Raw genomic sequence first — 144,179 nt, 5'->3', positions numbered from 1 at the left:
TAAAACCTGAAACTGATATCAGATCACTCAGTGTTTAAGTATTAAAAAAAACCCTCCTTTTAATAAAACCCTTCGACCTGAACATGAGAGGTGACATTCAGGATTCACAGTCTTTAAAGTAGCACAGGTACATTAGAGAACAAACAGCTGGTTAAACAGAAACCGCACGCTGAGGATCACCTCTTTTTCCAGCATGATTTGCATTCAGAGTAGGCTTAAAAAAATATCAGCTTACCCAATATGAATACAGTAATAAAAAGTAAATATTTAAAACTGTGTTTCCAATCCAAATAACATGGTTTTGTGTTCACCCCAAATCAAAAATTAGTATTTGTCCTCTTACCTGTCATGCTGTTTGTTAGTCTAGATGTTTTGGTGTGACTTGCAGAGTGTTGGAGATATCAGTCGTATGCAATATCTCAAATATAATGAAAATAATGGCACACAGAGCTATTGTCATTCTACAGAACTAAACCAGCAAACCATTTCACCGTGCAGAAGGAAGCATGCATCTTCTGCTAGCACACCTCTCACCACTGAGCTAGCTAAGGGCACAGACGCACCAAACGTCATCAAAGAACTTGTGGTGACTAAGGCAACCAAAAAGTTGCACTTGAACACACTGCAAAGACTACAGCAAACAGCCAACTAAACTGTCCTTTCTGCGCCTGTGTGAGAGGAAGTAACTCTTTGTATCAGCAGGTGGCAGTAGTCTGTATTTGTCATTCATTGACAGGACGGATTGAAGATGCTGGTTAGCCGCTAAGCCCATTGACAACACAACCCAGTGTCAAAAAGAACAAAGCATATTTTTGAGCACTAGCAAACATAACACAAACAATTATGAACTGTTTCTGCTAAAGAGCTCAGTGGCAAAAAAGATCTGCTCATGACACATCTCATGCTGTCACAAGCACGAGCCTCTCGTCCATGAGTAGATGCACGCTTCCTTTTGCACAGTGATTCGGTTGGCAGGTGTAGTTTGGTGGAAAGAAAATAGTTCCTACATGAAACTGCTCACAACAAGGTCTGTGGATTATCTTGAGTAACCGGGTCATGATTTCTGGAAAGAATTTTTTTTCCATCTAGGTCCATTATATTCGAGAGAAGGCAGACATCTCTATGTCCGATATCTCCAACAACACGCAACTCATGCCAAAACAATCTAGACTGATAAATAGCACTACAGGTAAGAGGAAAAATATGTATTTTTGATTTTGGGGTGGACTGTCCCTTTAAAGCATCAAAGTCTACCATGTAGCAGAAACAGTACTCTAGGCTCAGACCTTCGGGTGATGGGACAGACACTTACAGAGCCAGGTATGCATGAGGACGTGCTACAGCAATTTGGTAAACACTAAAGAGAAATCACTTCCAAAAAGGAGAAATAAGGATCAAATAAGGCAAAGTCCTCATGTTACACTCTACATTGAATACTGGCTGAGTTGAGCACATCAGTGCCAAGAACAATCTTTGGTTGTGCTGGAAGCATTCCTATAAGATGAATAATAGTGTTCAATAACCGCAGCGTTAATGTACTCGCAATCACTAGTGTCAGAACACAACCACCCACTTACATGCTCATACCATGCAGAGATTTGGAAATCAAAGTGCAAAAACAACAACAACAAAACATTGAATATCCCACTTGGTCTCAACGATACGCTGCATTTATTTTTCAGTTCTGGTACCTCAAGTCACACCAAATGGGGGGTTGTAACAGTTCATCCATGCCCATGAAATCCTCCAAGTCTGAGTTGAGTTTGTTTGAGTTTACTTCTCCTCCTGACGTCTACACCTGTAAGTCAAAAGCAATGAACATAGTTAAAAGAAAAACCCTCAGCTTAAGTAAAAGTGTTGCAAAAAAAAGAACTGATAAACTTACAGAGCATTTGCTTGCATTAGGAACGATGTCACTGAGTGAGATGACATCCTCAGAACCAATACTTTCTTCATACTGAGCTCTGCAAACATCAAAGGAGCAGCGTGAGTGAACTGAACAGTCATACAATTTAAAACACTGGGTTTGTATATGCATAAAACAAAAACTCAACATGCTTCCAAATATACCATATCTTTTAGCTGAGATTTCATGCTTTCATTTAGAAAGAGCAATGATTTACTTGAGAGATTAGTGTGATGTAAATGTTTGCCACTAGATGGCCATTCTAAAGATGCTGCGCTGTCTTAACACATGCTGACTTGTCTGAGGTTCTGGTTAAGGCACATTTTTGCCTTTAGTCTTTCTCAAACCCTCTTGTAGAATTTTTAAAGCCTTGTTCACCATAATAGACTATCTTGGGCTGCAACTCAGGCTCTGTTTACATCTGGTGTTAACATTCGTCCTGGACAATCAGATCACAGCTCAAACTACAGGCGTGAATGCACCATATGCAACTTCAATGCGTCTTGAGATCTGACTGCTTGAACTAAATTCGGAGGTGGTCTGGCCCGCATGTGGTCACATTGTTTCAGCAACTTTTGTTGTGCAGTTGCACAGACGCAGAGCTGAAAGATTGTGTCCAGAGGTGCTCAGTTCATCGTCTTCCCGCTTAGCACAACCTAACACAGCAGGCGCAGCTATTAAATGGTCACGACAAACTCATACTGGCTCATCTCTGCAACAACCCGAAGACAGAAAGAGAGAGACAGCGTGGGGCAAGGAGGAGCTGTGAATCAATACGTTGAGCGCAGCCCTACGATTAAATAAGATTTTACTCATGTTAGTGTGCGTATAGCACAACAAACCTCCTGCTGGTTAAAAACAACAACAGCACATTTGGTCTTTGCAAAAGAAACTGATTCACATATTCAGAGTGGTGAGGTGAGATTCGATCACAAGTGGTCACTCAAGACATATGTGGAGGTTTGTTTCAGAGAGATGGACAGAGCTGTCCACTTGTGATTGGATTACCCAAGATGCATGTTAATATCAGGTGAAAAGAGGCTCTAACAGTTATTTTCATTATTAATGTGCTGGTAATTTTCTCAATTAATGAACTTATATATTTATACATAAAATGTCAAACAATGGTAAAAAGATCTATGTAAGACATTTGAATCTGTTTGCAATGACTGCAATTGTTATAATCACATCACATGTTTAATCATTAGCTATAACCCATATAGAACCAAACAATATACCAACCATATACTGCTGAGAATCTCTTGTGTATTTTTCCCTCTCACCTCTTGGGGGTGCTGTGCTCCTGGTCTTTGCCTTTTGTGCTGTTTAACTCTGCTCCCACTGACTTGTAGGTATCCTGAGAGTGAGGCGGCGGCTGACTTGTGGGGGCAAATCCAGAGTTTCCCAAGGAGGAGGAGACAGTGGTTTCAGTAGCGTTGCCAACAGTGTCGCTGGGCGGTAAGGTCTTTGGGAGGAGGTCAGGACGACCTGACTGCATGGCTGGGTGGAACCGGAGGGAAAACTGTTAATGCTGTGTTGTGAAAGAAGCGCTTCACATGCTGGTACATGCTGGAGGACCTAATCTCTGTGGGTAACAGTAAACAAAGTTTGTTTTCAGCACTCGAGCTGATACCCAAAATCCAATTTCCAGTTCTCACCGTTGTCTCCTTCAGTGTCCTCTTTGGTCTCAGAGCTGACTTGCTGTTGGAGTGAATAGTGCTGGCTGCTGCTGCTGGTTTGGGTTGACAGAGGGGGCCCAGAACCCGCTGGCTTTCTCAAAGGAGCATGTGACACTGCACGGCGCTTCTTAGATGGGGAGGACTTTACTAAACACAAGAGGGAAAATGTCAAAGTGAGACGACATCATGGACTTAATTATGGTGTCAGTACACTCACTGTAGGAGGGGAGGCGCGGTAGAGGTTTGGCGATGCAATCTCTTACCCAAGAATGGGTGTGTCTCTTGAGGTCCTCCACCCACCTGCTCAGGTGACAGCTCAGCAGGTATTTTGGCCACTTTATGTGTTGAAGGCACGCCGGTATAACCACCCCCTTTATTAATATTCTGTCCACCTTTCTTCTTTAATTTTACTTTTTTAAATAACTGACATGCGATGACACATGGTTTTAATCCCACAAGACAGAATAAAGATTAATGAGTGATTTTTACTAGCTTTCTATCTATGACAGTTAGTTGCCAAAACTGATGGCCTGTCTTTACTCTGGTAACTCTCTTTATAGCCGTCTGATGGCAGCAGACATCTGTTTCATCAGCAGTCTGTAAGTGGAGTGATGTTGCACACCAGACTCTAGCAAAATAGGTAAAGGTCTGCATTCTTTTCTAGGTTTTTCAAATAGACATGTTTACTCAGCTGTTAGAGAAAAGCAGTGACGTACGATAGAGCGCTAATAATAATAAAAATTATAAGTGAAAGGAATAGTTTGGACTTTTTGAAGTGGGGGTGTATGAGGCACTTATTCATAGTTAATGTAATATTTTTACCTCTTTGCACCATCAGACAGCCTTTGGAGACGGTAAACTAAAATCTTAATATTGCTCTCTCCAAAGGCACCAGACTTCTTTAACAAAAACAGTAATTTTACAATTTTTACCCCTTTTACCTTGGGATTCAAACCAACGTGGCAGCAGTACATTGCTTAGCTTTCGTGGCAGTTAGCGGGTTAAAGGAATAGAAACCTAATTATGGTCATGTGGTCAAACTTCTATAGAAGAGCTTGGGGAAATAGCATTTTGACACTAAAATATATGCGCTGAGACTGAAATTCCCCCTAAAATACTGGACTCAACCTTTAAAAAATAGTAATGAATTCATCAAGAGTTGTGATCTGCTCTTGGCAGGATACTTTAACTGTTATATATATATATATATATATTTGAAATTCTGCACATCCAAGATAATAATAAATATAAATATATATAAATATAATAAAGTTTCCACTGAGGAAAGCTCCTATCAGGATTCCCAAACTTTCAATGCACCATGACAGGGAGAGCCTGGTGTTGAAACAGCATGAAAGCAACTGCTGAGCTTGGCCATCAAGTGCCCCACAGGGTTCACAGTATTCATACTCATGCTCACAAAGATACAATATACTTACATGCAATCTTCCTGAAGACAACATTGCACATGAACTTCTGAAATCGGTCTGCGTAGAAACCTGGTCTGTGTACTGATACAGTATCCTACAGAAAAGGAATGATAACAGGGCTTACATAGATATATATATTCTGATTTTTAACACAGTTACCTGAGTGTAGTGGAGATTACTTACCCCATCGTGAACCAGAGCTTTCCACGAGTGTTCAAGCTTCTTTACTAATCTGATGAACACACACACACACAGAGCCTGGATTACACTCAGTACTTCTGAACACTGAAGCTGCTGATTTTGCAATGTAGAATGTGTAGACATTGTGCGAGTGTCACTGAATGAACAAGGGGTTTATAGATACATAAAAATGTGTTCCGTTTACCTGTAGGACTGCAGAATGTCGATGATACCAATATACACCAGTAACCTCTCGCCATTTGAGTTTCGTGCTGGGATCCCTCCCGTTCTGTAAAACCAAACAAAAAAAAATATCATTCTGTGTTCTGTCATTAATCTCAGTAACATGAGTGCTGCACTGGCCTCTGGAACACTCACTTGTCCTCTGTGTCCATTGATCCCATGCTCCCTGGCTCAGCTTGGATGGCCTCTATAGCAGTGCTGTACAGGGACTTTTGACCTTGTGGCTTCCTTTGGTCCGCAGCCCCGGCCACCACCTCTTCACCGGCTTGCTCTCGACAAGCCTGATTTATATTGTGGATTCCCACCAGAAGGCTGTAGTCCATAATCTTAAAACTTTGCAAAAGCTGAATGGAGATCAATAAACACAAGTACAGTGAGACTAGTGATCACAAATAAATTTACAAGAAAAACAAAATGTAAATATCACACCTGTAGCCTCATGTTAAGACTTTATTCTGCAGTTCTTACCAGACAGTCTCTCTGGATGGTCTTGCACACAGCATTGTACTTGTCCGCCTCCAGTAACAGCCCCTCATTCATGTCCTGCATGAAATCCAGGTCCTTGTATGTGGGCGAGGACTTTTCCCTCTCTTTAGCTGAAGCCCGTCGCTTGTAGGTGGAGCCCTTTAGATCAAACTTAAGGTGCATTCGTACTGCGCTCGGGAGCAGATTGTTCATGACTGCAATACGGATGTTCTTACCCGCTGCCTGGACACAGTAGAGTCCATAAAACTTTGGTAATAAGGTCCGTTTGTTCTGGTTCAGGTTCTGAAGGAGAGCAGAGAGAAAATAAAATTAGAACAATTATTGATGCAGCTGTACAAAAAGTGAAATAAGTGGTTGACTAATGCAAACGAAAAAAAAATAAATGATGAAACACAAGTAAACACACTGTCCCACACAAGTGTTGCAGTCATTAATATGGGACCTTATTTTGATGTCAAATTGTTTAGACACCTTGAGCCAGTCAGTGTAATTTTAGAAATGCAAATACACAGTGGTAACAAGTGTTGTTTTTGTCTTACATGTTGCACATTAGGCATGGAAAAGGAAATAATGTAGACCCATTATCTGTCTAGAATTATGTCAGAAATGGAAAGTAAAAATGTTTAGATGTTTCAAGTGTTGCAACTAATGATTACTGTCATTATTTAAATGTAAATAGCAATGTAAATGCTGATTACACAGTGTAATGGCTGTAGAATACTGACACCACTGATGTTTAGATTGCTTCCTATAAACTGTATATAAAGATGGACGACATGACGCCTCCCCAAAAGTGAAGCCAAAACATCTAGATTGCTGGCTTCACTATAGATCATAAACCCTGCCCCCTCCATGTTAGCGGATGGGACATGGGACAATCTAAAAACTCAAAGTACATATCAAATAAACTTTACCCAAAGATGGCTTCTGTCATTTTATGTAGTTCTTATCCTGCTAATGCAAGTTCAAGTGTTCTTTTTTGAGATATCTTTGGTTTTGAGTAGTAATTTGATGTTAAAAAGGGGACTGAGTCGTTGGTGACAGCTGTGTATGACAATCAGTATGCTCACTATCAGTGGCGCTCATCATGATTGGTTCGACGAATGAATGAGCGGGAACCAGGTACCGGCAGAGATCACTACTGCACAGACTCTGGCTCCAAATGATGCCACCAGCATAAGATCCAGGATATTTTGGCTTCATTTTTGTACAGTGGGGGAAAGTGGAGTCACATTGTCCATCTTTATATACAGTCTATGTTTCCTATAAGCTTCGCTTTCACTATGCAATTGTGTCAGCCAAAGTGGACAATCTTCGGGAAAAATTAAGGCTCAACTGACGCCACTAAGGAAGTGCGTCAACCACTGCACAACCACAACAGGAAGAGGATAGCACTTCTGTATTCCTTGGTAGCTCTCTCCAACAGTGTTGGGGGTTACTGTAATCACATTACACATACACATTTGTCTGTAATGCAGTGATGAGACACTCCTAAATTCAATAATCATGTTACATTTACTAATCAAACTTCTTCTTCTCCAGTAGGTGTTTTGTAACAGATAACATTAGCATGTACACTTAACTACTTTTGCAGCGAAGATTAACAAAAGGGACCTACATGTAATATTTTTAGATCTTGCAAATGCGTTTGGTTCAGTACCGCACAGCCTCATTTGGAGTGCGTTTGACTACTTCAGAGTGCCACAGGTAGTTGTTAACTTGGTGAAAGCATATTTTCAGGATATTAGGTTGTGTCTAAGTACAGCAGATTTCACAACAGGTTGGCAGAGGCTAGAAATAGGCATCATGGCAGGGTGTACAATTTCTCCATTAGCATTTACTATGGCAATGGAAGTAATCATCAGGGCTTCTAAGTGGGTGGTAGGTGGGGAGAGACGGCAGAATGGGTTGCATCTTCCACCAGTTAGGGCTTACATGGATGACATGACACTGGTGACCACAACAATGCCATGTACAAAAAGGCTACTAGAGAAGGTAAATAAGAACCTCAAGTGGGCCAGCATGAAGATCAAGCCTAGTAAATCTAGAAGCATCTCGATATGTAGAGGGAAGTTAAGTGATAGGAAGTTTGTCATAGATGATGAGGACATCCCAACAATTAGGGAAAAGTCAGTAAAGAGCTTAGGTAGGTGGTACAATGTAGAGTTGAATGATAAGGAACAGGTGGTGAAATTTAGAAAAGATGTGGCTGAAGGATTGGATAGAATAGATAAATCAGAACTTCCAGGAAAGTTGAAGTTGTGGTGTTTGCAATTTGGGCTATATTCTAGGTTAATGTGGCCATTGTCAGTTTATGAAATTCCAATATCTGTTGTGGAGAGAATTGAAAGGTCGGTTAGCTCCTACATTAGGAAGTGGTTGGGCGCTCCTAGGTGCCTAAGTAGTGTTGCATTGTATGGAAAAGGGATACTTCAGCTGCCAGTATCTAGTTTAACAGAGGAATTTAAATGTACCAAGGTCAGGACAGAGCTGTTGTTATCTGGGAGTAAGGATGTGGTAGTTAGGAGTGTGGTTCCAAATCCAACCAAGGGGAGGAAGTGGAACCCAAGATCGGCAGTTCAGGAGGCAGAGGCAGCTCTTAGACATGCAGAGATTGTAGGTAATGTTCAGTTTGGCCGGGGAGGCCTGGGGCTTGGCTCAGGTAAACCGGTATGGAATACAGCAGGCGTCAAAGATAAAAGAAAGCTGGTTGTAGAACAGATACGCAGACAGGAAGAGATGCTAAGGGGTGCAAAGGTAGTGGCCCAGGCTAAACAGGGACAGTGGTTGAATTGGGAAAGTGTAGAGAAGAGGAAGCTTAGTTGGAGGGACCTGTGGAGCATGGAGGAGAATCATATTAGATTCCTGGTAGGGGCTACATACGATGTCTTACCAACCCCCCAGAACCTAAAACTGTGGGTAAATGAGGACCCATCATGCCCATTGTGTTCACGTACCGCAACTTTAAAGCATATTTTGTCAGGCTGTAAAGTTAGCTTGTCACAAGGCCGATATACATGGCGACATAATCAGGTGTTGAAATGTTTAGCTGCAGGCATCGAAGGGAAACGAAGACAGGTGAATTCAGAAGGTGTTAAGGATAGGGGCTTAGTAATTCAGTTTGTCCGTGAGGGAGAGAAATACAGAAGGGATAAGTTAGTGAGGAGGCAAGGGTGTGGCCGCCTAGAAGGTGCTTGTGATTGGGAAATGCAAGTAGATTTAGGGGGAAAGCTTGTTGTTCCTCAGGAAATAGTCTGTACCAGGCAGAGGCCTGACTTAGTGTTGTGGTCAGTGAGTCAACAGATAGTTTATTTCATTGAGCTGACAGTTCCTTGGGAAGACTCAGTGGAAGAAGCCTATGAAAGAAAAAAGCTTAGATATGCAGACTTAGGAGCAGAAGCTGAGCAGCGAGGATGGAAGACTAGGATTTGTCCAGTGGAAGTGGGGTGTAGGGGATTCATAGCAAGATCAACTGTCTCACTCCTGGGGGAACTCGGAGTGCGGGGACAGAGTTTGAGGAAGACAGTGAGGGAAATGTCAGATGAAGCAATTAAATGCAGCCAGTTTATCTATTACAGAAGAAATAATGTCAGCTGGGGGCCAGCAGGGGGAACTACTAAACAGGGCACATAACTCCTTGAGATCAGGTGGAGAGATCCACTTCCTGTCAGGAGAAATCCAGGAAGAGGAAGTATTTAAGTGTGGGAGTGGCCTATTGGAATCCATTTTGTTTGAGGCCATGCGGCAAGGTGAGTGTGCTTGCTGATCCTGTAAGTCCAGTTAGCTCCTTTAACTTTAGCTTATATTGTAGTTATGCTATGTAGTGTGTGAAATAGAGTATGGTGAATGTGACAGGAAAGCTAGTATCAGCATTGCTTCTGCCTGGAGCTCGCATGTATGGAGCCTGGGTTTGGTTGAAGATGGCAGTGCTGTTTGGGCTGAGAAAGCCATGTGTAAGTAAGAAGGAAATCCAGGAAGAGGAAGTATTTAAGTGTGGGAGTGGCCTATTTGAATCCATTTTGTTTGAGACCATGCTGCAAAGTGAGTGTGTTTGCTGATCCTGTGAGTTCATTTATCTCCTTTAACTTTAGCTTACATTGTAGTTATGCTATGTAGCATGTGAAATAGAGTATGGTGAATGTGCTAGTAAAGGTAGTATCAGCATTGCTTCTGCCTGGAGCTCGCATAAACGGAGCCTGGGCTTGGTTGAAGGTGGCAGTGCTGTTTGGGCTGAGATCACTGTCCAGCCTCCTGGAGGTGTCATTGTTGTGAGGGCTCGTCCTGGGGAGGTAGACTGTACAGCCTAACCCGGCGGGGGAGTGTGATAGCCTAACAAGGCTTCCTTCCCTGGGTCTACCTCCTCTGTGGTAGTATAGGTAAGGTAAAGGAGGTTGTTCGGTTAGTGTGGGGAGCAGTGAGACCTGGCATTAGGGGAGTGTCTCTGGGACGCTAGAGATCACTGTCTAGCCTCCTGGAGGTGTCGTGGGACTAACTAGACGAAACACCGGTGAAAGGAGGTTCCCACCCGATGACCCCAAAGACATGTTAGTTATCACTGCTCACGGGTCTGTATAGTTAAGCCTTGCCATAATAGCTTATCGTAGGGCTTAGGAGGATTATTCACTGAGTGCTGATCCCTTTTTTTATTTTTTTTTTTATTAGAGCACAAACTTCTTGTGTTTATTTGAATTGTATAGAGGAGAGACCGCTGAAAACAGCTAACGCCAACGAGTGTTTGGAGTTTTTCTTTTTAAACATTTTATTAGTTTTATTGTGTGGTGTAATCATGTGCACATTTATTCTGCAGATACCATCTGGTACCTAAAACCACTCATCAGAGCTTACCATGAAGTAGCCTGGAAGCAGTTTCTGCAGAAACTCCGCCTCTTTGTGCTGCACCGTCTTAATGATATACTCATCATCACTAGAGACATAGAACAGAGATCCACTGGCCCCGGAGCTTGACAGCTCAATCAGCGGTTCGTTACACAGAGAACACTAACAAGACAGGAGCAAAGTGGTTAGACATGTGATAGAAACCAAACAACACAGACTCACAGGTTAAAAACAGATCAGTGACGCCTTTACGCAGTCATCAGCTCCACCCCTGGTGTGTCAACATCCCATTATTTCACACTTCTCTAGTTTCACTCTTTCCGGTTCCTCAATCATGCCATTCTTCTCACAGTTCACAGCTTTTCCTTTTTCTTAAGAGCTTTGCTGTTCTGCTAGCTTTTTGCACAATTCCTGAGTATTACAGATGCTGAGTAATCAAGAATACCATGTAGTCATCAGGCCGGATGCCAAACATCTCCCTGAAGTAGCGGAAGGCCATCGGAGCGTATGTCTTGAACCTGAAGTCTCCATAGTGGTGAGCTGGTGTCAGATTACTGCCCTCACTGCCAGTAAGAGACACAAGAGCAGAGAATTAGATCACATACAAGACAGGTTCAGTCAGAGGTTTCCTTAATCGAATATTTTCTGTCAATAACAGGATTTTTCCCACAATGACAGAAATATCTGAAGGCTGTTTGTCATTTTGAAAGTGACACTGTCACTGGGAGCGATCTACCGTAACTTTGAGTAATTAACACCCCTGCCCAGTTGATGGCATGTGCATAATAATTAGCTACTGTCTTGTCTTTGAATTCACATGCATGACCTCATTTTCTAGCTGGCTTTTGCCATCGCATTGTCACAGCAGCTTTACAATAATTGTGATGGAGCTGTTAAACGAGGTGAAAAAATGGTTTGTTGCTGGGGGGGATGAATGATTTATCAGATTGTGGGGTTGACATGAAAAGTGTCCTGAATCTGTCTGTCAAAACAACAGACACAGACGACAAGAAGGTCTAACACAACCTCTGGGTTAAGTCAAAGAGTAATAACGTATTACAGTCAAATCATCATCTTTACAACATATCCTTGCTTCAAAATGTAAAAGACTCACCTGGGAAAGAAGATGCTCTCCACCACTTCAAAGTCCTGCAGCAGCACGTCTCTCTCAGGTTTCTGGCTTAAGCTGCCCACCGTGTGCGTGATGCCTAACTGGATAGCACCTTTCAAGGCAGATGATGTTGTCTGGAACACAGAGCAAACTATTATGTATCAGGTGATACATGCAGTGCTGTCTTTATGTAGACACATGCCACGCTTGCTGGTAGTTTTTGCATTTCATTAGTTGATAATGCAAATGTTAAATTTAATTTGTAATTACACTGCACATCAACATGAATTACAAGTTTATTTCAGACAATATCAATTAACCTATTATGCAATCCCCTCAACTGGATTTAACCAGACCGATAGGACTCTAGCACTTTTAAAGGGAAACTGGTATTTTTTAACCTCGACCCTCTTTCCCATGTTTTTGTGTCTATGTGACTAATGAGGACAACCATTTTTTAAACTGGTCAAGTATTTAGAGAGACCACTACAGTGGCAGCGGTGAAACAGGCTGCAATGTAATCCCTGTGTGCAACTGTGCACCGTCAATTTATGTCCATTAAAAGTGCTTGTTTTTGCCACTGACAGGCTCAGGCTGTAATAAGAAGTGTATGACAACATTATGAAAAACATAACACTAAGCTACTCCCTCTGTACTCCAACACAATGAACTCCTCCCAGCATTCCTCTGTGCAACTTCTACTAATGATTCCACCTTTAATAAGTCACCTCTCACATGATTTCAGTAAGACTTGGTTGTAATAATAAACAGATGAGTGAAAGGTCAGGAAAAACGCTTCATTTCTCTGTGGGATCCTTTCCACAACATTGTCAGTCATTTCTAATAACAATCAGTGTTTGTCAGTGGCAAAAACAAGCACTACTAATGGACGTAAACTAATGGTGCCCAACTGCCTGTATTGCAGCATGTTTGAGGTCTCTCTCAACACTGAACCAATGTCAAAAATGATTGTCTACATTAGGCACTCAAACACAAAAACATGGCAAAATAGGGTCCAGACTGAAAAAAATACTGAAGTTTTCCTTTAAGGTTTTACATATTTTCATACATTAACAGTGAGTGTAGAGCTGCCACAACTGATCGATCAACAGAAATTGGTTGATAATGATTAACTGTTAACAGAAACTCCAAACTTTATCTTTACAAACTTAATATCTTTGGGTCAAGTAAAAAACGACCCACTTTTCTCACTATTTTATGAACACAGCGATTAATTGAAAGAATAACTGGCCAATTTAACAGATCACGGAAATAATCATTAGCTGCAGCTCTGTGGGAATGATGTGTGTCAGTAAGCGATAGATGATCCCCCACCTTCTTGTACGTCGTCTCCCCGGTGGGATCAATTCCACGATGGCCAATAGTTTTTTTCATGGCCGGGGACATGCTGGTGCTTGGACTCTGTCAGTACAAACATGATGGAGGGGAGAATTAGGAGAGGAAAATAACTCATTGCAGCAATATGTCATATTCTCATGTTTGAAAGAGGAAGGAATAGAGGATGTGTCAGTTAAATGTCCGTATATTCTGTAAAGATAAATGCAACATGTGTTTCCTAACTGACACAAAGCCAGATTGCTCATATCCTCCAAACGTGTCAGTTATTTCTCACCTCAGGAGAAGCATTTTTTCGAATCCCAGTCGAACCTGCAGCACGAGAGAGGAAGAAACATGCAAATTACAAAATAATACACAAGGAGTAAAAGAAAAAATGCAATTCTCACGCTAACTGGATGCATTAATGTCAAACAACATAGCTTCAAACAGCTTTAACCATTCCCTAATGTTGAAAACAAAGAGTGCAGCTTTGAAACAAGCATGCAGACGCACCTCGTTCATTACCTCTGAGAGAAGACAGTCTCCTCCAGAACTGACTCTGCAGGTCTTTGAGTGCAATGGGAGGAATTAGATAAGTATGCTATTACTATTAAAGTGAGTTCATACAGGGCTTATGAATGTCCTGACCTCTAAGTTATGCTCCTGGGAGTCCAAAGTCAACATCACACCTAAATAGTTCACTTGTTTAAGTAAGAAACACAATAGAGAAAGTGGAACGATATGAAGGTGCGACTCTGTCTACTTTTCAGTTTGCTTTGTAAATTATTGACAGCAAATTCCACTTATTTTAAATATAAAGGAGAAAATAACCTTAATGATGTTGTTGTGATTAAAACAAATAGCATGTCTAACAAACTGGGGGCATGGAGTTTGAAAGTTGTGGGTATTTACCAAGCTAGGAGGGTCTAATAATATGTAATAGGTTATTATTGTTATTGTAGAATCAAGAGTTTTAAGAGCCTGACCCATACCAGGAACTAAAGTCAGGAATTTTGGCCTTGGCTGCATCGATTTTGTGTTCCCCTTCAAAACCTGTTTGTTAAATAGCCCCATTTCCTGCTGTTATTTTCACTCAGTTTCCAGTTTTCATCAGTTTTTAGTACACCTAGCTAAAACTAATGCAGTCACTTCTACTAACCGATTTATTAAATTACAATTTTTTTGCATTTGGCACAATGTACAAACAGTAGCACCTGATATGTAATTTCTTTAATTACTTCTTTTTAAAATTTATTTTAGCATTATCATTTATCTGTATGGCAGGTGCACGTATTTATGCATGTGGACATGTGTTATCTGAAACGGTCACTATATCCTGACAGTATGAGACATGTAATCTGTGAAAAAGATCTGGGGCTGTATTCACAAAGCTTCCTTGTATAAAGAGTTGCTCCTTGTGATGAAACTCTGAAATTCTTAGAATTGTGACATTTTGGGGCATCGGTGGCTTAGTGGTAGAGCAGGTGCCCCATGTACAAGGCAAGAATTGTGACATTTTCTTAGAATTTACCCTTAAAGTTAAGACTAGGTCCTTGATTAAAGTTATTCACAGAGCATCTTAGAGCTCCTAGGGTGAAAGACTGTTAGGAGAGGAGAGGAGAGGATAGGAGGACTTTTAAGAGGCTTAAGAATTTCTCAATCTGAGGAGAAAGTGGTGGAAGCACAAAGAAGTTGTAGAAATATTCTCCAAAGAAAGGATGACAGTGAGTAAATGAAATGCTGCAGATGAGATCATGCAGAAATAATATGTGTGTTTGATGTCATCAGGGATACGCACACATTTCCCATCTAACACTATAACACTGGAAATAAAATGATCACAACACTAAGATATTTGGAAAACTGGAAAAATGAAGCAGTGATGACTTAGGTCTGTCTAAACCTTCCATCAGCAGAGTGATCACACTAACTACGACAACGCTTTAACAGCCAGCAGTTTATTTCATTTCCACTAGGTGTCCACACTTCGCAGGCTCACAACAGGGTGGTGTCTGTGACAACCAATCACACCTGTTAAAAGAATGTGTCATACCTAGCAACGGGGATCAACCACACCTCCTCACTAAGGTCAAAATTTCTGTCTCTTCCTTGCTCAGAGCTGCTCTGAGAACTTTCCTAAATCACTCCTAAGCTAGGACTCCGTACTAAAAAAAGAATGTTTGTGAATACGGCCCCAGGTTATTCTCCGCCTTATAGTGCTTCTGATGGCATTTGCAAGAATTCACTGTGGCTAAGGGAAAACACCAATCACAGCCAAGGAGTCGCTCATGCAGTTGTCAATCACTGCTCATGAACTGCGGTCAGTCAAACTTGGTAGTGCTTAAAAAAATGAATAGAGATTCTGTTACTACATTGCCTATTTCTCACCTCAAATGTTCCCAGGAACATATTTATGAGTACTTTTTATCTGTAAAATGAGACAGTTTGTGACCCGCCCACCAAATACAACCCACGAGCTGGAGCAAACCTTTTAGCTGCCTCATTTTACAGCTATAATATTTTTCTGAAAACATTTAATTTGCCATTAGAAGCACTAGAAGGAGGAAAAGGAACATATTTTTTCCACAGATTATCTGTCATATTACACAATACTAATGTCAGGATATAGTGATAGCAAATATGAAAAAGAATTATTTTTACAAAAGTTACCACCTACAGCTATAATGTACTACTTAAGAGCTGCACAGCAAATTTTGCTGTACAATGTACTTTCACAATAATGACTTCCTATTCTAGTCTTTTTTCCCCCACCACATTTATTTCAAGAAGGACACTAAAAAGTAACACCTCTTACTGGAACTCAATTAAACTTGAGTCAATTAAGTTGAGTCAACATTTCTATTAAAGTTTAAACAAAACTGAAAACAATACGCTTTAAGAAAGGTATTGAACGGCTTTAGTTTCAGCTAGGTGTGTCTAATAACTTGGCAACAAAGTGTATGCAAACAGCAGACCCAACACTGAAGATCATTGGAGGATTTATGAGGTTTGGCAATGGATAGTTTTTATACAAGGAAGAATAATGTTTATATTTGTCATATTTAATTAAACAAATTTACTGACTGTCTGATAAGCTGCTGGCATGCTCAGACACGTCGATCACACAGGATCAATTACCTGGACCTATGCCCATGTATCAGTATCACCTGAGTGAGTAACTCATGTCAAACACATCTGGTCTATCCCGTTCAGAAAAAGGTGGTGTATAATAATATAGTACTTACTACCAGAGAGGCCCTGCAGCCCCGGAGGCTCCTCAGCAGCTGTGGCCATTCAGACCAGAACCTGAACTTCGACTTCGTTGTGTTGAAATTCAGATTCTGCTTCCCTTCTTTTGAGCAGGTAGCTGGGGACCTGTGTAGTAAAAAAGAAACTCATGAACCGCAGACACCTTATATGACTTCATGCCACAAATATTGACAGCAGCCACGTTGACGGGCTCTGCTGATGGATGAGCTGTTTTTAAAATAAACAGTACGAGAGACTGGAGGTAATCTTTTACGGAAACTTTAAGCTAACCCTGTGATAAATAATGTAACTGTGGGGAATGCCAATGAATGGTAAGACTGGTGCATGTTGTAACAGGCTAGCACGGCAGTTACCGAGGTGTCTGGGTTTCGACATTTAACCAGAGGCGAGAAAGCTAGCTGCTAACTCTGGTTCAACTTTTCTAACTTTGACCAAGCTAGTCACGCTTATAACTAACGAAAAACAAGATAAGCAGACAGCTAACTCACTCGGTAATCTTGCAGAGGAGTTCCGGCCGTTTCCAGAGAAAGAAAGAACAACCCTTTCCCTTCTAAAGTCACTGTTTTCCCTAAAACTAATAAACAAGGAAGCAGTGCGGAAGCAGCAGTTCTGTGCTCTGCTGCGCGAGCCAGGGCGAGAACAGAACTTCCGGTAAAAATCTTCTTTCAGAATAAAACACACACAAAAAAATAAATTAATAGTAAATCAATACCATCCAAAAATGGACTGTTAAAAAGTTTATTGTGTATACCACGCCTATATATGATATAGTATATAACCGTATATAATCACATAACAAAAAAATAAAGGAAATTACACATTTAAACATTAACTTAAGGGATTGTTTCACAGTTAAATACAATAACTGTGTGAAGTTAAACAATGCAATACAATTCAAAAGATTGTGATCAAGAACCACATTTTGCAAAATCACAAATAAGTACAACTACTAATAGAAAAAGAGTGAAAACCAGTCTGCCTTTGAAATGTATACTCAGGTAAACAGCTGTACCACAAAACAGCAGTGACAGAAGTATTATTAGCATTTGAGTAAATAATAGTAACATTATCACAATGTAAACATACTGTATTAAAATTCCTGCATTCAAAATGTTATTTATGTTAATGTACAGAGGCATTGGCAGCCAAATCAACCATTATCAAATGTGAAAATACTTATTATGCAGGAGAATGGCTCCCATCACTATTAAATTATTATAGATTTATTATTTTATTATAGTTATTGATGTATTAACACATGTGCAGCATGTTTTTCAATTAGCATTTGGTCGAAGCAGAGTTAATTCTGCCTTCTGTATGTGCTTTATGTAGTCTGTAACAAAGTATATTTCACAAGTTTATCATAAACTACATTTTACTACAGTAAATTCCTGTCACATTCTGTCCATTCATGCAATTTACTGTTATTATTATTATTGTTGTTGTTGTTGTTGTTGTTGTTATTATTATTATCATATACATACATATATATTTATTATATGTATCAGTTTTTCAAAGACTGCTCTTGAAAATGTTGTACATATGACAATAAATGACACTGAGGTATTTGACTATGTATTTATAACCTTTTAACTAGTAACTAAACCTGTTAAATAAATGCGGTGGAGTAAAAAGTATCATATTTGCTTCTAAAATATAGTTAGGTAGATGAGGTGTGGAGATACCTAGGTAAATTACAACTCCCTTAAATTGTACTTAGGTAGACTAAATGTTCTTAAATGTGCTCCACAACTGCAAAACAGTACCTTTGTGAATGCAGCCTCCTGATACTCTGAACATTTTGAACTCATTTCAAAATGTTCATACTGATGGTTTTTTTTGACCTCTTTAATAGAACGTGTGCTTTTAGTACAGAGCATTTGACAACATGTTATTTTTGTTATTTTGACCACAAATGTTTCTCTTTCAGCTTGATTTAAACATGGGATTTATACATATTTTTAATTGGAGTGTTTCTAATGATTTATATTTTAAATGTTTCCTCTTTTATTTTGAAGCCAGACAGGAAATGTACCGGTCATTCTGTGGTTGTTGTGGTCAGCTCACTGACTATGAAAAATGTACGTGTACAATATAAAATGTCTCAGTCAAACATTGCTAGGATTTTTTTTTTTTAAAAATGTTGTGTGACTTTTATTTCACTTTGTAATGCAGGCTGTGCAGCACACTCAACTTTTCCTATTGATCACTGATCTGTAAATGTCGCGCACCCAACTATTACGGCCAATAGCGACCCCCAGTGGACACTTGTTTTATTAAACGTGTGAACTTTGTATTGCAAGACTTGCAGAACTTGTTTCAAACTCAACATTTTTGGAAGCTGCCAACATGCTGTTTCTCCAAAGGTATGTCAAGTTCACTAAAAGTTGTTTGTTCAGTAACCAAAAAAAAGCATGTGAGAACATTTATGTCTTTTTTCAGTCCTTTATTTTTCTAAGACAGAATATTACAGTACGTGTCAGAAACTGTGTAATTCATGTAGGGTACAACTTGTGAATTGAACTGTGAACATTTGTGGAGAAGTGCAATTAAAAAATATGTTTCCTGTTGTTGTGACAATGCTTGGTTAAAATACCAAGCTGTCAAAATAATAACCAACCTCAACTGTTATTATCCTGACTCAGCATAAGCCCAACCAGCATGCCCTGCCCACAAAGATCTACAGGACATATGGCATTATTAGCTCAGCATTGTCTTGTACATTTTGTGATGCCGGTTCGAGCACATTTACTTAATCTCGCTCTCAAAGCTACAGAAAAATAATACTTTTATTACCTACAGATACTTTAACCTGTACATTTTAGTTATACACTGTATATGTTTATATTTCTCTTTCCACTTTTAGCAAGTATTTGGGTTGAAAGTGAATCCTGCCTCGTCTGGGACTGTGGGTGCAGTGTAGCCTGGTGTTGCCTCATAGTTTGGGTTTGGCAGCTCGCTGTCGAAGCACCTCCACCGTGCATCTCCTCTGTCCGCACAGCACACATATGCGAGAGTCATGGTGGAATGTTCCTCCAAGCAGAACTGGGACAGGGCTTGTTTCCACTGTAAGAAACAAGACAAAGCTGTATTTCATCTCCCTATTAGTGAGAGTCATAGAAACGCACACTTTACCCTCATAAATTCTTATCTTAGAGGCATACCTATTTTAAAGTACCAGTTCTATATTTGTGCTATGTGTAGAAGGTAAACACATGTACAAAATATGTTTATATTTGCTGTTTCTTGAGGGTGGTAGCAACCGTTTATGAGATTATAATTGGATTATGCTGTATACTCTACTTGGATATATGGAATATAGCAGCATACCTCCTGAAACTGATGTATTTAGCTTGAACAGTTTGGCTTCCTCGCCGTAAGTGATCACTTTATTATCAATAAATTCACTTTATTATCAATAATAACAGCGTACACACAGACACACAGACACAAACACAAACACAAACACAGGCAGAGACTTACAGCTTGTTGGGCGCAGCAGAGGATCTGGTTGCTCTGCCCACTGCAGCACTGACTGTACCACGACTCCAGACGGTTGATGGCATTTCCACGGCGGCGGAAGTGACTGACCCTAGAGTTCGGGAAGAAGCTGGGTGGGTATCTGGGACGACCCTGACCTTGATTGCAGATGGCAGCGAGGTTCTGAGCAGTGGGACAGGCAGGTGGGAAAGGCATGTCAGGCTCATTGAGGGAGTTTCTTCTGGTCTCTGTGGGAAAAGAATACAAAGCAACACAGATGTTTACAGCACTGTGATCTGAAGAGCAAATAAAGTATGAATGCTGAAAGAATTTAAGAGGACATTACCTCCCACATCTGCACCATGAAGAGTCAGCAGTGCAGTTATCCAAAATCCTGCGAAGCCTCCAGTCGAGATCATAGCTGTATGGTTGTTTAGCAGGAGCTTCAATTTAGGAATTTCTCTCCAAAAAGTTGCTCAAAGATATTGTGGCTGAATCTGCAAGCAGCTTATATGAGGCGAGGGGAGTGATTCTGTGGGCGTGAAATGCTTGGAAGTGTGGGTGGAAGGGGTGAGGGGAAGTGGTGGCGGTGTGGGGGGTATCATAATGTCGGGAGCTGGCAAGATAAAAACAAAATGAGTTTGAACTTTGGTGATATCTGCTGATGCATGCAACATGCGATATAATGTGGTCTGAGAAGTCTGCATTCAAAGGGGAAAGAATGAATACAAGTCATGATGATTCATGTTCTAATAGACCTTTTTCGTCATCAGAGGAGAAGCACAGGTATACACTGAAGAAAACGAACAACTAAAATTTAAATAAATGAAAAAAATAGGGGGGCTAAGTGTGTTGCTTTAGGTTTGTTATGGACAGTCAGGTTTGTTGTGGACAATGGAGGGGGACCAGGTCTTTTTAAAGTCACCCGACTTGTCCTTCAGAGCAAACCTAATTCTTTTCAAATGGGGAGTATCAGAGAAGTCATTAGCTGTGGGGGTTTCTACTGTTTTTCAATGCTGGGGCAGATCTTTCTTTGGTGTTGTAAGACTATAGACAATAGCATTCTTTGAAGGAGCTCTACACAATATTAAGAACGGATCTATGGCCCTGTTTTTACCTGGCATGGAAATGAGTCTTGGGTGATCCGATCACAAGTGGACATCACTAAATACAAGTGTTAGCAACCACCAAGACGCATTGTGATCTTATTGCTGAAACCGCTTGCCGAGATGATCTGGGATGCATTTGCATCCTGATGTGTACCTGACAAGTGCTACATCATCCATGCAGGACGTGGTGGTTGTTTTGGCGACAGCGTGCTGACCATCTTTAACGTGGCCATTTTACAACGAGTTGGACAAAGTCTTGTGTGACGTCCATTGTTTTGTCCTATGTAAGCAGTCGTGTTGAATTCTGCTGACTGCGATATCTCCAACACAACTACAAATGTGACTAGTGAGCATGCAAGAGTGTGGAAGTAATAACTCTTTATGGGGCACTTTGAGCTTCAAGTGTAAGCGATGTAGGCAGTAAAGACACCGCAGCACAAATGGCCAACTGGAGATGTATGCTAGACGCAGGTGTTGACACCGATGTGTCTCAGCTGTCCACTTATGTTCGGGTCACTGACACATATACTAATACCAAGTTTATATCAAGCACAAACTGGAGATGGACTCACTAAGCAGACTCACAGACTCAGATGAAAGTGCAGGGTTTTCAATCAGGCAAAGGTCGGTACATGAGTAGTCAGTCACACAGGCAAAAGTATCCAAAAACGACAAGCAAAAAAGGTGGTCCCAAGCAGAAGGTGGGCACTATGCTTCCACAATAATATGACAGCCATTAGCTAGCCAGTGGGATAGACACACAGGGACTCACATGCACCAACATGCACACAGCCAAACTGGCTACCACATCAACAAACAGAGAAGCTCAGATTACAGACTGCAGCACACACAAAGGAAACGTGACTTCATCCTCTGTCAGGTCACAGTTACTTCATCATATCTTTACATAGCAAATAGCTGTTTACTTCTGTATCATCGTATAAAACTCCTTTAATGTGTTCAGTGCCTCTGTTGTGCCAAGGATGAACAGTTTCGGGTCAGGATTAGACCAACCACTTCGGAGAAGATGCTGAAAATGTCCTATCATTTAGTCAGCTTTGGAGAGCTGGATGATCCATGTCCAGATGTTTCCTGATGTCTCCCCATCCAGTTTTTTGCCCATGCTTGTTTGATGGTTTCTGTGGAGGGAGAATGTAGGCTTTGTAGTCTATTGTATTAGAAAGCTATAAATTTGATGCAGGCAAAGTTGTAAAACCCAAAATGTTTGTTATACCCGAAAAAGATTTTCACGAAGGCAGCACTACAAGGTTAAAAGAAATGCAATTGTGTCACCTTAAACTTATTAATACATATCACACCGACAATCTGCTGACACATATGAACATACAGCCTTCATCAGAACATCAGCACATATGTTTGCTTCTCAGCTAATAAACTAAACCTGCAGCCTCGTCCACCTGAACTGTCAGAGACTGATGCCAATATGGCTCCCTGACAAAGGGCAACTGAAAAAAATTTCAATTAATTTTCCATGTGCAATCAACACTTTTCATATAGAATGTAATAACCATGAATCTATTCTAAGTTCATCTTTATCTTGCACTTGTTTGGTAAGTCAGTGATGTTTTGCTGACTAGATGAAGTGAGAAAGAAACATGATGGCACAGACTGGCACGTTTATCAGAACAATTCTTTCCCAAAACTCAGCAGACTTCATACGGTAAACTCCCTCAACCCCTGCTTTCAAAAACTGTCTGAGTGTGCTCTCTGTTATCAAAAGATGGTTCACACTCACCAAAACCCGCTGAACATTTCATGTCGTTATCTGCAAACGGCATTTGACTTGCTACATGTGAGAAGAGTGAAGGATTCCCTCCCTTAAAATCAGTGAATCACTTTAATTGCTTTTTCACTCCCTTAAATTCAAACAACTCTCACACACTTATTCCTGCTGTCTGCATTGTGCTGTCAAAGAAGTGTTGATTGATTGAATCGCTAGAGTTTTTTCCAGCTAATATTAGAAGCAATTTTTATCATGGTTTAATATGTATTATAAATTAATTTTGACAGTATGAATAAGTGTCCGTCAGTATTTGATTGGTCTGTTTTGTGTTTAAGGCGTTTGTTGGGCTGTGTCCTCAGATATGACCATTCAACACCCTTAACATGTGCACTCTTATCACTAGGGCAATCTGCAACTTTCAAATAGTGACTCATTTACTTTTCCATATACTATATAAGTGTTATACTGTCACTTGAGTTTCCTTTGTTATTTGTTTTTGGTCCTTGGAGACAGACTCTTTTTCCACTCACACAAGGATGTATTCAATTTTTATGAACCATTTTGTGCCTTTTCTGCATCAATTTATGGTGTAAACATCTTTAATTCTGTCAAAATAAAGGTCCTCTGTTAATTGTCATGTTGTGGGGAACAAATGCACGTTTTAAATATTAAATGAATGAATCCCTCTTGAAATCTACACCTGTGCAGTCACATATTTCTTTTTATCTTTCTTTTACACTTAAATGTTTTATATATGGATGGAAAAATCCAGTCCCACAAAGGGCCTAATAACATTACATCACCTGAAGTTCACACTTATCATCCACCTATGTTAAATATATAGGTGATGTAACAAACATGCTTCATGGTCAGGTGAGAAGCAAACACGTGTCTTCCATCCTTTCTCCCATCCCTTTCTCTTATAAAACTCTTTAAACAGGATCATGACAAGCTGTCATCTAACTGGTGATAGATGTGCACATGCATAGAGAAAATTTTGCCATGTGATCAGTCGGTTGGTGACTTGGCTTCCGTGGAGGCAGCGTGACACCTTCTCTCTGATTGGCTTTCTCTGCATCACCAAGACAAATAAAAGGCAATCAATCCAGATGCCATTTATCCAGATTCCCCGGTCGTCTGATTCAGGTAAGTTAGATTTGCAAATATCACAACTACACATTCTAATGAGACCTGCATTGACATAAGGATTACTATCATGTCTTTTTATTGCTTTTATTCTTTTTATTTGTATTTATTTCATTAGTTTTGTCTTGCTTTGTTTGGCCTTAGTGCTTGGCTTTCCATTGTTTTCATTGCCTTGTAATTATCCTGCATTTGCACTCTGTGAACCCTGTTTTAAAGTTCTTCTTGTTATTTTTATTGAATTAAAATATATAAAATCTTTGTATGGTAAATATGTCTTTAACAGCTTACAGTAGTTATTTTCAGCAGCTTAGAGGCAAAATTGTTGGAGGCAAACTTGCTGCAAGAATTTGTTAAGTTTTTCTGAATATTGGGGGTGGGGTTTGGAATTTGTAGAAAAAACTAATTGTGGTCCCCGTGATTTTTCTAAATAATTCCAAGTTTACTGGTTGATAGCCATCATTTTGTATATGTTTTTTCCAAATGTAGATAATAAGTTTTGAGAATTCCAAAACGTGATAAGACAAAAAAACATGGGTGGAAACTTTATACTTGTCTCAAAAAGTAGTTTTTGTGTGTCCTGTTGTCTCATTATTACTAATGGATGCTTAATTTGGGCAATGTGCTTGCATTATTTTAGGTTTAACAATGAAAGGGGTGATCTACTGTCTGGTGGGTCTACTGATGGGTGGTAAGTCAACAAAAGAAGGCAACTTATTCCTTTATTTCTCCTTAAACTTTGGAAGCTGTCAGAACAATATTTTACAGCATTGGACAGTGATGGAAAGTATCTACGTTCATTCATACTGTACCTAAGTACAATTTGAGGTACTTGTCCTTTTTCTGTTACTTTGTAGTTCTACTCCACCACATGTCAGAGACTAACAATATACTCTCTACTCCACTACATTTATTTGGTAACTTTAGTGACTTAAATTCACAAAATGTGTTCCTTCACTACCAGCTGCAGTATTAAAACCACAATTGGTAACTTTAAATGAAAATAACTGTCATATTTGCTGAAACTGTCACTATCTTTTTAAAGAAGTACATGACACAGATAAATCACATCCCTCCCTCTCCTCCTATTGCCTCTAATTGTATTAAGTAGAATTGACCACGGTGAACCAGAAACAACCAGTCAGAGCTGAGGAGTCTCTAATGCGGCTGTTAATCATGTCAGTCCCTGCTCCTGAACTTTGGTCAAGCTGTCGAACTAGGCAGCGCTGTTCAAATATGAATCAGTACTCTGTTACTGCATTGCCCTTTTCTCACCTCAAATGTTTTCAGAAACACATTTTAGTGTACTGTTTAGCTGTAAAATGAGAACTTTTGTGACCCGGCTAATTTTTTCCCCACAGATTATCTGTCTCGTTTGGTGCTGTGTGAATATAGTGACAGTTTCAGCAAATATGAAACAAAGTGATTTTTTTTTTTTTTAATTAAAGTTAACAACTACGGCTTTAAAGTGGTTTACAAATGACTGATTAATAATTAGAATCCAATAATGTAATGTGCATCATTCTGAAAATGGCCATTCTACATAATTAGTACTTTGGGTACTTAAAGTGTATTTTTATGTTAATACTTTTGTGCTTTTTTTTAAGTAAAATTCTAAATACATAAAAAAATTTTTCTTGTAACAGTATATTTTTTATAATGCAGTATTGCTACTCAACTAAAAGTAAAAGTAGTAAAATATCAGAGTTCTTCCTCTATTACTGACATTAGGTGATCAACAGATGATGTTATACTTTTAAATTTTTCATATCTTGCTTTATTCATCTTTGTGATCCTTCCAGGACTCTGCTCTGCTTCACCAGCAGGAACAGAGTTTGCCACATCTTTCATGCAAAACCTCGGGAATAATGGTAAGGATACTCGTTTCTTGGTTGAGGTTGCAGCCCTGCCCTCTTCAAAAGGCAGTACCAAGGTCAAGGTGTCTGCTGTGGGCGAGGTCTATGAGAAAGAAATCAATCCTGGTAAGAGCATCTCCTTCAAGCTACCCGACAGTGTAGAGATGAAAGGCAGTAGAAAGTCCCGTCAAGCTGTGTTGATCGAGGCTAGCCAAGATGTCACTGTGATGTCTCTCAACTTTAAGCAATTCACTGCAGACACCTCTGTGATTTACCCAGTGAAGGACTGGGGGACTGACTACTACATATTCACTCCTTCCAGCACTCAGACAGATTCCTTTAAAGAATTTTCTATCACCAACCACAAGGAGCCAAACTCTGTCGAGATTCACCTGCAGGGCTCTGTCAGGTTCCAAGGCAGATATTACAGGAGAGGAACCACGATGACTGTTAAGCTAGATGCGTTTGAGACTGTTCAGATTCAGAGTCTTGATAACCTGAGAGGTACACATGTAGTTTCACGCCTTCCTGTTGCCGTCTCCTCGGGACACAGCTGTGTTCAGAAGTTCACCTCCTGCAACCACGTCTACGAACAACTTCTTCCTGTAAACAGCTGGGGGAAAGAATTCATCATTGCACCCCTGCCTTATCATGACATCTCCTCTTCATATGACAGTGTTTTCGTCCAAGCATCTCAGCGCACCAACATAACTGTGCATTCTGATGGAAAGATCCTGAAATACTCTATGTTTGGTGGACAATTTCTTGAGCTCTACTCTTACTGGCCACATGCTATGTATTTGACGTCTGACAAGGGTATCCAGGTCCTGTTTGAATTCAACGGGGGTCCTGATGGTGAACTAGAGTATGTTGATCCCTTCCTGATGACTATACTGCCCACAAGTCATTTCAGCACTTCCTACTCCCTGGAGGGACAGGGTGATTTCTACAACAATATCATAGTTGTGGCTCGGAACAAAGACCTGAATGGCATCAAAATTGACCCCAAGCCCTGGTCTGTTAACTTCAACTGGCAAAAAATAGATGGGACTGATTTCTCCTGGGCTGAGATGTACTATAGCACTGGGGCATCTTCCAACCAGATATCTCACCCCACGTCTCCATTTGGAGTCTACAGTTTTGGTGTTGCTTATGCTAATGGTTATGGATCTCCTGCAGCTGCTGACCCAGCAGGTAGGTTTGAGAACTGCAATATAATCACACAACATAATGTCATAGTGTCAAGTGTACACACTGTATCCTCATACAACGATTCATACAAATTAGCACCCACCAAATTAGTGCCCCTGCTGGTTAGGTTAGGTTTAGGAAAAGAATCATGGTTGGCTGTCGTCACGTTACATACTAAACATAAAGTTACATATTTAAAGGTGTAAGACTGATGGGGATTTAGTGTCATCTAATGGTGAGGATTGCACATTGCAAACAGCTAAAACTTCTATTTAGAATTCTTTTAGCATTCATTGTTCAGGAGGTTTCGACTCAGAGTCGAATTATCTGCAGACATCTCTTCCTCTCCAAAACAAAGAGCAGGTGATTAAAATTGGTAAATTCAGTGTTTCTCCAACACTGTTCGGCCAGTTCGAGATGAGCTCCTGCTAATGTGTGTCCCCCTTTTTTTCTAATCCAGATGTGTAGGAGACTTTTACAGGGAGCTGAATTATCTGCAGAGGTCTAGTCCTCTTCAAATCAAATGGACGAGTAATTTAAACCATTAAAAACACTGATTAAAGCAGTTTCACGTTACAAATCAGTGTTTCTCTGTCACAGTTTGGCTTGTCAGGAAAAGGCCACTAGCCCAGCACCAGCTAACGTGTGTCCACCTTCTTCCTCTGATAACTTAAAGGAGCTATATGTAAGAAATATAAAGCAAATAGTCATAAAATCCTCCTAATATGTCACAGAGACTAAGGAATAATATTCATATAACACACTGATCCCCCCGACAACAACAGTACAGCCAGAATATTCGTATTTGGGACGGCAGTAGCTCAGTCCATAGGGACTTGGGTTGGGAACCGGAGGGTCCCCGTCCAGACCAAAATATGGAGTGTGGACTGGTAGCTGGAGAGGTGCCAGTTTACCTCCTGGGCACTGCCGAGGTGCCCCTGAGCAAGGCACTGAACCCCCCAACCGCTCAGAGCGCCTGTCATGGGCAGCCCACTCTGACATCTCTCCACTTAGTGCATGTATAGGTCCTGCTTGTGCATGTGTGTGTTCGGACCTGTGTGTAATTGACAAACAGAGTGAAAAATTGAATTTCCCCTCGGGGATTAATAAAGTATATAAAATTAAAACATTTAATTAAAATTAAATTTAAAAAAATATTTTACGGTCCGCAAATCATGTTTATGTTTTGAATTTGACCTGTTGCGCCACCCACCGCCGTCTACCAGTCACGCAGTCAGTAGAGTCTCAGCATCAGTTACAACTGAGCTACAGCAGCACGGCAAGCAGCTTTAGCAGTGTCCCAGTACATAGCATCAGCAGCCGGCTTCTCCTCAGCTGTATCCTGGCAGCAGCGTTAGCAGTGTCCCAGTACATAGCATTAGCAGTCTCCTCAGCTGTATCCCGGCAGCAGTGTTAGCAGCAGAGAAGCCGGACTTGCTCGAACAGTCCGCTGGAAAACCGAAGATCAAGGACGCGGCGACGCGGCCCTGCCACGGCAGCCGCCCGTGGGCAAACAAATCAGTCTCCAGCATGCCGCTGTCCAGCAACCTCGAATCTGTAGGGGAGGGGGGGCGGACATGACTCGCGGCAGTATTTTGAATTTGAGTGCAGTAACCGTTTTGGCCACATTCTTACATACAGCGCCTTTAAGAGGTAGACATTTTGGAGGTTTTTACTGGGAGCCATATTACATGCAGAGGTCTCTTCCTTTCCAAAACAACCTGGCCGAGTGATTCAAACTGGTAAAAACACTGGATAAATCTATCTAGAGCTAACGTTTGGTGTCTTTCTGGGCTACTGTAAAACAAGGCAGTGCAACATGGTGATCTGTGTGTGTTAGGCCCTCCTCCCTACGTTTTTTTTTTATTATGATGATTATACACTAAAGAAAACATACTTATTATATTATATTCCATTTCTGCCAATATATACCCCTAAATCCTACACACCAGACCTTTAATGTAATGTGACAATGTACCATAAAAGAACTCAAGGATCACTTTTTAATCACGTGACATGAACACCGGTCTCCTGGGGGAAAGTCGTGTGTTTGTTTGGCAATTAAGTGATATGATTAATTTTGGAATTATGCATGACTCATTATTAAAACATTAAAAAAAAATTCACATACCCCCTGCAGTAGGACACATATCTCCAACTAAAAAAAAAGTCATAGCATGACTTTGTGCAGTTTAGCATAGCATAGTCTGGCATGGAATGACACAACATAACATAGTTGAGTATAAATCAGCATAGCATAGTGTATTATAGCATAGAAAAGCACACCACAGCATAAAACATTTAAGCATGGCATAACATAACATAATATATAGCATATATACTTATATAGCATATGGCATAATACTGTACAATAAAGCATAGCATAGCCTGTTATAGCATAACACAGTAAAGTAAATTATAAAATAGAATAGTGTAGTAAAGCATACAGTGACATAGTCTGGCATATGTGGCATAATGGCACAGTGCCGTAAAATGTTAATTTTTCTTCTCTTCTTCTTACCTTGTGTCAGAGAAACATGACTGCAGCACCATAAAATGTTCAGAGGATGAAGTGTGCCAGATGAAAGGAAACTCCCCAAAGTGTGTCAAAAAACCACCGACCATCAAAGCAGGTACCTGCTGGGCAATGGGAGATCCTCACTACCGCACTTTTGACGGTAACTACTACAACTTCATGGGCAACTGCACCTACACGATGGTCAAGAACTGCCATGTTGATGAAGACCACCCAGCTTTTGAGGTTGACGCTCAGAATGGCAAACATGCTGGTTCAAAGGTCATAGTTGTCGGCAAGGTGATCATTAAAGTGTATGGGTACACTATGACTATTGTGCGATCAGAGTTTGGCCTTGTCAGGGTGAGTAAAGTCTTTTAATAGGTTGGACAATATTTGTTACTTAAGGGGTCTGTGATTAAATGTTATTTATTCATTTAATTCAAAAATGTCTGTGAATATTTTCAGATGAACCACACATTGTGGAATCTCCCCATCAACCTGGGAAATGGCAAGGTGAAGCTATCCCAGAGTGGCCTGTCCGTCCTCATTGAGACAGATTTTGGCTTGACTGTGCAGTATGACTGGAAGGCGTATCTTGTCATCACAGTGCCAGGCAGTTTTTCTGGCAAGGTGTGTGGCCTGTGTGGCAACTTCAACAGTAAAAAGGAGGATGACCTGGAAACTCCTACTGGCTCCAAGACCAGCAGTGTAGAGGCCCTGGGCAAGAGCTGGAGGGTTCCTAATGTGACGGATGATGGTCAATGCCGAGACAAATGCTCCGGCCAGTGTGAGACCTGTGATAACGACAACTTTTTTTACAGGTTGACTACCAGGATGTACTGCAGTTTTCTCACCAGTGTCATGGATGGACCACTCAGTGACTGTAGTGCTGTCATTGACCCCAAAATCTTTCACGTGAACTGTTTGTTTGATTTGTGTATGGGCGAAGGGATGAAGAACTTCCTGTGTAACACCTTGCAGATGTATGCTGATGCCTGTCAGAGGGCCGGCATCAAAATTCATGACTGGAGGCACCTTGCCCGTTGCTGTGAGTAACTAAAGAGTTTGAGAAATCTCTTAGGGCTGGGACACATGCCGTGTCTTTTACCACCTGAAAAAAGTGAGTTTGGGTGCTGGGTGCTACTCTTGTGCCTACCACGAGCCAATTTCCAAGGGCACAGAGGAAGGTTAGGCCTGACATTTACTAAGCAACCATAACTAGCACTGTATCATAGCCTCCTAACTAAAAATCCAGAGTGAGTTTGAGGCTGTTGTTTTTTAAGTGTGCATTAGGCAAGGCAAGGCAACTTTATTTATATAGCACATTTAGGCTCAAGGCTTGCTTTACAAAGTGATTTACATTAAACATCAAAACGCAAAAAAACCCCAACACATTATGACAAAACGTTTAAATAAAATTGAAAATCCCATTCAAGAGCTAGAGGATAAAAAATAAAAAAAATACAAACCAGACTAAGACAGGTATAAAATACAATAATAAAAGTTACATTGCAGTGTAAGAAATTAATTAATATTTGGTTTTATAAAAGGCAGCAGCAAACAGAAAAGTCTTCAGCATTGATTTAAAAGAACTTAGAGTTGCAGCAAACCTGCAGTTTTCTGGGATTTTGTTCCAGATTTGAGGTGTATTAGGCCTAAAATGTTGTTTGTGGGACAGATGTAAAGCTCTGAGTAGTCCTGCACAAAAATGATCAACTTCTCCTCCATATTTATCATAGACTTATTTATACAGAAGAAAGGAAAGATATCAGCCAGCTGTGACTGGTTGTTCCTTGTCACGACATGCAGTGCATGCTGCTGCATTCCAAAAGTTGAACTTTATTTATCACAGAGCGCAGCTGTTGCGCCCTGAAAAAACACAAAAACGCGGCATGTGTCCCGGCCCTTGCTTTTTTTGAGTTTCACCTTCACCGTGTCATGGTAACATATTGTGATTTTGTCTGAAATAGCGCCACCCTCATGCCCAGAGAACAGCCATTATGAGATCTGTGGGAATGCCTGCCCTGCCACCTGTGAAAACCCAGATGCTGCCAAAAAGTGCAAGAAAAGCTGTGTGGAGACCTGTGTCTGTGACGAAGGCTTCCTGCTTAGTGGCACCAAGTGTGTCCATAAGGCCGAGTGTGGTTGCTTGTACAAAGATAAGAGCCTCTACATTGAGGCTGGAGCCTCCGTCTTTACTGATGACCGCTGTACCGAGAGGTGCACATGCAACAAAGCTACTAAGGAAGTTGATTGCCAGAAACCAGGTTGTAAACAGGGGTTTGAGTGCAAGGTGGTTGATGACCTTATCGGCTGTCACCCGATAGCCCACGCTGAGTGCAGCATGATTGGTGGCCCTCACTTTGAGACCTTTGATGGGCATAATTACAACTTCCTGGGCACCTGTGTGTATCAACTGGCTGGGGTCTGCTCGAAAGATCCTTCCCTGCAACAGTTTAAAGTTTTTGTGCAAAATGATGCCCGTGGTAAAAGAGTTGGCTCCGGTGCACAGCTGGTGGAGGTCAATATTTATGGAACTTCAGTTGTGATCACAAGAAGGCACAAAGGCTCTGTCCTGGTGAGATACATTTTCGCACATTTATCACAGTATGACTGATGTTTTCATCTTGTCCAGTCTTGAATTAATCAATCTTGTTTTGCAGATAAATGGAGAACTTACCAACTTACCTGTCACACTCAAACACAATATCACAATCTACCGGTTTGGTGACTTTGCTGAGATCCAAACAGAATTTGGCCTGCAAGTCAGCTACGACTGGCATTCGACAGTTAAGGTCAAAGTCCCCGGGACATATGCAGATGCCATGTGTGGTCTGTGTGGCAATTACAATCACAACCCCAAAGATGACCTGCAGTTGAAGAATGGCACGCAGGTGGCGTCAGCAGAAGAACTAGGAAAAAGTTGGAGGGTTGCTGAGATCCCAGATTGCGTTGAAGGCTGCAAGAAAAACAGCGACTGTCCCAGCTGTGACATCACCCAGAAAGAGAAATATAAGACCGATAGGTACTGTGGATTAATACGAAACCCCACAGGCCCCTTCAGCAAATGCCATGCCATCAAAAGTCCTGAAAGCTTGTTTAAGAGTTGTGTGCATGATGTGTGCCTTTACAATGGCAAGAAAGGCTCCTGGTGTAGCCATCTCCACAGTTACACAATAGAATGCCAAAGCAAAGGAGTCAATGTGTCCCAGTGGAGGACAGACCACTTCTGTCCTATATCTAAGATAAAGTTACCTGACAACAGTCAGTATGAACACTGCGGCAATGTTTGCCATGCAACCTGTGACACCGGGTTACCTCCACCTGGCTGCAAGAAGCCCTGTCAGGAAGGATGGGTGTGCAAAGATGGCTTCCTACTCAGCACAATAAACAATAAACCTGAGTGTGTACTTGTTGAGCAGTGTGGTTGCAAACACAAAGACAAATATTATTGGAAGGGACAGAGTTTTCTGACATCAGACTGTCAGCAAAACTGCACCTGCAATGGCCATGGCATGGTAAGTTTTATATAGAGAAGCATTTCACTTGCTTTTACTTGCTTTTACTTTACCTGCTCTAAAAATATGTTACTTTAGGTGCATTGTGAGAAACACTCTTGTGGGCCATTTGAGATGTGCAAGCTGATCAAGAACGTTCGATCATGTCATCCAGTGGGAAATAAAACCTGCACAATCGCAGGTGATCCACATTACAAAACCTTTGACAACAATTACTATGACTTCCAAGGCACTTGCACCTACACTGCAGCTAAATCATGCCATCTGGAGGGCTCACGACTCAAAGCCTTCTCTGTGGTTGTGGAGAATGAGAAGTGGACACAGACAGATCAGCCAAATGTGGCTGTAGCCAAGCTTGTTGCCGTGGAGGTGTACGGCAACACTCTGGTCCTCCGAAGTAATCAACTTAAAACAATCATGGTTAGTAATATTGTTTAAAGACTGTTAATTTTCCTCCGTTCTTTCATGTTCACCCTGATATTTTAATTGATAATAGAAAGGAACTTAATTACCAGAAATTGTATAATTTACTTAACTGAAAACTATAAAAATGAATCTAACACAGCCGATCTTTGTCTTTGTGTTCTCAAGGTGAATGGCAACTTGACAACCATTCCTCTTAACCTCAATGACGGACAAGTGGAAGTCTTCCAGGAGGGCTTCCACTATGCTATCACAACTGACTTTGGCTTGAAGGTGACTTACGACATGATCTACAAAGTCACTATTACTGTTCCTGGAAACTACAAGGACAAAACCTGTGGCCTGTGTGGCAATTATAACGACATCAAGACAGATGAGTTTGAGCTCCCTGATGGAAATATTACCAAGGATATCCAGTCCTTTGGAGCAGCCTGGAAAACGTCCATGCAAGGGGTGGTCTGTGAAGATGGCTGCAGTGGTGACCAATGCCCCAAATGTAACAGCACATTAAAGAAAATCTTTGAGAAAGATTGTGAAAGCATCACAAATTCTCACGGGGCCTTTGCTGCCTGCCACAGCCAACTTAGTCCTGAGTCTTACTACAGAGATTGTGTCTATGACGTCTGCATGTCTCATGGAGACCGCAACGTTCTATGCAGCAGCATCTCAGCATACCTGACTGACTGTCAGACCATTGGAGTAAAGATTAATAACTGGAGGATGTCTGATTTCTGCCGTAAGTACTTTTGTCTGTGTGATAAATGATGATTCCTTTAGGCCAATCAGGCCGAGCATTTTTTACAGGTTGCCACTGCACTTTTTTTGTGTGAAATATATATTTTTGTTGGTAACTATTTTTAATAAAGATACAGATTGTCTAGTTCTATGTTTATAGTCCAGGAGTTTAGTGTTACGCTAATGTTGCAGCAGTTCATCTAAACGTGCTTTCTTTCGTAGCTGTTAAGTGTCCTGAAAACAGTCACTACCAGATCTGCGCTGAAACCTGTGGCTCTCCGTGTCCTGGTCTCACTGACACCATCGACTGTCCCACCACTTGTGCTGAGGGCTGTGCCTGTAATGACGGTTTTTATTTCAACGGGACTGACTGTGTTGCCCTGGAGGAATGTAGCTGTTACTACAAGGGACGTGCCTACAAGGTGAAGTAGCCCTTAGTTCTCTGTAGGGGTGGGTGATCTATCATGGTATATGTAATTTTATATCAGGGTAACAGTAAATATGATACAGTAATTGTTCTGTAAATTAAATTAAGAAACAAACACCGTTGGTGAAATGTATCTCTTAAAAACGTATAAAAATCCCAGTAATATTAAGATGTACTATGCTCAGACTATACTGTTAATTGCTTTACTCTCTTCTTTAGATTGGCGAGTCTGTCCCATCTGAGCAGTGCCAGCGGCGCTGCAACTGTACAACATCTGGTGAAGTTGAGTGTGAGGACTTTTCATGCAGTGTTACAGAGAACTGCCAGGTCATCAATGGTATACATGGCTGCCATCCCAAACAGTGTCGGCTGGAGACCGGAGGCCCCATTACTCTTTTCAGTGGCACAACTGGCACTATTTCTGTCATGGGTGCTTATGACATCATCACACACTGTGACGAATCAGCTGCTGACTGGTTCAGAGTTGTGGCCAAGCTCCAGGAGTGCCCTCTGACTGGTGTGAAGAGCGTTGCCGCAGTTTACGTCTACTTTAATGACCTGAGTGTCACTGTTACTGACAAACATGAGACCTGGGTGGGTATTTTTAAAGGAGGAGGTGAACATTTTGGGAAATACGCTTATTTACTTTCTTGTTGAGAGTGAGATGAGAAGATTCATACCAAAGTGGGTGGAAGGATTTGTACGAGACTATTTCTTCATTGGGAGCAGGGACTTCCTGGAGTCTTACTGTTAGGTTTCAGAGACTCCAGGAAGTCACAGCTCCCAGCCAATAAGTAGCACACTTTTTTTTCATTTTTCATCTACAAATGGCAGAGTAGACTGGAAACGGGGAGAGAGAGGGGTACGACATGCAACAAACGTCACAAGGCTGGAGTTGAACCTGAGATGTTGTAGTAATATGGCATGCGCTGTCACCACTCGGCTGTCAAAGAACCTCCAGTGTTTATACACATACAACAAATGAGATATAATGTGTTAATTAGTGAGCTTTATGCTTTTGAAAATACTTTGGAAAAACTTCAGACACCCTCTTACTTCTAAAAAGAGTTTTTAGTAACACACTGAAATATGACACAAAGATCAGGGATCTCGCAAGGTCACTATTTGCAAGACTACAACTAGATTTCTTTTGAGAATATTCCCCATCCTGCTCCTGGTGGAAAATATTACATCAAACTCCCTTGAAGAAGTATGGCATACTAACAATTTTGTATGTGTCCATAAAAACACATAACTCTAGAAACAGATAAAAGGTGTCATATGTCGACAGTATTCTTGTCAGTTCAGCATCAATATAATCCATACACTCTGTTTGAGTACAGACTTTATATTTTGGATTTTGTCCCCTCAACTTGCCACAAGCCTGCATTGGTTAGCTGAGGTATTTCGGTGGGAGGAGACTGTGCTCTTGTTATCTAACTCTTTGCAAGAAAGCTAATAATTACATTTCCCAAACTGGCAGATATTTACATTGAATGAACTACACCAGATGTCCTTTGTGACTCAACATAACCTCACATAAAACAGTAACAAATCTTAATCTCATGCTGTTTACAGGTCAATGGTAAAAAGGTGACTCTCCCCAGCATGCCTGGAATGAATATCTTTGTGAGACGCGGTGAAAACAACATAATTATCAAGCAGACGTCACACTTCCAGCTGTCTTACAGCAACACCCAGCAGCTCACTGTAACTGTGAGTGACAACATGGCGGACAAATTGTGTGGAGCATGTGACAGATTCTCGGTCGTGAGAGACACCATGGGCTTCTCGCAGGACACTATGCAGGAGTACATGGCCTCATTTTCTGCACAGGACTTCCCCACATGGTGAGTAGCATATAGGCTGGTTTGAAGTCCCAGAAATAGGTTTGAAATGAGATTAACACATGTGACAGTGGAATCAATGTCAGAACAGCTTTTGGAAATGTTTCTCTGGGTCATCATGATGCAGTAAACACCTATCGTTTGGTAATCCATGAAGAAAACACACACTAAGAAATACTTTCTGAACACCATAACAATATGAGGTCTGGTGGATCTACACATGAAAGAATACATGTAAAAAATGTATTTGTTGTCTTTTTGCAGTGAGTTGTGAAAGACAGATCTTCTCAACACACAGAGATCAACACAACGGTATCATCATCTGCAGAAAATTCAACATTAAATCAGCACTGAACGATTTACTTAAAATATGGCATTAGTGTTATTGTCCTTAAGCTTTTAATGAAATGGGTTTGTAAAATTATTGTATAATAAACTTTAATTTCAACAATGAATAAAAAACTGCCTCTTCATTTGTTTCCAGAGGGTTCAGGATACAGACTTTAGAATAATAATGAGTAAGTGGGTAAAGGAAATAACAGAACAGCTAGAACAGTCTGGGAAGTTCAGAAATTACATCACTTTACTGTAATTCAGCCTTTAAAACCAGGAAAACACCAAACTTACAATGTTACCATATCTAAAATCTTCTTTTATTACAGTAGTAATATAATACCAATATACTGCCCAGCCCTCCAGCAGAAGTTCCATTAAACAAAGCACTTAGTATGCTACTACAGAGACAGTTTACTTAAGCTGCATTAAAAATATTCTGGTTTTAAATATATCTGCTTTAATAAATAAGTGACGGTTAAAAGTAGCTGATTTAAAATGTACCTGAAGCAATGTTGCCACATTCCCAGACATCAGTGACAGCAATGTTTTTATTACCAGTAGGAATGTTGGCCAAAGCTATTTAAAGCTGACGTTGTAATAAACCAGATTTATCAATTACAGTAAAAACACTGACTTCCAAAAATGTGAAACTAGTTGAAGGTACACAAATGTTTGAACAGTAGTCTTAAATAATTGTTCTACCTTAACCGGTTTAATCACTCAGATATGAGTTTAATTTCTGAACTAAAGTGAATTGTGCACACACACACACACACACACACACACACACACACACACACACACACACACACACACACACATGATTCCAAAGTGACACTCACACACCTGCAGACAGAGACGCAGCAAGGTTCCAGGCAGAAAAAGCTCGCCGTCCCTGTACTGCACCGGCTCGTCCAGCAGGGGGTTCACTATCTTCACCAACTGTCTGCTGGTAAAGAGAGACAGACGTGAGCAAGTGCCTGACAGCATATGATCAAATCATCGTCATCATTGAGAAGATTTCTGCTCGACAGACAACTGCATCAAACAAACCTCATTCAAGGAAGTACTTGATTTATCCTGCAGAAAAACAAAGTGACACAACTGATTTATTTGAAGTACTGTACTATGCATGTTTCTATCCATATGGTTCTTAGTTTAGCATGATTCTGGTACCTCTTGTGCAGATAGTTGCTTCTCTTTTCCCCCCTGCTGGCCGTCTTCACTGTTGAATTTCTTGTTAGACTCTGGGTTATCTTTGTCCTTTTTGGGTGCTTTCTGTAAGTATAAAGATCTCAAGATGATTTGTCACGATTTACAAACCAAAGATAAAATATGAGTTAAACCATATTTTCTCATTTCCTGTCTATTTTACACTCTTTTTTTGGCATGTTACCTGTTTTTTGTCTTTGATCTCCCCTTTGCTGATGCCCAGTGAACTGCTGCTGGCTACTAAGGGAAGTTGATCAGCACGCTGGTCAGCATCAGCCTTGAAAGAATCACCAGTTAGTGATGACCGTGAAAACAGAGCAAGAGCAGCATATTGAAATGTGGTTATTTTTTTATCTTTTTTTTTTTTTTTTAGCTTTTTTTTTTCTTTATTGAACAATAAAGTGTTAACAAGCAGGTATACCACAAATGGGACAGTGCAAAAAATACATACAAGACTCTAGAAAGTGTTGGTACAGCCATAAAGAGAGGTATAACAGGACAATAAAAATAAGCAACAGAATTTAGTCAGAGGATGGGAAAAACGTTTCATAATGAGCAATAAGTTTCATACTTTTAGTGTTTTCAATTAAACGTAAGGATTTCATAGTGTAATCAAATTCTAAGAGGAAGGTTTTAAAATTGGGGCAAGATTTGGCAAATTTTTGTTTGTGAATGTAAAATTTAGCATGAAGGATTACGAAATTTAGTAAAAATTCAAAATCTTTGTTATTTTTGTTAGTGTAGTAGCAGATGATATCGCTTAATGTAAAGGAGTATTTGATACTGGCAGAGTTAAAAAAAATGGAGATTAAGAGCTGACCAGAAAGCTTTTGTGATTCTACAATCAAAAAATACACGTGAAATAGTTTCAACACATTGGTTACAAAAAGAACATAAATCATCTATTTCGGTAAATTTGGCGATAAAACAATTAACGGGGTAAATTTTATGTAAAATTTTAAAGTGAGTTTCTTTGATTTTGTTAGAGATGCAGTATATATGGGGTAAAAGCCAGGTCCTTTGCCATCCAATGTCCACAATATGAGAACTCCAAAAGAACTTCCCTCTAGGTACAGAATTGTTCTTTCTTTGAAATATTTGATGAATATGCTTATTATTACACTTTTTGTCCTTCAGTTCCAGTCCATCCAACATCAACAAAGGTTGAGCAGTTCTGTGTCCATTGAAAGTCAGATGATTTTTCACAGCATGAGACAACTCCTTTGGAATAGCCTGGATTACAGCATTAAATTCTTTGAAAGGAACAGGAAAATTATATACAGTCATAAAGCGTTCATATGTAAACATATTGCCATTCTCATCAAAAAGATTAAACACAAAAAGAATATCTCTTTGGTACCATTTAAATAAAAACAAAGATTTATTCTTTCTAAGTATATTACAGTTGTTCCAAAGGAAGGTTTTGTGTGGTGAAAAATTGTGGACAAAGGATAACTTCCAGGCTAAAAGGGCTTGTTGATGGAATTTAGACAGATTGATTGGTAATTTGTTGGGTAGAAAGTTGCACTTTAAAAGAAAGGATAGGCCCCCAATTTGGTTAAAGATATGGTTCGGAATAAAGTACCAGATCGAGTCTCGATCCAACAAACATTTCCTTAGCCAATTGATTTTAAAGGTATTAACAACATCATTGAAGTTCAACACTTCAAGGCCTCCTTCATCTCTGTCATTTGAAAGAACTTCTTTTTTAATTTTGTGTGATCTATTTTTCCAAATTAAGTTTAAGAATATTTTATTAATTTGTGTGGCTGTCAAATTATTTACAAATAAGGATAGGGAGGGATATACAAGGTGCAACAGACCACCTTCTGTTTTAGATAGTAGAATTCTTCCGTGAATCAAAAGGTCCCTTTGCAAACAAAGATTAAAAATTGAGATTGTTTTTTTAATTCTATTGGAAAAGTTGAGGCGCTGTCTGGTTATATAATATGGTTTTCGTTATATAAATGCCCAGATATTTGACTGAATCTTTAACAGGAATGTTTTCAATTGAAGAGTATTCACAGTCATGGATGGATAAAATTTCACATTTCGACATGTTTAATCTAAGGCCCAAGGCACTGGAGAACTGGTTGATCAAATTAATAGAAATAGATACTTGGCCCTTATCTCGTCCGCCAATTGGGAAAGTTTTAATTCCTTGTCAAAAATCAAAATTCCTCTAAAGTTTATATCATTTTTAATGTGGATTGACAATAATTCGGTGACTAAAATAAATAAGAAGGGCAAGATGGGGCAGCCTTGCCGAACACCTCTGTTGATTTGAAATCTCTTAGAAGTACTCAAATTAATAATCACTGAGCTGTTAATGTCGTTATAGAACATGGAGACAGTATCAATGAACCTATTACCAAAGCCAAAAGTTTTGAGGGAATGCAAGAGAAAGTTGTGTTCAATAGTGTCGAAGGCTTAAAAAGTAGCCATAAAAGTCTAGGAATAAAATGAGTGCTTCAGAGTCTACTGATTCCGAATAATCCAAAAGGTCTAATATAAATCTAATATTGCAGCTAATGTGTCTCTTTTTCATAAACCTAGATTGAGTTTCACTAATAATGGTGTCTAAACCTTTTTTTTGATCTGTTAGCATACAATAAAGCAAGAATTTTGTAGTCAATAGTTGAGAGAGTAACTGGTCGCCAATTTTCTATAATTGTGGAATCTTTTTCAGGTTTGGGTATAAGGGAAATTATGTCTTGTTTCATAGATGGAGTCATTTCGCCTTGAGTGATACATTCCTTATACATGCATAATAAAGGGACTTGAATGAGATCCCAAAAATGGGTGTAAAATTCAACGGATAAACCGTCAACTCCAGGCGATTTCCCTTTCTTTATTGAAAACAGGGCATTGTTATTGTTTTTCCTAGTCCTAAAAGTTTACTACAGAATACTGCAGATTTGTATCTAGGTTGTCTTATGACAAACCATTTGAACCGGTTGTTAACCGCCACCTCATCTTCGGTGGACTTTTCGTCCGCACTTTCCAAGTCGTAAGTTCGTTTGTTCTCAGGTATACCTTGTTTATATATATATATATATTTTTTTTTTTTTTTTGTTATATGGAGTTTATGTTCAACTCTTTCAATGTTATGTCCTTAAATGTCAGAGGTATTAGGGATAATACTAAGAGAAAAGCTGTTTTTTTGTCATGTAAGAGGTCTGAAGCAGATTTAATCTTATTACAAGAAACACACTCTAGCGATTCTGATACTAAATTTTGGAAATCACAATGGGGTAATGCCGGTCACTTCAGCCATGGCACAAACCACTCAGCCAGGGTATTGATTTTTCAACATAAATTTAAAGGGGATGTTCTTGAGTTCATGTCTTCCGATTCTGGTAGGTGGATTGCACTTGTAGTAAAGCAAGATAATGCTACATTCATTGTTTGTAATACTATATATGGTTTCAACTCTCCAGCCTCCAACAAGGTTTTATTTAATGAAGTAATCTCTAAACTGAAAGGACTGCAAAATAAATATTTAGACTCATACACAATTCTTTGTGGAGATTTTAATGAATGCTCAGATGAAACGATAGACAGATATCCGCCCAAATTTAGTCCAACATCACACATTTTTAATTTCTTCTTCAATCCTACAATTCGTAAAAGAAATTAATCACCTTTATGCCCCTTTATCTGACCACAAACAAATAACTTTGAAACGTTCGGCTTCTCAGGAGACCGTTGGCATGAGAGGTTACTGGAAACGTAATAATTCTCTCCTAACAGACAATCAATTCAATGATACAATTAAGAATTTGGTAAGTGATATTCTCAATGATGGCGTGAATGATAATTACAGCAAAAAATGGGAATTCTTTGAATACAAAGTAAGATGCTCTGCAATTAGAAGAAGCAAGGAACTTAAACAAGAAAGACAAAAGCATGAAAAAGACTTGACTGAAAAACTCAACCTCTTGTTCTCTAAGGACAATATCTCTCAAGAAGAAGAAATTGAATTAAAAAATATTCAGATGCAGCTAGACCAATTTTACTTGAATTTGGCCTCAACTTTTTTCCCGTCAATGAAGATGAAGGGCCCACAGAAAGACGCTTTCTTCCCTTCTTCACAAGCTTTTTGGACGATGGGCCACAGCTTCTCCCATGCAGCTTTGTCCCCTGGTGACAGTGCTTCAGTGATTCTCAGTCGGTTTTCCAGCAGGAACTTGAAGCCCTTGGCTTCCCTCCAAACAGCATCTCGAAGGCGTCTCACGGCAAATAGGACGACGGTAGACCTATTTGAGCCGTCCTGCTGCCTCCGTCCAACGCGATGAACAATGTCGACCCCATCCTCCAGGCTCTGACGGATCTTTGGGGCAGTTTTGCCCAGGATATCCGCAATCTTGCGCCTGATGTCTTCTCCCTCGTCCTCCTTCACTCCGTGTATTTTCAGAGACCACCTTCTGCTGTAGCGTTGGCAGTCAGCGACCTCCGCTTTCAGAGCCTTATTTTCTTCTTGTAGTTTTTGAACCACCTTTTCCACATTAACCAGCCCTTGTTTTTACTGACGTCTAAAGTAAGCTGTTGAACAGTAGAAGTGAGCTTCTCCAGCTGCTTTGAGGTAGATTCAGTTGCTTTTTTAATGTCGGAAATGCTGCGAAAGGTATTGTCATGCTTCTCCGACAGCTCCCGGATTGCATCGAGAATTTCCCCGCTTTCTCTGCTGCTGGCATCGACGCGCTTCACCTTTTTAGCCGGAGGTTTCAGTGGAGTGTCCGGGAGAGGGACCGCCAAGGACTCGAACTCTTCGAATTGAAGATTTGGGTCGGAATCAAACCATACCTCTTTGGTTGAATTTTTGCTAGTTTGTGCTCCGTTTACCTCAGCGGTCATGTCATCAGTGCTTCCCCAGGAAGGAGAGTTGGAGGTAGTTTCGTCAGCTTCCTCCATCATGGTGTTTGTAGTGGACGAGCTTTTCTTGTCTTTCCTTTTCCCCATTCGGTTCAAGAATGTCACAGTCGGTTAGGTTAAAACGTGTGCTGCCTTCGCGCAAAATTCAAAGTTTCTTTCGGTTGTATAACCGCAAAACCTCCGAAGCACCCAACAGAGCAAAAGACACACGCTCACCTACATCGCCGCCATCTTGGCTCCACTTGAAATGTGATTATTAGAATATTTCATAACATGTCCTTGCACTTCTATGCTTGTGAAAACCTGTTTAAACCTTTAAATGAGGGCATTTTTGCAGAGTAACGTCAGTCAGTCTTTACTTTTTGAACAGGACACTTAATGTTAATGTTAACAGTAGCATGGATGATTACTGATTGTGCCTACAAGGCAAAGGCCCAGAGGCTCAAAGTGTCAGGGGCTCCCCTGGTCATATCCCGCAAAATGTCAATCAAATTTTCACGTACTGACCAGGAAGAGGCCACAAAATGACCACAAAGAGTTACAAAAAACACAGAGACGCAAAGGAACTGCAAAGAGACGCAAAATAACTATCAGGCAGATATGCCAGTCTCCAGTGATTGGTTAGGGAAAATTGAACCCAGTTGTTACTGCAATATATGTAATGTTGTAGTATATGTAGACTGAATCTCTGCTCTCTGTGTAGTTTTTCTCTCATTTCATGATGACATGGTGGACAGTGTATGCTTTGTTTATTCATAAATAAATATGTTTGAAGTGTTGTCATAAAGAAAATACTTATTTATGAATCTGACTACATCATCCTGTCTGGGTACACAGGTCATATTAAAAAAGATGAAAAACTGATTTGGAATAGCAACATCCAAAATGGCATTTACTGTTATGCTGTTATGCCTTCAGAAAAAACAAGGCCAAGTGTGTGTCCTTGTTTATGTGTGGGCCCTGTAACGTGAAAATTCAAATGTTTCCACCACATTTGACGACAACCTCAGACCTGGCTTGTTTCAGTGGGACTTTTGCAGAGTTTGCAGTGGTGTGGTGAGTGTAGTTGTTGTCGGCTCTACACTGTCTCTTCTCTGAGCAGGCTGGTAAAACATCGTGTGCCATAGATGACAAACAAGCAGTTTCTCACACTGAGCAGAAATAAAGCGAGTGCTCATAACCCTGGTAAGTAACATAAATAAACACTCTCATCCTACATTTTGCTGTTGTTTATGGCGTTAAGTGTTTCGTAGTGGGCGGGGCAGCGTACAGTTGGTGTATTGATAACAGCTGCACTTATTGTATTGCTGTGTATGAAAGCTGCGTGAGATGATGTACAATAAACGATTAGATCTATATAGCTCTATATAGCTCAAAGAGCCGATCCCACTCAGTTAAAAAAAACATACCTTGATTGATGCTTATCTTTGAGATCCCTAATATACAGTCTTTGTCAAATCTATATGCTGGCTCAGAATGCTGGCAAGTGGTGAAAGGAGACATGAATAAAATCAGGGCCTTCCACCAGCGATGGGACCAAGTCACACATGTGCAAGTCTCAAGTAAGTCTCAAGTCTTAACCTTCAAGTCTCAAGTAAGTCCCAAGTCATTTTTTCTTGGGCAAGTCAAGTCAAGTCAAGTCACAGGTTATGTCAAGTCAAGTCAAGTCCTGTAATAGGTCAAGTCCAAGTCCAAGTCAAGTCACCTTATTATTGTAATTTTACCTGCAGAATCTGATCTTAATAAAGTGAAAAGACAAGATATAAGTAACTGTCAGTAAACACTGACTTCATCGCTGCAATGTTTACTTTGCAGGGACGACCCCCACGCGTGCGTGCACGCAAACACACTAACCAAGGCAGCGGCCAAAATCACCCATTTAGCTCATTTAACCCTGTGTTGCTCGTTCATAAAATGTACAGCCGGTCTCGTATCAAGCTAACATTAGCTAACTACCGACTAACCAGATAATATTAGCTAATTGACAAGCACTTACTGGGCAGAATGGCGAATGACGAACAAAGTTTGAAGTTGTCGTCTGGCTGTCCGAGATGTTTATGCCGCATGTCTTGCACTGTGCTGTTCGTCTTTTGCCGTAATAATGGTAATTCCGAAAGCCGAAGACGATGACTCTCGGTACCCCTCCCGCTGACATGTTGATGCCTATCTGATATAAGAGGGCCTGTTTCTCCAATAAACACGTAAGGTACGTAGAGAGGGCATGACTGATTGACAGGGTAGTGATCCAATCATGACAACGCCATTCTCAGCCTGCGCTCCTACCGGGTAATCGACATTATTTTTTAAATGAATTTATTAATTTTATATTCTAGCCAAAAACATGATGTGAATAACACTCAAGTCATTCAAGTCATCGTGTCTCAAGTCAAGTCCCAAGTCTTTAACTTCCAAGTCTGAGTCAAGTCTCAAGTCTTTTATTTTTTGTCAAGTCAAGTCACAAGTCATCAAAACAGCGACTCGAGTCGACTCGAGTCCAAGTCACAATGACTCGAGTCCCCATCTCTGCCTTCCACAATGGGTGCCTGAGAAAAATCGGACGAATCTTCTGGCCAAACAAAATAACAACCAAGGAGCTGTACAACAAAACAGGATGCAGAGATGTGGTCCTTGAAATAAAAAACTGGTGACTCAGATGGCTATGCCACATCCTAAGAATGGACAAGGAGAGGATACCAAAAGTAGCATTACGATGGACACCACCTGGAAAACGTAAGCCTGGGTGGCCAAAGAACACCTGGCGGAGAACAGTTGAAGGGGAGCTGAAAGAAATGAGGCTTAAATGGGGAGAGGCACAGAAAGTTGCACAACACTGAGATGAATGGCATCGAGTCGTCGAAGCCTTATTTCCCACCCAGGAAGAAGAGGATTAAGTAAGTAAGTAAGTAAGTAAGTCAAATCTATATATGCTATGAATGTCTGCAACTTATTTATGTATTTTCTATACATCTATTATTTCCAAAGTGTTTTTGAATTTTCTTAAAACCTAAGTAGGGTAGTTACCAACTGATATCGCTGTTTGTCTTTAAGTTTTTATTTAATTTTTACTCCATTTTTTAAATTATTTTTTATAATCATATCTACTACTACTACAGCATGAAAATAGATCCTTACTAAATCTGGGAAGCAGAGCCCACCCTTCTCTTTAGGTTGAGTTAGAATACTGTATTTTTTCACTTCCTTACAGATACTACAGATATAATTTTGGACTCATTGTAGCCTATTCCAAAAAATAAAGTTTTTGGAAGAATAATAATATTCATACTTTCCACTCAGCACTGACTCTGTTACCATTTTCAATCTGGAAAGTCTTGTCTCAATTCATTTTCCAAAACTTGTTAATTGTCTATATACTGTAAAGAGGATTTTATTTCTCCAGTAAGATAATCCTATTTCAGTTTAAATCTCTGTTGTCAGAGTCTTAGTTTCATTTAGCTAATAACCTTGGTGCTTGTTGTATTCTGAGATTGTTTCTATTAAGTATGAAAAGGATTAATCTGGGGGTGATAAATAAATGATCACATCATCTGCATATAATGCCAATGTATGTTGTTGTTCTTTCATACTTGTGCCTTAAAGTTTTTTTTTTTCTTGAACTTTTTCCAAGTGCCTCTACGCAATTGTAATAATCTAGATACTGTGCTATTAACCTTTACTCTAGACACTAGATTTTTATACATTCCTTAGAGTCACATACTAAACTTTCCATGGAAGCCAAAAACCTACTTACAATCCTAAACATAAATGGCCACATCACTCAGTCAGATCTTGTCTTGAGGAAATTTCAGTTTTCTTCTGTACTACTTGCAGTACTGTGTATTTGCAGTGCACTTCTCCATGTCGTTTATGTTTTTAAATTGGCGAATGCATTTCTTAATTTGCTTGTGTTTTATTTACAGCATTTATTTATTTATAAGTGTTGTCAAAGATGTTTTCCTCATTTGCTTTTAGTATTTTTTGAACATACACTGAATTGTGATAATGTCATTCTTTTGAGGTAAAACTCCTCCTCAGAACACAGTGCAGGATTAATGTGTTGGTGCTCAGTGATCTGACTAAAAAGAAGTTCCTGAATGTATTAATAGGCTTCGAGGGTTGTTTGAGAGATCATTCACACATGCAAGGCCTTGTTTTGTAAACTCTAATGCTGTTGATTAGTTGAATGATTAGCTACATTATCGCTGAGTTGCCATTGAAGTGTTGCCCAAGCGCTCGTTAATGTTTTTATTTTGTCAGGCTTGTGTTTGTCTGCTATTTGCAACAGTGCCCCTCAACTGAACGTCATCATTTTGCTGCCCCATTACTTCCCCATGTGAACAGCAATGCAGATTAAGCTAGGAAAGTGCCAGCTAACTAAGCTGAATAACACAGTACCACAGCTTGAAACAAACTATGTGATTTGCTGAAGCTTCACTGCATGATTGGAGTGCTGAAACCAGGCCCTCAGAAATTGCACCGGGCTTTGACACCAAGTTTTGTAGGGACCAAACAGTGGTACTGCAACTTCTGGGGTCCATCATGTGATGCCCTGTGGCCAAAAAGACTTTTCCCCATTAAATTACATTGGGAAAGAGACATCTGAAAATCAGCGGATACATTTTTTTGAGCCTTCCAATTCCTCTATTCACATTCAGGATTTAATCCATTCGGTCTGATAACATTTGGAAAGTCTAGAAGAGCTGCAAGATGAAACCATTTTATCCCATTTAAGTTAGTGGAGCACTAAACTGTAAGTTATCTGTTTGCACAAGTTAGCCACTTGACCACAGTCAGCCGCAATAAGTCTCTAGGGTGTATGCTCCATGGGCCACACAGTGCAGAAGTAGTGCCAATAATGCCCAGATCATCTGGTAATTTTGCACATAGCAGTTTGGCTTCATATGCCACTAAGCAACTTTCAGGAATAAACTGGGCCTCATGTTCAATGCTGCATCCAGTTCTCTTAGAACAGTCATGGCTGAAGCTCAACTTTGGTTTGTGGTAAGTCACGCTTGTATTCTCAAGTTATCTCCACACCAAGGCTAATACTAACATGCATGATACTTGTGTGAAATGAGCTACGGTGAAGACATGAACAGTGATGGTTTATTTTTCAAAATATATATGAGTGAGCTAAATTACCAGTCAATCAAGCTAACAGAACTCAAACCATATTTGTTTTAAAGCCGTACAACCTTTGTGATGCATCAATATTTTTCAAACTGCAAGCAAAGAAACATTAGAACTAGTACTATTTATAATCTAAGACCTTAACTACTTCTGTAAAAAAATAAAATATTATTTTTGTGAAGTAAGATATTTCGTCCCATTAGAACTTCATTCACTGGTCCTGTTAGTTCTTCAAGTTCATGTCCAGTTTCTGTCCTCTTTTGTTTCTGGGACACAGCTCTTTACATCACAGTAACAGACCTTAAGAAAGCCTCTGACAGCCTGGACCTAAACCCCCTTTGGGCTCTCATGGGACATCATGGCATACACCAAAGTTCATCAGACAATGAACCAACACTCATCATGTAGAGCGGTGCAAAACGGCAGCCTCACAGAACCTTTTCCATGGCCACTGGCATCAGACTGCCTGCTGTCCCCCTTGCCCTTTCTCCTGGCAGTGGATTGGATCATGAGATGTGGAATACAGTGGATGCTGTGGTCCCAGCTCGATGATCTGGACTTTGCAGATGACACAGCCTTAACATGATCCACCCACCCACAGATGCAAGCAAAGACAGACCTGCTAGCAACAACATCTGCCAAGAAAGGCCTCACCATCAACACAGACAACACCAGAGTAATGCACACCAACAACACCAGCAATGACTCCATCTGACTGGAGCAGAGCTAGAAGACGTTACCAACTTCACCTAACTCAAAGGTGTTGTGGGCAAGGATAGATGGACAGATGCAGACATTCAAGCCCAATTTGGAAGGTTTAGAACAGCTTTTGTTACACTGAGGCCCATCTCACCAAACTCACCAATGTTCAATCAGTGCTGCTCCATGGTTCAGAACAAAATCCTCCACCAACAAAGTCCAGACCTTTATCACAAAGTGCCTAAGAACCATCGAGAAGATACATTGGCCAAACACCATCAGAAATAAAGATGTGTGGGAGGAAACACACCAAGAGAGAACACCCACATAAGGAAAGGGAAGTTGGGTTGGATCGGACACACCCTAAGGAAGCCCAAAATCAATGAAACCAGACAGGCTCTAATACGAAATGCACAAGGGAAGAGAAAACAAGGAAGACCCAGAAACAAATGGAGGTCACCAGACATAGAGGCCAAGAAAGTGACGTAAAATTGGAACTGCAGAAAGTGTCCCAAAACAGAGAGGACTGGGGAAGAATTGTGGATGACCTGTGCTCCACTAGGAGAGAAAGAGTTTAAGTTGTGTTTCTGGTTAAAGTCAGCCCTCCATGCTCCCACACAGAGACCACAGCAGCCCAAGTGAGACCAGAATAACCAGTGGAGTGGTTTGTGCAAGAGCCGAGCTGCTGAGTTGAGTGGTCTGTCCAGAGGTTGAGTTGAGAGGAGTGGTCTGTCCAGAAGTTGAGTTGCTCAGTGAAGTAGTTTGTCCAGAAGTTGAGTTGAGGACCTTAATGCGTCCTTGAAGAGGCGTATAAAGTTTCTGGTTTTTCATGATGTATTCAGACAGGACTGCGATGTCCAAATTCCCTGGAAGGAAATAAAATACTTAAATAAAGTTAAATTTAAGTAAACAGTTCTGTTACAAAATTTATCAACCACACAAACCTCACCTGTGTCGTGGTTGAGCCTCTCATCTGGGATCATGGAGTATTTATCTCCACCCTGCGCTATGAAGGATGGCATCACCACTTTATAAACCGTCTCCGGTTGAACAGGCTCGTAGCGAGGAACTCGACACTGCACGCAGAGGATGCTGAGGCTCATCACACGATTCCCCTCTGGTTTAGAGGGGTCAAACTCGAATTGAATTCCTGTTTAAGGACATAGAAACTTATCCAACAACACGTCTGAGGATCAACCTTGAATATCTTTGAGGTACCAACTGAAATATGTCAGCAGCAGGGTATCAGAGTCCAACAAAATCAATCTTCCAGCAGCTCTAAAGCTGTCTAATTAATTATTACCTTGTTTGTTTATTCTATAAAAAAACTGTTTTGTAAATGTAAAAAAAAAGTTGGTTTTACAGGGCTATGTGACTTTTTTCACATCATCCTGTCATGGTGAAGAAATGTAATCAGGTGGGGGTTCCCACCTTTATTTGGTTTGGTTCGCTTTCACACTGCACTTTTTAAAGCCTGGACAGTGTCACGCAGTTACAACAGCTGCTCATTCGGGCTGCTCTCTTTGGTTCACTTCCTCTCTTTGGTTCGCTGGATAGTTCGTTTGCATGTCCCACTGTAAGTGAACCACACCAGGGTTCAGTTGTAAGTGAACCGAGACCCCCAGTTTTCAAGCGGACCAGGGCTCACTCATTTGGTCGCACCAGAGTTTGAATGAGCATTCACGCCACTCCAAACAAACCAGGGTTCGTTTAAAGCGGACCAAATAGCGCCATGGTGAATACGTCCTTAATAAAAAGACAATATATATATACAGATGAAAACAATGTAAAAATGAAAGATACCTGATACTTGGAGGAACTCTCCTTTGCTCTGGCCATATCGTTTCAATGAGTGTTCAAAGATTTTAAACAATGTCGATCCCTTCAGCTCCAGCAGGTCCATAGTCCCTCCAAAAGGTAAGACAGCGATCAGGTCCTCCATGGTGATTGAACCTGCAGACATGAACAGTTTTATGAAGTTCCTCTGACAAAACATTTATCACAGAAAACATCCTGTCGTCAATGATTGTGCATAGTATCACTTTGGGGAAAAGTATTAAAGACTCACTAAGTAGGATTTGAAAGACTAAAACAAGGTAAAATGGAAGATTATAATCACACAAACTAAATGACAGTACACAATATGAATAAATGTCCTAAATTAAACTCAGTAAAGTGTAGTAGGAAAACAAATAATTTTAAAGGGATAGTTCAGATCTTTTTAAGTGGGGCTGTATGAGGTACTTAGTAATAGTCAGTGTGTTACCTGCAGTAGATGTCAATTGGCCCCTCCCACTAAAAGAAGCAGGCTGGAGTCTGACAAGTAAGTTGAGCGATATACTGCTGTGGACAGGTCATCAAATAAACTTACTTTAGCCACCTAAAATAAATCAATATCAGTTGAGACATATGTGACATTTAGAATATTTACACTGCTTTACATTACCGGAAAAAAAAGTCTTTACACTGCTCTCTTCAAAGCCAGACTCCATTGAGAAAAACAGTGATTTAACATCACTGGACAGGGACACTGCTGGTTTACTGCTGCTTTGATCAGTTAGTTTGTGTTATTGTGTGACTTTGGCATTCAAAATGGTTAGTTCAGATTCAGCAAATTCGCACAATGACACAAACTAACTGATCGAGACAGCGGTAGACCAGCAGCTCCCGTGTTCAGCAAGCCAAAAGTATTGTTACTGTCAATGGACTCTGGAGGTTTTGACGAGAGCGTAGATGAGGAACTGAGGCTGTTGACAGCTCCCCTGTCAGAGCAGGCTGTCTGATGTAAAAGTAAGGCAGTGAAAATACTCTCAGTATAGCGTACACCTACAGTGGGTCTTTTTTGGGGGTCTCGAAATACATGTTGCTGCTTCCCCAATCCACAGCAGTGTATAGCATAGATTCTGTGTCGTTACTCCTGGCACTTCTCCAAACTAGGGGTGTGCCTACAGACATCTACTACATATAACCCTCATACAATCCCACTTCAAAGAGCAGACCTCAAGTTTTTGCTTGTTTCAGATATGTAGAAAGTATAGCGGAACTCTCCATGTTAAGTTTTGGGCTGAGTCAATTTCCTCAATTCTTGGTATACTGTAGAGTAATTGGTGAGAAGAGAGGACAGACTGAGTACATTTATTTTTCAACACAAAATCATCTCAGTTTTTCCTGGCACTTTCTGGCTTAGATTATTTAATATCTTTCTGTTCTAATTTTTCTTTCATAAAAATGAGTGACACACCGTTCCTGGTATGTTCATCAATAGACTTGCGAATGCCTCCTGCGTTGAAGATGCTGGCACTGACGTGGTTCCACTGAACACTGTCTGAGAACCTGATGTTGTTGTCGACCTGAAAAAAGGAAGTGAGAAACAGATTGTCTCAGTCACACAGGGCTTTTATTTTTATCCTACTACTATAATTAGGAAAGCAGTTTGTGTGTGTGTGTGTGTGTGTGTGTGTGTGTGTGTCACCATTTCTCCAATCCACATTCCTTCAGTACCCCCAAAAATATCCCAAAAAAAGGTGCAGGGGGGCCCAATTTGCATTGTTTGCTATCAGTGTTATTTATCATTTCATCTCTAAAGATAAATAAATACTTGGCGGTTTTATTTCCAATGTAGAAGTCACCTGCAACAACGTTTTCCACCAGACCATGCAAAATGTCTAATCCATGAATGTATCATTATTTCTGCTAAGCGTACGCCTCGAGGAATCGTGTTTGGGTGAGTGGGTGATTGTGTGAATGTGTATCTGTCTGCCCGCAGCTAATTTTCCACACAACTGGGCCAAGTAACCTTATATCTGTGTGAACATTTATGACTACAAGCTCAAGAACCTCTCGTGGTTACATTGATTTATAATTGACCAAACCTAAGTCCCACCCCTTAGTTACTGTTGCTAAGTCAGACAAGTCTTACAAATAGAAAACATTTTTGAAGTGTTGTGTTTTGTGAAATGGTTCAGTGTTTTCTGAAATATTCTGTTTTCTGAAAAGTGTTTTGTGAACTGTTGTTCAAATTTTCATTTGCAGTCCCTTTATTTTATGTTGGTATGCGCCATGTTCTCTGCACTGCTACAGATGTCAACATTAAATACTTACCATGGCATCACAGATCAAGTTTCCAATGTTGCATTCCCCAAATCGACACTCCTCACGTGACGCGTTCAGGAAGACCAGAGTGTTTCCCACCACCTGAGTTGAGTAGTTGGCCAGACCCTTTTTCCATTCCTCCACGTCGGCAAGAACTTCTGGATCTGGACAAGACATTCAGTCATTCATATAAGAGACAGATAAAGCTGGTAATATGTATTTCATGTCTGAAAAGGGCTTTAGGAAAGAATGTCTCTCTACAACATAAAGAGAGGGAATAAAACACCCAACGGGAAAAAAGTAATGTCAAAAATCTAAGAAGGATCAGACTGAGAAAAAAACTAACTGAAAAACAAGAGAAGCAGATTTAGTTTTGGTGTCTTTACCCTGTGGGATGCTGCTGTCCAGCAGGATGGGGTTTCCTGTGGCATTTACCACATTCCCAGCATTGTCAAAGGTCACCTTCAGATGACCCAGATATTTTCCAAAGGCATAGGCCTGCACAACAGGAACCTGCCGTCCATCGTCTGATTGCACCATGAGTGGATAAGAACCAGCAGGGACTTCAGTAGAGGGAGGGGATCCTGAAAAATAAAGGACAGAAAGAAAGAAAGATACAGTGACTGTGATGAACTCTACAATGTTTATTAAAATGTTCAATGATGCTATGGCTTCAACCAAGTATGTTCATTACAGATCATCCTATTGATTCTTTTTTAATCTACATTGTAAACTTAACAAATGCACTTAGTAATAGTGCTCGGCTGTCCAAAGTGAGCGCGGCCACTCTAAACAATTCATGAAATGCACTGCAGCACCTTTCAGAAGCATCCCAGAAGCTAAGGACAATATGCGCCTCATCTATTTATGATGGATCCATGTTGTGTTGCACAGAGCAGATCGTGTTTTCCTGCTAAAAGGCACTGTATGTGAAATATAGACACAGTCTAATTATTAGGATGAATGTATTTTTAATAACTAAAACACAACCACAAATCTTTTATCCATGTCATTAGAAGCTGGACTTCTAATGGTATTAACTTTGTCTGCAGGCTACAGAAAAACAAAGTTGGAGACAACACCAATAAACACAACTAAAATAATCAAAGAAAGAAGCCATTTAATTGTGTAGCCTACCGACTTACTTAGGGGAGCAGCACAAATTTCAAGGAAAAATTACCAAATCAACAAAATCTGCAACTCTACAAAATCAGGCAGGTAAAACACTCCACTTCAGGACACGACCAGCTCACAGCCGTGCAGCTGAGAGCGTCCGTCTCCACAGTATATCATCTGTTCAGTGTTTTGTTTTTTTGTGCTTTAGAATATAACCACTGTGAAACTAAAAGTATCGCCTTGCTGCTGTATGCTTTTGTGAACCAGTAAAGTTGCAGTTACAGTTTACAACCAGGTCTGTCCTGACTCATATGAAGCCATGGCAGCTAACAATCCTTCAAATATGGATGGTCCTTCAAAGAAGCTACGAATTCTAAAATGTGGGTGCTTCATAAACATCTCCAACCCGGCAGCACAGCAGATCTATACAATCACCACAGTTTCAGTGTGGACACCCAATGATTAGTGTCACCAATTCAGTTTCTGACCAAATGTCTCCCCTTCTGTCCCTGAGTTATGGTGTTGAATAATGGCCAGAAAAGTGTTTTTGCAGAACATTATGATGTCACAGTGAAGTTGACCTTTGACCTTTTGGATATAAAATGTCACCACTTCAACATTGCATCCTGTTTGACACTTGTGTGAAATTCTATCACAATTTGTGTATGAATTCTTGAGTTCCGGCCAAAAACTTGTTTTTTTTTAGGTCACCATGACCATGACCTTTGACCACCAACATCTAATCAGTTCATCATTGAGTCACAGTGGACATTTGTGCCACATTTTTAGAAACCTGCTCAAGGCATTCTTGACAGCATGGGACAGATGTGCATACAGACGGACAGACAACCTGAAAACATAGTGCCTCCAGCCACGGTTATCACCGGCGCAGAGGCATAATAACACTGTATTTCTCTTACCCACTGGCTTTATCACAGCAACACACCAACCTCTCTCTTTCTCTCAGCTCACTGGCACAATCTCTCTCTGTCTTTGTCTCTCTGTCTTACTATTTAATGAGTCGAGACACCGACAACAAAGCCTGAAATAAAAAGCTAAAGCTAAAATAAAATTCAGCGTTAACACTAATACAACAACTCAGCCAATAGAAATGCTGTTATACAGAGTCTGTTTGCATTTGTTTACACTTGTTAATGAACCACAAAACAAAAGTAGCTTATTTAGATTATTTAAATGGTGTGATTAAGATATCATCTTGGAATAATGTGTGAACAGACATATGTTTAAAGTTTTACCGTGTGTAGGCTTTGATACTTTAAGTACATTCTGCTGATAACACATAAGTACTTTTACTGAAGTAACATCTTGGAAACAGGACTTTTACTCCCAATGGAGTTATTTTAATCTGTGGTATTTCCACTTTTATTGAAGTAAAGGATGTGAGTACTCCCACCACTGACACTAACAGCTGTATCCACCCCTGTACCTGTATAGAGGAAAGTGTCGCTGTGTCCACCGATGACAAGGTCGACTCCGCTGACCTTCTTGGCGATCTCCTTATCCACATCAATGCCTGAGTGACCCAGTGCAATGATCTTATTGACTCCCTGCTTCTGCAGTTCAACCACCTGCAGCTGCACGGAAGTCACCTCGTCCTCAAACTGCAAGTGTGGTCCTGTAGAGGCAACATGGACAGAGAGGGACAGTCTACATTTGGAAACCCAGTCAGTCCTGACCCTTTTTTTTTTAACATGCCTATTCCTCTCAAGTCATAATCAACTCGTGATTTTCTCTTATTTGAAACAGTTTGATATTTTCAGGTAGCAGTTTGTGCATTTAATTTGAGCAATTAGACTTCAGGGCGGCACGGTGGTTTGGTGGTTAGCACTGTCGCCTCACAGCAAGAGGGTTGCCGGTTCGATCCCGGGTGTGGGAGCCCTTCTGTGCAGAGTTTGCATGTTCTCCCTGTGTCAGCGTGGGTTCTCTCCGGGCACTCCGGCTTCCTCCCACAGTCCAAAGACATGCAGATTGGGGACTAGGTTAATTAAAATTGTCCATAGGTGTGAACGTGAGTGTGAATGGTTGTTTGTCTCTATGTGTCAGCCCTGTGATAGTCTGGCAGCCTGTCCAGGGTGTACCCTGCCTCTCGCCTGATGTCAGCTGGGATAGGCTCCAGCCCCCCCGCGACCCTCAAGAGGATGAATGAATGACTTGAATGTTATTAGAATCTACCAAGTCCCTGATTTTTGGAGCCTTTAGCCAAATAAACGGTGGGTTTGTTGCTTTTTCATAAGTGGTTTTGTTTATAATTCTTCTCTCTTCTAAGGTATAAAATTGGAATCAACTACTTCAACATAGTAGTTCTCTTTTGACCCACTTGATATTCTGTTTTCGTTTCACACGCCAGTTTAAACGATGACTTAATCTCCTGAACGATTTACGCCCTTCTCTGTTGTTGACATTTTTTTGTAGTAGTTTGCATACTGTATGTAGTTGGTGGAGGCACTTCAAAACAAATGTGCAACAATTTGACATTATGGCCTGATCCAGACCTGAGACAAGATGATGAGAACCCTGATGCTGAAGAACCTGTTCATTTGCTGCTTCTGGAACTACAACTGATGGAAATTGGGTATTTCCCTGTGCATTGAGTCTTCCTACATGGTTTGTCAGTGTGAAACTGCAAAGGTCAGCAGCATATAGTAGTATTCCCTTCTGACCTGTAAGAGTTATACAGTTTATTACATTACTGTTTTGAGTTTTTCTTACCTGCCTGGTCCTGCAAGGGTTATCTGAATAGTCAGTGCGTAGTCTGTGTTTGTGTGTGTGTGTTTTCTGAGTTTACAATTTCAGTTTGTTTAAGATTACATGGTTTTGAGGGGAACGTTTGGTGAAGTTCAAAGGTTTTTCAAAGGGTTTAATGTGTACACTGTCAGATGAAGCACGATGCTTATTGGAGATTTGTGCTTCTACAATCTTGTATACAACATGTTTTCTTTTCCTCTTTTCTCCTCTCTTCTTAAGCATATCAAAATTCCCTTTCACTTTGTGTGACAGTTGGACAGGAAACAGTGTACTCTATGTCCTACTGATGTAGACCATAAAAATAAGAGACAGTGTGTATATCATCATCATATTTACAGTTTGAAGGCCTTCAAATGAGCATGAAATAGAGTTAGAAGCAAACAGAGATATCACAGGGAAAACTTCCACTACTACTTACCAGGTGTTGACACTACAGGAGTCTCCTGTGTTGTGTATCCAATCACTCCCACCTTCTCGCTGCCAACAGTAAGGATCTTATGAGGTAAATAAGAGCTGCCAAACGTTGAGGCCAGAGTTTTGTCTGTTTTGATGTTGGCGCTGAGAACCGTAAAATTGATCTGCTCTAAGAACGGTCTCATGAGTCCCTCCACTCCATTATCAAACTCGTGATTTCCAAAAGCCTGAACAACAAAAGGTAAATTCTAATCAAGAACTGCAGAAAGATATTCAGAACTGCTCTCTCTGATATCACATTAAACACAAGTGCAAACATTATACGAGGCCTTGTTGAGTACAATACGGACTAATAACTAATTAGACTGACTTCAGATTTGGTCAGTAGTAGCCAATTCAGCTAACTGCTAATAGATCACATGACTCCTTTCTACGCAACCAATTGGCAATTCTTAATACCAATGCGTTTTCTTTATTTTCATGACTATTTACATTGTAGATTCTCACTGAAGGCATCAAAACTATGAATGAACACATGTGGAGTTATGTACTTAACAAAAAAAGGTGAAATAACTGAAAACATGTTTTATATTCTAGTTTCTTCAAAATAGCCACCCTTTGCTCTGATTACTGCTTTGCACACTCTTGGCATTCTCTCCATGAGCTTATACATATATATATATATATATATATATATATATATATATATATATATATATATATATATATTCACACCGTAAACAAAGACACATGCGTAAACAAAGACAAAGCCATGTATATTAATTAAAATCAATGGGATGAATAAGTACTGCATTTCAGCTCTTGCTTTAGGAGACTATGTTTTGTGCCAAGTAAGATGCTGTTCAACATGCCATGGCAATTGATGCCAATTGTTATGCACACACACACACACACACACACACACACACACACACACACACACATCAATGCATAAATACCAGCTGCAACAATGTCATCTTCCAGCATCGAGTTGGAAGATAGGATAACCCTCTTAATTTAAGGTGTAATATCCTCATATGAACCAATACCCATAAAAGACTTACCTGTTCCTACTGTTACTTAAATGTAGATACAGCCTAACAAGGGACTAACATTTAGATATTGTAGGTCTGCAACTCATTTATTGTCCATAGAATGGGTTAGCACGTCAAGATTTTCAGAACGTAAAATAACAGGCTGGAGTGACACCGTAAACTTATGTATGCTGTCACATTACAAGTAAGCCCTAAAACCTAAAAATTTGCTGGCAGTCGGCCCAATGAATTAAGTTATTATTTCCTCAGTTTACAGCTGCTGCTAAAAGTAGAAAAACATCATCTTATTTTAAAGTTATAGTTTACTAATGTATGAAAAACTTGCCATGATATGAAAAGATTCAAAACCAGCCACAGCTCAGCCCTGAGCAAGAATGGTTCTGTAATAACTAGTTAACGCTCCACCATGTTTCTAGCTCCACCTTTTAGTATCGGATCAGTGTGGTAGGTACTTCAATGGAGGGGTGACGAAAAATGGGGAAGGCAAAGAATGACTGTATTGATAACATCCACATTCACAATGTTCACAAAAAAAAATGTGAATCACACTAAAGTAAACTGAACCAGACTGTTTGGTGGAAACGGGGCTTTAAGTTATAACTTGAGTGCCTCCTGTATTCCAGCAAGTTTGACAAGGACTGATTTGGCGATGTTAATAAAACTGTGCAAAGATTAAAGTGGGTCCTCTTTGTGTTTCTTACCATGCAATCATACTTCAGTTCGTTCATAAAATACGCAGCCTCGGCTCCCTTGTAGTGGTTGAACCAGATAGTCCCCTGGAACTGGTCTCCAGCGTCCAGCAGCAGCACGTTGCTCTCGTTGTTGCGGATCCTCTTGATCATCGTGGCTCTCCGGGCCACCCCGGCAAAACACCCACTGCTGCTGCTGCATTTCCCGGATTGCTCGCTGGTCTCCTCCACTCGAGCATGAACATCATTGGTGTGGAGTACAACCAGGTCCCAGGCTGCTGAAGTGGACACCAAGAAGCCCAGCAGGAGGAGGAGGCAGAGCCAAGGACGAGCATTCTGCTCCGGGCGTATTGTTCCCATCTCTCTGCAGTCAACTGTAAAAACACTGAAGGAGGAAACAGGGACAGTTGTTTTTTCTTAAGTGACCTGCAGGAATTTTTCTTTCTTGCTTCTCTCTACTCCTTTTGCTTCCCGTAAAGTCTCTCTATAAATAAAATGAGACCTGCTGACACTATTTACTGGACAGACTGAGAGACAGAGCATGTCAGAAGGCGGGCAAAGAGGAGGAGGACGGCATCAGGGAGGATTTCTATTATGATGGTTCGTCTTATGAAAAGACATTTTTTCCATATGTTCGTAAGCCTATAACCTGCGGTATCTAATTGTCCAAACTAGATGAACTAGTTTTGTCTGCAAGGTGAAGACTGAAGAGACATCAACACAAGCTGATGCAAGTGAGATAATACAGGAGGAGGATGTTCACTTGTTAACTCTTTTGTTGTCTTCTTGATCTATATTTTTTTTATCACTGAAGACAAAGCCATGTATATTAATTAAAATCAATGGGATGAATAAGTACTGCATTGAAAATGCATTTCAGCTCTTGCTTCATGTTTCGTGCCAAATAAGATGCTGTTCAACATGCCATGGCAATTGATCTCAATTGTTATGCACGCATACACACACACACACATACATACCAATGCATAAATACCAGCTGCAACAATGTCATGATCACACCCATCTTCAGCATCGAGTTGGAAGATAGGATAGTCCTCTTAACTTAAGGTGTAATATCCTCATATGAACCAGTACCCATAGAAGACTTACCTGTTCCTACTGTTACTCAAATGTAGATACAGCCTAACAAGGGACTAACATTTAGATATTGTAGAGACTGACTGAAACTCTAAGTATTTTGTAAGTTCTAGGTACCTATGTGGTATTGTAGAGAAAAAGATAAATTATGTATTCTGTAAGTATTGTCAGGGTTCCATCACACTGTCACGGACAAAATTTCAAAACTTTTCCATGGCTGACAAGGACCCATAATAAAAGACAATTTAGAATGTATAACACAAACAAAAATGTACAGTAAATGTTACAAATGTTACTTATTGTATGACAAGTAACAGAAACCTTTTTCCAGTTTATAAAATTATGTTTGTGACATTAAGTGGAATGTTAGCCATAGAAGATTACTGTAACAATTAATTTCATTACACACATCATAATTTTGTGACTTTTTCAAAGATCAAATCATTTTTACTAATTTCATAACTTTTCTATGTATTCCATGACCGTGGGAACCCTGTATTTTCTAGGTACTGGGTACTTACTGGGTAACTCTAAACTAATTATGGTATGGCATATTTCACAATTGTGATGTACTACCAAAATGGAAAATACCAATAGATGACATACAATAAAAGCAGAAACTATTGCCCTTTGTATACAGCAACTAGGGTAAATGTTTCCTAAAGGTGTGCCTCTCACAGCAAAGTTACACCCTCATTCCAAGGCTGTGTTATGCCTACTGCCACTGCTTAATTTTATAATTTGACATAACAAGTAAAGAACTTTCAGAAATTGGTTGATATTTTTGAAAATTACTTCTGAGCAGGCTTGTTCATCAAGCACTACAGCAGCTCATAAAGGGTAGGCTAGAGCAGAGACCAAATTAACCTTTCTTAGGTGCACAGTTATGGTAAGCTTGCATTGTCATCCAAGTACGAGAAACATAATACAGTAATAGAGCAGTGTAATTAGACAGTAACACCACGTATGTGCTGCTCTTATTCCTGCTGCACTGTAAAGTTAAGGGTGCAGGCTGGTTTATAAAGTATCCACAGTTTCTTCTTCTTACCCTCTTCTTATCCTACGATTGCAGGCACATGCAGTATTATAAAGTTGTGACAGAAGGAGGCCCTCACACTACTTACACTGTAAGAATGAGGGCATGGGCAGTATTATAAAGTATACAGTTTCCTCTTCTTACACTCTCCTCTTCTTGCTCTCTCTTGCTCCTAGACCCTTGACCAGCCCAGACCTCTTCCCTGCGGAGCTGCTGACCAGCTCAGAAGCTCTTGCCCCTGGACCATTTAAAGGGAGGGTAATTGCTCTACAGACTTTTGCTCTCTTTCTCCTGGACCATAACCTGCATGCCCACAGCAGGGCCAAAACCTGGAAACCAGAGAAATTAGTGTGCAAACACAAGATTTGCAACTAACTTTCCAGCAACAAGGAGAACCAAGTTGAGTTAGCACCCCAACGTCTAACTCTGCAAGGACCCTGAGCGACCAGCTTCCTGGGATCAGCACCTTTGGAACAAGGACACAACAAAGACTGCATCTGGAACCACAGCTCTTTCCAGCCTTCTTTCCCGAATGAATAGTCAACCTCTGCTACGTCAAGAACTCCGAAATCCTCCTACTATTAATGTAGTAATTTGGGTTATAGTTATTAATTTAATTATCAATCAAAATTCCAAATTGATAGATTTAGTAAACTTTATGAGACTGATATCTTTAACTGGCTATCATTTTTCCCTTTTCAGGAATGGTGCCCCATGAGGTGATTTAATGTAAATGAAGCCATATTATTTAACACAATTAATAATTATTATTAATAATTATTAATTATTTCAGGAAGCCAATTCAATACTTTAATTGGAGATCTATCACGAGGTCAGGTCAGTGTTAAGGCTTAAGTCCCAACAAATGGCGCCACCATGTAAACATAGCACTGGTGCCTAGATCACAACATTTTGGGTGTCCCCGTGTGACACATAGTATTGATATAGATTCCAAACAAAAGTATCCCCGTCTAGTTGATTCCCTACATTTTTGGTGCCTCCGTGTGACCCCCAGTGTTGTTCCCAACATGTTTGTCGTCCCCCCGTGAGGCTACTATTGTAATTCCCAACAAGGGCATAGGCAAAATTATAAACAGTTTCCTCTTCTTACACTCTCCTTGGTCTATACTCACACTGTATGAATGGAGCCACAGGCTATTTAATGAAGATTCCACTCTTCTTCCATTCTCACTAACTTATTTACACATTAACAGCAAAGAATGGGCTGTTTTTTTCATTCCTGCTTTCCGAGTACACAAACAATAAGACATGCTGGGTGACACAAAAAAAAGGTTTTATTATGTTATTTACTGATCTTCATTTCTTAAAGGGCCAGTGTGTAAAATGGCTTGAAAACAGTGACATCAGTGGTCAAATTCTAGATTGCAGGGCTCACTCGCTCACCCCTCCCATCGGGCAAATGACGGTGGCCTTGTAGGGACAAAAAGCCTTGCGCAGACACGAGTTTTTCAGGAGTAGGTCTATCTAGCGACGAGGTGAATATTTATTTAGAAATCTAAACCATGTTACGATATTGTAATGAATCCCTCACGAGCAGGAGACCAGAGGAGCGTTCTGGAAAAAGGCCAGTTAATTTGAGCACTCCAAAAACTCCGGTAACACTCCAGGGGGTAAAAGACTCCGTCCCAAACTCTGACTCTTCTAGCGTAACACACACACATCATACACACATACTCGTTTACAATACCTAGCGGGGACCCCCTCCCCTCTCTGCTCCGCCAATCTCCAGCCCACACACTGACTGACAGGGTAGCCGGTAAACAGAGCTCAGCTGTTTATTTAGCCTAGCGATATCTCCGGACTATAGTAGCTGCAATGGACGACTTTGAACACAATTTTGAAGGCAAGGCAAGGCAATTTTATTTATATAGCACCATTCATACACAAGGCAATTCAATGTGCTTTACAAGAGAAATACATTAAAATAAAACATTAAAGGAACAATAGATAATTAAAAACAAAAGCTAAAAGCAAGACAATAAATAGTTAAAACAGTGCAGAAAATGCATTTATAAAGCAAACATAAAGCAAAAGCAACAGCAGACAAATATAAAAACCATAGCTACAGATTATCCTAACAATAAGTTACATATCTAGTTCGCTGGTAAGCTGCAGTAAATAGTAATGTTTTAAGCCCTGATTTAAATGAGTTGACACTTTCAGCCGACCTCAGATATTCTGGAAGTTTGTTCCACAGGCGGGGAGCATAGAAACTAAAGGCTGCTTCACCTTGTTTGGTTTTGATCCTGGGAACACTGAGTAAACCTGTTCCAGATGATCTGAGGGGTCTGGATGCTTCATAACGTACAAGTATATCAGAAATGTATTTTGTATGAAGAGAGATGTACTGAAGAGTTTCTTGTAGCGGACACAGATCCAGAGCCATACCTGTTTGAGCCGGAGTACACAGATGAGAGCCGGAGTACACTGAGCAGGCGAGAAGAGAGGCTGAATCCTCCGCTCCCATTTTGCTGCACAGAATGGGATTCGGTGCTACTGCTACCATCGTTGGGAAGATATATCATCAGGAGGAAAAGCGCCGCAGAGAGTGCATCACAAAGAGTGAAGTTGTGTCTTCTTTTCCTCGCAGATGACAGTTTGGGTTCATTCTCTCCTGTTGCGTGGTAAGTGTGGTCCATTCGCAAACTTTATAACTAAAAAAACTTTTCACTACTCTCTATCGACGAACTACTAACACTCTCTGCTGTTTCTTCCTCCTTCCTTCCTTCCTTCCGCTGTCTTCGTTGGTTTATTTATACACGTCAAACGCGTTCTCTGGCTGGCTGGATTGTCCGCTCGGGCTGCCTTACATACGTGGCGGCGCAAGATGGCGACCTCTCTAAAGCAAGGCCCTTGCTATATATATATGTATATAAAAGCATAATTATAAGGCTACGAAAACCAAACAAATTTTATTTTATAGCGATTATACACTTGTATAAACATATTAATGGGTAGAAGATTCAGATTCAGATTCAGATTTAACAATAAACCATGCCAAATATTACACACTGGCCCTTTAAGTACTGTTATTTATTATGTATTACTTCTTTGCTTTCAAATTGGGTTGTTTTGTTGCTTTTCTTTGTCATGTTCTTTTTCTCCTCCTCTGATGAAGATGTGGTGGGGGCCAAACATCAGAGGGAGGAGATCAGTTCTAAACTAAAACCCAGTGAGCAGGTCAGAAATGTAAGCGTTATCATGGACCAGAACTCAACTTTACAAGCCATATTACAAGTAACACAAAGACAGCATTTTACCACCTTAAAAACATTTCCAAAGTTAGATCCACCCTGTCTCAGTCAGACGCTGACAAACTGGTTAATGCTTTCATCTCCTCCAGACTAGCTCACTGTAACACCCTTCTTGCCGGACTCCCCAAAAAGACTGTGAGATGGCTCCAACTTACTCAAAATGCTGCAGCCAGAGTGCTGACTGTAACTAGAATAACAGGACATATTACTCCCATACTCCGATAAAATACAGAATTGATTTAAAAATACTCCTCACTGTTCTCAAAGCACTTACTGGTCTGGCTCCTAAATATATCTGACCTGCTCACCGCCTACATACCCCCCAGAATCCTCAGATCATCAGACACTGGTCTCCATAATAAATTTGTTGAAGGTGCATTCAGTTGGCCCCACTCTCTGGAACAAACTGCCTGATGATGTGAGATTCTCTGCAACTGTGTCATCCTTAAGTCTCTCTCTCTTCCTCTCCTCTCTAGTGTTCTCTTTTGGGGATGTGTGATCGGGTATTTCTGTGCAGGTGGGTGGGCGGGGGATGAATTACTCTCAAGACATAATATGTTTTTATTCACACATTGTATGTAAAAGCGCATTGAGATTAGACTTGAGCATTGTATAAGCCCATGGCATTTAACATCGCGTAAATTAGCCTAGTGACTAGTGGAGTTTTCCTCGACTCAGCAAATCATTATCTATATGTTTTCTGAATCACCCCTCTATGGTTTCAGTCACTGCATCTCCTGACAGAAAAGCATGATGACTTTCAGCCTGCATGCTCGTTTTATTTTTCAGCCTAACAAGGTTGAAAGAGAGCAGCTAAAACTGGAGCAGGGAGAGCAGAGCAACAACATGGCCGACAAGCTATTCATAAGTTAGCTAGCAGGGGTCACATCTGCTGATTGTTTACTCTGCTCTACAACAAACTTTTTTTTATTCCAAAACACTATGAAGTAGACAATGTAATAAATCCCTGGAATGTAAACTACAGAAACTTATAGACTATTACTAAGGGCAGAAGTTGTTTTTATTGCAGACTACTTTATCCATAACCAGTCAATATTAAGTTTTCATAGCACATCAACTGTGAAATACCTTATACTATACCACTACCACAGGATGTCACTGTTTTCAGTTGTTAAGCTCTGTAACATTAGTGTACCCTGAAGGTACCCAGTACTTAAAAAAAGACTTACACTGCAAGTAATTTCCCTTTTCCCCTAAAATAACCCGTAAAAACCTAGTACTTGCAAAATACTTACAGTAAAAGTAGTTTCTCCGTTCCTCTAAAATATCTCATATCTAGTTACAAAGTACCTAGAATATAGTAATTCCTCTAAAAAAAAAACATACGTTCTCAGTACATATAAATTACTAAGAATATAAGTAATTTCTCCTTTTTTCTAAAACTCCCAGTTGTTACTCCAATGTTCCTCTGTGCCTACATTTAGGTATTAGCATTAACCAGTAAGTATTTTATTTTTCAACTTTCAGGGGGCAACCCTACTCAACAGCAAGTCCAATATTAACATGCAAGATATTCATGCAAAATGAACTACAGTGAAGAAATAAACAGTCACTGTGCAAAAGAAGTCATATGTACATAATTTAGTGGAATAAATCAAATATATGAGTGAACTAAATTACCAGTCAGTCAAGCTAATGACTCAAACCATGTTCATTTTAAAGCAATAACACCTTTGTGATGCATCAATATTTTTAAAATTGCCACCACAGAAACATTAAAACTAGTAAAATTTAAAATCTAAGATCTTAACTACTATGTTAAGAGTGTTTTTATTTCATGATTCAAGAAAGACATGTAAGGATCTCCTGCTTGATAAAATGAAAAGTAAAATCAAAATCTTATTTTCAGAAGGGAGATTTTCAGTCCCATTACATTCACTGGTCCTGTTAGTTCAAGTTCATGTCCAGTTTGTTTGAAAAAACATTTTCTGTCCTCTCTTGTTTCTGGAACACATCTCTTTACATCACAGTTACAGACTTTCAGAAAGCCTCTGACAGCTTGGACCTAAACCCCCTTTGGGCTTCTCGTGGGACGTCACGGCATACAGCAAAGTTCATCAGATGATGTTCCAACACTCATCATGTAGAGCAGTGCACAATAGCGGCCTCACAGAACCTTTTCCATGGCCACTGGTGTCAGACAGACTGCCTGCTGTCCCCCTTGCCCTTTCTCCTGGCAGTGGACTGGATCATGAGAAGATGTGGAATACAGTGGATGCTGTGGTCCCAGCTCGATGATCTGGACTTTGCAGATGACACAGCCTTAACATGATCCACCCACCCACAGATGCAAGCAAAGACAGACCTGCTAGCAACAACATCTGCCAAGAAAGGCCTCACCATCAACATAGACAACACCAGAGTAATGCACACCAACAGCACCAGCAATGACTCCATCTGACTGCAGCAGAGCTAGAAGACGTTACCAACTTCACCTAACTCAGGTGTTGTGGGCAAGGGTGGAGGGACAGATGCAGACATTCAAGCCCAATTTGGGAAGCTTAGAACAGCTTTTGTTACACTGAGGCCCATCTCACCAAACTCACCAATGTTCAATCAGTGCTGCTCCATGGTTCAGAAACATGGAGAATAACAAAATCCTCCACCAACAAAGTCCAGACCTTTGACACCAAGTGCCCAAGAAAAATCTGTAGGATACATTGGCCAAACACCATCAGAAATAAACATGTATGGGAGGAAGCAAACCAAGAGAGAACAGACACCCACATGAGGAAAAGGAAGTGGGGTTGGATCAGACACAGCCCAAAATCAGTTTAACCAGACAGGCTCTAAAATGAAACCCAAAAGGGAAAACAAGGAAGACCCAGAAACAGCTGGAGAAGGTCAACAAGACATAGAGGCCAAGGAAATGAAGTAAAGATGGAACTGCAGAAAGTGTCCCAAAACAGTGAGCACTGGAGAAGAATTGTGGATGACCTGTGCTCCACTAGGAGAGAAAGAGTTTAAGTTGTGTTTCTGGTTAAAGTCAGCCTTCCATGCTCCCACACAGAGACCACAGCAGCCCAAGTGAGACCAGAATAATCAGTGGAGTGGTTTGTCCAAGAGCTGAGCTGCTGAGTGGAGTGGTCTGTCCAGAGGTTGAGTTGAGAGGAGTGGTCTGTCCAGAAGTTGAGTTGCTCAGTGAAGTAGTTTGTCCAGAAGTTGAGTTGAGGACCTTAATGCGTCCTTGAAGAGGTGTATAAAGTTTCTGATTTTTCATGATGTATTCAGACAGGACTGAAATGTCCAAATTCCCTGGAAGGAAATAAAATACTAAAATGAAGTCAAACTCAAATGAACAATAGCCTTACAAAATTTATCAACCAAACAAACGTCTCACCGGTGTCGTGGTTGAGCCTCTCGTCTGGGATCATGGAGAATCCATCTCCACCCTGCGCTATGAAGGATGGCATCACCACTTTATAAACCATCTCGGGCTGAACAGGTTCGTAGCGAGGAACTCGACACTGCACGCAGAGGATGCTGAGGCTCGTTACACGATTCCCCTCAGGTTTAGAGGGGTCAAACTCTAATTCAATTCCTGTTTGAGGACATTAAACTTATCCATCAATACATGACTGAGAATCATCCTTGAATGTCTTTGTGGTACCAACTGAACTATGTCAGTAGCAGAGTATGACAGTAAGACAAAATCCACCTACCAGTAGCTCTAAAGCTCTCTAATTAACAGGTTATTATCTCATTCATTTATTTTAAACAAAAACCAATGTTTTGTAAATGTAGAAAAAACCCCACTTTGTTTTACAAGGTTATGTGACTTTTTCACATCATCCTTTCATGGTGAAGAAATGTAATCACTACAGAAAGTGCATCATCTTCTCTTCACAATAGATTGAAGTCCTAATATCTGTTTATAATATATATATACAGATGAAAACAATGAAAAAAATGAAAGATACCTGATACTTGGAGGAACTCTCCTGGGTCCTGGCCATACTGTTTCAATGAGTGTTCAAAGATTTTAAACAGTGTCGATCCATTCAGCTCCAGCAGGTCAAAAGTATTTCCAAATGGTAAGACGGCGATCACGTCCTCCATGGTGATTGAACCTGCAGACAACACATCAGCACTGTTTTTTGAGGTTCTGGTTGTTTCAGATATGTAGAAAATATAGCTGAATTCTCCACGTTTAGTTTCGGGCTGAGACAATTTTCTTAATTCTTGGTATACTGTAGAGTAATTGGTGAGAAGAGAGGACAGACTGAGTACATTTATTTTTCAACACAAAATCATCTCAGTTTTTCCTGGCACTTTCTGGCTCAGATTATTTAATATCTTTCTGTTTTAATTTTTCTTCCATAAAAATGAGTGACACACCGTTTCTGGTACGTTCATCAATAGACTTGCGAATGCCTCCTGCGTTGACGATGCTGGCACTGACGTGGTTCCACTGAACACCGTCTGAGAACCTGATGTTGTTGTCGACCTGAAAAAAGGAAGTGAGAAACAGATTGTCTCAGTCACACAGGGCTTTTATCTTTATCCTACTACTATAATTAGGAAAGCAGTTTGTGTGTGTGTGTGTGTGTGTGTGTGTGTGTGTGTCCTCATTTCTCCAATCCACATTCAATCCCCTTCAATACCCCTGAAACTTATCTCCAAAAAAGGTGCAGGGAGGCCCTATTTGCATAGTTTGCTATCAGTGTTTTTCATCATTTCATTTCTAAGTTTAAATAAATACTTAGCAGTTTTAGTTTTAACTTTCAAATGCTTAATTTTAAATCCAGAAGTCACCTGCAACTACGTTTTCCACTAGACTTTGCCTAATCCATGGATGTATTATTATCTCCGCTATGCGTAAGCCTGGAGGAATGGTGTTTGGTCATGTATATACATGAATGTTTGAGTGTGTGTATATGTATCTGTCTGCCCGCACTAATTCTGCACACAACTGGGCCGAGTAACCTTATATCTGTGTGCACATTTATGACTGCAAGCTCAAGGACCTCTCGTGGTAACATTGATTTACAATTGACCGAACCTAAGTCCCACCCCTTAGTTACTGTTGCTATGTCGGACAAGTCTTACAAATAGAAAACATTTGTGAAATGTTGCGGTGTTTTGTGAAATGTTATAGTGGTTTTTGAAACGTTATGTTTTTGTGAAATATTTTAGTGTTTTCTGAAATGTAATTTTTTTGTTTTGTTTTGTGAAATGCTGTAGAGTTTTGTAAATGTTGTGTTTTCTGAAGTGTTTTATGAACTGTTGTGTTTTCCAAAATGTTGTGGTGTTTTGTGAAATGTTTTTGTGTTTTGTGAAATATTGTAGTGTTTTCTGAAATATGTAAGGTTTTCTGGAATGTTGTAGTGTTTTCCAAAATGTTTTAGTGCTTTCTAAAGTGCTTTGGGAAGTGTTGTTGTGTTTTGTAAAACATTTTTGTGTTTTGTGAAATGTAATGTTTTCTGAAATGGTTTTGTATGAAAGGGCCACTTTACTTAAGTATTGAGAGTAAAAGTACAATGCTGTACATAAAAAAGCAAGCATTCAGAAATGTTACAATCATGAAGGTTATTTCTTCTTAACATGTACAAAACCTTAAAAAAGGAGCGTACATTACTCTTAGAGAAAAGGACTGACACACTGCAGTGGAGCCGTTACTGCACAGTTACCTGTCAAAAATATTTATCTCTTTGAATCACTATTCTCCCTCTCTGCTGTGGGGAGTTACTTTCTGCTTCCATCATGAAGTTGGTCTCATTGTCCAGTGGAATTCTACTCATGTAGTCACTGGCATGTAGCATCTAATCTGGCATGCAGTCTGGATTTGACTGTAAATCGAAACCTAGCTTGAGAGTACCTTATTGTATTATCTTGCCCTTCCGTGATTAACCTATGACCTTACTCACAAGCTAGGACCACTGAATGGCCAAACCTTCTGATTGTATTGTTGTAGTAGCTAAGTAACAAAGATGCTTTGGCAAAATGTTTTGGAGCAAAAGTATACATGTGCTTTCGGAAATGTAGCGGAGTAAAAGTCAAAGTTGACAGAAATATAAAAACTCAAGTAAAGTACAGGTATTCCCTGAAAAAAACTTAAGTGCTGTAACAAAGTGTTACTAATTGGTTACATTACACCACTAAATAGATCTGAGTTTGGAAATGATACAGCACTGCATTCAGGCTATTACTCTACTACTACTACTTAATATTCAGTTGGTTGTAATTTGCAGCCTCACCATTAGATGCCATTAAATCCTACACACTGCTCCTTTGAAGCTAATTTTCATTTGCAGTCCCTTTATTTTATGTTCTCTGCACTGCTACAGATGTCAACATTAAATATGTACCATAGCATCACAGATCAAGTTCCCCATGTTGCATTCCCCAAATCGACACTCCTCACGTGACGCGTTCAGGAAGACCAGAGTGTTTCCCACCACCTGAGTCAGATGAAGTTATGTATGTCATGTCTGAAAAGGACTTCAGGAAAGTATTTCTCCCTACAACATAAAGAGGGAATAAAACGCCCAACAGGAACAAAGTAACGTCAAAAAGCTGTGAGGAATCAGACTGAGACAAAAACTAAATAGAAAACAAGAGAGGCGGATTTTGTTTTGGTGTCTTTACCCTGTGGGATGCTGCTGTCCAGCAGGATGGGGTTTCCTGTTCTATTTACTACATTGCCTTTATCATCAAAGGTCACCTTCAGATAACCCAGATATTTTCCAAAGGCATAGGCCTGCACAACAGGAACCTGCCGCCCGTCGTCTGATTGCACCATGAGTGGATAAGGACCAGCAGGGACTTCAGTAGAGGGAGGGGATCCTGAAAAATAAAGGTCAGAAAGAAAGATAGATACAGTGACTGTGATGAAATCTACAGCGTTTATTAAAATGCCCAATAATGCTATGGCTTCAACTAAATCTGTTCATTATAGATCAACCTATTGATTATTTTTTTAATCTACATTGTAAACTTAAAATGTGCACTCAGTAATAGTGCTCGGACGTCCGAAGTGAGTGAGAGAGAGAGAGAGAGAGAGAGAGAGAGAGAGAGAGAGAGAGAGGGGGGGGGGGGGGGGCAAAGGCGGGTGTGGTAATCAACGGGCCGTCCTCATTCATCCTGGAATAATGTGTGAACAGATGTATGTTGTAAACTTTACTGTGTGTCGGCTTTTGATACTTTAGGTACATTCTGCTGATAACACTTAAACACTTTTACTTGAGTAACATTTTCAATACAGGACTTTTACTCATACTGGAGTTTTTTTAGACTGTGTTATTTCTACTTTTACAAAAGTTAAAGGATGTGAGTACTCCTACCACAGACACTAACAGCTGTATCCACCCCTGTAACTGTATAGAGGAAAGTGTCGCTGTGTCCACCGATGACAAGGTCGACTCCGCTGACCTTCTTGGCGATCTCCTTATCCACATCAAAGCCTGAGTGACCCAGTGCAATGATCTTATTGACTCCCTGCTTCTGCAGTTCAACCACCTGCCGCCGCACGGCAGTCACCTCGTCCTCGAACTGCAGGTGTGGTCCTGTAGAAGAAACATGGACAGAGAGGGTCGGTCTACATTTGGAAACATTGTCAGTCCTGACCCTTTCCTTTTTTTAAACATGTCTATTCCTCTCAAGTCATATTGATTTTCTCTTTATTGAAACAGTTTGATATTTTCAGGTAGCAGTTCTTGCATTTAATTTGTAAAACTTGACTTTATCCATATCTTGAACCATATTAGAATCTACCGAGTCTCAGATTTTTGGAGCCTTTAGCCAAATAAACAGTGGGTTTGTTGCTTTTTCATAAGTGAGTTGTTTATAATTCTTCTCTCTTCTGAGGTACAAAATCTGGATTTGTTTGTGTATTTCACCCTACTTCAACTTAGTAGTTGATTTTCTGTTACCTCCCTCTTTCGACCCACTTGATATTGTTTTGTTTTTTTTTTTTGTTTTTTTTCACACGCCAGTTTAAATGACGACTTTATCTCCTGAATGATTTACGCAATTCTCTGTTGACAATTTTTGTAGTAGTCTGCATACTGTATGTAGTTGGTGGAGGCACTTTTAAACAAATGTGCAATGATAATGTTAGAGAGCAAACAAGCTAAGGTTAGCCAGCTATCTGTAACTAAGCTACACTGCATGGATCTGGTGTTGGTTGCTTTGTAATGTTGGCTATAAAGTGATTGGCAAACGAGCCCCAGTGTTCTTTCTCCTTGGGAAAAAAATTCAACATGTTGTACATCATCTGTTTTGTAAATCGACGAACATTTTAATTATGTAGTTGTACTTCTTTAACAAAATAAAATTGGAGTTCTTTTATTTGCGGGTTATTATGCAATGGTTTTCCTGGTTCAGCCCACGTGAGATAAAATTGGGTTGTACTTGGGTTTTGACATTGGCAGTTTTGGCCGCGCTGAGTCAAACCATGGCACGCTAATTTGCATTTCCTTGGCCAGTTTTAACATGCCAAGCTGAACTGTGCTCAAGATGGACAATCTCTGGAGTAGGGCCAAAAGTGCGCCCGACTGCCTCCAAGTGGGTAGCGGTGACATCTCACCAACCCCTGACAACCCCCTTCTCCCCTCAAACAAGTGTGTGTTGCTATACTCAATTCATATCTGTGCAGGAGACCAGAGAGAACAATGTTTTTAAAGTCTCAGCTCTCAATACCTTTGTAGCTTCTAACTGAATCTCTGTGGTTTGGAATTTAGTATCTGTCCTGCATCCCTGTTTTTACTTTTAGATACCTTCTTTAATTATCATCTTCACTTTCAGCTCTATAGTATTTACGTTAAGTTACTGCTGATGAAAACGTAACATTTCCTTATTTTTCTGCTCCATAACAAAAGCTTTTAGATAACAAAATAATGAGGGACATTTATTGCAGAATCTATAGGAAATAAAATGTGTTCATCGACAAATTAGTGGAACTTCGTTAGCAGCTTTCTTCATTAAAAACAAGTCTACTAATACCGCGGGGAGGACAAATCCAAGCAGAAACAGCCACAGTGAGAAGATAAAATGCTGCAGACAACAGGCTCTTAATGCACCTCTGTAAACAGCTCACCTCCAACAGGTAAACTTCTTTTACCTGCCCTGCTGCATTACAGAAAACACTTGCAGCAAAATAATGAGGGGCCTTCGTTATGGGTCAGCCTGCTGCTTTTAAATGTCATAACTAAAGACAACCAGTTAAAGACAAACCTTCCAGCAGATAGCCCTGTTGTAATACAGACAAAAAATCCCTGCTGTGCTGGGCTGACATGCCAAGTCATACCAAGTCAGGGCAAGCCAGCAAGAGTGGAGAAACAGTATATGTGGCCCATCAACTAAAATGAGTTTGACGTCCCTGCTCTTTTTTTCAGCATTTATGATATGGGCCACTGAATTTGAGGAATTTACTGTTTATCAGATCACAAATAAGACAGAAATTAGCTAGCTAGCGCAACCCAACCTTAACCATTACACAGCTGCATCCGTTGTTTGCCGGTTGGTACTGTGATACTATAATGATGCGCATGTAGACTGAATCTGTATGATGAACAGAGGTCCGTAACTAAGAGTGTCCATCAGTCGGAGGTAGGCAGAGCCTTCTCACAGCTGAGTAGGAGACTGCACTGGGAAATATGGGGATTGAGAGTAATACTATCCATGTGAGGGAAAATCGAACCCCCATTGTTGAAGATCAGGTCATCCTCCAATGAACTGACAACATCAGCATTTCACCAATGGTGGTTGCGTATAGTGTTGTGTCTATCCAATCTATCCAGGGTTGGATAAGACACACAGGTGCAAAAAACTCTGCATCCTAAAGTTAATTAGATTTGCAACCCTGCTGAAACAAGAAGGTTTTTTTGTCATCAAGTTTCAGTCTTGTCGAGTGCTTTTATTCTGTTACATTACCAATCCTTTTGTTAAATCAATTATTCCACTAGTTAAACACTGTTTTCTAGTTAGGCAACACATAACTTATCCTGGGAATTCTATGCCCCAAATTTTTAGCACTTCTCTCAGGAAGCTTTTTTCCTGCACATTTTTTAGACTATGGACCGGATCCACTAAAGGTTTGCGTGTATAAAAACGTGTGCAAACTCATTGCACACGCAAAAAAAATGTACAAACTGATTTACTAACAGTGCGCACTAAGGGTTGCGTCTTTCAAAGGTGCAAAATAGTGTGTCTGCATCCAGTTAGTATGTTTGCTGCAATGAATATGCAATACAGGTCGTTTACATGCAATTGTGCATGTGCTGGGAGGAGAAGATGTAAATATATTAATTTAGCACACGCAAAGTGATTTATCAAACCTGAAAGCAATTTTGCAAATAGAAACTGCAACTATATTTAACACATGTCAAAGGAATGAAATGAGGGAACAATCATTAAAACATATCGCCTATCCAGCATTGCCATTTTGGAACTGTTGGAGGAACTCAGAGCGGATTCGGAGCCAGCCACGAGAAGCAATACCTGCAATGACAAAACTCCTTGCAAGTTTCCCTTTTTTTTGCATCTGGGTCATTCCAGTGTACGGTAGCTATTACAGCTGGGATCTCCCAATCCCGTTTTTCAGATGTGCTGTCTGAAGTCCTAAATGCCATGTTGCGCCGGATGGCCAGGTTTATTAGGTTTCCACGCACTCGGCACTCCTTGAATGAGTACAGAAATCACAAACACATGCATTCATTGAATGTGCAGTGCATTTGTGATGCCAAAGGCATCATTACCAACGTTGTGGCAAAATATCCCGGGTCAGTACACGATTCTTTTATTCTGAGAAACAGTTTTCTGTTTTCCAAGTTGCGAGATGGCGAGTTTGGAGATGGCTGGTTTGTAGGTGAGTCAATTTGTAAAATCCTTTGTAAAATAATTACATTAAAAACAAGAGAGTGTTTCATATTGATGCATATGTTTTTTAAGGTGATAGTGCACACCCCCTACACCCCTTCCTGTTCTCAACCCGACCACTGCCGGAGAGATAAAGTACAACTAGGCCCATATCCGCACACAGAATATTGTGGAGCGCACCTTTGGAATCCTGAAGAGCAGGGTCCGTTGTTTGGATCGCACTGGAGGAGCACCGCTGTACAGGCCAGAAAAAGTGGCCCAGATTGTAGTGACCTGCTGCATGCTACATAACATCACCAAGCAACAATAACATCGCCAAGCAACACGGGCTGGAGCATAATGCCATGCCGGAGGAGAACGCCGACCTGCCCCCCCTTGTATGGAGCAACAACCCAATGCTGCGGGGATGCAGACACACAGCAATCTCATTCGAAGTCACTTCTTGTGAGCTGTTTGGTATTTGCATTTATTTTTCTATTTTCATTCAATGCTATGTAATGCAGAAACACACCTTGATTAAACATATGCTGTAGATTAGAATACGAGTGCTAGTGTGACCCAATAAACTGCAGAGCGTTGCAAAGTTAAGCAAATCAACATTTACTGAAAAAAAGATGATTGACATCACTTTCTAGATTCCAAACATTATTATCAAATGAAATACTCAGTCTCATTAACATCTAATTATGTTAAGTCACGCAAAATCATATTAAAGACACATTGTTTCAGTCACAAAATATATACAGTCAGGTCCATAATTATTTGGACAATGATACAGTTGTCATCATTTTGGCTCTGTACACCACCACAATGGGTTTTAAATGAAACAATGAATACCTGCTTAAAGTGCAGACTCTCAGCTTTCATTTAAGGCTTTTTTCAAAAATGTAATATGAACCGTGTAGGAATTACAACCATTTCTTCACATTGGGCTCATAAGTATTTGGACAAACTAACATAATCATCAATTAAACAGTCAGTTTTAATACTTGGTTGCAAATCCTTTACAGTCAATGACTGCCTGAAGTGTTGGACACATAGGCATCATCAGATGCTGGGCTTCTTTCCTGGTGATGCTCTGCCAGCCCTTTACTGCAGCCGTCTGCACTTCCTGCTTGTGTTTTGGGTGTTTTGCCCTCAGTTTTGGCTTCAGCAAGAGAAATGCATGCTCAGTTGGATTCAGGTCAGATGATATGACTTGGCCATTGCAGAACATTCCACTTCTTTGCCTTAAAAATGTCTTCGGTTGCTTTTGCAGTATGCTTCAGGTCATTGTCCAACTGCACTGTGAAGCATCGTCCAATGAGTTTTGAAGCATTTGGTTGAATCTGAGCAGATAATGGTGCCCCAAACACTTCAGCTTTCATCCTGCTTTGAAATTACAGTTTCCTTTTTTGTGTATCCAATCACTCCCACCTTCTCGCTGCCAACAGTAAGGATCTTATGAGGTAAATAAGAGCTGCCAAAAGTTGAAGCCAGAGTTCTGTCTGTTTTGATGTTGGCGCTGAGAACTGTAAAATTGATCTGCTCCAAAAACGGTCTCATGAGTCCCTCCACTCCATTATCAAACTCGTGATTTCCAAAAGCCTGAACAACAAAAGGTAAATTCTAATCAAGAACTGCAGAAAGATATTCAGAACTGCTCTCTCTGATATCACATTAAACACAAGTGCAGACATATATTATATGAGGCCTTGTTGAGTACAATAACACACGGACTAGTAACTAATTAGACTGACTTCAGATTTGGTCAGTACAATCTTATGACCTTAACAATGAAAATTTTGACTTTTCATGGAGTGACACTGCCAAGGAAACACATATTTACTTCTCAACAAATATGACCGTAATCAGCCTAATGGAGGGAAATCAGTTTTGAAAAGTCATAACTCCTACGCCTTAAATATGACTTACAGCAAACTTGGTACAGACATTCATCTAATACTCACTCTACAAATGTGCCTCAAGAATCATTTAAGTCCACGAGACTAGACTTTCCACCATTTTGAACTTCTTCTCTCTTCTCCTAAATCCTACGTCCGATCTGTACCAAGTTCTCTGTGAATCATTACTAAACCTAGCTTATCAAAAGTTATTATTAGCTTATTGGTATATAATTATATTTTGAAAATATTGTACACCAATACCAATTCACTTAAAAGGGTGTGGCCCAGTAAATCATTAAGCCTAACTCCACAGCCATTGGGCTAACCTTCAGGAAATTTGCAGGAAATGTCCACATTAGCACCTAAAAGATACCCTGAAAGCTCCATTCAAATCAATCACTAGGGGACATGCTCCCCCTTTAGTCTCTCCAGACAATCAGAGATCTCCGCCTACTGATAGTCTGGGGACACTCCTTTCTAGTGTTTAACACACTGGAGAAAACGGCCGGCAACAAAGCAACGCCTCTTGCATTTTTTAAAATGACACGCCCTCCCGGAAAGGTGTGCTCCCACTTTTCTCGTCCGAGCTTGAAAATGGATGCTGAGAGATTTAACTCCATTTTATCAAATGTGTGCTCAGTCCACAAGATTGTGGAAATGAAGGACTTACAGAGACTTTGTTTAAAACTTTTAATGCAGTTGGAGTATGTTTACGAGCATAAGAGTTCAGCGAGCCACCAAAGGACCGCCCTGCGGATTTACTATTGGTTCTGCAACGCAGGGAGTTTTTTTTTAACTCTGAAATTGTATCCGCCCATCTAAACACAAAATCAGGGAGAAAGACATCAGTCTTTAGTTAAGCGAAGCGTCTAAAGACTGACTTGTGAGTCTAGCTCCCCCTTGGCAACATCATTCGCAGCCATGGGCCTCTAGTTTCACAGACCGGGCGAGGCGGAGGCGCAGCGCACCTGCGCTTCGCCAACTGGGTGTGGCCAGGCGGATTTTGCAAGTTTGGCACACCGTGCGCGCTGGCATTATTATTACTATTATTATTATTATTATTATTATTATCATTATTTTTATTATTACAAAAGCAAAAAACCGGCCTGGCATGACACAAACCAGACTGTATATCAGAATCTATTTGCTCAATCATTAAAAAATTCACGGGATATGTTTTATGACATGTTAAACCACATGTGTAAATTGATTTGGAGTACAGTCTGTCCAAACATCACCAAAGTGGCTTTTTGTAATCTAGCTGTTGAAGCATGTCCCCAAAATGTTTTTGCAATTGACCAATAGGGAGTGACCGTGTTTCCCAAGAGGGGCGTGGCCCGGCACAGATTTGGTCATAAATGAATGAGTGTTCGTTCGATGGTTATAAAACCTGTCAGTTATCTTTATTGCAGGGATCAGAAACTGTCAACGGTCTTGGTCCACTGCAGCTAACGGTCCATGTTGGCTTGAGGCTAACCCATGCATTCTCTGACTCCACTCTTCTCTCTGTTGTTTTATGAGATAGATCCTTATCTGTAAACATGAAAAGATATTGTTACCTGTACTAAATTAACTTGTTTAAAATTTAATGTTTCAAATAAGTCTATCATATTAATTGTAACTAAAACTACTGCTGTTGTATGCCTCCAAGAACCCGTCAAGTTGCCATAACAGTTTACATCCATGTCCTAGTAGGGTAGTTTCCAACTGATATCCTGATTGTTTTTCTGTAGTTTCCATTAAGTTTTTACATCCATTATTCATTAATTTCATAATCTTCTCTGAGTAGCATGAATATACAGTACAGGCCAAAAGTTTGGACACACCTTCTCATTCAATGCGTTTTCTTTATTTTCATGACTATTTACATTGTAGATTCTCACTGAAGGCATCAAAACTATGAATGAACACATTTGGAGTTATGTACTTAACAAAAAAAGGTGAAATAACTGAAAACATGTTTTATATTCTAGTTTCTTCAAAATAGCCACCCTTTGCTCTGATTACTGCTTTGCACACTCTTGGCATTCTCTCCATGAGCTTCAAGAGGTAGTCACCTGAAATGGTTTCCACTTCACAGGTGTGCCTTATCAGGGTTAATTAGTGGAATTTCTTGCTTTATCAATGGGGTTGGGACCATCAGTTGTGTTGTGCAGAAGTCAGGTTAATACACAGCTGACAGCCCTATTGGACAACTGTTAAAATTCATATTATGGCAAGAACCAATCAGCTAACTAAAGAAAAACGAGTGGCCATCATTACTTTAAGAAATGAAGGTCAGTCAGTCCGGAAAATTGCAAAAACTTTAAATGTGTCCCCAAGTGGAGTCGCAAAAACCATCAAGCGCTACAACGAAACTGGCACACATGAGGACCGACCCAGGAAAGGAAGACCAAGAGTCACCTCTGCTTCTGAGGATAAGTTCATCCGAGTCACCAGCCTCAGAAATGGCAAGTTAACAGCAGCTCAGATCAGAGACCAGATGAATGCCACACAGAGTTCTAGCAGCAGACCCATCTCTAGAACAACTGTTAAGAGGAGACTGCGCCAATCAGGCCTTCATGGTCAAATAGCTGCTAGGAAACCACTGCTAAGGAGAGGCAACAAGCAGAAGAGATTTGTTTGGGCCAAGAAACACAAGGAATGGACATTAGACCAGTGGAAATCTGTGCTTTGGTCTGATGAGTCCAAATTTGAGATCTTTGGTTCCAACCGCCGTGTCTTTGTGAGACGCAGAAAAGGTGAACGGATGGATTCCACATGCCTGGTTCCCACTGTGAAGCATGGAGGAGGAGGTGTGATGGTGTGGGGGTGTTTTGCTGGTGACACTGTTGGGGATTTATTCAAAATTGAAGGCACACTGAACCAGCATGGCTACCACAGCATCCTGCAGCGACATGCCATCCCATCCGGTTTGCGTTTAGTTGGACGATCATTTATTTTTCAACAGGACAATGACCCCAAACACACCTCCAGGCTGTGTAAGGGCTATTTGACCAAGAAGGAGAGTGATGGAGTGCCGCGGCAGATGACCTGGCCTCCACAGTCACCGGACCTGAACCCAATCGAGATGGTTTGGGGTGAGCTGGACCGCAGAGTGAAGGCAAAGGGGCCAACAAGTGCTAAACACCTCTGGGAACTCCTTCAAGACTGTTGGAAAACCATTTCAGGTGACTACCTCTTGAAGCTCATGGAGAGAATGCCAAGAGTGTGCAAAGTAGTAATCAGAGCAAAGGGTGGCTATTTTGAAGAAACTAGAATATAAAACATGTTTTCAGTTATTTCACCTTTTTTTGTTAAGTACATAACTCCACATGTGTTCATTCATAGTTTTGATGCCTTCAGTGAGAATCTACAATGTAAATAGTCATGAAAATAAAGAAAACGCATTGAATGAGAAGGTGTGTCCAAACTTTTGGCCTGTACTGTAGATCATTAAATGAAAATCTAAACCCACCCTTCTCTTTAGATTGGGTTAGCATACTATGTTTTTTAATTTCCTTTTACAATTCCAGATATTGAGCATAGCGTTAGTTCAGACAGGCCATGGAGTCAAGCTCAGCTCACATCCCAGCTACATCAGCTGATCTCAAGCAGCCCATTCCGCTAACTGCTAATAGATCACATGACACCTGTCTACGCAACCAATTGGCAATTCTCAATACGGACACCCTATTTAAACTGCTCTGGTCTAACTACTGTTGCTGCTTCCTCTGCAAGCCACTATGAAACCCGCCTCCACCTTTTGCTTTTATGCTGTATCTGACTTATCAGTGTCATTTCAGTTTGTCATTGATGCTGACTCTGTTCTGTACCGGGGGGTCAGGTAGGTTTGCTCTCTCTACTTTAAGCTTTCCACGCAGGCATAGGGAGGGTAGAGAGGATTGCTCTCTCCGCATTCAGCTTTCCACGCCGGCGCATGGAGGGCAAGAGAGGTCCCAGAATAGAGCCAGTTTTGGAGATTCAGAGCAACCCCATTTCTTTTTTGGGTAAAACTCCTGGACAGAAAACAGTGAAGGATTCCCTCTTCCATCAAGATTTAAAACAGTGCAAAGATTAAAGTGGGTCCTCTTTGTGTTTCTCACCATGCAATCATAACCCAGTTCGTTCATAAAATACGCAGCCTCGGCTCCCTTGTAGTGGTTGAACCAGATAGTTGCTGTGGATCCTCTTGATCATCGTGGCTCTCCGGGCCACCCCGGCAAAACACCCACTGCTGCTGCTGCATTTCCCGGAGCGCTCGCTGGTCTCCTCCACCCGAGCATGAACGTCATTGGTGTGGAGTACAACTAGGTCCCAGGCTGCTGAAGTGGACACCAAGAAGCCCAGCAGGAGGAGGAGGCAGAGCCAAGGACGAGCATTCTGCTCCGGGCGTACTGTTCCCATCTCTCTGCAGTCAACTGTACACAAAAACACAGAAGGAGGAAACGGGGACAGTAGTTGTTGTTTTTCTTAGGTGACCTGCAGGAATCTTTCTCTCTTGTTTCTCTCTGTTCTCTTACTGCTTTCCTTCAAGTCTCTTTATGAATTAAATAAGACCTGCTGACACTATGTACTGGACAGACTGAAAGACAGAACGTGTCAGGAGGCAGGTAAAGAGGAGGAGGAGATCATCAGGGATGATTTCTATTATGATGGTTTGTGGTGCGACGCAGATTTTTTTCCATATCTTCTTAACCCAATTAGCGGTGACATCTGATAGTCCAAACTAGATAAACTAGTTTCATCTGCAAGGTGGAGACTTCTGGGGAAAGTTACACCCTCATTCCAGGGCTGTATAATGCCTACGGCCACTGCTTCATTTCATCATTTGATATAACAATGAGTTTACAATTTTAGACATTGGTCAATACTTTTGAAAATGTACTCTGAGCAGGCTTGTTTATCAAGCACTGCAGCAGCTCATAAAGGGTAGGCCAGAGCAGAGAACAAATTAACCTTTCTTAGGTGCACAGTTATGGTAAGCTTGTATTGTCATCCAAGTACGAGAAACATAATACAGTAATAATACAGTAATAGAGCAGTGTAATTAGACAGTAACACCACGTATGTGCTGCTCCTCTTCCTGCTGCACTGTAAAGTTAAGGATGCAGGCTGGTTTATAAAGTATCCGCAGTTTCTTCTTCTTACCCTCTTCTTATCCTAAGATTGCAGGCACACGCAGTATTATAAAGTTGTGACAGAAGGAGGCCCTCACACTACTTACACTGAGAGCACGGGCAGTATTATAAAGTATACACAATTTCCTCTTCTTACACTCTCCTTATCCTTTACTTACACTGTATGAATGGAGCCACAGGCTATTTAATGAAGTATCCACTCTTCTTCCATTCTCACTCACTTATTTACACATAAACAATAATATGTTGTATTTTCATTCCTACTTTCTGAGTACACAAACAATAGCTGGGTGACACAAAAAAAAGGTTTTATTATATCATTTACTGATCTTTATTTCTTAAGTACTATTTCTTATTGATAATATGTAGTACGGGCGGCACGGTGGTGTGGTGGTTAGCACTCTCGCCTCACAGCAAGAGGGTTGCCGGTTCGATCCTGGGCGTGGGAGCCCTTCTGTGCGGAGTTTGCATGTTCTCCCCATGTCAGCGTGGGTTTCTCTTCTCTTCCTCCCACAGTCCAAAGACATGCAGACTGGGGACTAGGTTAATTGATAACTCTAAATTGTCCGTAGGTGTGAATGTGAGCGTGAATGGTTGTTTGTCTCTATGTGTCAGCCCTGCGATAGTCTGGTGACCTGTCCAGGGTGTACCCTACCTCTCGCCCGATGTCAGCTGGGATAGGCTCCAGCCCCCTGCGACCCTCAAGAGGATGAAGCAGTTAGAAGAAGATGAATATGTAGTACTTCATGTAGTATTTTGCTTTCATTTGGAGTTGTTGCTTTTCTTTGTCATGTTCTTCTTTTTCTCCTCTATCAGAGGGAGGAGATCCGTTCATTGACTTCATTGTCTCTAAAACCCAGTGAGCAGGTCAGAAATGTAGGTGTTATCATGGCTCCAGAACTCAATTTTACAAGCCATATTACAAGTATCACAAAGACAGCATTTTATGACCTAAAAAAATATTTCCAAAGTTAGATCCATCCTGTCTCAGTCAGATGCTGAAAAACTGGTTAATGCTTTAATCTCCAGACTAGCTTACTGTAACACCCTTTGTAGCAGCTATTTATCCTCAATTTAGTGATCAAAAATCAAAATATAAAAAAACTAAAATAAGACAAAATTAAATCAAACGGCCACTGAGGCACCTAGGGAATTAATTTACGCAGGAAAAAACAAAGTCCATTGTCCAGGCAAAAATGAAGTTTCTTCGGTTTATTTTTCCATTGGCAAACAAACAAACAAAGAACAATGGCCTTAGCTGCCTCTCTTGCCCTGGTAAAAAACCATAAACCCTCCCAGGTGCCTGGCTCACCTATACCTGCATACCCATATATGTAGATTCACCTAGTGCACCCCAACTACCCAGTACCTTCAAAATAAAAGCATGAATAAGTACTCAAATTAACTCAAACAATATTAAATATTATAAGCAAACTAAAGGTGTATTCTTCAGAACTAAACAACAAAAAATAACTAAATAATTAGTGATTAAATATTACAAAAATAACAAATAGCTCCAACACCCTTCTTGCCAGACTCCCCAAAAAGACTGTGGGATGGCTCCAACTTACTCAAAATGCTGCAGCCAGAGTGCTGACTGAAACTAGAAAAACAGGACATATTACTCCCATACTCAAAAGCACTCCACTGGCTTCCGATAAAATACAGAATTGATTTAAAAATACTCCTCACTGTTCACAAAGTACTTAATGGTCTGGCTCCTCAATACACCTGCTCACTGCCTACATACCCCAGAGAATCCTCAGATCATCAGACACTGGTCTCCTAACTGTGCCCATGATCCACAATAAGCTTGTTGACGGTGCATTCAGTCGGCCCCACTTTTCTCCGCAACTGTGTCATCCTTTAAAGACAAGCTTAGGACCTACCTGTTCTCCCAGGCCTATGAATAATTAGTGCCTCTGTCTGTCTATTTGTCTCTCTTGCTTCCTCTCCTCTCTAGTGTTCTCTTTTGGGGATATGTGATCAGGTATGTCTGTGTAGGTGGGGGATGAATTACTCTCAAGAATTATTGTTTTTATTCACACATGTTGTATGTCACCAAGGCAAAGGAAAAAAATTACAGCAAAGTTCACCAAACGATGTACCCACACTCATCATGTTGAGTAGTCCACAATGGCAGCCTCACAGAACCTTTTCCATGGCCACTGGCATCAGACAGACTGCCTGCTGTCCCCCTTGCTCTTCCTCCTGGTACTGGACTGGATCATGAGAAGATCAAGAGAATACAGTGGATGGTGTGGTTCCAGCTACATGATCTGGACTTTGCAGATGACACAGCCTTAACATGATCCACCCACAAATGCAAGCAAAGACAAACCTGCTAGCAACAACATCTGCCAAGAAAGGCCTCACCATCAACATAGACAACACCTGGGTAACGCACACTAACAACACCAGCAATGACTCCATCTGACTGGAGCAGAGCTAGAAGACGTTACCAACTTCACCTAACTCAGAGGTGTTATGAGCAAGGGTGGAGGGACGGATGCATACATTCAAGGCAAATTTGGAAAGTTTAGAGCAACTTTTGTTACATTGAAGCCCATCTCACCAAACTCACCAATGTTTAATCAGTGCTGCTCCATGGTTCAGAAACATGGAGAATAACAAAATCCTCCACCAACAAAGTCCAGACCTTTGACACCAAGTGCCCAAGAAAAATCTGTAGGATACATTGGCCAAACACCATCAGAAATAAAGATGTGTGGGAGGAAACAAACCAAGAGAGAACAGACACCCACATGAGGAAAAGGAAGTGGTGTTGGATCAGACACAGCCCAAAATCAGTTTAACCAGACAGGCTCTAAAATGAAACCCAAAAGGGAAAACAAGGAAGACCCAGAAACAGCTGGAGAAGGTCAACAAGACATAGAGGCCAAGAAAATGAAGTAAAGATGGAACTGCAGAAAGTGTCCCAAAACAGTGAGCACTGGAGAAGAATTGTGGATGACCTGTGCTCCACTAGGAGAGAAAGAGTTTAAGTTGTGTTTCTGGTTAAAGTCAGCCTTCCATGCTCCCACACAGAGACCACAGCAGCCCAAGTGAGACCAGAATAATCAGTGGAGTGGTTTGTCCAAGAGCTGAGCTGCTGAGTGGAGTGGTCTGTCCAGAGGTTGAGTTGAGAGGAGTGGTTTGTCCAGAAGTTGAGTTGCTCAGTGAAGTAGTTTGTCCAGAAGTTGAGTTGAGGACCTTAATGCGTCCTTGAAGAGGCGTATAAAGTTTCTGATTTTTCATGATGTATTCAGACAGGACTGAAATGTCCAAATTCCCTGGAAGGAAATAAAATACTAAAATGAAGTCAAACTCAAATGAACAACAGCCTTACAAAATTATCAACTAAACAAACGTCTCACCGGTGTCGTGGTTGAGCTTCTCATCTGGGATCATGGAGAATCCATCTCCACCCTGCGCTATGAAGGATGGCATCACCACTTTATAAACCATCTCGGGCTGAACAGGTTTGTAGCGAGGAACTCGACACTGCACGCAGAGGATGCTGAGGCTCATCACACGATTCCCCTCAGGTTTAGAGGGGTCAAACTCTAAACGGAATCCTGTTTGAGGACATTAAACTTATCCATCATGTCTGAGGACCAACCTTGAATATCTTTGAGATACCAACTAAAATATGTCAGTATCAGAGTCCAACAAAATCCACCTACCAGCAACTCTAAAGCTCTCTAATTAACAGGTTATTATCTAGTTTGTTTATTTTATTCAAAAACCAATGTTTTGTAAGTGTAAACAAAAACCACTTGGTTTTAAGAGGTTATGTGACTTTTTTCCACATCATCCTTTATGTCACAGTGGGCACCTTTCATCCTCCATACATGCCAGCTCCTAAGCTCATTTAGTAATTCACCGCGCCTCATCACCACAACTACCTACCAGCCTTTCGCCTGTCCACAGAATTACCACTCCTGCCGGTCCACCACGCCCACCTGCTGCTCACCTGTGGATCATTATCCTGCTTCTTTGGTATTGACCCTGCCTGTCCTTGACTCTGGTGCTTTGTCTGCTCCTTGGTAAAACACTCTGCTTTCTGTTTTCAGCCATGAGCTCTCCTTCTGCATCCCTGGTTCCTGTTCCCGTTTCCTGCAGCTGTCTGGAAAGATCGTCACCAAGCTTTCCAAAGTGAGTTAACTGGTTCAGTCACCTGTGATCTTCTGAGCTGTGGTCTACTTTGTTGTGTGGCAGTACACCTCGCCTTTGAGTGTGCTCCACAGATTCTACATTTCATCACTGCTGTCAAGCTCTCCCCTGTCCACAATTGGCTTTGCATTGGAGAGACTGCTTTCTCAGTCCTGGTGTTGGAATCTCAGCTCTTCTGACATCCCTCTCTGCCTGCCCCCTCTCGTTACCATCGTATGAACTGTGTGCGCCTGGCGGATGCTGGCACCTCACCTGTGTGCTGCTACAGTGTTCCATACAGAGAGCTCCAGACTGATTCTGTTCCCCTGGGGACTCTGAAACTGAACATTGATTTCCTCTGTTGCCTCACCAGTCTGCATTCCCTGTATTTATTGAATTTGAAGCTCAGTATAAATTGTTCAGAAAGAAAGTGCGTCATCTTCTGCTCCCAATGGATTTAAAGCCACAGTGTGTAGGAATTTCTCCCATCTGACGCTGAAATCATATATTGCATTCAAAAGGATAGCTGCTGTGTACCAAAAAGCTATGATAACAATGATGAAACCATGTCATCCGTATTCATTCAGGCTCCTACACAGACACAAGCGACGCGAGTTGACAAACCCCCTCCTCACCATGCTGGCTGTGTTTACAACGTAGGACTGTTGGGGCGGGTGTAAATCGAAACAAACCAATCACGTCTTGTCTTTTGAGAACTGACAAGTGGCTCAACCTCACACGCCTCATCCCTCTCCTTGCATCACTGCACTGCTGACAGCTGGCCTGTGATTGTATTACCTTTCTCCTTCAGCAGCTCTTACCACCTGGGAAAGTCTACCCCGATGTTGACCCTCGTTTTTTGAATTTGCCGTTTTTTTGTTTTTTTAAAGATATTTTTTAGGGCATTTTTGCCTTTAATTGATAGGATAGTGAATTGTGAAAGGGGGAGAGACAGAGGGAGAGACATGCAGCAAAGGGCCACAGGCTGGAGTCGAACCCGGGCCGCTGCGGCAACAGCCTTGTACATGGGGCGCCTGCTCTATCCACTAAGCCAGTGACGCCCCACATTCGCTGGTTTTTGATTCCCTTTTGCGCATTCTTGGCGAGGATTCCATCTCCCGTGATGCTGCATATGCATGATCCTGCATTATGCTCAAAGACTGGGACTTTGTTATGCTGCAGTAGTGCCGGGGTAGTAGCGAAGCACCTCTTGTTCCTCTCCTTCGGCTTCTCAGTTACGCAGCACTGGCCAGGCTCTCAACAAAAACGCCGAAGGCGGCGCTATTCCCTGGTAGTGCTATCTGTCCCTTGCTGGTAGATGTATTTTCAAGTTTGTGAAACGTAATGGAACCCACCAAACGACATACCAGCCCAATGTACAAACAAATCCGAAATTCTCTTTTTACGAGAATATGCCAGATTATTGGTGGAGGTAATAGTACACATATGATGACATATTTATGAATGCAGACATCGATTTTTTCCAATAAACAACTGAAAATGCTACACAATGTCCCTTTAAGTCCTATTATCATAAAGACAATATATATACAGATGAAAACAATAAAAAAAATTAAAGATACCTGATACTTGAAGGAAATGTCCTTTGCTCTGACCATATTGTTCCACTGAGTGTTCGAAGATTTTAAACAGTGTGGAGCCATTCAGCTCTAGCAGGTCAAAAGTATTTCCAAAAGGTAAGACTGTCATCACGTCCTCCATGGTGATTGAACCTGCAGACAACACATCAGCACTGTTTCTTCTTCTTCAGAAAACATCCTGTTGTCAATGATTCCGACAGGAAAATAAAGCTGTTCTGTTGCTCTCCTGACAGTGATTAAACATCGCTGGACACAGGAGCTGCTGTTTACTGCTGCCTCAAACAGTTATTTTGTTTGTCTTATTGTGTGACTTTGGTGTTTGACAGGGTTAGTTGGGATTCAGCAAAGTTGCACAATTACACAAACTAACTAACTGATCGAGGCAGCGGTAGAGCAGCAGCTCCCGTGTTCAGTGAGCCAAAAGTGCTATTTATGTCAATGGAGTCTGGTGGTTTTGGCAAGACCATAGATAGGGAACACAGAGTCTTAACGGCTCCCCTGTCAAAATGGGCTGTCTCAAATAAAGGTAAAGCAGTGAAAATACTCTTAATACAGCATACACTTAAACTAACATTGATTCTTTAGGTGGCTAAAACACATTTTGCTGCCACCCCCCATCAACAGCAATGCATTGCATGCGTGCCAACAGACTTCTATTATACATAATACACTTTCTACGGATAAAAACCTCATGCAGCCCAACTTCAAAGAATCTGAACAATCCCTTTAAGCCCTGATTTACAGAACAGAGGGTCAGAGCAGACCCTAAGATTCTGGTTGTTTCAGATTTGCAGAGAACAAAAACTAAATTCTGCTGCAGGAAACAGACCTGAACCAGACAATCTCAGAGGTCTGGACGCTTCATAACAGCACAGCAGATCAGAAATACACCATTCAGTGATTTATGAACCAACTCTAATACACGTTCTTTGGCACACAGGAAGTCAGTGAAAAGATCTTAAAACTGTACTAATGTGGTCCCTCCTGGTCTTGGTGAGATCTAAATCAGCTGCAGCTGTCTTATCCACTTTTTAGAAAGGCCTGTAAAGACAGTTTATCTGAGATAAACAAGTTAATATGTTTCTCTAAATCCTGCTGAGACAAGTCCTTAAATTATTGGTATACTCTAAAGTAACTGTTGAGAGGAGAAGACAAACTGAGTAGATTTCTTTTTCCAGACAAAATCTTCTTATGTTTTTCCTGGCGTTTTCTGGCTTGGATTATAAATTATTTTGGTTTTTATTTTACTTCTATGAAAATGAGTGACACACCATTCCTTGCACGTTCGTCAATAGACGCGCGGATGCCTCCTGCATTGGAGATGCTGGCACTGACATGGTTCCACTGAATACTGTCTGAGAACCTGATGTTGTTGTCAACCTGAATAATGGAAGTGAGAAACATACCAGAAATGTTATGATCCAAAGTTAGGCACGACAAAAAAAATAAAATAAAAAAAATAAAAAAAAATCTCTGCTGTTGTTATCTTTTCCACAATCTTGGCTCCACTGAGTGCACTTTTCTAGTTTAGAACTGGATTCGGTGCCACCACTCAACTTTAACATCGCCAGCAGTGGACAGCAGCCTCTTCACTGTGCATTAGCTCTGAGAAAAGCCAAGATGCTGAGCGGCCTGGGTGCAGGATTTCTGAGGTGAAACAGACTGAGCATAGACTTATTTTCTTCTCTACTGAGTTGGTTAAAGTCTTTTAATATGACAGCAAGTTTTGGTCAGCCGGTCTCATTTGTTTACCTGACTTCTAATTGCGTCTCTGCTCTGCTAACGTTAATCTCTGGTTGATGGTCTAGAAAGTATTCACAATATAATTTGTGTTCACCTCACAAATATAATTATTTAAACATTAAATTAAAACATGCTTGCAACCACTATGCTCAAGAAGACAAATTATACGTTAACTCTAGCTTGACCGCCATGTAGACTATCCAGGTGCTGCACTGCTGTCACGGTTGAATTCCGCCTCCTTCACTCCATCAACATCGCATTATTAACATTTAGATAATCGATTGTTGAAATTTGTGAATCGATTTATGATTGTTCATGTCCTCATCGCAATGCTTCTAAGAATCGATTATTTCCTAAGAATTGATTATTTCCAACTGAGATAAAACTTGCAGGATTTTATTCTGATACTTGTCTGCAACAGTGAGGCCGCTTGAAAAGTTGTTTGTTGTTGTTACTATTGTCTTTACAGTTACTAGGGTTGGGTGTGGCAGAGGATTATCGGCAAATGGCAACACCTGGTTTTCATCAGCAATACTGGCAACACCCAGGAGGTCAACTTGGAGCATTTGGTCTGTGGTTTGGTTTGGTTTGTGTTGCTGCACCATACTAAAACCTTTTCCCCATGGTCCTACTTATACTGCTGACCTCACTGATTACACTGTTGTTGTAAGTTTTCCTCACATGTTTTTCCTCAAGGTGAGCAGCTAAATGTACCGCCTGACACCTTCAGCAGTCAATACAGACAACGGAAACAATCCAACATTTCTGTATAATGAAGAACAAATGTTTGTTTCACTCTGAAGCTACCCTCCCTCCACATTTTATATTGTTAGCATTAGGGTTTGGTACCAAAACCTGGTGCCAATTTGGGACTGGTTCCTATACAATCGGTACCTACCAGAACGGATCACAATGCAGATTTTGGTGCTTCATTCGGTACCAGATCGTGTGCAAACGAGTGTGCAGTTGAAAGAGAGAGACTAGTGTCTGTGATGGCGACATGTGACAGTGAGACTGCAATAAATGAAGCAGAGAGTATTAAGTTAAATGCAGAGATGCAATGTCAGTACAGTTTTGGCTATTAGTCAGTGGATAAAAGATACAACTCCTCAAGGCCATAGCCAAGGCCGTGTCGTGCATGTCACATTATGATTAAAGTGAAGGGAGTGAGCCCTCAAGTTAGTGCACGAAGTTAGCCTTCTTCTGTTCAGGTGGAATAGCTGTTCTCTTTGTTGTGAACACTTCAGCAACTCCTAAACAGGCAATGGAGAAAAGTTTGAATGCTGAGTCTCTCCTGAGTTTAGGAGACCATGATTGATCCCAACTCAAAATACTGTAGTTGCGTTTGGTTTTATTAGTTATGTGAATGTATTGTGTGAATTTGTGAATAGTGAATTTGTGAATGGTGTTTTATATATTATTTTATATCTATTTAAAGGCGCCATATGTAAGAATGTGGCCAAAATGGTTACTGCACTCAAAATCAAAATACTGCCGCGAGTCATGTCCGCCCCCCCTCCCCTACAGATTCGAGGTTGCTGGACAGCGGCACGCTGGAGACTGATTTGTTTGCCCACGGACAGCTGCCGTGGCAGGGCCGTGTTGCCGCGTCTGTGATCTTCGGTTTTCCAGTGGACCGTTCGAGCAAGTCTGGCTTCTCTGCTGCTAATGCTGCTGCCGGGATACAGCTGAGGAGCTGGCTGCTAATGCTATGTACCAGGACACTGCTAATGCTGCTTGCCGTGCTGCTGTAGCTCAGTCGTAACTGTAACTGATGCTGAGACTCTACTGACTGCATGACTGGTAGACGGCGGTGGGTGGCGCAACAGGCCAAAACACAAATTCAAAACTGTAAAAATGTTTTTTAAATGCGAAGACTCTGGCTGTACTATTGTTGTCGGTGAGATCAGTATGTTATATGAACATTATTCCTTAGTCTCTGTGACATATTAGGAGGATTTTATGACTATTTGCTTTAGATTTCTTAAATATAGCTCCTTTACGTAAATTTTAAACTGTTAATATAATAAGAGATGATATTTTGTTGTATTTCAAGTTCAAATTTGCCTTTGCAATAAAAAGCTGTTCCTTAATGTTGTTGGAAAAGGGCAAATTAATTCTCAACGTAACAATACACCTGAACAACAAATAACTTAGTGACACTTTGACCTTCATTCAGGACGTGTGTATTTACTTTACTGGCATAGAAGATCATCTTGTTATTTACCTAAATCTTGCGCAAGCAAATCATGACATAATCAGTTGGTATTTCTCAGGTACCGCCTTGTAAGATGTTCTGACACGTAGGCATTTCAATGGCCTAGTTTAACCCTGAGACTGTGGGGACGCCAGCAAACCAACCCAACCCAACATTCCTGTCTTCAAGAGGCTGTAGCTGGCTGGGTGAAAAGCTAAAGATGTGATGATACTGTCAACATATGGAAGTAAAAGAACTACTCCAGGAATCCAGTCATACCAACCATGTTATGCTAGCTTCTCAGGTAGGTGGTTAAATAACGCTCCAAATTTAGGCTAAATTCTGGTGAAGGAAAAACTGGCATGGCCACTTTAATTGAGGCCCCTTGAACTCTCACCTCAGGATATCTGATAAAGATGAGAGTAGTATATAGGGACCAGCTTTGCGCGTGCACGTGAAATACGCGTGCGTGCGCGTGCACGTGAAGCGCGCGTGCGTGCGTGCACGCGAAACGTGCGTGCGTTGCCCCCCCCCACACACACACGCCCCTCCCCCAATCCCCTCCCCCACAAACGTCATATGAAATCCTGCTCTCATTGGTTAAACATAGCGCCTCCTTCTGGGGGTGGTTCCGAATGAAACCGTAGCTATTGGCTAATCAAAAGCCCCTCCTTGCGGCCGGATGTAGGTGGTGTGCATATATATACAAGGGATTTTCTCAGCAGGACATCCTCAACTTCTCGGACGGCGAAGCTACGGCGGGAGGAACTCTGATTTTTTTTTTTCTTCAACGATCGCCTGTATTCTGCAAGACGTTTCTGCAACCATGTCTTCCTGCACCAGCAACAGTGGCATCGGGTCAAGCGACCGCCCAGGTATGTCTAATGACCCGGCGACGGTTGTGGATGCTCGGGCCCCTTACAAGAAAAGGAGACGTGTAGGAAGTGGTCTCGTTACTCCGGAGAATCGTGAATTTGAGCTAGAGCTGGAGGGGGTTAATGGGTATGTTTACAATGTTAAATATCAGGACTCTGTCGTTACACTCAGTGCGGCCACCGGTCGCAGTGTGGTTCCAGGCGTTGAAACATGGACGGTCAGTTTGATGCATAGAGATTGGAAATTGTTTTGGTCAGAGGTCTGCCCTGACCTAGACCAACCCGGTTTCCCAGAGAGTATTTATGTCTCGCAGTGGGTCAGCAAAACGGGCCCCGAGATGTACCGCGTCGAGACGGATCGTTTTAACAAACGGCGGGAGGACTTTATTTTTCTCAGTGTGTGCAAAGATCGAGAATCTGTGATCGCGAGCAGAGGCCGCGACGCATGGGGACAGCAACCCTACCCTCTTACACTTCAAGAGCGTGACGAGTGGTTTAAAACTGTTTTCTTTATTCAGTGGTGCGACTGGAGATCTCTGCAGAAATTGTTTGACGAAGCTGACAAGGGCATCAGAAGAGACAGGATCCTCTCTTCTTATCAGAGTGTTAGAAAACGTCTTCTTTTCGATGATGCGCAGGCTAATGCGCGGGGTAGTCACCTTCCTTCCCTGTGCCGCCCGAAAATCATCAGACACGACTACTGATAAAGCCTAGGTTAGCATAACTTTTGTATTTTTTGTCATTTTAAATTATGATAAACGGTGTATAAGATTTTAATGTTTTTTTTTTTGTTTTTTTTTTACAGGTAGTGTCCTTATCAACACCTGTGACGACGTGGGTGTTGGGAAAACGATTGCGGTGGTGTGGAACCCTGCACACCTCATATGAAGTCGCATGAGGCGCTGCATGTGAAGAAGAAGGAGAAGAAGAAGGAGGAGAAGGGACATGTCTCGACACTGTCCCTGACAAAAGACGACGTGGACACGATCAAAGACTTTCTATCACGCTGCCAGTATCACGCAGGGTGGGAAAAAACAAAAGCTCTCTGCAGCGGGTGTAAAATCAGCCACCCGAGTCAGCGTCATCACTCTTGCTTGTTTGAATTTGATCAGATCAGATGTATGTATTTTGACCAGATTCTGGACTCTGTATTCAAGCAGTCTCTAGGAAAAGCTCTACATTACCTGTTTGCGCAGATATCACCGGGGGCTTTCTCACAAGACAGGCTTTTAGGAGCGGCCGAGACTCTGAGACACTATCTCAGACCCGGATGTGACGGAATATCTGCCAACGAGGAAATGGAGACGATGGAGGACCACAAGCACGAGACCGCTTTACGCAACGCCTTCACCGTGTGGACCAAGTGCTGCTGCTGCTGCATATCGACAGATTTGTAATATTTACCACAGAAAAAATGATGTTGTTGTTTGGGATCACAATAGCCACGTATCTTTTGTCGTGGAAAAGACGCCATGCCATGAACAGACTGACATCACTTCTGTACGGGGTAATTACCGGTGACTGTGTCCCACGCGACTGTGTTACATTCAACAACCATTTAAACGATATAAGGACAAATGTTATAAATTGGAATGATACCGTGTGTGCGGCAGCACACAGTTCATCAGCGGTTAAAGATGTGGTAACAGCATATTTCACAAACTGTAATGAGTCTGAGGCGTTTGCAACAGGCCACGTTATTTGTCTTTGTGCATTTCTTTGTGATGCGTGTGTTTTGATGATTAAAAATGGTGTGCCATTAGATGTTTGTGATGCAGTTCAGCACCTAGTGCGACACATGATAGACAGAGATGTGACGGTGTGTGTAAAATACCTAAACATGTTGAAAAACCATAAATAAATAAATAAAAGACGGTGTGTCGACCTCATTTTGGCCACTTGTGTTGTTGACTGAATATGGAGCGCACGCTAGACAAGATTTACCACGACCCCGCACACCCAGGGGGTCTTGGAGGTGTACAAAAACTTTGCGACGCTGTTAGAAAATGCACTGGGGAGGCTCCGGGGATGTCTGAAGTAAAGCGTTACTTGCAGGGGCAAGATGTGTATACCCTCCACGCTAGAGCAGCTGTACACTTCCCTAGAAATAGGGTGTTGGTTAGCGGTATTGACAAACAGTTCCAGGCCGATCTGGTGGACATGAGTGAATATTCAGCAGAAAATGACAATGTGCGCTACCTGCTGACATGTATCGATGTATTTTCTAAATATGCATGGGTTAGGTGTCTTAAAAACAAGACCGGTACATCTGTTGCAAAGGCGTTTGAAGACATTTTGAACGAAGGCCGCATACCTGTAAAACTCCAAACCGATCAGGGGACAGAGTTTTATAACAAACAGTTTCAACACCTAATGGAGGTGTATAAAATTAAACATTTCTCTACCTCAAACGAGACTAAGGCTAGCACGGTTGAACGTTTCAACAGAACATTTAAGACCCGCATGTGGAGATATCTAACGTCTGTTAATTCGCGTAGATATGTTGATGTCGTCCAGGACCTCGTCAACGCTTACAACAAGTCTCACCACAGATCGATAAAGATGGCCCCATCCGATGTAAACAAAGACAACGAGAAGCTCGTCTTTAACACGCTGTACAAGGAGAAGAAGAAACCGCCGAGGATCGTATCGTTCAAATATAATGTAGGGGACACTGTGAGAATATCAAAACTCCGAGGGGTGTTTAGAAAAGGTTATGAACAAACATATACAGACGAGTTTTTTACAATAACTAGGCGCATAGCCCGTGACCAGCCTGTGTATAGAATATCAGATTGCTCGGGTGATGAGGTAAAAGGCGCATTTTACGAGCCTGAGCTACAGCCGGTAATCATTGACAAAAACAAGGTGTTTAAAATAGAGAAAATAATATCCAGAAAAACTATAGGCCGGAAAAAGATGGCGCTTGTGAAATGGTTGGGGTGGCCTGAGAAATTTAACTCGTGGGTCTCTGAAAAGGACATCGTTGACGTGTAATATATATATATATATATATATATATATATCACGGGGCGTTATCTGTTTACACAGCCACTTTGGAATTGTCGCACGTCCCAACAACATCAAGAAGATGGAGAACAAGAACGGATTTTATGTCACGTTACCGAGTAATGCATCGCTACACGTGTATCCTAATAACAAGATATGGCGCTACCGAACAAAATTAGCAAAACCGATCGTTCTGAGCGAACCGTACGAGGTGGGGGTTATTGAACTTCAGTACCCTAGGGTGTGGTCAACGTTCCCTGCTTCTGACGCGGACGTGTTAATATACGACAGTAAAACCAACCAGACAGCCACTATAACACTGTTTGCCGGGTTTTACGACTCCATTCCCAGAATACTAAAAGAATTTAATGCTAAATGCATCGGCAACCCGATAACATCGCGCTTAGGTCTTCAATATAACAACATTACAAATCATGTTTATTTTTCGGGAGGAGAAGGATATAAGGTGACGTTCCGCGGGAAACTGGCCGAAATATTGGGTTTTAAGCCCGGTGAGCCGTTTGAGATACCGGTGACCCCTATTTTTAAGAAAATCTACGCCAGTCCTCACCCCGCAGATATTTTTGGGGGAGTTTATAATATATATGTTTACAGCGATATCGTTGATTATCAGCTAGTGGGAGACAGCCACGCGCCGCTCCTCCGATGTATAAATATAACGCCGGAGGTAGGTCGTATGCCCACTCTGACATATGACAAGCCACACTATACATCGCTCTCCAAATCTGTCATTGACGATATCGAGATATCGTTAAAAAACGATCAAAACCAGTATATACCATTCACGTACGGAAAAGTGATTGTTAAACTACACTTTAGACCTGTGAAGCAGTATTTCTAGACCTGAGAAAATGGCCTACACACCATATGTGCGTGACGATGCCCGATATATGACATATTACATGAACCAAGCGGGTGGCGAATTACCCGGATTTATAGGTTCAAGTACACAATACGGTAACGGTTTAGGCGGCATATTTCGAGGCTTGCTTAGAATGGCTGTACCGTTATTTAAAAAAGGATTCAGCATCGCCAAGCCACATTTAAAAAACGCAGCTGTAAACATTGTAGGGGATATGGCGTCCAACATTGCCAGAAGCGCTGTATCGAGACGACAGGAAGGAAACGGGTTGATGGTGATCAGAAAAAGATTGTCCAAAAGACCCCCCTCGTCGAGGGGTCGCAGCTCCGGCAGGTCCAAAAAGCGTAAAACGACCGTCAAAGTGACACGACGCATCAGAAAGAAGTCGGCCGCCAAGAGAAGCGCAACTTCCAAAAGACGCTCGGTGATTCTGCGTAAAGACATATTCTAGTCTGAGAAGAGAAAACAACAGCACCGGCCATGGCTCTCATACACAACCAGTCGGAAGAATGTGTGAAGACGGAGCTGGATCTGTTCACAGTGCCGTACACACAGACATCCATTGAAAAATCTACATTTGTCGAAATACCCCCGGTTTCGGCATTACGGGATGCCGGGCCTCTGGAATTTTTTATATCGGCCTGCGGCGAGGATTACATTGATCTAAACGATACCTACCTGTACATGCGCGCGAGAATCACGAACCCCGATGGTACCGATTTGGCCCAAGCCGCAGATGTGGGTTTTGTTAACTACCCCGGGTGTACGTTATTCTCGCAGGTGGATATCATGTTAGGAGACAGGCTTATAACCCAATCTTCCAACACATACCCGTACCGTGGGATAATCGAGTGTTTAATCAACTACGGAAAGGACACCTTGGATACACAGTTTAGCAGCGGCCTGTTTTGTAAAGACACAGCAGACCACATGAATGTTGCCTCCATAGCCGGAGATAACGAAGGCCTAGCCGAAAGAGGGCGATACACTGTCAACAGCCGCACTGTGGAATTAATAGCACCAATACACTCCGATTTGTTTTTTCAGGAAAAGTTATTGTTAAACGGTATAGACATTTCCCTAAAATTTATTCGATCAAAGGACGAGTTTGCCTTAATGACTGCGCAAAATAATCAATACGCCGTGAAGATCGTATCGGCTAGCTTATTTGTGAAAAAGGTGGCCGTGGCACCTGCCGTTAGATTGGCGCATAGCAGGGCACTGCAGCACACTAACGCTAAATACGCTATTGACAGAGTGGCTCTGAAAACATTTTCCATACCTGCAGGAACAAGAGTGTGCAACCAGGAAAATCTTTACATGGGACAAATCCCCAAATTCGTCATCATAGGCTTTGTTGACCATGAGGCATATTCGGGGAGCTATAACCGGAACCCCTTCTGTTTTCAGCATTACGATACAGAGTTTATTAGCCTGTACGCAGACGGGCAGTCTCACCCTGCAAAGCCCTTTCAGCCACTATTTCAGAGAGGCCAGTATGTGAGAGAGTATTTCCAGCTGGTACAAACTACAGGACGTCATTTAAAAGACAGGTCTCTGGCCATATCACGTAATGATTTCGGGAATGGTTACACGTTATTCTGCTTCAATCTGGAACCGGACGACGGTCGTGCAGGGAACGTATCACTGATTAAAAGTGGTAATGTGAGGTTGGAAGTCCGTTTCAGAGTACCTCTACAGCGCACCGTTAACCTCGTGTGTTATGCTGTTTACGATTCTGTTATCGAAATATCAAACAAGAGACAAGTACTTTTGGATTATTACTAAAAAGAAGAAGAAGCGGTATCAGCCATGAACACTATAGAGCTGACCGGCATCCTCAATAAAAGAATCATTAACGGGACAAATTTTTTAGGAGTCCTGGCATGCGACCAGCTGTCAAACCATAAAGGCACAGCGTTCCCAGCCATGCTGGTTGTGAATACACATCCCTCTAACATGCCCGGTGAACACTGGCTCGCTATTTATATTACGAAACAGAAGCATGGATATTTTTTCGACAGTTTTGGAAACCCTCCCAACAGCGACAAATTTCCATCGGAGATATACAGATACCTCGTTGAAAACTGTGCAGGCGTGTATTATTCCCAGAGGCAGGTTCAGAACAACTACTCTACAACCTGTGGACAGCATTGTGTCTTTTTTCTGTGTCATATACAAAGAGGAATTCCTTTTACAAGAATATTAAACATGTATAGTGCTAATCTGGCACGCAATGATGCTATGGTGTGCAAGTTTGTAAACAAAATACAGCCCTCTGTATGCCGTGGATATAATTTCACATGTGTACAGTGCAGCAACATGCAGTGTGACTGTGAATAATTCTAATAAATAAAAGAGAGAGAAAGCATGATCCGCAGTTCAGACATTCCATTTATTTAACACATTTGTAGAATACATTCATTTGGTCAAGAATTTAATAATAGTAATAATGTAAAAAATAAAAAATACATTCAAGTGGTCAAAAGTTAAAACAAAAATACATTAAATTGGTCAAGAATTTAAAATGAAAAAATACATTCAAGTGGTCAAGAATTTAAAATGAAAATACATTCAAGAATTTAATAATAGTAATAATGAAAAATAAAAAATACATTCAATTGGGCAAGAGTTAAAAACAAAAATACATTAAATTGGTTAAGAATTTAATAATAGTAATAATGAAAAATAAAAATACATTCAAACGGCATTCAAAAGTAAATATTAAAAAAAGATAAAGAAATCAGAACAACTGTAACAAAATTACACACATCCTTTTATTATTAAAAATCCTCCCACTGTGAAGTGTTTAGTCTGTGAGGTAGTGAACGTGTTGAAGCAGGTGTCCTTAGTGGGGTGCTAAAGTACCCCGGTGAGTCTATTACCAACCGTTTTTTCCCCTTGCTTTTATGGGCTGAAAAACTAGGAGCGTCTCCGATTCTTTTATACTCAGCTATATCGCCACGCACCTGTTTGTTAGGGATGGCCATTAAAGGTATGTTTAAATGGGCTAGGGTTTTTAGGAACACGTCCCACCCCAGTGGTCTAGAAATGTCTGAAATGTTGTGTGATGCAGTGACACTTTTCACCAGGTCATACAAATGAGTACCGTGGAGGGGACGACCGTTAACAACAATTTCAGCGTTGTCTGTCCAGGATAAAACATGCTTTGAGCGGGTAATTGCATCTAGGATGTATTCAGCATTTCTCTGACTTCTTTTGGGAATGTGTTTTAACACACCCTCTAAAACCGTGTCCTTTTTATGCCCATCATCATCATCATCGTCAGGTCTGCGGTCCTCGGGTCTAATTTCGGTATCAGGCATTGACAGGGTCAGTACAGTTTTTTCACGCTCACCCTGTCTCACCAATGCCAAATAACGCTGCAGTACTTGAGAGTATTTTTTGGCCTTTTCATATATGTCTGTGTCCGGTAGTTTCAAAATGTCAGACATAGCTTGGTCAAGATCGTTTTGTACTACCTGTCTTATGCTTGCAGTGTTTTGGTCCTGATACTGCTGCTGCTGCTGCTGTTGTTGCTGTTTTAACATGTCAAGCTGATGCTGAGGAACCAAAAACATCTTCTGCGCATGCTCCATATTCTTCTTTCTTAACCTCTGCTTATCAGGCTTGTAATAAATGGTATAGCTGCTCCAAGTAGTGGTAGTAAAAACCCGCCGCTCTGGTTAATCGTCTTTTTCTTCTTTAAATGTTTAACATTTTTGTCCGCAACCAGTCTGATGATACCTCTCTTCTTTTTTAACTGAGCGTACTGTTTTTCTGTCAAAGGGATGTTACCTCTCAACACATTTAAAGCTATTTCACAGAGTGCATCGATAAAGTCTGCGCTAGCGCCACACACAATGACCCTTCTCATACCCGGCGTTGCTTTATATAACAACTCCAACATGGCTAGATTCCTCTGCACGCGTGACGACATTATTTAGCCCTTTGTTTTTTAGGCATATAAACAACGTGCTGATTTGATAACAAAGCGGTTCTGAGCCTCAAGTGGTCTGGAGTGGCAGCTTTATAATCTATGAGGAGATACCCGTATGCAGAACTAGTGGCGTCATTAAACGCCTCTAAAAAATATTTAGTGTTTCCAGGAAACATCTGTTTGCCCAGAAGTGTAACCTGATATTTATCCCTAGGGTTTTTGAACAAGACAAGGTAGTTTGTGTTTAAACTAATGGTTCTGCTAGCCTTGCCTTGTATAAACAAATTTTGAACCAGATATATACAGCTGAGATTTCTATGGTGGACATATTTGGTGAATACATTCTGAACTTCTATATTGTTACTGGCGTCATTCATTAAATCGTCTATGACGAGTAGATTAGTCTTGTCCGGGGGTAATAACTCATCGTCACACAGGGAATCGGGTAACCCTTTAACAAAGTTGATGTCTCTTAATTTAAGGAGTTGGTCGTATAAAGGCTGCCAGCATGAGTATACGTAGACCAAATTATCAATGTTATGTGAAATAACTGTAGATGCATTTTCAATAAGACCCTTGACAAAATACGTCTTTCCACAATTTGAGGGACCACTCACCACCAAACTAAACGGATGCTGCAGTCTTGAGTCAAAAGAGATGTTAGTAGCCATAAGGCAGCGTGCTGTAGTCTGACAGGACTCTGCGCTTGTTATATACCACCTTGACTTTTTTGTGTACTATGTCATTTTTAAGATGAAACTTCTTTTTATCACGTCTGATGGTTTCCGCCTCCGTGATCACATGCATCTGAGTGTTCTGATTGGTCACAAAGGACTGGACCAACCCCTTAAGCGACTCGTGGGTGAGCACTGCTGCATTTTTGGCGTTAAGTGTGACACCCTTGCACTTGACCTGCGTTTTACCAAGTTTTGTGCAGTAGGCGTAACACTTTGGACCCCCAGACACAAACGCTGTGATATAATCTTCCTCTGGGAGCCCGCACACATCACCGTCATTGATCTCGTCGGTTAAGTCACCCAAGTATGAGCCTAGAGGGGGAACCCAATCACCTGGGCTGGACGTGAAAATGACGCTGTCCGTGTCACAGTACAGCACACGCTCCTGTAGCCTGTCCAACAAGTCATACAGCATCAGCCTAGCATAGGTGGTGGTCATAGCCCCTATGAACACATTCACATCATTCACTCTGGACGCCATACCATCTGCGTGACACCACTGGGCAATGGCCACGTCATCGGATATAAACCCAAACTGACGCAGACTGACGTCATAATGGTCGCTGAACATGAGCTGTGTGAATCTCTCCGGTTCTGTAATTAACTCGCAGGAGGGCATGTTACTCCGCATGCTGAATCTGCCCCACAATGAGTTCAGGAGAAGCTTGTTACAATTCCTGACCGCCTTGTTGACACAGATTTTGTCAGCATCGAGTAAAATCCCCTCCTTTTCATGGTAGTCGCGTATGTACTGGGCTTTTTCTGCAGGAGTAGTGACATGCCCGGGGTAGCCTGACGCCTCCTGCTTACACTTCAAAAACGTCTTGACATATTCCTTGAACAATGTGTCTGTCTTGTTTGGGAAATGCCACACTTCATCAATGCAGACAATCTGGTACCCCTTCTCGACAGCTTTCTGAAGTTCAAATGAGACCCACACACCTGACAGCTGTCGCTCGGCGTCAGTATGCGCACAGACACTGGTCTGGTTTAACTCCTCAGCACACCTGCCACACAACGGAAACATGAGCCTTTTGTGACACCTGTAGGGCAGTACGGGGTGGTACAGACCTCTGGGAGGAAGCACGGTACACTTTACAAACCCGAAATAATTTTCTACTGGACCAAAATCTTGGTGGATAATTTGAGGGTGTCCAACTGGGTATTGTTTTTTTGACTGTACAGTAGGATACAGGCTTGTGAAATCGTAGTATCTGATTTTCTCATCTGCGTTATCAGCCTTGTGGTACATTTTGATGGCGTTTGTACGCCCTCCAAAAAGGGCTTGTCGTGGGTCGAGGCGTTCTTTGGGCCTGTAAGTGTTGAGGTGCGCCTGAACAGATGGGTCTGAACGTTTTAGCGCCTCCCACTCACATTCCCACATCACCACCACACGCAGACCATGCACGCTTTTCAACGCTGATATTTTTTCACAGAATGAGTGGTACAGACTGCCATAGGGTTTTTTGGTGACAGGATTCACTTCGGTCTGGACGCAACACTTGACACATCCGTGAAAAAAGCATCCCGCAAACTCGTAGCAGGTGTTTGTGGCCGTGTTATACCCGTCCACAAAAAACTGCCCAAATCGGTGCTCACCGCGGTTCAAAGCGTGTCTAATCTCGGAGCCTTCTACCTTGGCCACGTATTCCAGCCACTGCATAGACACCTCAGAATAGGTTTTATTCTGCCGGGTGTATGCGCCTTCATACGTGAGGGCGAGGGTGTCTTTGGGTAGAAAACGCGTTTTGAAAACGCCCATGCAACTCGACGCCAGTGTCGTAAACGCGAACGGGTCGAGGTCTGTGCACCTGATAAATGTCTCACGATAAATTAGACAGGCCTTGCGAAGCACTTCTACATCATTAACACAGTAGTGGCGAATTTCTGTCTGGAAATCAAAGGTTTTCTCACGGACGGTGTCATACCACATCATGAACCTATGCTTGTCGCTGTCAGACATGGTGTTGTACCCGTAATAAGAGGGGTCGGGGTATTTGCCCACATAGTACTCGTTCGCCTTGGTGTTGAACTTGTGCGGAAAATACCCCTTCTCCATGTCCTCAAAACCCATGGCAGCCGGTGTCCTGGATAAACGCATGGGTAGAAAGCTGAAAGAATCGATCCAGCGTTGCTGGAATGCCTTGTCATACATCAGGATGACCCTACTGCCACGCATGGTTACTGTGGGAGGGATCCCCTGTTGCACAAAATAATCCAGCAGTATGTAATTATCAAACCAAGAGGCGTTGTGTGCAATAAATGTGTACCCCTTATATTTTGGCTGCCGGTACCGTTTAACAAACGTGTCAACGCATTTCAGGGTGTTGAAACAAAATTTGTTTCCCTCTGTGTCCATAGCGCACACAAAGTTTGCTTCGTGCTTGCCCTCGTGATAACGCGTCTCAAAATCAAAAAATATGTATTTTGTGTGTGGGGTTTGTTTTTTCAGCGGCTGGATAAAACACTGGTGTACCGCATCGCTCTCATTTAGGGCCTCACCGCAGTGTGTACACTTTGGTGGTGTGCATTTATGCTGCGTTCTTGCCGCCTTGTAGGTTTTACCGCACTCTTCACAATATTTCACTTTGTCACACGGCGCTGCGTCGTGTTTAGAGTGAGGGTGTTTATGCTGATGATAGCAGTGTCTGGACTTGCAGATTCGTTTACACTCTGTACATTTTACAGTGGCCCCTGTGTGCATGTGACACGGTGTATAACAAACATTGCAGAGGTATTTACAAACGTGCTTAAACGGTTCTGTGTATGAACCGTAACAGTAGTCACACACATAGGTACCGCCAAAGAAACCGGATTTATTTACAATCAGGTAATAATGGTCATTGTGCAGGTACATCCACACAGTGCCGGCGTGTACTGCGTCATGGGTTTTGTAACACTGTAGGTGTTTACGCCCTGAACCATGGTGGAATACTACGATTTTTAGGTTTAAGTGATTTTCAAATTTTGTGATATCAGAGAGCGACACCTTGTGGGTTTCATCAAATCCTACAGCGCTATGCAGTTGTTTAGCATACTGCATTTTATCAGCGGCAGACAAGCTTTCATTAACAAAATGGGCGAGACAAAGAGAGAAACAAAGACTGTTCTGAGACCCATCGTTTTCAGGGTTATACAGGTGCCTTCCCTTCTTAGATAAAATTTCATCATAAGGGACGCTTCCTAGCCTCAGTCTAGAGCCAGCACCACTACTACCACGTGCCACGGTCACAACAAACTCCAGATCATCATCTGTCAGCGACGTGTCATTACTCTGCACAACTTGAGAGATCACCTCCAAAAACTCGTCAGCGTTATATGCGTTGTCAGAGCTTAAAACAGCTTGCACATCGCTGGCTAGAGATGGTCCTCTCAAAACCACATTTAATACACTACCTGCAGGAGAGTCCTCTAAGGCTGCACCAATCACGCCTGACAACCTCTCTCTAACACTGTCAATTGCCTGGGTGATATTATCAAGACTAACGTCTCTGAAATCGACCCTCTGGCGAAATTCGGCAGCGTTGAATCTAGGTATGTCACGGACACACAACTGTGCGCCGCCTGTACTGGTAGACGGCACAGCGGGTGTTCCTTCTACCGGATTTCCTGCACCGTGTTGACAGACCATAGAGTTACTCACAGAACCGACAGCAACATGTTCAGCAGAGACCCCACGATCACACACATTCACACCAGAGACCCCACGATCACACACATTCACACCAGAGACCCCACGATCACACACATTCACACCAGAGACACTCACGGCCCCAGAACCGACAGCAGCATGTTCAGCAGAGACCCCACTATCACGCACACATTCACACCGGAGACACTCACAGTCCCAGAACTGACAGCAGCGGCATGGTGAGGCTATATTATCATCACTGTTATTATCATTGTCACTGTTGTTATTATTATTAACACCGAATTCTACAATAACAGCAGCATTAGATGTAGCGGGAGTAGCAGCAACACCAGAACCTGAACCACATGCGTGTGGTGGTGATGGCGATGATGATGAGGATAAAATTCTGTCTCTTAAAAACAGGGCTGTTCTCTTCTCTCTTCTTTTTAAAATGTATCTGGACCAGCGCATAACACTGCTGTGGCTAGCCAATACATCTGGTCCAGAGGGTGTGTTAAAACGTTCCCTAACTGTACCTGTCAAAGCACGCCGCCCCTCTGTAGTGCACTGGGACGAATCGACATTATCAGTAAAATGTGTGCTTTCGTCATCGGTGTCATAACGACCATCCCGACCTGAGTGCTCATTCGTTTTTAACAGTTTCCTTGGTGGTGCCATTATCTACGGCTACTTACTGTGTGTTCCTGTTTTTCTACACAATGCGTCTACTAGATTATTTATTGATGTTGTGGTTGTGTGCTGTAGTTCAATTAAGGTACCGACGCTCTGTTTAATCAACTGTACCTGTGTATTAAGGGCTCTGTAGCGTCGCTTGTTAGTTTTACTGTTCCTAATCAGGTTTCGCCGCTCGCTTGCCAGGAGGAGGTATCGCGTCTCGGCAATTCTTTTCTGCCGCTGTTCGCGCTTGATTAACCTAGCCTGCTGCCTGCACCTGATTTTGAGCAAAACGTTCTCTCTTGCTAGAGCAGGCTCTGGTATGGGAGAATCAGAGGGTGAGACAGGGTCGGTAATAGGCTGAGGAGGAGTAGGTGGAGGCGGGGTGGACGGCGGGGACGTATGGTTTACGACACTCTCAACACCGGCATCAACAACCACCCCTACTGAAGGAGACAGGGGGAGAGGGACAGGAGGCTGAGGAGGGCTGGAGGGCGGGGGCGTATGGTTTACGACACTCTCAACACCGGCATCAACAACCACACCTACTGGAGGAGGCAGGGGGAGAGGGATAGGCTGAGGAGGGGTAGTTGGAGGCGGGGTGGAGGCTTGGCCTGGATATGCGTCAACAAATACCACGCTCTCATCAACAGCATCAACAACAACACCAACAGCTGATGGGGGAGGCCTGGGAAGAGGGATAGGCTGAGGAGGGGTAGTTGGAGGCGGGTTGGAGGCCTGGCCTGGATATACGTCAACAAATACTATGCTCTCCTCTTCACCATTTTCAACAACAACGTCAGCAAAAACAGCGGGAGGGGGAGGAAATGAAGCGGGTATAGGTGATAATGTCAGTAAATTGGGTAAGTTACTGTGTCTGTAATCACCAGTACTGTCTAACAGGTCATCAAAATCTGGAATATAGTCATCACCTACATCATCACATCACATACTTGTAGAAAACAGATCTTTGCTTACTTCGTGCTGATGCTGTAGGCTGGTGTCCAGTGGTGGGAAGAGCGACTCCTGCTGACTCCACAAAGCCTCTACAGATATTCCCTCGTGAAATAGCCGCCGGTGCGGAGGAGGAGGAGATGGTCCGTGTTCCTCACTGATCGATGCCCTCTCACGCTGCTGGGCGCCCGCTGTTCCGCCGACTTCCTCTCGGCCGTTAGGAAACGAGTTCACAGACTCCCCGACCTCCTCGAATGTGTCGTTGAAGCACTCCTCAACACTCGCTGGAGCCGGTTCTACACCGCCTGATCCTTGTGCGCTCCACGCTCCACCCGCAGATAATCCCTGGGCAACCAGTAACGCAGCTACCGCAGCGTTTGTTTCTTGCGTGGCCGTCAGCTCAGGCGGTTGAGTACTGTTTATTAAAAAAAATAAAATAAAAAAAATTACAACATTAACGTTATCATTATTATTAATATTATTATTATCATTATTAGGCTGCTATTATTATTATTATTATTATTATTATTATATATAACGACGTGTCTTACGTGAGAAATCCTTGTCCTGACGGTGTAACCCTCTGGAAATTTTCAGATGGGTAGTCCTGGTGAATCGCCCAGGCACTGTTATGGAAAAACAAAAAAAACGATATGTTAGCAGTATTCTGTATCCGACACATATTAGCATAATATTCATATAAAGTAGCATTAAAACATTATGTCTTACGTGTTAAACCCGCTAGAGAACTGATGGAGGGGTCTCAGCGGCCTGCGCTGTGCACTGTGGAGAAAGAGGAGGTAAAACAGATGTTTACAATGATGCCGCAAGCATTCCCCCATTAATGATAAATAAAATATATAAAGAAAACAGTCTTACGGTATAAAATCTCTAGCAGCAGAGGCTGGAGGGTCTGTTCTGCGCCTTTTCAACGAAAGTGAGCGTCTTTGTGTTGCAGCTGGAAAGTAATACCATTATTTAGCCTAGTAACACACTCTTTAAAATAATAATAATAAAATACATTCATTAGGTCAAGATTTAAAACGAAAATACATTCATTGGGGGGGGGGTGGGGGTGGGGGTGGGGGTGGCTGAGGGAGGGGATTATTACGCTAGGAGGGGCTTTTGATTAGCCAATAGCTACGGTTTCATTCGGAACCACCCCCAGAAGGAGGCGCTATGTTTAACCAATGAGAGCAGGATTTCATATGACGTTTGTGGGGGAGGGGATTGGGGGAGGGGCGTGTGTGTGTGTGTGTGTGTGTGTGGGGGGGGGGCAACGCACGCACGCGCGGTTCACGTGCACGCACGCGCACTTCACGTGCACGCGCAAAGCTGGTCCCTATATACTACTGATGAGTTCTATGGATACTGACAAGTTTCTCCTTTACAGAGATGCCCTCTTTATGCTAGTCTGAGTTTGGGACAAACAACAATTATGTTTTGTTTTGTTTTGGTTTTTTTTGCATGTGTTATTTCCGCCTCTTGTATTTAAATGTTTCTGCATACTGGGGTCCCTGCAAAAGTCTTGGAAATGTATACATTGGGTATGAATGGAAAGCTGAGACTTGTGGATTTACTGAGCCCAGTTTTATTCATGTGTAATGATGTTAGTCCCCATAGTAGCCATTTCATTGTAGTGACACCACTTTTTGAAATGGACATCACTGTATAAAATGACCTATTATGACCTTGAGGATAATCATGGCCTCATGACACTTTACAGCCATAAACTAGAGAGCTCAGGCATTCAGAGGATGTATGACTTTCATAGGTATTTTGAAAATAAGGGAGACTCTCAGCAGTTTCCCAAACAGAAGTGCTCACCATCCAATTACTCAAAAAATGCAATTGACCCTTAGCTAAACCCCAGTCCTTTGTTGTTAGCTGCTGTTGTTAGCAAGCTGTTGGAGCTAGCATGGAGCTCACACTGTTTCTAACTGCACTCCCTCAAGATATATTATCCTATTTGTGGAAATACAAAAAAGCAATTTCAGAAGGAAGCAGACTGAAGGGTCTACAATGTGTGTTTGAAGGGTATATCCAGGATGTCAAACTCACTCAGCAGCAAAAACATATCAAAAAGATGACAATAAAAACTAAAGCCCATTGTCATATGACAGGTGCACTTCAGACTCTTTAGGAAAAAAATCTGTTACTCGACTGGAGCCATAACCACCTAAAAGATGAGAGTACTTCCAATCCTTCCATGTTCTTTTTTAAAAGAGAAAACACACATTTTATATTATGATACCTACTGGAAATGACCCACAGTATAACCAACAGCAAGTAGGTTTTTATTAGTGATGTTATTTTATAGTAACTTTAAAGCTATAGTGCATAACTTCTAGATGTCCGTAAATGTCCGTTTCACCCAAGCCACTACTAGAGGAGACGACACAATGCTGATTAAGCCGATCGGCTCCTCAAACATCTCACGGTATTTTTCAATATATATAATTTTTAGTTTGCGTGTGGACCGGCGACATTCCCGTGCTGGCGCACAGGAAATGAAGGGCAGGGGGAGGAAGAGCAGAGAGTCTCAAAGCAAGAGGTAGAGCGCAGGTAGAAAGAGAAAGCAACATGGCGAAAAACCCAAAGAAGCGGCCAAGACACGGTTCAGAAGTAGATCTTACCACAAAGAAAAAGCCTGGACGTTCGGCTGAAGGTCTATTAGCAAAGAAGGAAAGTGACCGACAGAGAAGGCAAACAAGGATTTGTATTGGCGTCGCTCTTCCTCGGTGGAGAGCCCTGAAGGAAGAAACTGAGCTGAGGGCAGACACAGATGTTGCCTTGCTGCTGTTGGAAAAGTGAGTGACTTGGTTTATAATTATATTATGAGTAGTATGTGTTGCTGTTACATGTACTGAACCTAGTACTTTATTATTTTCTTGGAAATGGTGCTATGAACTACAGCACTGAGTTGCGCTGCGTCACTCGTGACCAGTTGGAACATTTCACTAGAAAACAATGCAGTCAGAACAAGGTGTTAGAGCAAAAACAGTAAAAAAAAAAAAAAGCAATCTACTTTTAAAGGCACATACTGCATTCAGAATACCACTGTAACTGTAACAGTATACAGTTACTCATATTTTGTATTTCAAATACTTCACTTGGATTCCTTTACTCCCAACCCTGGCTAAACCTCCCGTAGCTAGCTAGCTTGCCCTACATTTTTCAGAGTTTGATTTTGGTTTTGAAACAGAACAGAAAAATATGTCTCCTTCCAACCATCATTATCAAACTTGCCCCAGGGGCATTTAATAATGATACTGGTTTAGCTCAAAATCTACAAAACCAGCCTGAAAATGGAGAAAATCTTAAAGAACTACATAAGAGTCTATGGAGCACAGCCACTTAGTTGACAGACATTTATCAAGCTGGCTGATGCTACGTTATGATTGGCCAGTCTGCATTTGAGGGGCAGGTCTTTGTGAAGGGTCAATTCATACAGAAAACCTTCAATGTCATAACCCTAACCCAAATCACAGCATCGATTTTTGTATGGTGTTCCTCAAGATCTTGGTGTCTTAATGTGGTAGTTTTGAGGGATTGTGGACATTTTTATCATTTCTCCAGTGGTAAAAAATGCTTACATTTAGCACCAAAACTGTTTAATAAATGGTATCACCCCAAAAATTGCTGTAACAACTTAACAGACATAAATGAACATGGGAATGGCCATCGAATACTTTCATCATAATGTCCTAAGCCTCTATACACGCTGAAAAGTTTGAATAGGCGCCAACCAAAACACAGTTTTTATAATAGATTAGTAACTAGAAAAACGTGACACACAGTACTGAGCTGCATCTCAAATTAATATTCAGGTGGTTCTTAGCTGGCAGATGATGTATAAAACTTCTATGTGGTATGTACTGTTGATCTGCTATCTCCCCTTAAAATCCCCTAAATCCTACACACCGCTTTTTTAACATGAATTTTCATTTGCAGTCCCTTTATTTTATGTTGGTATGCGCCATGTTCTCTGCACTGCTACATTTGTCAACATTAAATACTTACCATGGCATCACAGATCAGGTTTCCAAGGTTGCATTCCCGAAATCGACATTCCACACGGCTGCCATTCAGGAAGACCAGAGTGTTTCCCACCACCTGAGTCGAGTGGTTGGCCAGACCCTTTTTCCATTCCTCAACATCAGCAAGAACATCTGGATCTGGACAAGACATTTAGTCATTCATATACGAGACAGATAAAGCTGGTAACGTTATGTATTTCATGTCTGAAAAGAGCTTTAGGAAAGTATTTCTCCCTGCAACATGACGAGTGGGAATAAACACCCAACAGGAGCAATTTAACATCAAAAAGCTGAGAAGGATCAGACTGAGACAAAAACTAATTGAAACACAAGAGAGGCAGATTTAGTTTTGGTGTCTTTACCCTGTGGGATGCTGCTGTCCAGCAGGATGGGGTTTCCTGTGGCATTTACCACATTCCCAGCATTGTCAAAGGTCACCTTCAGATAACCCAGATATTTTCCAAAGGCATAGGCCTGCACAACAGGAACCTGCCGTCCATCGTCTGATTGCACCATGAGTGGATAAGGACCAGCAGGGACTTCAGTAGAGGGAGGGGATCCTGAAAAATAAAGGACAGAAAGAAAGAAAGATACAGTGACTGTGATGAAAACTTTGTTTATTAAAATGTCCAATAATGCTAGGGCTGCAAATAAGTTTGTTCATTATAGATCAACCTATTGATTATTTTTTTTAAATCTACACTGTAAACTAGAAAAGTGTAGGAGGGAAAACATCCTGGAATAATGTGTGAACAAATGTATGTTTTAAGTTTTACTGTGTGCAGGCTTTGATACTTAATATACATTTGCTGATAATACTTTAATAGCTACTTAAGTAACATTTCAAATACAGTTAAAGGATGTGAGTACTTAACCCACGGACATTGACAGCTGTATCCACCTCTGTACCTGTATAGAGGAAAGTGTCACTGTGTCCACCCACGACGATGTCAACTCCGCTGACCTTCTTGGCGATCTCCTTGTCCACATCAATGCCTGAGTGACCCAGAGCGATGATCTTATTGACTCCCTGCTTCTGCAGTTCAACCACCTGTAGCTGCACAGCAGTCACCTCGTCCTCGAACTGCAGGTGTGGTCCTGTAGAAGCAACATGGACAGAGAGGGATGGTCTACATTTGGAAACACTGTCAGTCCTCACAATGTCCTTATTGGAATCGGGGGGTTAGATCACCACATGATTCCCGAGCGTGGCACAGCTGCTGCTCACCGCTCCCTCAGGGGATGGGTCAAATGCGGAGAACAAATTTCACACACTCAGGTGTGTGACAATCAGTGGAACTTCACCCTTTACTTTACCCTTTAAAGACACACCTTCAAGTGGGTAGCCCTGTTGTAACAGAGATGTAAATCCCTGCCGTGCTGGGCTGACATGACAAGTCAAATCAAGTCAAAACCAGCACATGAAGGAGAAAACCCACCAACAAAAAGAATATTACTGCTGGGCTCCATAGTTTGTAAGCCTTGCAAGTGTACATTTAGCTTTTTACCACAGCAGTGCCTGGAGTCACACTTTGTAAATATGTGCACATAATGTAACAAAATCTAGTTTCATAGTCTTGACTCTGTTTTTTTCTGTAACATTACATATCTTTATTTTTATCTTAATTTTCAGCACAAACTATTTTCCTGCACTTTGCAGTTTATTTTTCTAGACTATGCATCCACTACAATAAAGGATTTAACTTGTACACTGTCAGATGTGGCACAAAGCTTACAGGAGATGTATGCTTCTGCAATCTTGTATACAACATGTTTCCTTTTCCTCCTCTCTCCCGTCCTCTTAAGCATATCAAAAATTCCCTTTAACTTTGTTTGACAGTTGGACAGGACACAGAACTACTGGAACTACTACTAACAGGAAACTATGTACTACTGGTATAAGCCATTAAAATAAGAGACAGAGTGTATGTCGTCATCATAGTTACAGTTTAAAGGCCTTCAAATGAGCACAAAACAGAGTTAGAAGCAAACAGAGAAATCACAGGGAAAACTTCCACTTACCAGGTTGAGAAATTACAGGAGTTTCCTTTGTTGTGTATCCAATCACTCCCACCCTCTCGCTGCCAACAGTAAGGATCTTATGAGGTAAATAAGAGCTGCCAAAAGTTGAGGCCAGGGTTTCGTCTGTTTTGATGTTGGCGCTGAGAACCGTAAAATTGATCTGCTCCAAGAACGGTTTCATGAATCCCTCCACTCCATTATCAAACTCGTGATTTCCCAATGCCTGAAAAACAAGAGGTAAATTCAAATCGAGAACTGCAGAAAGACATTCAGAGCTGCTCTCTCTGATATCACATCAGACACAAGTGCAGACATATATGAGTCCTTAATGCCTTCTACTCAAAGAACACATTTCTCAAAACTTTAAACACTATTCAGCTGTTTCCACACACAATTCAATATCCTAAACTCTTTCTGCAAAACCTTTCACAAAAGTAGCCGAATAAATCAGTCATTGCACTGTGTTCCTTCAGCAAACATATGCTTTCAATATAATTAACTATAATTAAATCATCACAACCTAAACTCATATACCACACCTTTTTCCAGGTGCAACCCAACCCATGAGTTGTAAGACAGTTGCATCCATTGTTTGAACTTTCAGAAGGTAAAACAGGTAATTTGCCTTGTTGTTGCTGTGATACATGTAATGTTGCAGTACATGTACACAAAATCTAACTCTCAGTGTAGTTTTTACAACAGTGATGGATGAACAGAGGTCACTACCTGGAGGTAGGAAGAGACTTCTCTCAGCTGAAAGGGGGGGTGCCCTGCTGAATGTAGGGATTACAGTAACAGTAATGCCATCCATCTGACTATTCAAACCTGAATAGCTGAAGACCAGGTAGCCCTCCAGTGAAGTGACAGCATCAGCATTTCCACCAATGATGGCTGCTTGTAGTGATGTGTCCATGGAGTCTATCTGCATACTAACAGTGTGGACACCATGACAGCCAAAAGGCTACTTACAATCCTAAACATAAATGGTCCCAGCACTCAGTTAAATCTTATAATTTCTTCAGGTAACTTTGGTTTTCTTCTGTATAACTTGCAGTACTGTGTATTTGCAGTGCACTTCTCCATGTTGTTTATGTTTTTAAATTGGTGAATGCATTTCTCAATTTGCTCATGTTTTATTTGCAGCATTTATTTATTTATAAGATGTTTTCCTCATTTGCTTTCAGTAGTTTCTGAACAGATACTGACTTATCATGTTATTCGTCTCTTCCACAGAAAACAGTGCAGGATTAATTCTTCTATCAAGGTTTAAAATACTGCAAAGATTTAAGTAACTTAATAACTCTCTCCTTGTGTTTCTTACCATGCAGTCATACCCCAGTTTGTCCATAAAATACGCAGTCTCAGCTCCCTTGTAGTGGTTGAACCAGATAGTCCCCTGGAACTGGTCTCCAGCGTCCAGCAGCAGCACGTTGCTCTCGTTGTTGCGGATCCTCTTGATCATCGTGGCTCTCCGGGCCACCCCGGCAAAACACCCACTGCTGCTGCTGCATTTCCCAGAGTGCTCACTGGTCTCCTCCACTCGAGCATGAACATCATTGGTGTGGAGTACAACCAGGTCCCAAGCTGCTGAAGCGGACACCAAGAAGCCCAGCAGGAGGAGGAGGCAGAGCCAAGGACAAGCATTCTGCTCCGGGCGTACTGTTCTCATCTCTTTGCGGTGACCTGTGCACAAAAATATTGAGGTAGGAAATGGGGACAGGAGTTGTTTTTTCTCAAGTGACCTGCAGGAATCCTTCTCTCTTGCATCTATCTGCTCCTTCTGTAAAATGAATTAAACGAGACCTGCTGTCACTATATACTGGAGAGACTGAGTGACAGAGCATGTTAGGGAGGAGGAGGGCATTGGGCAGGATTTTGGTTATATAATTGTTTGTGTTATGAAACAAGTGTCACATGTTCTACGACCAAAAGCTGCGGCGGCCTCCGATGGCAGGGTGAAGACTGAAGAGACCTCAACACCTGCTGATGAAGAGACAGTATGCAGAAGGAGGATGTTCACTTGTGAAAGACTGGAGATGTTTTTGTTAGTTAAACTCTTTTGTTTTCTTCTTGTTCTTAATTTTCTTTATCACTGAACATTAAACAAAGCCAAAGCCATGTATATTGATTAATTATTGTATGGAAAATGCATTTCAGCTCTTTGCTTTATGAGACTTTGTTTCGTGCCAAGTAAGATGCTGATCAACCTGCCATTCATTAATGGCATATTACTGTGGGCACACACGCCCATGCATAATTACCAGCTGTGACAATGTTATGACTTTCCAAGGTTGAGTTGGATGATGGGTGATACCCACTGTATAGACAGTAACAACAGGTATGTGCTGCTCTTATTCCTGCTACACTGTAAAGTCAAGGGTGCAGGCTGGTTTATAAAGTATCAGCAGTTTCTTCTTCTTACTCTCTTCTTATCCTACGATTGCAGGCACACGCAGTATTATTAAGTTGTGACAGAAGAAGGCCCTCAAGAATTATTTAAAGGCCCTAATGCTGACCTTTACAACAAAAGTACCCAATTTCCTCTTCTTACCCTTTACTACTTTACTACACCAAGACAGGGCATGGGCAGTATTATTAAGTATACACAGTTTCCTCTTCTTACAGTCTCCTCATCCTTTACTTACACTGTATGAATGGAGCCGCAGGCTGTTTAATGAAGTTTCCACTCTTCTCCCATTCTCATTCACTTATTTACACATAAACAACAAAGTCTGAGCTGTTTTTCATTCCTACTTTCTGAGTACACAAACAATAAGGCATACTGGGTGACACAAAAAACATTAAAATCTTCTTTATTTCTTAAGTACTATTATTCATCGATATTATGTATTACTTATTTCTTTGCTTTCATTTGGGGTTGTTTAGTTGCTTTTCTTTTTCATGTTCTTTTTTTTCTCGTCCTCTGATGATGTCACTAATGAGGAAGCTGCCATCCCTTTCGTTTCCACGTTTCTCTATAAGAAAAACAAAACAAAAAAACCAATAACCCATGAATAACTTTATTTCCCAAATATTAGCTACTTCATATTACAGTACGTTGCCGCCTCACACACAAAAAAAAACTCTTTTTACATAAAGAACATAAGATGTATCTATACAGTTGCTACTGCATTGAGGAAAACCTGCAGTTAGCAGGCAGGCAAAACTGAAAGACAACTTATTCAGAAAACACAAAGTTGTTGATATATCAAGACAAAATAAAACTAAGTTGATACTTTTTACACCTAAAAATATTCTAAGGTTCAATTATCCCAAATATATTTCAACTTTATTTACAACCCCAAATTCCAAAGATCTTGGAACACTGTGTAAAATGTAAATAAAATAGCATGCAACAATTTGCAAATCCTTTTTGACCTTTATCCAATTGAATTCAGTTCAAAGACAAGATATTTAATGTTCAAACTAATAAACTTTGTTTTTGTAAACATACACTTACTCTGAATGTGATGTCTGCAACACATTCCAAAAAAAATTGGGACAGGGGCAGTAACAGCCTGGGAAAGTAGTGGAATGCTAAAAAAACAACAACACCTGTTTGAATCATCCCACAAGTAAACAGGTGAATTGGTAACAGATTAAAGTATCATGACTGGGTTTGAAAAAGGCACCCTCGAAAGGGTCAGGTGTTCACAAGCAAAGACGGTCTCTTTGTGAAAACGGCATGGTCAAACAGTCAAACAGTTTGAGGACATTTCTCAACAAACATTTGCAAGGAATTTATGGATTTCAGGATCTACAATCTATAGTAACATCAAAAGATTCAGAGAAATCAGAAAAATCTGCAGGAGAGGCCAGGCTGAAAACCACCATTGAATGGCCACGAACTTTGACCCTTCAGACAGCACTGCATTAAAAACCAATATGATTGCATAAGGAATATGACTACACAGGCTTGGGAAGACTTCAGAAAGCAACTGTCACTACATACATTTTGTTGCTGCATCTAAAAATGTATGTTAAGACTCTAACATGCAAAGTGAGAGTCATATGTCAACAACATGCAGAGATGCTGCAGACTTTTCTGAGACGGACTGACACAAAGTGGAAAAGTGTGCTGTGGTCTGACGAGTCCACATTTACAATTGTCTTTGGACCAACCAGACTGTTACCAGTGCAAAGTTCAAGAGCCAGCATCTGTGATGGTATGTGGTAGTGGCCTCATGGGTAACTCTCACATCTGTGAAGGCACCAAGAGCGTGGAAAAGGTATGTGCAGGTTTTGAAGAAGAACATATGCTGCTATCCAGACGACGTCTTTTTCAGAGATATCCCTGTTTATTCAGGCAAGACAATGCCAAGCTACATTCTGTACATGTTACAACAGCGTGGCTTCATAGAGTGTGGGTACTAGAATGGCCTGTCTGCAGTACAGGCCTGCCTCCCAGTGGTCAACATGCCCCTGTTCCATCTTTTTTGGAATGTGTTGCAGGCATCAAATCCAGAATGAGTGTATAATTACAAAAACAAACAAACAATCAAAACAATAAAGTTTATCAATTTGAACATTAAATATCTTGTCTAAAAAGGGATATAAAATCATTGTATTGTGTTGAGTCTGGGTTGCATTTTTCTGTTAACTGTATTAAACAATCATTGACATTGGACACACAATAAACAAGTCCTGAAGGTTTTTTTTTTCCTCAGTCATCAGTCAAATATTTAGTTCAATTTAAACTTATCAACACTAGACCTGTACCTGACTCAGAATTATGCCAGTCAAATCAGATTCTACCATTAAATAATATTTGACAATTTGTTTTTTTGTTTTCCATATAAAGTTTTTAAGTTGTTAAGGAAGTTCGGGGGGACCGTGGCATTCACATAATATACAAGCAAACAAGCTGACTGCACTATCAACAAGTCAGAAATGTGCAGCAACACTAGATATCAAACAAAGGCCAGAGTCTGTGTTGCATTAAGTTGCTACGAGCTGTAAATTCACCGCTTCCAAGCAGAAGAGTGAAGACAATGTTGTCTCAGAGCCCTGCAGTGCAAAGCCTCTTCATCTGTGCCACTGCCTGCAGCTCCCTGTACCAAATAGCGTGAAATTCTGGTGACAAAAACATCCCCAGAAGTACACTGTTCAGCAAACTTAATAGCAAAAAAGAAACAATAACATAAAAACGACTGCTCGACTTGGACTAATCTCTGTTGACTGTGGGGGCTCTGACTGATGATTCACTTTCACGGGGGCAGCCCCACGCAACACCAAGTCCAGTACTAACGTGCAAGATATTTATGCAAAATAAACTGCAGTGAAGAAATTAACAGTCACTGGAGTGCAAAAGAAGTCAGATGTGCATAATTTAGTGGTTTATTTTTACAAATATTTGTGACTATGATGAGTCAATAAAGCTAATACGACTCAAACCATGTTCATTTTAAAGCAATAACACCTTTGTGATGCATCAATATTTTTAAAATTGCCTCCCCAGAAACATTAAAACTAGTGAAATTTAAAATCTAAGACCTATACTACTGTGTTAAGAGTGTTTTCATTTCATGTTTCAAGAAAGACATGTAAGGATCTCCTGCTTGATAAAATGAAAAGTAAAATCATATTATTTTTCAGAAGTGAGATTTTCAGTCCCATTAAGAGTTACATTCACTGGTCCTGTTGTTCAACTTCATGTCCAATTTGTTTGAAAAAAAAAAAAAACTACTGTCTGTCCTCTCTTATTTCTGGAACACATCTCTTTACATCACAGTTACAGACTTTCAGAAAGCCTCTGACAGCTTGGACCTAACCCCCTTTGGGCTCTCATGGGACGTCACAGCATACAGCAAAGTTCATCAGACGATGTTCCAACACTCATCATGTAGAGCAGTGCACAATGGCGGCCTCACAGAACCTTTTCCATGGCCACTGGCGTCAGACAGACTGCCTGCTGTCCCCCTTGCCCTTTCTCCTGGCAGTGGACTGGATCATGAGAAGATCAAGAGAATACAGTGGATGCTGTGGTCCCAGCTAGATGATCTGGACTTTGCAGATGACACAGCCTTAACATGATCCACCCACCCACAGATGCAAGCAAAGACAGACCTGCTAGCAACAACATCTGCCAAGAAAGGCCTCACCATCAACATAGACAACACCAGAGTAATGCACACCAACAACACCAGCAATGACTCCATCTGACTGGAGCAGAGCTAGAAGACGTTACCAACTTCACCTAACTCAGGTGTTGTGGGCAAGGGTGGAGGGATGGATGCAGACATTCAAGCCCAATTTAGGAAGCTTAGAACAGCTTTGGTTACGCTGAGGCCCATCTCACCAAACTCACCAATGTTCAATCAGTGCTGCTCCATGGTTCAGAAACATGGAGAATAACAAAATCCTCCACCAACAAAGTCCAGACCTTTGACACCAAGTGCCCAAAAACCATCTGTAAGATACATTGGCCAAACACCATCAGAAATAAAGATGTGTGGGAGGAAACAAACCAAGAGAGAACAGACACCCACATGAGGAAAAGGAAGTGGTGTTGGTCGGATCAGACACACCCTACGGAAGCCCAAAATCAATGTTACCAGACAGGCTCTAAAATGAAACCCACAAGGGCAGAGATAACAAGGAACACCCAGAAACAGATGGAGGAGGTCACCAGACATAGAGGCCAAGGAAATGAAGTAAAGATGGAACTGCAGAAAGTGTCCCGAAACAGTGAGCACTGGAGAAGAATTGTGGATGACCTGTGCTCCACTAGGAGAGAAAGAGTTTAAGTTGTGTTTCTGGTTAAAGTCAGCCCTCCATGCTCCCACACAGAGACCACAGCAGCCCAAGTGAGACCAGAATAACCAGTGGAGTGGTTTGTGCAAAAGCTGAGTTGCTGAGTGGAGTGGTCTGTCCATAAGTTGATTTGAGAGGAGTGGGTTGTATAGAGGTTGAGTTGAGGACCTTAATGCGTCCTTGAAGAGGCGTATAAACTTTCTGATTTTTCATGATGTATTCCGACACGACTGCAATATCCAAATTCCCTGGAAGGAAATAATGTTGTAAAATGAAGTCAGTTTCAAATAAACAATACTATTACAAATTCATCAAACACAAAAACAAACACCTCACCAGTAGTGTGATCGAGCTTCTCATCTGGGATCATGGAGAATCCATCTCCACCCTGCGCTATGAAGGATGGCATCACCATTTTATAAACTGTCTCCGGCTGAACAGGTTCATAGCAAGGAACTCGACACTGCACACAGAGGATGCTGAGGCTCGTCACTCGATTTCCCTCAGGTTTAGAGGGGTCAAACTCTAATTGAATTCCTGTTTGAGGACATGGAAACTTATCCATCAATACATGTCTGAGAATCATCCTTGATTATCTTTGAGGTACCAACTGAAATATGTCAGTAGCAGAGTATCAAAGTCCAAAAAAATCCACCTACCGGCAGCTCTACAGCCCTGTCTACATGTACTCAAATTGATATAAATTGATATTTTTCCACTCCATTTTAAAAAGTTATTTTGTCCACACAACCTTCGTTACATAAAATATCTCTGTCCACACTAGAACATAAAAACAACTCCAAACGGTCGCATGCACGAGGTGTTCACACAGACAGTGTTGCTGCTGTGGCACTGTTGCAGAGCTGCCTACTCCTATGAGTACTGTATTTCTACACATTTATGGAGCCATCCAAGCCACCGCATCATGAACAAAATATTCTAAAAATATTTCACAAACAATGTGAAAATACAGTAAAAGATACCTGACACTTGGAGGAACTCTCCTGAGTTCTGGCCGTATCGTCTCACTGAGTGTTCAAAGATTTTAAAAAGCGTGGAGCCATTCAGCTCCAGCAGGTCGAATGTATTTCCAAAAGGTAAGACAGAGATCAGGTCCTCCATGGTGATTGAACCTATAGAAAACACATAGCACTGTTTTATTCAGTTCTTCTGACAAAACATTTAGCACATATAACATCCAATTGTTAATAATTGTGCATAGCATTACTTTGAGGAAAAGCAATATGTTTTAAACAGGATTAAACAGTAAAATACAAATTACAGTGCAAGATATGAATAAAAAGTCCCAAATTTAACTTACAAAAGTGCAGTAGGAAACAAATAGCTTCAAGCCCTGATTTACAGAACAGAGGGTCAGAGCAGACTTCAAGTTTAGGTTGTTTCTGATATGTGGAAAATAAATACTAAACTCTACTTCTACGCATTTAGTTTGGACTCTGGGGAAGGGGAGAAGACTGAATCTGACCATTTTAGAGGTCTGGACACTTCATAACAGCACAGCAGACCAGAAATACACCATTCAGTGATTTATGAACCAACTCTAATACACATTCTTTGGCACACAGGAAGCCAGTGCAAAGATCTTAAAACTGGACTAATGTGGTCCTTCCTGGTCTTAGTGAGATCTAAATCAGCTGCAGCTGTCTCTGATTCTAAAATATTTGTTTTTATTTTACTTTCATGAAAATGAGTGACACACCATTCCTGGCACGTTCGTCAATAGACGCACGGACGCCTCCTCCGTTGAAGATGCTGGCACTGACATGGTTCCACTGTATACTGTCTGAGAACCTGATGTTGTTGTCAACCTGAATAATGGAAGTGAGAAACAGACTGTCTCAGTCACACAGGGATATTATTTCTAACCTACTACAATAACTGTAAAGCAGTGTATGTCCCACTATTCCTACAATCCCCTCCAAATCTGCCCCCAAAAAGTTAAGGTTGCATAGTTTGTTATCGCTGTTTTCTATCATTTCATTTTTAATGTTACATAAACACTTGACAATTTTACCTTTTACTCTTAAATCCTGTATTTTAGAATTCTGAACTACTGTCACCCAGAATAACTTTTCACCGGACCACACAAAGCATCTAATCCATAGATGTATGATTAGCTCTACCTCTCATTGCTGTGGTGAATCACAACTGTCTTACACTCGTTTTATTGACTGTTTTATACCATCGTTAACTACTGACTCTTCACTCCTCTCAACTAGCTGGTAGGTACTTCACAAAAATCCTGTAGTAAAAGCATGCAGCAAAAGGCATTTCCGTAAACTGTCTAGGCTAAAAACAACAAGCCTTACCATCTGTTGCAGGACACATTCTAGCCTTTGTCGTGCTTCAAAAACTGACATCTATAGAAAAGTTTTGTCTCATTTTGAACCAGAGCATCTGCAGATCATTTCTATACCTGATAAGTTATGATCTACCAAGGTAAAGCATGATAAGAGATGAAAAAAAAATCCCTTTTGTTGTTAAATTTGCTGCCATCTTGATGTAAGAGAGCCAGGAGGGAGAATTCCATTGGGTGCTGCTGCGCTGCGGGCATTATCTAGAGTGGCCATGATCGGTTGCAGTGGCTGTACCATAGATGGACCACAGCCACCTGGAGGAGATCAGTACTCTTCTGAATACACTTCTCTAGTTTAGGGCTTGATGCAGAACCACCACTCAGACATTCATCTAATATTTTCCCTTGGCCACTCGTGCTATTGCAAGAAAAATCCCCTGCAGTCCAGAAAATATAGACCACCATTGTAAATGAGATGTGTTAATAACTACTGACAAATCAAATCAACTTCATTTATATAGCACTTTACACACAACACAGTTGATCTAAAGTGCTTTACAGCACACATAGGAAAAAAAAATCAAAAGACAGAACAACACAAGAGATAGGAAATCAGAGTGATGATTAATAATAATGACTAATAATGAAATACCTGAACTGGTTGATATAACCTAATGAGCAGAGGTGTGTTTTGAGATGACTCTTGAGGATCTCCATATTGGGGGAGAATCAGGTGGTGTGAGAAAGAGAATTCCACAGTTCTGGAGCAGTGACAGAAGGTCCAGTCCCCACAACACTTAAGGCTGTTGCACAGCAAGTTCGTATTTTTAGTATGCATTTTTCAGTCTGTCATCTAATAAAAACCATTACACAAAGAAACCTTGCACATTTATTCTAATGTGTTTTATCGTTCTATTTATCGTTCTAACCCTCTCGCATTTACTTTTAAACAAGCAATAATTTAGGACCTAAAATACGGACTTGCTGTGCAAAGGCCTTTAGTCCTGGATCTCTGGACAGACTGAAGTCCTTGATCAGATCATCTTTGACAGTGTGATATGGGGACATGAGTTCTGTGATCTAAGAACAGACGAAACCATTTAACACCTTGTAAACAAACATCAGCAAATCAATTCTGTAGCAAACAGGCAGTCAGTGTATGAAGGCAAGAATGGGAGTAATGTGCTCCCTCTTTCCTAACCTTGTCAAAACCACTGCTGCTACATTTTTAACATGACTAAGATATTTTTGTATGTGTTTTAACAGAGGGGGCCAGTGAAGCCAGAGACAGTGAAAAGTTATGCGGCCTAGTGGAAGCAAATAGATGGAGAAGTGGACTGGACCAAGTTTGGAACCTTGGGGGACACCACAGGACATGGGCGCAGAGTTTCTAACAGAGACACTGAATGATTTGTGAGATATATATATATAGAAAACCAGTTTAGGGTAAAACCAGCAACCCCCGCCCTAGGTTTAACCTGTGAATAAAATGATCTACTATGTCAAAAGCTGCAGCTGGGTCTAGGAGTCAGCAGCTAGAAGGTCATTATTTTTTTTTTCCGTGATGCAGATTCAGTACTGTGAGGAGCTCTGAGTTTAAGTTTTCCTAATGATATTCTTCAAGATGAGTGATCAAATGTACCACCTTACACCTTCAGCAGTCTTTACTGACAGCTGAAACAATCCAACATTTTCATTTTCTCAGATCTGTATGTGTTTGATCAAGACAATGAGGTTAAGAACAGACTTCATCAGGCAAATAACTCTCTCTCTCTCTTTCTCTGTCCTTCTATCCTTCACCTTATCTGTTTGCACGTATGTAACAAATAATTACTATGACATTAATATACAAATATGCAATATTATCAGTACTTCATTATGGTGTGAGAGTTGTGTGTGTATGAATACACTTTTTGGATATGTGCTGTACTTTGTCTGCAACAGAGTTTGGGTGGGGGGGGGGCATGTCAAGTGGCATCCACATGAATGCCAGGACCTAAGATTTCCCAGCAGAACATTGCATTGTCAATCACAATCGCGATGTCAGGCTGTGCGATTACATAACCGCATAAAAGGCTGCGATTTGTGATTTAATGTAAATAAATGTTAACGTGTGTGCCTGTGAACGTGACTGCCTCTCCTGTAGTGTGTGGAGTTTGTTGACATCACACCCACAAGCTATCCTGGTGCGTGCAGCCGGCGTGCAGCAGTGACCAACACAGACGCTGAAGAAGAGCATGAGCTCGACCAAGAACAGCCTGAGTTGGTGGCAAAAAAACGCAACGTCTATTACATGTGGATACTTTGGATTCAGGTACAGCGACGTTGAACAGAAAGACGTGCTGTGTAAAAGTTTAAAAGTTAAAGTCGCCACGTCCCGCGGCAACACGACCAATCTATATCAGCACTTGAGACGGGACGTGGCGACTTTAACTTTTAAACTTTTACATAGCACGTGTAAAAGTTTAAAAGTTAAAGTCGCCACGTCCCGCGGCAACACGACCAATCTATATCAACACTTGAGACAACACAGCACAGGGAAAAGTAGGAAGAGTGCATGCGAGAGAAAGCCGAGCCATGTAACGTTAAAGACAAAGAGACAACTGAAAGCTGCCAGAGCCTCATAAAACAACATCCAAGCACAGTTAAGCAAACATTTGTCAACATTTGTCAGTGGACTCCATAACAAATGAAAAATTGAGCAATTTTGCTCAGTTTCGGCCCACTTGACATGCTGCTGTGTTGTGCTATGGTGTGCTGGAATTTGTCATTTACGTGACAACGCCTGAACTCAACACAGGCTCGCTCCGCTGTGTGTACAGTTCCGTGCTGCGCTGCTGTGTGAGCAGTGTGTTTGACTGTGCTCAGTCTGTTGATGGTCATTGATAAACTGTCTGTCCATAACAATAACTATGTCAGGTCAGTGCCCCCCTAATATAATGTAGGGAAACACTGAATCAAGCAAAAAGACTCATGATACCATTTATTTATTATATTGTATATTGTAATTATATTTTAATCGCAATTGCAAATCGCGATATTGTCCACCATAATCACAATTGCACATTTTTATCAAATCGTGCAGCACTAATTGTCAATGGTTTTAATGTTGTGGCTGACTGGTGTATATGTATAGCAATGAGAGGGCTGATGTGCAGTGGCATAAGTCTCAACGGTAACGGGAGGGTCAAGGAAAGATGTTTAAATGCCAAAAGGGTGCTTTTTTTCTTGTTAGATGGAGTAATGCAATACAATGTTTGTGTCACCCTGAAGTCACTCTGCCTCTAGCTTTTTTTGGCTGAAAGAAGGTCATATTTTTTCTTAAACCTATTTCCTGTGGCAAGTCATATAATCAGTGGGTGTCAGTTACTTACCTGGAAGATACCCTTACGCTTAGTCATTTTAATGACCTAGTTTAAGGGGGAAATTAAAGGTTAATTTGAAGTTGTTAACAGGCTGTAAAAATTACTGATGTAGCTACTGTGCTGTTACCCATTGTCATCGACTATTTGTGGACTCCTGTTTTGAAACCTTGAGTTTGGCATTTTGCCTGTCACCATCTCGATGTTTTGGAGACAGAGGTAACCATATTTAGATGAGAGGCTGGTGCTAGGGAGGAGTGAGGGGTGGATCTGTCTAAGAAACTAAGGACGCTCACAACCTCTCCTTTTATCAAAGACACTGGGACTCTGTCCTCTTATTATTTACAAGATGATGTTTGGCAGCTATGTGTGATTTGTTTGTTCGTTTGATTTTTGTGCTTGTTACTTTAAAAGTATGTTTAAAAATCAATAAAAATAAAGCAACAAAAAAAGAAAAACTAAGGACACTATTCTCAGACAGCCATTATCTAACCAAAACTGGGACCAAAAGTGTTTTTTGTACCAGGCTGTAAACATGTCTATTTCTGCTGTAAAGTTGGACATTTTAACATGTGGGCCTAGCAAATGTTAGACTGAAGATGGAAACAGAGTGTGATGAGTTGACTGATAGATCTGTTCTGTTCTGTATGATAGAAGGCAGATTTGCCACCAGATTACCATAATGGCACCCCAAAATACCATTATGGCATTTTGGCCAAAACGGCACACCTAGTTCCAGTAAGCAGGAATGATCATTTATGATGATGAAGTATTTGATGTAGTATATGCTCTTACACTTCAGTCATTTTAATGGCCTAGTTTATGGGAGGAAGTGAAAGGTTAATTTGAAGGGTTGTTAACAGGCTATAAAAAATAATTGATATACCTACCGTCAGGGCTTGACGCTAACTTTTTTCCCAAGGAGCACATGTGATCCTAAGTTGAAAAAGTAAGGAGCGCACAAAGAACTTTAGGGGCACAATGTAAATTGATCAAATTATGTGTTTTCCGTAATAAATGTGATGCAAATAGACATTTACAAGCAAAATTATTTAATGAATTTGTATACAAAATGTACAGAAAGGTAAAATCATCAAGTTTTGAAAAAGTAGGCCTACTGCAATTTAATTTTGTCTTTAATGTTATTATCTTATATATATATATTATCTTTGCAATATGATTATCTTATATAATGTCATTATTATCCTAAAACATTCTCCAGCTCCTCTGAAACTCTGCAGGGCTTAAGCCTCTTTCACACAGAGCTTTCGCGGCGCCCACCGAGGGGTAGGGCACAGAGGACAGGATGTGGGGGAGTACAGGCTCGTTCAGGAGCTACAGCTCCATGGTGACCGCTTCCGGGTCTACTTCAGGCTCTTCTCTGCTATTGGACGCGCGGCGCCGAGGTGTCGTCACAGCGCGCAGATGCCGCAACATGCACCCTCTCGTGCGCTGCTCAGTTCGGCGGCAGAGCAGTGTGCACTTGCGCCAAGGTTGGGTTCGTCGGCGGAGGTCTGCGCTTTGCGCGCTCTGTGTGAAAAGGGCTTAAGTCCCACTGTCGGCAGCGTGGAAATAAGTCAAAGTGTGGAGGAGATGGACCGGGTTAAGCGGCGGATCTCCGGGGAAGCCTGCTCCGTTCTCCCCGTAGTTCAAATAATTTCAAATGTGAGCGCAGCACTCGGGCGGAAAATCAGAGCGGTGCGCGACGCCAAGGGTAGCGGTGCCGCTTTGTCAGGTGTTGCTGCCCTCTCCATAGACAAACAATGGGACAGCCAGCGCAAAGCGGTTTTACAGCTGATCATGTGTAGAGGCCTTTAGGGACCGTTCGCCACGGTACCGCTGCCGGGCAGGGTGGAAATAAAGCCCTTTTCACACAGAGCGCGCAAAGTGCAGACCTCTGCCGACGAACCCATTCATTGTGTATGTGTTACCGCGGCGCAAGAGCACATTGTGCCGACAGTGGCTTGGAAAACCGCCCATAACCGTGTCACACGGGGAAGAGGGAAGAGGGAAGGCGGCTGGAGTTCCTCCAACATTTGAGGTTAGATTATCATATTTTTTTATCGACAAAAATATAGGCTGCTTCGGCTGATTTTTTTATGCACGCATGTGCCCCTAAATATTTTTTACAGTTCACACACATCTATTTTTAGTCGCAAATGCGAGTGAAACGCTCGCACTGTCGAGCCCTGCCTACCGTGATGTTACCCATTGTCATCAACTATTGGTGGATTCCAGTTTCAAAATAACAAAAAAGGAAAAAGGCCCAACACAAAAGTTTGTGCACCCTACATGGTCAGCCCTTAGTAACGCCCCCTTTGGCAAGTCTCAAAGCTTCTAAACACTTTTAGTAACAAGCAAAGAGTCTTTCAATTCTTGTCTGGGGGATCGTCAACACACAAATAGTTTTGCTTACCTCCAAATTTAGAGAAGGGACACAGTATGATACAAAGCGCATAAACACACACACACACACACACACACAAATGTCATCTTTATGGTTTAGTTGACAAGTCGAAAGTAATGTGCACCTTGTGTCAAACAGAGTTAAAAAATTACCAAAGTACAAAGTACTAGTTTGAGCTACCACCTATGACCTACGCACACAGGTGCAGCTAATCAGGCTGATGTCAGCAGGCAACCTCATTGCAAAAACTGGCAAAGCATTATTTTTGTATCAAAGAAGTTTACTACGCTTGCTGAATGGGCTTAGAGTTTCAATAGTTTAGAATAGTTTAATGCATACAGGACCTCTATGAGTCAGAGAAAGCAACTAAACTAGAACTCCTGAAAAGTGCAACTACCGTCATTTGATTTCCAATCATGATTAACTAATTGCTGTGTTTTTGTTAGCTTAGAATAAGGCCTTATATTTATCCATATAGGGAATGGGTCCTCTTCTGCGGAGCCCGCAATGTTGCATCCCCGTGTTTCTACAGTAGCCCAAAATGGACAAACCAAATACTGGTTCTAGAGAAGGCCCCTTTCGATTTTTAAGTTACCTGAAGGTCACCGTAGTTGGCTGCAAGTCAGGGGTGAGGGGAGGTTTATTCAGTTCAGTTGGTTGCAATCTGCAACCTCACCGTTAGATGCCATTAAATCCTTCACATTGCTCCTTCAAAGCTAGTTTTCATTTGCAGTCCATTTATTTTAGGTTAGTATGTGCCATGGTCTCTGCACTGTGAAATTTATCATCACTAAATACTTACCATGGCATCACAGATCAGGTTTCCAAGGTTGCATTCCCGAAATCGACACTCCACACGGGTGCCGTTCAGGAAGACCAGAGTGTTTCCCACCACCTGAGTTGAGTAGTTGGCAAGACCCTTTTTCCATTCCTTCACGTCAGCCAGAACATCTGGATCTGGACAAGATATTCAGTCATTCATATAAGAGACAGATAAAGTCAGCAATGTTATGTATTTCATGTCTGAAAAGAGCTTTAGGAAAGTATGTCTCCCTACAACATAAAAAGAGGGAATAAAACACCCAACAGGAACAATTTAACCTCAAATATCTAAGGTGGATCAGACTGAGACAAAACCTAAATGAAGAACAAGAGAAGCAGATTTAGTTTTGGTGTCTTTACCCTGTGGGATGCTGCTGTCCAGCAGGATGGGGTTTCCTGTGGTATTTACCACATTCCCAGCATTGTCAAAGGTCACCTTCAGGTAACCCAGATATTTTCCAAAGGCATAGGCCTGCACAACAGGAACCTGCCGTCCATCGTCTGATTGCACTGTGAGTGGATAAGAACCAGCAGGGACTTCAGTAGAGGGAGGGGATCCTGAAAAATAAAGGACAGAAAGAAAGAAAGATACAGTGACTGTGATGAACTCTACAATGTTTGTTAAAATGTCCAATGATGCTATGGCTTCAACTAAGTTTGTTCATTATAGATCAACCTATTGATTATTTCATTAATCTAAACTGTACACTTAAAAGGTGCAAGTTTATTTTTAGATGACATTACACTGGACATCTCATGTATTTTTCACTTGCCCACTCAGACAACTGCATGAGGAATTCCACATGCCGTACGTTGGCAAGTTGCAATAAAATAGGCTTCTGACAGGAGTGCAACTGCAGCCACAGACACTGAAAGTGAAAGCATCCCGGAGCGCTTTGTCAAGACAGCAGCAGAAAGCATCAGCAGCAGAATAACATGTGTGTTCCTGTATGTGCTTTGCACATCAGGCACACAAATAAAATGAATCATCATGACTATCATTTATCATAATCTGTCCGCACATATCCCACATCTGCATGCACATATGAGATAGTTTACCACACCCAAAAAAATGCGTCAGGGCACAAGACAAACACATCCACCCTCCAAACCTGCGACATTTCACAGATACCAGGCAACTGACAGGTGTAGCTGAATTCAGCTGGAACCTCATCAAATGACGCTCCACCTGCTACTCTCTATAAAGGCGTTGCCACATCACACATGTGTGAGATACCATGGCTGCTTTACAGCATATTCTCGCCGCTAATCAACAGCGTTGCCGTGTATATGTAAATGGCTTTGTGCGTCAGCACTTCAGCCCACTCGACGTGCTGTCAGACTGGTCTGTCCAAATGAAGTACCGGCTGCCCCGTGCTGGGATACAACGCCTCATCAACTTAGTGTCTCCACATATCCGCACATACATGCATGTTAATTTTTAACAAGGGGGATGCAATGTAGCTTTGATTTTTTTGCATGCACACATCATCAAATATGACAGCACAGATGTGCAAAATTAATCAAGATAAAGAAAAATGGCATGACCTATACCTGCTGCTTTTAATAACACAAATAATGCAGTAGTATTGCTATTGCAATACAGACAAAAAACATTTTAGAGTTTAAATAAGAGTAGTTCCAAAATAGCTGTGAAAATTAATCTTAGAGTCACTCTTATCCTATAGACATTTCCTTAGCCAGTTATAATTTCTCCTTACCTGTGAAGCCTTGGGCTGATAATTGGTGATGCTGTCAGGTCCCTGTCCTGATATCTGCCTGGTTTCTCCCTGTCCCTCTTCTATCTATTGCAATAATATAGATAATATATGTGCAAAGCAAAATTTAGAAATAGAATTAAGAATAGTAGTGGTGACATAGCTGTGGAAATGAATCGCACAATTGGTCACTTTTATGCTATAGATATTTTCTCTCAGCCAGTTATAATCTCTCCTCACCGGTGAGGACCTTGCATGATCTCTGGTCCACTGTCTCCTCCCTGACCCTGCTCTTTCTATTGTGGCAATAAAGATTAAAAAAATATGTGCAAATCAATAGTGAGCACAAGTTCTGTGCATAAATTAAGGAGGAGTGGGTTTATTCCTAGCATGAAAATAGCTAGCAAGTGATTTAAGATAGGTAACAATAACATTAGTATTCTTGTTAACTATCTTAACTTGATATATTGGCATCTATTAATTTGTCATCATTTATGTAACATCGCACACATCTGGTCTGTGATTGATTCAGATCACAACATGACAGCTTGTGTATGCCACCTGGCGCCGCCTTCTCATGGTGCGTTTAAAGACGGCTTGGAAAAACACGTTATCACGTTAAAAACACATTCAACGGTTGTAACGGCTGCGCAGGTGGCGGAGGGCACAGATACGGGAAGTGCGGGGGACATGTTCCCTGTGCCCCCCCCTCAAATTACATACATGACCTGTTTTCCCTTCTGAAAGTTCAAACAATGGATGCAGCCATCTAATAGCTCATGGGTTGGGTTGCACTGGCTGTCCAAATTCTGTGGCACGAAGTTATGATGACTTTGTTGTTTACTACATGTCTTTGTTCTTTGCTCTCCATGCTAATGCTCAGTAACAAACTGCTAAGTTGGACAGATAAAAAAACAAAAGACAAATTTGACTATGACAAATTAGACCATGGTGTATCTACTCTTACTGAAGTTAAAGGATGTGAGTACTTCACCCACGGACACTAACAGCTGTATTCACCCCTGTACCTGTATAGAGGAAAGTGTCACTGTGTCCACCGATGACAATGTCAACTCCGCTGACCTTCTTGGCAATCTCCTTATCCACATCAATGCCTGCGTGACCCAGAGCGATGATCTTATTGACTCTCTGCTGCTGCAGTTCAACCACCTGCAGCTGCACGGCAGTCACCTCGTCCTCGAACTGCAGGTGCGGTCCTGTAGAAGCAACATGGACAGAGAGGGATGGTCTACATTTGGAAACACTGTCAGTCCTGACCCTTTCTTTTTTAAACATGCCTATTCCTCTCAAGTCATATTGATTTTCTTTCATTAAAAAATAACTTTCAGGTAGCAATTTGTGCATTTAACTTGTACAGTTTAAGTTAATCTATGATTTGAACCATATTAGAATCTAAGTCTCTGATTTTTGAAGCCTTAATTTGAATAAACTGAGGTTTTATTTTTTTAAGGGATTTTGTTCAAGTGTCTCTCTTCTAAGGTACAAAACTTGGATTTCTACGCAGTTTTATACATTTAAATATGTTATGTGGCCTCATGAAGCCAAAACATATATGAACAATATTTTGATTTTAGTGTAAATTTATCACATCAATGTTTACATTGATGCCATGTAGGAGATACTCCTATGATGGCTGTGTGCATCATTCTGGCTTGAGAATCTGTTTTGAGAAGAGAGAACATGGTTTTGAGTGCAGCTTTTCATTTTGCAAGATATTTGTTTTGACAAAATGGTTAACTCTTTAAGTTTTGTGTTCAGAGTTTTGAGAAACTGAGTTTCAGGAAATGTGTCAAACAATTGGGAAAACTGTTAACAGTGACTTCATCTCCTGAATGATCAACTCAATTTTCTGTTGTTGACATTTTTGGTAGTGAGTAACCTATGTGTACTGTCTGCAGTTTGTGGGGACACTTCAGAAACAAATGTGCAGCCAGATTTTATTATATTGACATAGAAAAGAATCAGCATTTTTTCATTGTTCATGTCAGTCAGGTTTTAGGTTTGACGACTTGTCTATTGGTTGTTTACAGAGCCCAGTGTACCATATAAAGAAAAAAACAACATCAAAAACAAAAAACATGATCTCATATTAGTTATATTATTATTTATGTTCTTGAATTATCCATGTAAAAAAATAATGGTTCTGTATTAGAAGCAAAAAGAGATATCACAGGGAAAACATCCACCTCCACCTACCAGGCTGAGAAACTTGAGGAGTTTCCTTCGTTGTGTATCCAATCACGCCCACCCTCTCACTGCCAACAGTGAGGATCTTATGAGGTACATAGGAGCTGCCTAGTGTCGAGGCCAGAGTTTTGTCTGTTTTGATGTTGGCACTGAGAACTGTAAAATTGATCTGCTCCAAAAATGGTTTCATGAGTCCTGGCACTTCATTATCAAACTCATGATTTCCAAAAGCCTGAAAAACAAAATGGAAATTCAAAATTTGAAGTGCAGAAAGACATTCAGAGCTACTCTCACTAATATCAGATTACACACAGGTGCAGACGTATATTATACGTGTCTAATTGAGTAAAATAACTCACAGACGTCCTTAAGATTTTGTGAATGATGGTCTTAGAAAGAGGAAACTTTTAACAAGAAATCTCTATCAATCAGAACACAACATGAAATGTAGTGGAGGAAGAAGTACTAAGATCTATAAATACCACTGTCTGAAAAATTCTATTTGAAGTAAAAGTCCTGAATTCACGATGTTACTTACATAAAAGAAGTATTAGAAAAATGCACTTTAAGAATTAAAAGTACTCATTATTAGGGATGTAACGATACCAGAAACTCACGATACAATATTATCACGATAAAGAGTCCACGATACGATATATATCACGATATTTATACAAGGGGAAAAGGAGAAAATTTATTGTTAAAAATAGCTATTTTATTCAAAAATAGTGCATGTACACTGTACAGCATGTCATTTTTAACTTGGAAGTAGGGCTGGGCGATAAATTGATTTTATCGATTAATTCGAATTTGTAGTTTAGGCCGATTTGTTTTAATGAAAATCAAGTTCCTATTTAAAATCCGCCACCGCCGCTCCACGCTCCACGCCGCTCCATGCTCCACGCTGGGCTCACATAGTTCAGAGTGGGCTCACCCCTCCCCCCGCGTGCTTGATACACAAACAACATGGCAGCAAGCGGGGAAGAACTCGTTCTCAAGAAAGGGAACGAGTTCTTCAGCGCTTTTGTGTGCACATTTGTGTCTGTGTGTGTGGCTGCTCGATGTAAACAACATAACACATGCCTCACTTTCTTGCTGGGGCGCATCCATCTTATGTCACACACCACACCCGGCGCACTAACATCTCATACCTCCTACATCAACTACACACACACACACACACACACAAGCCACACACATCAGGCTCAGCCTGTAACATAAGGCTATTTAATTTGTTTAATAAAAGGACAAGGTATAGACCTGTTCTATAGGAAAGGTAACCTTAAATGACTTCTGTTGTGATCCAATATGATGGTAGGGGAAACACTGCCGTATGATAAGAAAGGGGTCCGGTGGAAAGCGATCACAGATGCAGTCGCCATGTATATTGCAAGAGATGTGGTGCCCATATATAGGCTACCGTGGAAAAGCTGGGGTTTATTCACATGCTGAAAGTTTTGGACCCCAGGTATGTGCTACCAGGCCGCAATATATTTATTTTTTTAACTAGGAGGGAAAAAAATCAATTTAAATCGTGAATCGGATTTTTTGTTAAAAAATCAGAGATTTTTTTTTAGGCCATATCGCCCAGCCCTACTTGGAAGCGTATCATAAACAAATCAACACACAGTTGAACATGTGCTTTCATTTCCCCCCTATTACTGCTAGGCAGGCAGACATTAAAGTACCATAACAAAGTCATGTCAGTTAAAACTATAGTAACAGAATATGAAAATGGAAACATTCAGTATTTTTTAACCTACTCTGAACAAACGTAGTGTAGTACCATTACTAGAAAGTCATCTGAATGACATCAAATTAGGAGAATAGAGTAGTCTTAATATTCATCAAATATACAGAACTTAGAACAATCAGAATCTGCAACAACAACAAAATTAACAAATTAGAAATAATGTAAACTCAATAACACACAATCCCTCACTCACAGATACACAGAGAGACACAGAGAGAGAGAGAGAGAGGTGGGTAGACATGTGTGTAAAAGAAAACCAAAATAAATAAAGCCCAGCCATTTCCCTGGAAGTCATAGAAAAACTCAAAAACACACATTCACTCAGTTTGTTCACGCCAGGATGACAATCTTGACATCAAGGAGACCCTAACACTTTTTCAGAACAGGAGATGAGGAGAGGAAAGCTCTTCTCCTGCACTTTCATGTGATATGCGTGGCATTTCTATACGACCCTGCATTCGCGAGTAATCCATCCAAAAGTAATGTGTGTGCAAAGCTGTATGAAAGCTTTTATTTTAGTGTAACTTTATCATTTTTTTTCACCTTGAAAACACTGGACTACCGACAAGTGCTTGATCTTGTCGGAAAGCCACGATTCCGCTGTTTCATGTGATATGTGTGGCTATGATGGACGGTCACGGAGAAAATCCACAGAGAAGAACAATCAATCTCCTTGCTTTTATTTGCTGTTTCCTCCGGTCACGCACGGGTCAGAGGGCTGAGGCTGAGAGGCTGAGCTGCACAAGTCTGCTCTCACCTGCGTGCGCAGATGCATGCAAAGGATTATGGGGAATGTAGTCGCACAGTCATATTACCGGCTCTGTAGGAGAACGCAGCTATATAACTACCGTGGTATTCCCACGGCGGTATCGAGAATTTATTTTATCGCGACACCGCGAAATTCGATATATCGTTACATGCCTACTCATTATGCAGAATGGCTCTTTCAAAGTTTTATTATTGATAATTTGTTGTTATCTTCTCCGTCAGGCATAAGCATGGAGGGGACCATGAGTTTGGTTGTGTATGTGCGTGTGTGTATCCGTCTGTCCACAGCTAATCTCGCAAACCTTAATATTTTGTGTGCACATTTTTGACTGCATTTTCTACACATTTATCTGTTCTATTTTTATATATCTTTTAAACTTAAAGGGTAGTGTTATAATTGATATTATGATTTTTTTTCATTAGTTTCAATTTAGTTTTTACTCCATTATTTATTAATTTTATTATCATAATTTACTTGCATAGCATGGAAATATATGATTAAATCTGGAAAGTTAAGCCCACCCTATTCTTTAGGTTTTATTAGCATACTACCGGTTAGTTATAATTCCAAATTTAATGTTGAAATATTCCAAAAAACTACCGCATGGAATGAGTGTTCGAAGGTTCGTAGAAGAAGACCGTTTTCTTCTTAGTACTGACTCTGGTCATGTTTCCATCTGTTTAAGTCTTGTCTCAATTTATTTTCCAAGACTTGTTAGTTACATATAAAGGGTTTTTATTAGGAATGCACGATAATATCTGCACATCAGTAATATTGGCAGATATTCGCCTTAAAATGAATCAGAATCAGTCAACATGATTTTTCTTACTTTGCACAATGAATGAACATTACATATCTTGAAAAGCATTGTTTCATGTCTCCATCTGCTGGTAGGTCATAATAAGAGTATGCATGCATGATATGAAGCTAATTCCACAACAGAAGAGACTTGATGATTAGCTGGTGGAAAAAAAGTAGATATATCGATATTGGTATCACTTATCAGCCAAATAAGTTATTACATATCGGCAAGAAAATTCAATATTGTGTATGAACTCCCCCTTTATGGACTGAAAATCTTCTTGTCAGTTTGCCATTAACCTTTACTCTAAACATTGGATTTTTTACATTTCTTGGAGTCACATACCAAACTTTAAATGGAAGCCAAAAAGCTTCGTATTATCAAACATTAATGGCCACAGCACACGGACAAAAACTTCAGTTTTGTTCTGTGCAACTTGCAGTATTTTGTATTTGTGATGACTTTCTTTATGTTGTTTATGTTTTCATACTGGTGAACGAATTTCCTAAATTGCTCATGTTTAATTTGCAGCTTTTTTTTATTATGTAAGTGTTGTCAAAGATGTTTTCCTTGTTTGCCTTTCTGAAGTTGCAGTGTGTTGATCTCACTTGGCCACCGTACAGGAGCCTTTTTTTTTTTTTTTTTTTTTTTTTTTTTACACATACAGAATTTAAAACAGTTCATCAATCATTTTATGATTTTACTATTATGATCAAGATCTAAAATAGGGCAAAGATTAAAAGGCACAAAGCGCTGACAGCCTATCCATTAAAACATTGCTCTCAGAGTTGCTGCAACTAAGCTGGTTAAAACCAACTGAGGCCTTCAGAACTGCATCAATAACTCAAATTCAGCTTTTCACTCAAGGGTCTGATTCGTTTGCTCTGATCTGACACCTTTCTATTTCTATCTTTGATGGTTTGAGTAATGTTTGTTTGGATCCCATCATTAAAATGGGACAACAAATAAACAAACATAGTACCAAACTACTAAATGACAAATACATTATGTGAACCTTTAATAAAATCTTTTATGTCTTTCTGTGATATGGAGAAGGTCATAAAGGCTTTTATCTTTTCTAGACTTGACTATCGCAACCCCCTTTATTCATGCCTCAGTCAGAAGTGACTCTCACGGCTACAACTTGTTCAGAATTCTGCTATGAGACTTTTAACGGGCGTTAACAAAAGGGAGCGCATTACACCTGTCCCAGCATCACTGCACCGGCTTCCTCTCCATTTCAGATTAATTTTATTACTCAAAACATGACTTGGACTAGCTCCTGAGTATATAATGGATCTCTTAACCCCCTATGAACCCAAACTTGACCTGAGGTCATCTAGTCAGATACTTCTTGTTGTTCGCAGAACAAATTTTGTAAATGGAGGGAATCAGGCTTTTGCTGTCAGGGCTCCCAAACTCTGGAATGCAATTCATGTTGACATATGATTATCTACATCTGTATCTACTCAAAAAAACAAAACAATGAAAACACATTTTTTTTAGGATGGTGGAGGTGTCTATATAAGTATTTATGTATTTTTGTGCATACAGTACAGGCCAAAAGTTTGGACACACCTTCTCATTCAATGCGTTTTCTTTATTTTCATGACTATTTACATTGTAGATTCTCACTGAAGGCATCAAAACTATGAATGAACACATATGGAGTTATGTACTTAACAAAAAAAGGTGAAATAACTGAAAACACGTTTTATATTCTAGTTTCTTCAAAATAGCCACCCTTTGCTCTGATTACTGCTTTGCACACTCTTGGCATTCTCTCCATGAGCTTCAAGAGGTAGTCACCTGAAATGGTTTCCACTTCACAGGTGTGCCTTATCAGGGTTAATTAGTGGAATTTCTTGCTTTATCAATGGGGTTGGGACCATCAGTTGTGTTGTGCAGAAGTCAGGTTAATACACAGCCGACAGCCCTATTGGACAACTGTTAAAATTCATATTATGGCAAGAACCAATCAGCTAACTAAAGAAAAACGAGTGGCCATCATTACTTTAAGAAATGAAGGTCAGTCAGTCCAGAAAATTGCAAAAACTTTAAATGTGTCCCCAAGTGGAGTCGCAAAAACCATCAAGCGCTACAACGAAAGTGGCACACATGAGGACTGACCCAGGAAAGGAAGACCAAGAGTCACCTCTGCTTCTGAGGATAAGTTCATCCGAGTCACCAGCCTCAGAAATCACAAGTTAACAGCAGCTCAGATCAGAGACCAGATGAATGCCACACAGAGTTGTAGCAGCAGACCCATCTCTAGAACAACTGTTAAGAGGAGACTGCGCCAATCAGGCCTTCATGGTCAAACAGCTGCTAGGAAACCACTGCTAAGGAGAGGCAACAAGCAGAAGAGATTTGTTTGGGCCAAGAAACACAAGGAATGGACATTAGACCAGTGGAAATCTGTGCTTTGGTCTGATGAGTCCAAATTTGAGATCTTTGGTTCCAACCGCCGTGTCTTTGTGAGACGCAGAAAAGGTGAACGGATGGATTCCACATGCCTGGTTCCCACTGTGAAGCATGGAGGAGGAGGTGTGATGGTGTGGGGGTGTTTTGCTGGTGACACTGTTGGGGATTTATTTAAAATTGAAGGCACACTGAACCAGCATGGCTACCACAGCATCCTGCAGCGACATGCCATCCCATCCGGTTTGCGTTTAGTTGGACGATCATTTATTTTTCAACAGGACAATGACCCCAAACACACCTCCAGGCTGTGTAAGGGCTATTTGACCAAGAAGGAGAGTGATGGAGTGCTGCGGCAGATGACCTGGCCTCCACAGTCACCGGACCTGAACCCAATCGAGATGGTTTGGGGTGAGCTGGACCGCAGAGTGAAGGCAAAGGGGCCAACAAGTGCTAAACACTTCTGGGAACTCCTTCAAGACTGTTGGAAAACCATTTCAGGTGACTACCTCTTGAAGCTCATCGAGAGAATGCCAAGAGTGTGCAAAGCAGTAATCAGAGCAAAGGGAGGCTATTTTGAAGAAACTAGAATATAAAACATGTTTTCAGTTATTTCACCTTTTTTTGTTAAGTACATAACTCCACATGTGTTCATTCATAGTTCTGATGCCTTCAGTGAGAATCTACAATGTAAATAGTCATGAAAATAAAGAAAACGCATTGAATGAGAAGGTGTGTCCAAACTTTTGGCCTGTACTGTATATGTGCTAAAGCTTGCGCACAGAGCGTGTGTGTGTAGGGGTATATCTATGTACATGACTATTTGTGCGGCTGCATGCACATATTTTTACACATTTATGTATATTTATTTGTTTTTATCACTTTGTTTTACCACTTTACTATTTGCAGATACCTCATTGTTTATACTCTTGTTTTGTTTCATGTTTTTTATTGTCTTGTGGAGCACTCTGTAACTATAATTAAGAATTTTATAATACTACTAAAGTATTATTAAACAGAAATAAACTGTTGAAACAAAATAGCTATGTACATAAATACAGTTTTGACAAAATTATACTTTGGTTAAGTATTTCCAGTAGTTTAATACAACACTGACTGCATAACAAGAACTTTATTGACACTTAAAAGTATATTTTGTTAATAACTCTTCTGTCCTTTTACTTAAAATTTTGATTTTAGGACTTTTTAGGACACTGGTAATGCAGTGTTTATACACTGTAGTATCAGTGTATCTTCTTTAAAACTAGAGGATAAAGCTGACTTTCCTGCTCTTGTTATTAATAACTACAGTAACTTAATAACTAATTAAGCTCTGTGTAGGTTTCTTACCATGCAGTCATACCCCAGTTCGTTCATAAAATACGCAGCCTCGGCTCCCTTGTAGTGGTTGAACCAGATAGTCCCCTGGAACTGATCTCCAGCGTCCAGCAGCAGCACGTTGCTCTCGTTGTTGCGGATCCTCTTGATCATCGTGGCTCTCCGGGCCACCCCGGCAAAACACCCACTGCTGCTGCTGCATTTCCCAGAGTGCTTGCTGGTCTCCTCCACCCGAGCATGAACGTCATTGGTGTGGAGTACAACCAGGTCCCAGGCTGCTGAAGTGGACACCAAGAAGCCCAGCAGGAGGAGGAGGCAGAGACAAGAAAGAGCACTCTGCTCCGGGCGTACTGTTCTCATCTCTCTGCAGTGACCTGTGCACAAAAACACTGATGGATGAAACGGGGACAGGAGTTGTTTCTTCTCAAGTGACCTGCAGGTATCTTTCTCTCTTGTTTCTCTCTGCTCCTTCTGCAAAATGAAATAAATGAAACCTGCTGACACTATATACTGGACAGACTGAGAGACAGAGCGTACAAGGAGGCGGGTAAAGAGGAGGAGGAGGGCATCAGGGAGGATTTGGTTACAACAGCTGGTGTTATGATAGACCTTTCTTCCTACATGTTCAACTCTTTTGTTTTCTTCTTGTTCTTCAATATTTTTTTAAACAAAGACCTGTTGAGTAACACTTCCTGACAATGTATATCAATAAAAAATTATGATTAATAATAAGTGCAAAGAAAATGCAGATAGACAACTGCCTTTATGGAAGGAAGGTGTCTGACTGATGGACACTGTAAATAAAACCAAAGCCGACACTTCTTGCACATCCCCATGAATATTGGGGTACTTTTTGCAATAAATGTGTATCACACTGTACATTTGATCATTGTTTTACAAAGGAGTTTGAACTTCTTTTTCTCAGTAGCTTTAGTTAAAGGCATATGTCATTTCTGGTACTTTGAGAGCAGGTCTACCAGCTGGCTCTCAGCATTTTCATGTTGCCAATTCAAACAACTGAACAATTAAAATTTTCTGTTCATCCTGACTGGGAGAGTTCCAATTCAACAGAGCTGCTGCCTCACAGTGTGTCTTAGCTTTTTCCAGTCTAGCGCTTGGGGCACATGCCACAATCGCTGTGCAACTCACCTCTGCTAAAAGGTAATGAGCCCAATTAATTTTTTTGCCCCTGATTGCGATCAAGGTCAAATTGAGTTTCTGCTGATACCAAGTACCGATCCGATACTTCTATTTTTCAAGATAAAACAGCTGCACAGTGCACACTTCAAGTACATTAAAGTTATTAAAGTCAGTCCAATGTGTATGCTCGACAACTGATTAGCTCTGCAATGCATTAAGAAAAAAAAACCTGTATCCAAGCTGTTCTTTAATGATTTATTTATCTATTTAAAAAACTATGAGGGCATCAGAGAGGATTTTGATTTGATAGTTGGTGTTATAATACACCATTCTTTCAAAATACTTTTACCTCTCAAAGCTGTGGTATTTGATGCTTTAATTCATTTTTATAAAACAAGATAAACTAGTTTGGTCTGCAGGGTGGAGACTGAAGAGACCTCAACACCAGCTGCAGAAAAAGGCTGGAGAAAGAAAGAAGATGTTCATTTGTGAAAGACTGGAGTTGTTTATAGCATTAAACTCTTGTTTTCTTTTTACTCTTTCATATTTTTATTACTGAAAATTAAACATTAAAGCCAGAAATGGTGGGTTAATTTAATCATTTTTCTAGTTTTAACTATTTAAGCTAACAACATGAGTTAATGAATCTACAAGTTGAGTAGCTAATGATCACAGCTAGCTTGTGAAATAATTTAAAAAAAAAAAAAAGAAGAAAAGGAACAATGACCTGTGGGCCATATTCGGTTGAGCTGATCCAGTTTCTGGATGATAAAAGTTTGTTACTGGTAATGCCAGAAGCTGTGGGAAATGGCCGAAAAGCCTTAAAGATTCTGGGAGGCTGTCTTGCAGGCAAAGGTAATCCAGGGGTATTTAGCTTGTATATAGATCTGACTAGTTAGATCTGCTGGTTTTCTGTCTCTATCCATGTAGAAAAGTGCTAGATAACTGCCACATCCCTAGTAGTCAACTACTGATGGAAACTGCCTGCCTCCTGCTATTACTGATTGTACCAGCTGTGTCGCTGCAGCCAGATTAAATATCTTAAAATACTGTGGACAGCTGCTGTTGTTGTTTAATGCCAGGTTCTGTCCAGCTCACCTGGAAAATCCCCAAATATCCAATGGCTAGTCCGCAACTGCGCTTGGCACATGGGAGAAGTTTTAGCTCTGCAAACTCACGCTATATGCCACTAAACCCCACACACAAAACCTCCAAGGTTACACAACTCTCTGTTGTTACTGTCGCCAACCGGGAACCACAGGCGGGTTGTCTAGCACCAGCGTTTCATTTGCGCCCCCCATAGTGAACATGAAAACACATGTAGTACAAGTATGTAGCTACATACCGTGTATTCTGCGGGGGCTAGGAGCACCACAATGAATAAACAAACTGTTACAGCCCTTATTTCATTAAAATTTCAACAAATCACAAAGGTCACTAAACGCTACTAAAGCTAATGGTCACTAGCTAACTAGCATTAGCTAATCCGCTACCAGCTACATGCAACCACAAGAAACTTTTTTTTTTAATCATAAGCGAAGAACATTCACCTATGAAGTCTTCTTGTTTTTTTACAAAATGAAACTTCGTCTGAAATGTGAGAATTCTCATGAAGTTTGCAAAGACATTAGTCCGGTCTCGTTGTCTCGACACTCTTGACACAGAGGACAGTGGTACTAACTCGCGCACGCGCAGTGTACCTTTGGCGATGTAGCTGGATTTGTGACGTGTTACTGCCCCCTACTGACGTAAATACAAACTGCAGTTAACCCATCGACATGCCAAAAAAGTTTGACAACCCTTTAGTATGGATTTAACCAACTCACTCTATGTGCTTACCGGAGGAGGAGGGTAGCTGGGGTGGGACATTTTTGTTTTCTGATTTTAATTTTTACCCGCCCCAAAGCTACAAATAATTTTCCTTGAGCCTCCCTGAGTGGTCATACAAAATCATACATTTAATAGCCTTGGTTTTTCACTCTTGTCACGCATGCTGGTTAATTTTGAATGAGAAGTAGAATAAAGTGATTTTGATGAAATATAACTAAGCTCAGGTTTATTTTTTATTTTCTTATTTGACAGTAGCTAGTCATTCACGATGTGTCCAAGGACCGGCGGAAATTTAAAAATATATCAATAATTCCTGTTTTTTCAGTTTCTCACCATGATGAAATTGTGTACTTATGGATTTTTTTTAAGAAAACACCATTGGTTTAGAGGGCATGTTTTCTTTAAAAATCAAAGGTAAAATAAATACAAAATACAACCATTTAAATTTGTGTGCCCCTCCCCTAAACCAATATAAAAAAACATAAGTCCCCTCCTGATGCTTAAAAAAATTATTTGGATTATTATTATTTTACATTTCTTTAAGGTGTAGAGAGTTCAAATTAAAAAAAAAAATCTTCTAAAGTCCCACTAATTCACATGTACCTTGTGTAAAATCTGTTTATCAACACAGCGCCCCTGCTGCCGGGTTTGTGGTATTACACCCCCTCATGAATATTCACACATTCAGACGTTTTGATTGGTTGTGTGGCGGAGGGTCCCAATAATTTAGGTTTTTATCAAAAATGCTTTGTTCTCTGATTTCGACACAGGATCCTGTTATCAAAGAAACCTCAGCTTCCACAGGCAGCTGCCATTTTGTGTCTTTCTTCCAAATGGGGGTGGCAAAACTCTGATCAAACTGTAAAATCAGCCGGCGCTGATCAAATATAAATCAAGATTGTGTTACTGTATAACCTATTTTGCTCCTTAAATGTTTTCAGAAATAAATTTCAATATATTAATTAGCTGAATTATTAGAGTTTGTAAACAGAAAGTGGGTGCCATACTGTTTCCTGTATTGTGTAAACAGAATCTAAGGCTGCAAATTGCATGCTTTGTACTTTTACTTTTAGTGGGTACTGTAGCTGCCCTTACAAAATACACACTGTTGCATGCAGTGTGCACACAATCAGGACATACCACTTATTCATAACCATATTCATAACCATATTCATAACATTGCATCCTGAACTTTGACCCTCTTGCTCATATATCCGTTACCTTGGAGATAAAACAGAGCACCATTCACCAAGCTCACCTGAGATGGAGGTCAACCTGAGGAGCTCTGCTGTTGTTGTTTTTTTGTTTTTTTTGCAATTTATGTATTTTAAACTTTTAAGTATGAAGCATACTATATTCATGTCAGAAAAATTTCATAGACTATGCATTCCTATGTGATTGTTATTTATTAGTTATGGCCTTTTATTGTCAGTCTATGTGATTATTTTGTTCACTTAAACAATTAATATTCCCATTATTTCTATTCGACTTGTCACCAGTCACTTTAATGTGTCAACAAGCAGTCAAGCTGTCTTTTTTTTTTTTCCTTTTTTATTTCAAAGAAAACAATAACTAGAATAACAAAGAACAAAATATGTACAAATACATATAATTGTAAAGAGGTTTTTAAGGCATTGTAAATACCCACAGTTCTGGTGGCTGTTTAATTCATCAGTCCTTCTGGTGTTTCAAATTACAGTTTTGAGTTCATGTTTGAAGTGGTGGATATTGGGCTTCTTTCAAACCATTTGCATTTATGGATTAAAAAATAACATCTCTTTTCTGTGAATTGATTTTAGTTCCACACATTTCAAAAAACATGTTCAGCATTAATCCAGAAGAATGTTACACAAATATAATCATAAAATAAATGTATTTCTGTGCCAGTATTACAAAACACACAGGATTCAGGAAGATCATTTTTATATATATTTCTTTAAATGAATGGTTGGATAGATTAAGTGCATGAGCT

The 144,179-nt window shown here is 41.0% G+C and overlaps 6 protein-coding genes, 1 long non-coding RNA gene and 1 pseudogene across 7 annotated transcripts; 1 reads left to right on the top strand and 7 right to left on the bottom strand.

Annotated features, from left to right (window-relative positions):
- Positions 1-1,658: 1,658 nt before the first annotated feature.
- Positions 1,659-17,105, bottom strand: LOC117263385 (phosphatidylinositol 4-phosphate 5-kinase type-1 alpha-like). Its single transcript, XM_033636686.2, has 16 exons — positions 16,968-17,105; positions 16,455-16,584; positions 13,505-13,539; positions 13,207-13,293; positions 11,875-12,005; positions 11,206-11,323; positions 10,770-10,922; positions 5,907-6,206; positions 5,574-5,782; positions 5,401-5,484; positions 5,199-5,247; positions 5,025-5,109; positions 3,565-3,732; positions 3,190-3,406; positions 1,886-1,964; positions 1,659-1,798 (listed from the first exon to the last, which is right to left on the bottom strand). The coding sequence occupies exons 2-16, from the start codon at positions 16,501-16,503 to the stop codon at positions 1,793-1,795; spliced, it is 1,770 nt and encodes a 589-aa protein (XP_033492577.1). The 5' UTR covers positions 16,504-16,584; positions 16,968-17,105; the 3' UTR covers positions 1,659-1,792.
- A 1,558-nt stretch (positions 17,106-18,663) lies between these two features.
- Positions 18,664-20,466, bottom strand: ecm1a (extracellular matrix protein 1a). Its single transcript, XM_033636708.2, has 3 exons — positions 20,306-20,466; positions 19,963-20,207; positions 18,664-19,545 (listed from the first exon to the last, which is right to left on the bottom strand). The coding sequence occupies exons 1-3, from the start codon at positions 20,376-20,378 to the stop codon at positions 19,342-19,344; spliced, it is 522 nt and encodes a 173-aa protein (XP_033492599.1). The 5' UTR covers positions 20,379-20,466; the 3' UTR covers positions 18,664-19,341.
- A 4,137-nt stretch (positions 20,467-24,603) lies between these two features.
- On the top strand, positions 24,604-36,843 carry LOC144467379 (IgGFc-binding protein-like). Its single transcript, XM_078175862.1, has 12 exons — positions 24,604-24,646; positions 25,758-27,005; positions 29,534-29,880; positions 29,986-30,568; positions 31,491-32,098; positions 32,184-33,038; positions 33,117-33,458; positions 33,630-34,197; positions 34,419-34,618; positions 34,843-35,217; positions 36,202-36,473; positions 36,735-36,843. Exons 1-12 carry the CDS (start codon positions 24,604-24,606, stop codon positions 36,742-36,744), a joined length of 5,451 nt encoding a protein of 1,816 aa, XP_078031988.1. The 3' UTR covers positions 36,745-36,843.
- An 11,137-nt stretch (positions 36,844-47,980) lies between these two features.
- On the bottom strand, positions 47,981-59,388 carry LOC117263428 (snake venom 5'-nucleotidase-like). The gene is made up of 9 exons (XM_033636743.2): positions 58,864-59,388; positions 57,112-57,334; positions 55,375-55,563; positions 53,198-53,395; positions 52,821-52,975; positions 51,961-52,069; positions 50,523-50,672; positions 49,669-49,869; positions 47,981-49,585 (listed from the first exon to the last, which is right to left on the bottom strand). Exons 1-9 carry the CDS (start codon positions 59,209-59,211, stop codon positions 49,317-49,319), a joined length of 1,842 nt encoding a protein of 613 aa, XP_033492634.2. The 5' UTR covers positions 59,212-59,388; the 3' UTR covers positions 47,981-49,316.
- Positions 59,389-66,645: 7,257 nt separating this feature from the next.
- Positions 66,646-83,904, bottom strand: LOC117263040 (snake venom 5'-nucleotidase-like; annotated as a pseudogene).
- A 346-nt stretch (positions 83,905-84,250) lies between these two features.
- On the bottom strand, positions 84,251-114,236 carry LOC117263041 (snake venom 5'-nucleotidase-like). The gene is made up of 10 exons (XM_078176008.1): positions 113,889-114,236; positions 112,568-112,790; positions 111,455-111,643; positions 110,908-111,105; positions 110,529-110,683; positions 89,133-89,241; positions 87,844-87,993; positions 85,483-85,683; positions 85,150-85,398; positions 84,251-84,327 (listed from the first exon to the last, which is right to left on the bottom strand). Exons 1-10 carry the CDS (start codon positions 114,234-114,236, stop codon positions 84,251-84,253), a joined length of 1,899 nt encoding a protein of 632 aa, XP_078032134.1.
- On the bottom strand, positions 106,296-107,518 carry LOC144467312 (uncharacterized). The gene is made up of 4 exons (XR_013493578.1): positions 107,385-107,518; positions 107,235-107,288; positions 107,057-107,131; positions 106,296-106,920 (listed from the first exon to the last, which is right to left on the bottom strand). It is a non-coding gene; the product is annotated as an uncharacterized LOC144467312 (long non-coding RNA).
- Positions 114,237-115,381: 1,145 nt separating the features above from the next.
- On the bottom strand, positions 115,382-142,045 carry LOC117263387 (snake venom 5'-nucleotidase-like). The gene is made up of 11 exons (XM_033636688.2): positions 141,928-142,045; positions 139,250-139,611; positions 132,164-132,386; positions 130,975-131,163; positions 128,589-128,786; positions 128,209-128,363; positions 121,041-121,149; positions 120,304-120,453; positions 119,657-119,857; positions 119,489-119,568; positions 115,382-115,542 (listed from the first exon to the last, which is right to left on the bottom strand). Exons 1-11 carry the CDS (start codon positions 141,986-141,988, stop codon positions 115,450-115,452), a joined length of 1,821 nt encoding a protein of 606 aa, XP_033492579.2. The 5' UTR covers positions 141,989-142,045; the 3' UTR covers positions 115,382-115,449.
- Positions 142,046-144,179: the final 2,134 nt, after the last annotated feature.

The sequence above is a fragment of the Epinephelus lanceolatus genome, chromosome 16 (assembly GCF_041903045.1).
Source record: "Epinephelus lanceolatus isolate andai-2023 chromosome 16, ASM4190304v1, whole genome shotgun sequence".
NCBI lineage: Eukaryota > Metazoa > Chordata > Actinopteri > Perciformes > Serranidae > Epinephelus > Epinephelus lanceolatus.
Note: the sequence above shows the minus strand (reverse complement) of the source record. Positions and strands in the feature narration are given on the sequence as shown.

Excerpts from the sequence above, each read along its gene's own strand:
- LOC117263385 (XM_033636686.2), bottom strand. The coding sequence starts at position 16,503 with ATGGCCACAGCTGCTGAGGAGCCTCCGGGGCTGCAGGGCCTCTCTGGT. Across the intron at positions 10,923-11,205 it reads TCCGGCCTGATGACTACATG|TGTTCTCTGTGTAACGAACC; the intron begins GTATTCTTGATT and ends CTGTCTTGTTAG. Across the intron at positions 1,965-3,189 it reads GAGCACAGCACCCCCAAGAG|AGCTCAGTATGAAGAAAGTA; the intron begins GTGAGAGGGAAA and ends TGATGTTTGCAG.
- ecm1a (XM_033636708.2), bottom strand. The coding sequence starts at position 20,378 with ATGATCTCGACTGGAGGCTTCGCAGGATTTTGGATAACTGCACTGCTG. Across the intron at positions 20,208-20,305 it reads TCATGGTGCAGATGTGGGAG|AGACCAGAAGAAACTCCCTC; the intron begins GTAATGTCCTCT and ends CTTTTCCCACAG. Across the intron at positions 19,546-19,962 it reads TCTGCTGCGCCCAACAAGCT|TGGAAACAAGCCCTGTCCCA; the intron begins GTAAGTCTCTGC and ends TGTTTCTTACAG.
- LOC144467379 (XM_078175862.1), top strand. The coding sequence starts at position 24,604 with ATGAAAGGGGTGATCTACTGTCTGGTGGGTCTACTGATGGGTG. Across the intron at positions 27,006-29,533 it reads TGCAGCTGCTGACCCAGCAG|AGAAACATGACTGCAGCACC; the intron begins GTAGGTTTGAGA and ends ACCTTGTGTCAG. Across the intron at positions 29,881-29,985 it reads CAGAGTTTGGCCTTGTCAGG|ATGAACCACACATTGTGGAA; the intron begins GTGAGTAAAGTC and ends GAATATTTTCAG.
- LOC117263428 (XM_033636743.2), bottom strand. The coding sequence starts at position 59,211 with ATGGGAACAATACGCCCGGAGCAGAATGCTCGTCCTTGGCTCTGCCTC. Across the intron at positions 52,070-52,820 it reads ACTTGATCTGTGATGCCATG|GTCGACAACAACATCAGGTT; the intron begins GTAAGTATTTAA and ends TCCTTTTTTCAG. Across the intron at positions 50,673-51,960 it reads TGATGAACATACCAGGAACG|GTTCAATCACCATGGAGGAC; the intron begins GTGTGTCACTCA and ends TCATGTCTGCAG.
- LOC117263041 (XM_078176008.1), bottom strand. The coding sequence starts at position 114,236 with ATGAGAACAGTACGCCCGGAGCAGAATGCTTGTCCTTGGCTCTGCCTC. Across the intron at positions 112,791-113,888 it reads AACTGGGGTATGACTGCATG|GCATTGGGAAATCACGAGTT; the intron begins GTAAGAAACACA and ends CTTGTTTTTCAG. Across the intron at positions 110,684-110,907 it reads GGACAGCAGCATCCCACAGG|ATCCAGATGTTCTTGCTGAT; the intron begins GTAAAGACACCA and ends TGTCTTGTCCAG.
- LOC117263387 (XM_033636688.2), bottom strand. The coding sequence starts at position 141,988 with ATGAGAATTCTCACATTTCAGACGAAGTTTCATTTTGTAAAAAAACAA. Across the intron at positions 128,364-128,588 it reads GGACAGCAGCATCCCACAGG|ATCCAGATGTTCTGGCTGAC; the intron begins GTAAAGACACCA and ends TATCTTGTCCAG. Across the intron at positions 119,858-120,303 it reads AGAGTTCCTCCAAGTGTCAG|GAATTCAATTAGAGTTTGAC; the intron begins GTATCTTTTACT and ends GTCCTCAAACAG.